Here is a 105,000-nt window from a genome sequence, read left to right on the forward strand (position 1 = left end):
ACGAGATCGGCGTCATTCGTATAAAGCAATTCATGAACCAGGTGCTGAAAGGTTCTTGTAGAAGCATGAAAACAACGTGTGGTTCTGAAACACAAATATATACCTAGAGAACATTCCCTAAAGGCATACGATAACATAGTTGCAAAATAAATGGAAAAAAGTGTAGGTGCTAGGATATCAACCTGCTTCACACCATGTCAACCGAGATGGGTTCCGATAGGCATCTGTTGAAGTTCAGTCGAGCCTTCATATTAGTATGGAGCTCCCTGAGTAATTGTAGAAATTGAGGTGGGCATCCCAACTTTCCCAGAATTATCCATAGGGCACTTCTGTTCACCGTATCAAAAGCCTTAGTCAAATCAACAAAAACCTGATAAAGCGGGACACGGTGTTCAGTACATTTCTCCTGCAACTGCCGAGCAGAGAAGATCATGTCCGTGGTTCCTCTGCCCACTTTGGCTTTCTGGAATGAGGGATGGACAAATATACTTTAACAATCTATTGAGTAGAACTCTGGAAAATAATTTGCCAGCTGCTTCCAACAAACTTATCCCATGATAACTTTCACAGTCGGTCCTGGGCCCCTTTCCCTTGTACAGTGATATAAGAATTGCATCAACCCAATCCTGATGAACGGGAACACCCCTCCAGACATCAGTTATAAGATGAAGAATTTCATGAACAAGTTTATCATCCCCATGTAAGAGGACTTCCACAGGAATACCATCAAGCCCTGGAGCCCTCCCAATGTTCACTTCCTTGATTGCATCTCTAATTTCATTCTCGGATGGGAACACAGACATTTCATGGATAAGCTCCTGTTGTGATAAAAATTCATTGATGACGTCCTCACCAACATGAGAGGGGTTGTCAAAGAGATCAGAATAATGCTCGGTCCAACGAAGGAGAATCTTGTTAGGATCCTTTATGAGGGCAATTCCATCACTTGAGAGTAGGGGAGATGTAGATAGTGTTTGAGGACCAAAAGCTTTTTTAAGCAAATGGTACATGTGTTTGAGGTCTTTACAATCAAAAGCCATCTGGATTTGGCTGGCAAGTTTAGCCCACTACTGATTCTTCATTTGTCGGAGTTGCTTTTGGAGAATACCCTTGTTTGCTTTAAGTTACTGTTAGAGGGACTCTCGACCTCCATGAGAGGCAGAAAACATCTTATGGTGCAACTCATTTCTAGCACTTAAGAGTTGAGTAATTTCGGAATCGTTATCATCAAACCAATCCTGATGTTTAGATTTGCGGAAGCCAAGAACATCTACACTTACTTCATAGATTGCATTTTTAAAATGTGCCCACGACCCATCAAAATCAGCAGAATTAATTACGGATCGAAGCTTTTCACATACACTTGGATCATCCAGCCTGGACACATCAACCTACACTTCCTCCTTATACAGATTTTCAACTTCCCGCATACCAAAAAGTGATCTGTGCCGCATTCAGCTCCACGCATAACACGCACACTACAGACGTCCTGCAAATCTGCCTTCCTAGAAATAATGTAATCAATCAAGTGACCTTGTTTTGAATGAGGATGGGTCCAGGTAAACCTATGGACCTCTTTGTGGCTGAAGAAAGTGTTACAGATAGCAAGGTCAAACTGAGTGCATAGATGGAGAAGATGCAGACCATTACTGTTGACCCTACCTACACCATACTGGCCGAGTGAGTCCCAGGTGTGATGATCCTTGCCAACCCTTGCATTTAGATCACCCATGAGTAAGATCTTCTCAGATAAAGGAATAGAGGAAATGGTACGACTAAGATCTCGGTAAAACACTGTGATGGTGTCTTCATACTGACCCATGGTAGGGGCATACACAGATAAAATCGTCATATACCTATTGTGTGCAAGAGGGAAGCGCATCATCATAATTCTGTCACTTACACAGATTGGCTGTTCAATCCTCTTCCCCAAATCAGAACGCACTGCAAAGCCAATTCCACCTTCTTGTCTCAGCCCCGATGGTTTTCCTTTCCAAAAAAGCTGTAGCCCGAGCCCACTTCCACCAATTGATCCTCACCACTCAGTCGTGTTTCAGACAATGCCGCAATGTATATGCTGTACCTAGTGAGCTCTCTTGCAACAATAGCTGTCCTATGCTCAGGTCTTTCACTATTCAGGACATCTAGCAAAGTTCTCACATTCCACGTAGCAACAGTTAGGTTATTCCTCTCCTGATAAAATTTTGATTTTCCTTGTTTATTATTTTTCTTCAACTTTCTCTTGTTTCTCCTGCAAATATAGAGCAACCGCTGACTGCAGGAAGCCGACCAGCTAATAAAAGGGTAGACAATTTATAGGTCACCTTTTCTAGATCCTTCCCAAATTCATGGGTGAGCAGTGTATCCTTAGAAAAGACTGCTCAGCCACCAGATAATCCACCGAAGTTGCTTCCACCTTGTAAGCGATTTAGTCGACGATGTTAGATAAATCACTGGCCGCCTATGTGCAGATTTGCAGCTATGCACTTCCAGCCCGCTAAGCCTGTGCACGTCGCCACTCACCTATCGCCATAGGACTTTTACTTTTTTTTTTTCTTCGAAAGATATCTGCACATAACGATCGCGACACAACGTGCTTGTGCTACACATATTGTACCCTCTCGCACCCTACCACTGGTTGCACAGTGACAAACTGAAATAGTGAGATGACTGAGCAGTGGCATAGTGTGCATGTTTTATTATCATAGAGTTTTAACCTCTCCGGCATCTGGACATATACACACACATACACATAAGCAAGCAAACATGCATATGTATATATATATCCCTAGTTCTCAAAATATAGTAACCCTCCAGAACTTGAGGCTAACAGGTACTACACCTTGCCCAAGGGTGACCTGAAACTATGCAAGGCAGAGGCGTTCATCTCTCTGAGGTAGTAGGTATACCCGCATACCCAAAACATACATACATACATACATACATACATACATACATACATTTAAACAGACAGGTGAGATTTATTATTATAGATGATTTGTATTTATATCACAGGTTTTTTTAAGGATACGTTTGTTCCCTTCAGGGCTGCTATCTGTATTTTGTGCTAGATTGGTCTTCCAGTGATTGTTTCTAAGTATTTCCTAAGATTTTTTTTTTCATTGGCTCAATTGCTCATATCACACTGGTATAATATTGATTTCTTTAAAGGACCACGTGGTTTTAAAATCATTCTTTAGGTCCTGATATTTTTTTTTTATCTTTTCCCATTCAGCTCTATTAAGGCCCTAGTCATTTGGGACAGAAACATCGGTAATGAGCGAAATTCTTTCAGGCTTATTCCATATTACAATACCTGGTTTAATGGCCCTGTGTTTTTTTTTTTTTATATATATCTGCCTACCTGTATGTCTTTGTCATGTGCGTATGCAGCGTATATCAGTGTGTGGATATGTATGTATATGAAGTCTTGTGTGTGTGTCATTTGTCATCTTTTGCCTTGAAGGACAAAAGGGGAGGGGGAGCATGACGTAATGCTACGTTCCGTCCGGTTTCAGGTTCTGTTGTACTCTCTCTTCTAACCCTAACCCTAACCCTAACTTGTTTATTAGAAAAGGTGAAAGTTCTTCTGTTGTAGGAATGTTTTTAGTGAGGAAAAGACACGAAATTAGAAATATGTGTTTGTTCAATGTTCCATTTGTGCCTGAGGCACCTTTACCGGGGAATGCCGACGGGACTGCACAGGCACTTTTTGCAGGTCAGAGTGTGCCTCCTTAGGGACACGGACTTCTAAATCCCATTTTCCGACCCTGGTGTCATAGTTCTTGCAATGGGAGAGAACTAAATACTCTTTTTTTTTGTGGAGGGGGGGGTGGATTAGATATGTGCCACGGAATGATTACTGGTGTGTTCCATAAAGAAGTTATAGGCAGAAGTTACAAGGTGATATAGTTTAAAAAAAAAAACAGCCTTCCTATTGACTGGAGTTTTTGTATTAATAAATACTCACACATTTTTACGTAAATAATGCATGCTGTTTTAGCAGCATCGACGATCACAGCACTCCAAATTGTAGAGGCATGGTAAACTCGGGAAGACAAGTAAAAGTTTCCCGTTGCTTTCCGTCTTAATTCAGGGAGTGTATCTCTCCCCCATGAGTCAAATGCGGCCCAGATACCAACGTGGAAATTTCTACGACACGGCGCGGTACATACAGCGCCTAGCCTTCCCAAATGGTCACCCATCTGGTACTGGTCAGGCTCATTGTTGCTTAACTTCAGTGATCTGACGAGAACTGGTGTGTCAACTTGATTGTGCTTACATAATACTCATGTTTAAACATAAAAACAATACATAAAAATGAATAATAAATTGTTTATTTGAATTGTTAGATGCTTTGAACTTTGTAATGTTTATAAACATCGGTAAATGTTGTGGTATTTTATGCCATCTATCTCGATTACAATATTAACAGAGTCTTTAAAGGTGTGCTGCCAAGATTTAAAGAGCTCAATAATGTGCCACCCTATAAAAAAAAAAGGTTGAGAACAACTGGATTAGATTGTGCAGGGTGGAAAGATAAAGGTGTCACCATAAAGAAAACAAAACTACAGCTTTATTTGTAAATTTTTATTGAAAAAAATCAATTCAAGTGACTTTATGTAATAAAGCTGACATGTATTCAATGTAGCCTCCTTCAGCCTCGATCACCACTTAGATATGGGTCCAGAACTGGGAGCATGCCTTTTTCACAAGTGCCAATGGGAGCTTGGCGAATACTCAGCAGATGGCAGTGATCAGCCTGTCTTTGATGTTGTGGAGATTATGTTGGTGATGTTCTCCATGTATGACCAAACAAAGTAGTCCAGCGGGTTCAGATCGGAGGAGGAGGGGGACGGTGAAATAAGGATACAAAGTTATAGCACTCCTTCTGAAGCCAAGTCTGGGTCTCTTTGGACTTGTGGGCCGGCACCACTCCTGCTGTCACACCCAGGGTCTGCCAGCGGTTACCCCATTGCACCAGGAGATCACCACACTCTTCAGCACATCCAGTTACACTTTGGTGTTAACTTTCAAGCCAACTTCGAAGATGTGAGGTGGCATGATGTGGCCCTCACTTAAAACCACACCAAAAACCATAATTGTTGGCGGAAACTTTTTTTCATCACCCGGGGCAAGTTCCTGTTATTCGTGACAATCCAGTGGTACATTTTGAAGGTGCTGGCAATGGTTCTGTTGTCATAACTTGGATTGGTATAGAGCATGAGTTGTACAACGGCGCATCTCCGATCTCACTCGAACATCGTGTCACTTTCAGTCACGATAGAAGGTTCCTATTGTTCTTGGGATTTGTACACAACTGGCCAACTAGTAGATGATCTGCAACAAAAAAGAAAACCGTTTTTCATCAAATGGAAATGGAATCATGTCATCTTTTCTAAGGCGACAATTTTATCGTTCCACCCTGTAATTGTAGAGAGAGCTGTAGTTCTTAGTTGATTTTCAGCTTGGCACGTCATCATCTTCATTTGTTGCTGTTGTTGTAAGAACTCTGATTTTGGTTATCACATGACCGCTTACCTATATATCTATAAAAGTGAAAATGTGCGTGTGTGAGAGTACACTTCTCAACCTATATACTCAACGAATTTTTAACTTAAAATTTGGTATATAGGATATTCAGACATGTGGAAAAATTTTAATCTATTTTCATCTGAAAAAAAGAGGCTGCTAAGGGGTCAAAATTGAAAAATTGTTACGTGGGTGTTGGCGAATTTTTATCTGATTGTCAACTGTTTCATAACTGCGCATGCTCGAATTGTTTACATGATAGATTCTTTATGTTAAGAATAAGTAGGCTTTAAAACACTTTTCAAAGATCAAAATCCATGACATTATTTTGATTCTAGAAAATGTCTAAAATTGTGTATATGTGTGTATGTGTGTGTATGTTTGTATATGTGTGTATACGTGTGTATGTTTGTCAACGGAAAACATTACAGCTTCTTTATGTAACGAATAAGTAGGTTTAGGAACACTTTTTATGGATTGTGTAAAGCTGACCTAATGGTTATCGTACTTAGCTCACTGTCTTTAGGTTTTGGTTTCGATCTCAGCTGGAGTATTTTTTTTTTTTTATATTGTAAATATAAAAAAAAAAAAATACTCCAGCAGAAGTGAACTTATTAATTTATTTATTGTGGACTATTATCCTCATCTTTCTTAGTTGTAGTACTTTAACGGTGAATGCTCCGACGAACTGCAAGCACTTGTGCCCCCTCGATGTAAATACCCCCGACAAACCCAAGAAGCAGCTAAATCCCACCCCTTCACGGTAGAGATCCCTAGATGTAAGAGAGCCTTCTACTCCAGTAGTTTCTTCAGCTAAACTTTGGAATTCCCTGCCGGGTCCCTGCTTCCCCAACTGTACTTACATGCAGAAGTTCAAGTGCAACGTGAACCGACATCTTGCTGCCCAACTCTCTACACAGTCACCAAAGACCATAACTGTTGGCGGAAACTTTTTTTCATCACTGGGGGCAAGTTCCTGTTATTCGTGACAATCCAGTGGTACATTTTGAAGGTGCTGGCAATGGTTCTGTTGTCATAACTTGGATTGGTATAGAGCATGAGTTGTACAACGGCGCATCTCCGATCTCGCTCGTTGAACATTGTGTCACTTTCAGCCACGATAGAAGGTGCCTATTGTTCTTGGGATTTGTACACAACTGGCCAACTAGTAGATGATCTGCAACAAAAAAGAAAACCGTTTTTCATCAAATGGAAATGGAATCATGTCATCTTTTCTAAGGCGACAATTTTATCGTTCCACCCTGTAATTGTAGAGAGAGCTGTAGTTCTTAGTTGATTTTCAGCTTGGCACAGTACCCCTGATGCCCATGTCCCTGATAGTAGCCCCCTACAACAAAGTGGGAATATGCCTTGTTTGGGGTGAAAATGTAATATAAAAAAAAAATAGTCCGCAATAAATAAACTAATAAATAATACTCATCTCAATAATGAATTCCAATTAAATAATATATAAAGAAGTGAATTGTTTAGAAAAAATATAATACTCGTATGCATATCTCACAGTTTTTTTCCATTTTTTTTTCTTCATTTTTTTTTTTTTAATGGAATTTAACTTTTTATACCTACGGTATTTCTGTTAATTTGGCATTAATTAAAATGTAATACTTATGCATATTTTACGGCCTGCTAGTATTTTTTTTTTATAAAAGTGAGAATGTGTGAGTGAGGACACTTCTCAACCTATATACTCAACAAATTTTTTATCAATTTAAATGATAAAATTGAAAAATTTGTACTTGGTGCGGGTTTATCAGATTTTAATCTGTTTTTCAACTGTTTTGTGACTTCACATGCACAAATCGTTCATATGACAGCTTTCGTATGTTAAGAATAAGTAGGTTTGAAAACACTTTTTAATGATAGCGGCAAGCTGGTCTCATGATTATCGTAGTTGATTCAGTTCACTGTCTTTACATTTTGGTTTCAATCTCAGTTTGAGTATTTATTTATTTTTTTTTACTTACAAGAAGTGAACTGTTTAGAAAAAACAATACTCGCATGCACATGTCTCAGTTTATGCATAAATTAAAATATAATACTTATGAGTATTTTCCGACCGGGCAACGTCGGGCGGGCTGCTAGTTACAAATATTTTGACATTACTCAAGAGTACTTAGATAAGTAGGTTTGTGCTATTACATCTGAGTTTTTATTGTAAGTCAATACCAGATTTTACAGGGTGTGCTTGCCATCTCATCTTTGGCTCACTGAGTCTTCTCTGTTTCTCTTTGATTTATATCAGCATCAGATCCAAGGAATGTATTTGTAAACTGGTCACGTGACTTGATATATTAGCAATTTTCTCAATTTCTCCCATGGAATCTCATTTTGCACACACAAAAAAAAAAAAAAAAAAAAAAAAAATGCGACCGCTTTTTTTAGTTTGCTTTGGAGCATGGATGGTGTTGGTTTCCACCCATGCAATAGGTCAATAAATATGTAGGGTTGGAAGACATTTTACGTTAAACAAAAAAGTCACACATGGTCGTTTTTATAAACGTGTATTTTGCACGTGTATGTTGTTGTTGCTCTTGAGCGATCAAGACCCAAATCAAATAAAGTCTTTTTATACATATGCTCTGCATTGTTGCTTCTTTCCTTATTGCCGTGTTTCCTGACTGGCCGTGTCGTTCATCTTGTCTGGTGGTCGGTGATCTTCTGTTTAATTTAAGGTGAATAACTACTCATGCATGAAAATACAAAGGAGACTTGCAGAGTTTTCAAAGGTTTTATTGAGAGAGAGAGCGCGCTTACGCTTTGGGGGAGAGACCAATATGACTAATTAATTATTTACTTGATTTTCTAAGCCTTAAGGATAAGGCAACACATCGGCCGAGTCTCAAGGCACATATTCACTTAGATTTCTACATTATTTTTGCATCTCATTAACTTAATATTCAATGAGAGACTGGCCAGAACTCTTTATTCTCCCTTTGAACACGTAACGTCATCTCATAGCTTTTGACATATTTTTTTTTCTAAGGAGTCTAACTTTTGATCCTCTGCTTCAATTACACCATCTGCTACTGCGTACATTTCTATTTGCTGCCATGTGACCCTTGTCAAAATTCCTACTAGTTAACTTAATCGCTACCGACTGGCGTAGGGTCCAAAGGAGTTACTGCTGTGTTATTATTGTTGGTAATGGTTACCGTTAGTTCGAATATAAAAATAAACTTTTTCCTGCACATTTAAATCAGTTTTATTCATACATTGCTTCACAAACAAATCGCAAAGGACCAGGAACAAATTTAAGTAACACGGAATACCATAGCATCCTGAATTGGTGAGCATGCATCCATTTGTCCAGGATCTGGTCTTACATCCACTTGTCTCACATGCAAGAAATCTTTGTTTCGGTTGAGACAGGAACATTACATCTTTCTTTAGTTTGACGTTTAACAGTTTAAAAGTGAAAAAATAAAAACAGTTCAGTAACAATGCGAAGAGTTCTGATTGGATAATGTATTAATCACTTCATGTGTAAGAATAAACCTGCGCAAATGAAAATAGTTCGTAAACGTATAACTGCTACAGCTGAAACTCATTTTTTACTTTTACATAAATTCAACACCTATGGTCTTCATGAATCACTTATAAAGTCAATAAGATCCTTTCTTAGTGATCGGACATAAAAGGTTCAGATAAATGGCAGATTTTTCATCTGAGATGGGTACTTGCAGTGGTGTTCCTCAAGGTTCCATACTGATGGGAGCTTTTTTTGGAGGGGTATCGGAATCGGAAAAATTTGAGCCTATTTTCCGATGCCAAAACTGATTCCTTAAATTATCTTTTTTATTTGATTCTAGTTTAAGAAACATCTTCCACTGCTTGTAGTAATAATAAAATAATAAATATTTATTGATTTAAACTTCCAGTAAGACTAAAATTTCTAGATCACCTCGTCACAAGTGTGTTTTTTTTACGTTTGAGAAAATATAAGCACATTTAATGCGTGTTTTTAAGATAATCGGGTTAAAATAACACTTTTATTGTTAAATATTTAGACATTTATAAAGAATCAGAACTGGAATTGGTAATTGTATCGGAATTGGAAATTTAGTATGGAATCGGTAATTGTATTGGAATCGGGAAAAATATTGGAATCGTCCCATCATTACTCAGAATATTTTATTCGCTCTTGCACCAGAAAAAGGACTACGCAAATACTACATAAAACTTTTTCACCACCAATTTCAATTGAACCGAAGGAGAACTGCATTCTCAATCAGAATTCCTGAACCTTTGAATAAACTTCCAAATGAAGTAATAAATGCTCGAATATTACAACAATTATAAGTAAATTTATACAGATGCTGGACTACAGTGTCCCCTTCTCTGTAAATTTTTACCATCTTTTCCCTACATGCCATTGGAGCACAACTGTCTTATTTTTTTGCCAAATAAATGGAATTGAATTTCATTCTAAATCATTAATGACAATAAATTAGTAAATTACTGTAAACATGGATTGACAGAATTAACAAAAACATGATTCTGCGTTGATATCAAGATGTGAATCGGACAAATGCGAAAAGTAGTGCCGCAAATCCATTCTTTTTTTTTTTTTTTTTTACATAGGCATCACCACTTATCAAGGCCCAGAGACCACTCGAGGATAAGGGTTAAGAGTGTACAGTAGTAACGGAAATTCGGTAAATTTGTTAACTTAAGTGGAACGGCTCATCAAGAACTTGTTTACATTGGACTTGAAGAGCAAGTAAAACGAAAGACAATTCCACAGGTGTGCACTTCTAAGAAAGAAACTTTGTTCATGGAATCTACATTTAGGTTTAGGCACAGATAAAGATTTGGATACAGAAAGTTGATAGTTGTTCTTGAACCTCCAATTATTTTGTTACCAAAAAAGGAAACCAGAAAGTGACTTTAAAAAATGGTTAAACTGTTGTGTCAACCTTGTTTATATATTTTAAAATAACATTGCTTAGAAGTTTGAAAAGTTTAAATATTATAGATATTCAAGCAAATATTATTAAATGCAACGACGACACGTTTCTTCATAAGTCTTTTTTTTTTTTTTAATTTTTTGATTTTCTATATAATATTTTTATATCGAAATCAAAAATATTAATAAAAGTTCCATAGTTGTCACGAGCGCTTTCGAATCGTCCACGAATCATCTTCTATATTTTTAATCGACTTTTCATCGACTCTATATAGTTTAACTTATCGCCGTTTACTGTATATTTTAGTTTTCACTTTTAATTCTCATTTTCGCTCCTTCACACTTTTACTTCAACACCTGAAGATGATTCGGGGACGAATCGAAAGCGCTCATCACAGCAACAACTATGGAACTTTTACTAATATTTTTGATTTCGATATAAAAAAGATTATACAGAAAATTGAAAAATTGAAAAAAAGAATCATAAAGCAAAGTGTTCCTGTTGCATTTTATAATATTTGCTTGAATGAAAGAATGCTGCCTAAATATACCAATATATATATGTGTGTGTGTGTGTGTGTGTGTGTGTGTGTGTGTGTGTGTATTTGTGTGTGTTTAAACACCATTTTTTTTTTGTTAACCATATTTCATTAAATAAACTAAATGTTTTTTGTCTATTAATTCTGCTTTTGATCCTTTTCAGAAGTGAAAACTGTTATTCAGAAGTTGGAAAGGATCAAAAATAAAATTAACAGACAAAAAAAAAAAAAAAAACGTCTGTTACTATTTATGTACGACTAAATTAGTCACAACTAATGCACCACTAATGCACAACTAATGCACAACTAATTGCTGCTGCTGATGAGGATGATTTTGTATTCTAACAACTTTGACTCAGGCGATCTGTTGGGCCAGTCAGCACAAAATATCGTAAAAATATCTTGTGGTAATATTAAAATAAATAATAAAGCGAATTTATTCACAACTTTTGGCCAAGATTTTATTTCTGAAAAAAAAATCTTTTTTTTTTTGTGTTGGGATTAAATTTACCCTGAAAAAAAGTTCAATTCTCACACAGAATGCAGTGGATAATTTCCGAAACTGAAATATGGCGGCAGCTTTTGTAAAAAGAAACACGGCAAATGTATATAATATTTAGAGAAATTTTACTGGTGAGCAAAAATGGCAAATAATACAAGAAAAAGATGAATGTTCAGAAACGAAAAAGATTGTTAGGTTTGCGAAAACGTGCTTCGTAGGAACTTATCTGGGTGAAGAGTAACAGGTTGTACGTGTGCGTCCATCAATTCTGGTTCTTTTCATGTGGACGTAAATATATTCTGCTTCTTGACCTTAGTTGCAATGTAAGCGGATATTGCGGTGGGGATTGAACAATGACTGTCTTCTTGCTGTCATCAAGTTCTGCACTGAGAAGCAGTCACTGTTCAATGTGATAAAGGCGAAGAAAAAGGAGATGGCTTTCTGTGACTGCCGTCGATGGCTTTGACACCGAAATTCAGCCACTGTCCTGCTGGGGTCGAAAAAGAGGCCAGAAGCAATGTGCGAAGCTGGCTCACGTGACCCCTAAGGGAATAAGTGCAGCAATCGAAAATTTGCTACAATCAAAGGCAGGAGCTAGATCTCGCGGCTCAAGATTTGAAATCCATTTTCTTCCTGGCTTATCCAACTGGAGGCCAGCTCTCAATCACGTGGCCGCGTGCATAAAAAGCGAAATCGGCAACTCTTCCTCCTCTTTTTCTCCTTGCTGGCTGGCAGCAAACACCGCGTGAGGGCTTTGGCTCCAGGCTAACATGAGTACCACAAGCCGACATGGCTATCATCAAAACTTACTTCCACTTGCGCTTCACACACATACTCTTTCCTACCACAAGACACTTACCCATTTGGCCCCAGACTAACGTGAGTACAAGTCAGCATAGCGACCTTCAAACACTCATTTATTTCCCCGTGCGGTACCCACATGAACTTTCTTCATCATGCTACAGAACTGGTCTCGTTGATACACCGACACACATTTCTAGTACCCACTACAACACGTAAACACACTGAAGACTTTGCTCTTTTTCTCTCCTTTAACTGGCCTTCTTTGTCCGATGGCTACTGGCTACATGTGTAAACTGAACCATTCTCTCCTCCAACAAGCCGGTATAATATTCAATCTATCCTTACACACAAGAACACTTTAAGCTACTAACCCATTTCTCTCTTGTACACGCTACTAACGAAGATGACAAATAAAGTTGCTTTCAAATGTTAAAATGAGACTTCCTTTCGTTTGGAATTCCTGCTAGCCAATTCACGGGCCTTAAAAGAACAAGGCAACAACTAATCAGTGAGGAGGAAGGGGGAGACATAAATAAATTCCAGTATTAGGTCCAATACCTAAAAATATTTGTTTTCATGATATTAAGATCTTTATTATTTAATGTATTCCCTATTGTTTACACTGGTGGCCATATTGTTTGTTTGTTTTTTGTTTTTTTTTGTTTTTTTTGTGATCACTCATTGAATTTTTACACAAATTCAATTCTTTTGTAACTCTTTTTAAAACGTGATATTCGTTCAAAACAGAGACAAAAAAAAAAAAAACAACTTTTAAAAAAGTTAGCCTTTAGTTGGTCTCCTATCGCACATTGTCCAGTTATTAATTTAAATTTTTTAATTTTTTTTTCAGGTCTCAAATAAATAGTTTTTAGATATACGGTCCTACGACATCTAGCGGCGCGCTAACCTAATGGGGTAGCAGATCGCCTTAGTCGAAATTGCTTGAATAGCTAATTATCATCAGCATCATCATCAGCAACAGCAATTAGTCGTACATTAGTCGTGCCTGATTTAGTCGCACATAAATAGTACATGCACTACCATCGTTTAACAACATTTCTTTTTAACTCCTCAGAAATGTCTTTCGTTTCAAATATGCAGTTAAATCTTAAAAAAAATAATTTGACACAAAAATCTGTTAAGGCCAGTGAAGAAGAAGAAGAAGAAGAAGAAGAAGAAGAAGAAGAAGAAGAAGAAGAAGAAGAAGTAAAATTATTTTTTTTTAACATCAAATAAATAACCATTAAACAATAAATGCCACGCCACCTTGTAATTTAATTCTATTCTAGATATAAGTAAATCGGACAGTCATGTTTCCATACTTGTACTGGCCTTGACACAGCATTGACCTATTTCCGCTTTTCATCTCTGTAAAACGCTCTCTTCATTTCGTGTCCCCTAAGAACATCAGCCAGCCTAAAAAAAGACAAGGAAGCATAAAGCGTACATATCTCGCCTCCTCCCCTTCTGCCTTCCTCTTCCTAACATTCCTTTCCTATCTCACACAAACTTACCTTACCTAGCTTTGTCCTGTTACCGTTCCTAGGACAGGAGGAGTTATTTTACTTGCCTTACAAAGGCAGAAATTACACACAAGGTCGTTTATTAATGTGGGGAAAATCCAGCTCCCCAAAAAGGGGCACTCTGGAGAGGAACAAAAATAAAAATTGTTTCAGTCATGAAGGATTTCTCATCCACTGACCAAGGACAGAAAAGGTGAAATGTAACATAAGAACAGATATACACTGTGATCTTGTTACTTTAAAAGACTTGCTCAGGTGCTGTTAGATACTTGTATCCTGTAAAGTATTCAGTCCTAGTAGGTTAGTTTATCATTAGTCATCTGAAGCGTCCATACCAGGGAATGCCGACGGGGTTGCTTAAACATTTTTCCAGTGTACGCTGGCTTTTTAAATCATCAGCTTTTGATCTTGTATGATATCTTCCTGCTGTGGGAGAAAATAGTAAGTAAATAGGGGAGCTAAATATGGTTCTGTTTGATCATAGGAGGCCAACCTCCTAGGTATTATCTCCTTTTTGGAAAGAGGTGAGGGGCAAGTATTGAGGCACCCCCATTGAGGAATACTGATGTATCCAATCATAATAAACCTATAGTGCAAGTGCACACTATTTGGGGGGGGGGTCTGAATCCCCCTTTATTAGCTGATGCTATATCTAACTTTGTTGCAGTAAATCTATTTACCATTTTAAAACAAGAAGTAACCTTCACCACTTTACTTGTTTATTTGCCTCCATACGAGGGCAAAGCTAGACACAAGGTCAGCTTTTAATGTGGGAAAATTCAAGGTTATTCTTAACTGAGACAAAAATATAAAATTCTTGGATTTTCTTTTTTTTGCACCAACAATTATGTGACCCTATGTATATTTCTGTATCCTGTTTTTATTCTGGTTCATATATTTTATTTTCGGTATTTTCTACCTTTGTTGAAATTGGTTTTGTATGAAACTGCCATTGATTTTAAATAAAAGAGCAATGCTATCTCCTTTGGAATGACGTCATGAAATCCAGCGCTAAAATTTTCCTTTTGGAGTCCTGCTGCCAAGGAGAGTTGATGTGCACTTTATTGCATGCTGTGAATAAAGATTCCAGATTCCTGAGTCTTTCCTTCGGGTTGGTTGTTTGTTTTTGTTTTACGGCATATCAACCCTTTTCAGATTATTTAATGCCGAATCCAGTGATTTTGAAGAAAAAGTTTTTAATAGAATATATTTTTTTCAAGTCGGGTTCTATTTAACCCATAGTTGAGACCCTAACAGGTACTACTACTCCGAGTCAAAGTGGACCTGGGAGCAATGGCAATTAAAGGGTGGCTCCACCACACTCCCCAAAGCCCACAAGCTCGGGCCTCACCATTGGATATAGTTTAAGGTCATATCCAAGACTATTTCCTTCTGGAAGAACAACTCTGTAAGAAGAAAACACAGGTCGCAACGAGGCGAACACTTCCTTACAACTTTTATATACGTAGTGATGGTACGGTGGTACGGCTGGTATGCACGTATTTTGAGGGAAAGAAATTTGGAGTAATTTCAAAGCCTTTAAACTGACAGTTTAAAAAAAAGGTAAATGACTATACAAACAATCTTTAACCTTATAGGTACGTTCCATAGAAATTAGTAACTTTATTGCGTGTATGCTATTGGAAGTACTCATTCCAATATCATAAATTTTCATATTTATGGTACCTATTTACTATGCCTCCCCACGGGACAGAGTTAGACACCAGGGTCGTTTTTTAACGTGGAGAAAAGGTACAAAAATAAAAAATTGTCTCAGTCGTGAAGGACTGATCCTCCACCGAAAGAGAACAAGAAATAAAAGTGCAGCATCTGAAGAACAGATACTACACTTTGATCTTGACCAAAAGGCCGTTTCATATTAATGGTAGTCGTCCATTCGTAGCGTTGTTTACAATTTATGAACCAGTTTATTTTTTTGTGATATTTGTGGTTATTGGCGTTTTTCGTTTTGGAATGCCTGCAAAGTGAATAATTTGCAACCTCTATTAATAAAATCTTTTCTTTATTTTAAAACACGACCTCTATCGACTTCATTCGTTTATCCCCCTCCCCTCCTGTTATATTATCCTTTTATTTTTTTTTTTTTACAGGCTATTCGCTTCCTATTGAATTTATCTGAAAACAGATAAATTTCTGACAAAATGCCTCAGTCTAGAAGGATTTCTTCTTCACTGACTGCAGACGGAACAGATCAAATGTAGCATCAAAACAGACAGTACACTTTATTCCTATCTAAGAGATCCGTCATTTAAAAGATACTTTGAACTTTAATTCAATAAAGATAAAAACAAAGAAAAAAAAAGGCTGCTATTATATGACAGAAGGGTATACGAGGATTCGTATTTTCTTTCCTTGAAAATAGATTCTAGAATTTCAAAGAATCACAGAGTAAGCACAAGTCGGTCATTTTTACACATTAAAATAGATTAAAATAACTGATTTATTTATTAGTGACTGCCCTGAATTTTAAAATGATTTTGAAGCCATTTTGAAACAATCACGAGGTTCTTTGCTCAGCAACCGAGAAGGCTAACATGCTTGCCAGTCGGTTTGCCTCAAACTCCACACTGGACCCTCTAAACCACCCCCTACCTCAATTTCCTATGCAGACAGACGCCACACTAGACGATCTGATAATCACCCCTGCTCAGGTGCATGCTATCATAAAAAAACCTTGACACTTCAAAAGCATGTGGACCCGACCTCATCCCAGCTGTACTATTAAAAAAGTGCTCAGCCGAAGTAACTCCAGTTCTCTCCAAACTCTACAACAAATGCCTTAATGGATCTTGCTTTCCGGGCTGTTGGAAAACTGCTTCTGTGGTACCAGTATTCAAGAATTCTGGCGAAAGAACTGACCCATTAAATTATCGCCCTATTAGCCTCCTCCCACTTTTTGCCAAAATATTTGAGACCTTAATTAACCATGCTCTAGTCCAGCACCTTACAGATGCTAAACTTCTGACCGACCAACAATATGGATTTAGACAAGCCCGTTCCACGGCAGACATCCTCACTGTAATCTCTGAACGCATATACCATTCATTGGACAAAGCAGGAGAGGGCAGAGCGGTAGCTCTAGATATATCTAAGGCTTTTGACAGGGTATGGCATGAGGGTCTCCTCAGGAAGATTAGATCATACGGTATCACTGGTAGAATACTTAACATAATTAAATCCTTCTTAGATAAGAGAAAAATCCAGGTTGTCCTTGACGGTCGTACATCTAAACAATATGATATAAATGCGGGAGTGCCCCAGGGATCTATCCTTGGGCCTCTGCTGTTCCTGATATTCATAAATGACCTCCCCGACAAAATTGCCTCTGAGATGGGTATATATGCTGATGACACCGCACTCTATAGCAGGCACGACAGGAAAACAAATGAACATATATCTAAAGTAATGGCAGAAACACTAGAGGATGACCTCCAATCAGTTGTGGAATGGGGACAAAAATGGATGGTCACGTTCAATGCCGCCAAGACAAAACTGGTTTCATTCAATAATTACAAGAAACCTTCTCTACCACCTATAGCAATGGCCAACGACTCTTTATCTGAGAGTACGTCTCTCAAGCTCCTTGGCCTAACGTTCAGAGGAAACATGAGTTGGAACAATTACATTGAGTGCATTGCCAGGGCCGCTGCGAGGAAGGTGGGCTCTCTCTACCGTGCTAGAAAACTTCTAACACCCGAAAGTATCCTATACCTCTATAAGGCCACTATTCGTCCATGTATGGAGTATTGCTGTCATATTTGGGCTGGTGCATCAGCTACTAGTCTCTCGCTCCTTGACAGGGTTCAAAAGAGAGTCACAAATCTGATAGGCCCAAAACTGGCATCTAAGCTTCAGCCTCTGTCCCATCGTCGAAACGTTGCATCCCTCTGCCTGTTCTACAAGTATTATAATGGTGAATGCTCTGATGAACTGCAAGCACTTGTGCCCCCACGACGTGAACACCCTCGACAGACCCGACAAGCTGCAAAATCCCACCCCCACACTGTAGAGATCCCTAGATGTAAAAGATCTTTCTACTCCAGTAGTTTCTTCCCCAGAACTGCTAGACTTTGGAATTCCATTCCAGGTCACTGCTTCCCCAAATGTACTGACATGCATAAGTTCAAGTGCAACGTGAACCAACATCTCGCTGCCATAATCCCTACATAGTACCCCAGTAGATGTTTCCCCTGATAGTAGACCCCTAAACCAAAGTGGCAATGTGCCTTGTTTGGGGTGAAAATGTAATAAAAAAAAAAAAAAAAAAAAATTTGACAATGCAAAAGTAATTCTTGGCTTGAATTATAATTTCAAAGCAAATTTCAAGTATACGAAGTGCCTTAAATAATTTTCCAGACTTTTATTTTATTTTATTTTTTTTTACAGACATTTAAAATTGTCGTAGACTCTTGAAAATTCAGTATGTTATTACTATATATCTTATGAGATGACTGACCAATTTTTATGATTTCAGGTTCAAATGAACAGCTACAGCAGGAATTGGAATACATCCTACTAAAGCCTGATTGTCACAGCTGGTGAATTTCAAAAATGCAATCTGAATGTGACAACACTTTAGAAGAACGATATGCAATAAAATTCTGTTTTAAACTTGGAAAAAGGCCACAGAAACGTATTGAATGCTTCAGACTGCTTTTGGACCATTTTGCATGAATCGACCATCAGTTTTTGAGTGGCATAAGAAATTCAAGGAAGACAGGAAGTCGACGAGGGATGACGAGAGGTGTGGGAGGAGTAAGGATATCAGAACACCAGATTTGATTGGCCAAATAAACAATTTAATGGATAAGGACCATCGTGTGTCTATAAAGACAATAAGTGCACAGTTTGATGTCAGTGTGGGAACTGTACACACTATTATTTGCGAGGAACTGAAGATGCGGAAGATTTGTACGGATGCACCAGTTTACAATTCCATCCTTGTCTCAGACTATTTGACCAAGATGGGCATCAAGACAGTTCCTCACTCTCTCTATAGTCCAGAACTTGCTTTCTGTGACTTTGGTTATTCCCTAAGCTCAAGGAAAACCTTATATGCTGTCGTTATGAGGCAATTGAGGAGATGAAAGAGGCTGTGATGAGGGCCATTGACAGACTCACACAAGAGGAGCCTTCCAGGAGTTGTTGGAACGGTACAGCAAGTGCATTGCAGCTGAAGGAGATTACTTCAAAGTGGACAAGAGTTTCATGTGGGTACTATCAATAAAAGTGCCTATACGAAAAAAGTCTGGACACTTATTTAAGACAGCTTGTAAATGATTCAGTTCAATTGTGTTCAAACCAAACAAAAATCAAGAGGTTTTGTAGACACCCTTGTCACATCCAAGGAAAATAAACTATTATAAGTTTATTAACTGTTAAACTCTAATTCTTAGGTTTAAACAATTAACATCATAGACAAAGTAAATTAATGGCATTTAAGAGTAAAAAGTTAATGGTAGAAGTTCAAAGAACTACCATTAATGGGTGGTACGATATTTCCAGTTGATGAAAACTGGTTTTCTTTTTTTGTTGGCCAATAGTGTACAAATCCAAAGAGCGATAGGAGCTTTCTACCATGTCTGAAAGTGACACAATGTTCAACGAGTGAGATCAGAGATGTGCCGCTGTACAACTCATTCTCTCTTCTGATCCAAGTTATAACAACAGGACCATTGCCAGCATCCTCAAAATGCAAATCCGGATGTTTCAATGATTAAGGGCACAGCTCAATGACGTTTTTAGTCACGGTTATGGTTTTTGGTGTTGTTTCAAGTAAGGGCCACATCATGCCACCTCACATCATCGAAGTCGGCTTGAAGGTCAACACTGAAGTGTATCTGTATGTGCTGAAGAGTGTGGCGATACCCTGGTGCAATCAGCTGGCCGCTGGCAAACCCTGGGTGTAGCAGCAGGACTCGGCACCAGCCCAAAGAGACCCAGGCTTGGCTTCAAAAGGAGTGCTACGACTTTGTATCCTTCTCTTGCTGGCACCTCCTCCTCCTCCAACCTGAACCTGCTGGACTACTTTGTTTGGTCATACGTTGAGAACATCACCAACATGACCTCTCACAACACCAACGCCAGCCTGATTGCTGCCATCCACTGAGTATTCGCTAAGGATTTGCCAGGTTCCCACCAGTGCTTGTGGGAAAGGCATGCTCCCATTTCCAGACCCGTATTGAGGTGGTGATTGAAGCTGAAGGTGGCTACATTGAATAGATGTCAGCTCTACGACATAATCAAGTTACCTGAATTGATTTTTTCAATAAAAGTTTTAAAATAAAGCTGTAGTGTTGTTTTCTTTAGGGCGACAAATTTATTGTTCAACCTAGTACTAATTAGTGGAACGTTACATTGTCAGTCAAAGAAAAAATCCATCAGGTATGCGTACAGAGTGTGATGATATATGGAAATGAAATCTAGCCAGTGAGGGTTGAGGATATGAGTTGCATGATCAGAAATGATATGAGAATGATACAATGGGTGTGTCAGGTAAGTTTTAAAGACATCTTCAGAGGAAGATTAATTTTTTTTTTTTTTTTTTACAAACGAATCATCAAGGCCCAGAGGCCACTCGAGGATAAGGATTAAAGAGTGTACAGTTATCAAAAGGACAAAATCAAAGTAATTGTTAGAAGTGTAAATTTGGTAAATTGGGTTACTTAAAGGGGAACGGCTCATCAAGAACTTGTTTATGTTGGACTTGAAGACGACCATATTGTAGTCAGCTGGAAAGCAGGCAAACGGAAGACAATTCCATAGGTGTGCAGTTCTAAGAAAAAAGCTTTGTTCATGGAATCTACATTTAGGTTTAGGCACAGATAAAGACTGGGGGAAATTATTGATAGTATTTTCAGCTAGAAAAGTGTTTCTCATGAATGTTTGGTGATGGAGGACCATAAATTGAAGCTCAGACGAGCACTTGACATGAAAATAACAATAAAACAGAGACAGGCTTGCAACGTCTCTTCTGTGAGAAAGAGGTTGCAGGGAAGAGAAAAGGGCACCCCCCTCCACTAGGCTACAAAGTCTATTTTGAACTCTGTCAAGGCAGGATAAGACTTCCTAGCAGCTCCTGTCCAGATGTGGCAACAATACTCCATCTCTAGAAGTACCTGTCTCTTATATAGGTAGAGAATTGCATCAGCAGTGAGATATCTACTGAAGTGGTAGAAGGATCCCACCATTTTTCCAGTGACCTTGGCATTGGATTTGATGTACGTGTTCTATTTCAGATCAGGAGTAAAGGTCAAGCCCAGAATTTGTCAAAACATGTAGCCTCCCCAAGACGAGAGCCATTCATTTCAATTGATGCCAGATGGGGATCAGAACGTTGATGATGTAAAGATAGAAGCTTGTTTTTAGATGTATTAAAAGTAGCCAGCCACTTTTTTCCCCATTGTACCATATGGTCAAGATCAAAGGAGAGAGAATGGACAGTACAGGAAAATTTGCAGAATAGGAAAATTGGATAGTATGGCTCTATTGAAAGAATGGATGAGAGTTCTTGAGTCAGAAGATGTAGAACAGTTGAGATAACAGGGTCTGTTGGTTTGGGGAAGGCCAAGGAAAACATGGGGGGAAGTGATAAGGATGGGCTTGAGAGAAAGAGATATAAAATAAAGATCTGACAATTTCTTAAAGTCATCTAACTCATGCCAGCATAAAAAAGGGATGTTAGACGAAAAATGATGATGATGATGATGATGATGATGATGATGATGATGAACAACTACCCATCTGTGAAACACAGAAGGAAGTGAGACTTGGACTTGAGAGAAAGAAGCATAAATAAAGACCTGGTCAGAGATAAGTCAATTTGGAGGCCTATTTCTAAAATCCGTCCAGCACATGCCAGCATGTAAAACGGATGTTAAACCAATTAATACCTACCATCTTGTATGCCATGTTTACAAATAAATGTAATATAATTGAAAATTATTGAAAATTCATTCTAATATTGTCATTATTCTTTTATATGCTAACTCGTGTCCACAGTGTTTCCTACAAACCGCATTGATATAGCCTTCAAATACAACTCCTTTTACGCTATGCACAATGCTTCAAACAAACTACAATATCCTTCTCAATCATTATTATTATGATGATGATGATGATGATGATGATGATGATGATGATTACTGGGGTTCAATTATGCTTGAACGACCAATGTTAGTTTACTCTTCACAAAACACCAATCGACACATTGGCTTTTATCAAAACTTTCGTTTGTTTTCCAGCCAATAATCCACAACAATAAGCAAGGGAAATCACTCTAAGGACGTAACACAAAGAAGATGATTTTTTTTTTAATTTTAATACGAGGGAAGCAACATAACAGGAAAGTCGCCAGATTTCCCTGGTCACCCCAAAATACTTGTTTCTTTTTTTGCAAAGTTCTATTCCGAACATCCCCCCCCCACACACACACTAGAATTTTAGGCTTCTGTCTATAAATCCTATAGTTTAATCCACACAACTGTAACGTTACGTGGCGTTACAATTTACTTTAGTAATTCATAAAATAAAACTGGACAAAAATATGACGGCTTTCCTTTCTTTTCTTTTTTTTTTTATTTATTATCGTTTTCCTTTCTTCTCGTTTCAATACCAGCTTAAAAGTCGTTTATTGTGAAACTAAGGAAATTAATTTCATCCTATTTTGTAATGTTACGTGGCGTTACACTTTACTTTAGTAATTCATAAAAATAAAACTGGAAAGAAAGAAATAAAAATCCAGGTCAGCATTTTTTTTTTTTTAATCAAAAACATTTATTATTGTTACTCTCCCGTCTCGACACCACTTAAAAAGTCTCTCGCTTACACATGCCCATCTAACCTGGCCGCGTTTCTCTTTCTTCCAACTGCAAGCTGGCTACAACCAGCACATTCACTGCCTTCACTTTACAAGTCCGTCTCCTTTGGCAACAACTTTGTTTCTCCCCGACCACATGGTGTCCTTTTGTTTCTGTTTTCTTTTCATGCAAGCTCACACACACTTCCTAATTTACATATGAGTTCAAACGCTGCTCCTGCTGCTAATACAATCGCTTGCTAGTCATCTTTCGGTTGCTGCTGATATTTTCTTATGCGCTCTGTTATACACCGAGCATTCAGATACACTTGAGGAGATTTGGGTTTCTACCAACCATATTATTACACTTACTATAGGGTGTCCAAAAAGTCACTGAAGGCTTTTGAACTTAAATAGATTCTTTATTTTTGATTATATCTTTCTGTAATTTTAACACAATCTAAGACATTGGGAAAATTAAAAAAAATAAATACAAAATTAAAACAATCTTTATTTATGAAAAATAATGGCTTTTAAATGTTGCCCATTTTAAGCTGCGCATATTTGTGCTATTTTCAAAATATAATTCATGGCATTACAGAATTTCTGGATTGTGATTTAGCTTCCTTATTTTGTTCTGCGAGCTGACAGACCTCGAAAGGTCAAACCCTAAACCCAGCAAGAATTGAAGGAAAACATCAGGAATGAAATAAAGGAGTTAAATTGCAATCCAGAGATTCCGCAATCTGTCATAAATAATATTTTGGAAAGAACACAAATATGCGAATCTGAAAATGGGCAACATTTAAAAGACATTATTTTTCATAAATAAAGATGGTTTGAATTTTGCATTTTCTTTCTAAAACTTTCCCAATGTCTTAGTCAGATTATGTTTAAATTATAGAAAGGCATCATAAAAAATAAAGAATATATCTAAGTTCAAAACCATTCAGTGACTTTGTGGCCATTGTATAAAGTTCGAATGTACAGAGTGGTCCTGTTATCTTTACCAAAAACTATTACCAAAGAAGCACGGCTTTGTAAATTGTGGAAATGATGATGCCACATAATTTCATGCCATAAAATTGTAATTGTAGTTTACATTGCACTGTAGAGAACCTACTGTTAATTTTATAAAAATATTTTCATATATAATGGCTTCAATTAAAGTTTAAAATGCAAAAATCAAGTATCATGGTCAGTTGTGCTCTAAACAGAAACATTCATTTCGAATTTTATATATACCAATCCTTTTTAAATTGGAAGTTCTATCTTTGTTAATATCAACAGAACATATATAAATAAACAACATTTTTTCTAGATTCCAAAGTCTAAGATTTTATTCCAAAACAAAACATTTTTATTACAATTACAGATCCATTATGTTCAGAGAATGCGTATGTTAATCCTGGATCTTTCATTTGTGAACTCATCAGAAAAAAAAAAAGTTCTCAATCAAGATGGCTGTCTTCCTCAACTGGAGATGGATTTGATACGAGTTATGTTTCTGGATTTTTTTAGATGAGGGATGATAATTTGCATTAATTGGAAAATTCGGACTCCTGTTCTCATCTTGATTGTTATTTCCATTAAATAGGAATCAGAATACTTGTTAGTTCTCTTCTAAATCTAACATATCCATAATTACACTAAAAATTTTCTTAAAAAAAAAAAAAGAATGATTGGTAAGATGAATAAAGTCTTGGCCTTTTAACCTAGTAAAATATTTATAAATATATATATATATATATATATATATATATATATATATATATATATACTAGCTGTACCCGACCACGCGTTGCTATGGCTCAGTTTGTTAAAATGGAACACATTCCTCAAGAAAAATTGCATTTTGTTCGTTTATTTACTTTTATTATTTTTTGCAATTTTTTTAATCAATAAAAGTTGTTATTCCCTCCCCCCCCCCAAAAAAAAAGATGAATTTTTTACCATAAATTGTTAGGTGAAAGTTTTTTTTTTTTTCAGGAAAAATTGCATTTTTTTTTTTTTAAAGAAATTTGGCAGTAAACGTTTCTCTTTGAAAACGGAATTTTTATTATAAAAAGAACAGATGAATGCTTTACATGAACAATGTAAATAGGTATGTGAAAGTAGAGAAAAGTTTGCTTCTTTTTTTCAAGAGAATGTACAAATTATTTTTGTTTTAACAAATGTTCAGAAAATAAACAGAAAAATACTTCTATCATTAATTATGCAAAAAAAAATAAAATAAAATGTTGATTTAGTGTTTCAACATTATGCTTATAAATTACGATAAAACTTGCTGAGTATGTGCTGTTTTACAGTTGTTGTAAAAATGGAACAGAAACTTAAATTTCACTTCGTTTTAATCTTTCTTAATTTTTTAATTGTGCCCCCCCAAACGAATATAATCAAAACAGTAACATTCAAAAATTGTACTTGATGTATATAAAACACAAAATATTTATAAAAAAAACAAAAAAAAACGTTAATAACGTAAGGGAAATAATTCCATTTTTAAACGAAAAAGTCAGCTTGGTATATCTTTTTGTTATTTTTTATATAAGTCCAGCTTACCATTCACATTGGAAATGTCGACATTTATAGGTTCTCGGGTACGTTTACAAAATATAAACACTCCAATCTAGTAGATGTATCAGATTTTTTGTAGGAATTTTTGACACCCCTATCACGAAACTGCGAATAAAATATAAAAAAACTCGTAATTTCTCTTTTAAAAGTGGGTTGTTTATTTTCTTTATGTATTATATTTCCAAAATAAACTATTAAAGTTGTTTTAAAAGTAATAGAAATATTTTTTTTTATTTTTTTAAAAAACAGTAATGGATTTTACGAACTCAATATTTTTCAATTTTTAAATTTTAAAAATCTATCAAAATTTTTCTATTGATTCTATTTTTACGATATTTTCTTGTGAAATGTTATGCTCTTTCCAATAAACCGAATATAATATTTTAGACAAACGTTTTTTTTAAATCCCCCCCATTTTCAAGTGTCTATTAAAAAGTAAATAATTAATTTACTCACCAAAGTTTTATGTATCACAAATTGAAGAGGAAAGGTCAATAAGTGACATATTCAAATTTAAAACAAAAAAGTAGTGTTTTTTAGAAATTTACCTGTAAAGTTCGAAGTTTAAAACCTTTTTTTTAAAAACCACATTGTTTGTTTTTTCTTTTGTTTTTTTTTATGAAACCTTGGTCTTTGCTCCTTTAATTGAAAAAAAAATTAGGGCTTGAATTACATTTTTCGAGTAGTTATAAGCTTGGAAAGACAGGGGGTCGAATAATTCACGCCTCCCATTTTGAAATGTCTATTAAAAAGTAAATAATTTACTCACCAAAGTGTTATATATCACAAATTGAAGAGAAAAGGTCAATAAATAATATATTCAAATTTAAAACAAAAAAAGTAGTGTTTTTTAGAAATTTACCTGTAAAGTTCGAAGTTTAAACCCTTAAAAAAAAAACACGTTGTTTGTTTTTTTTTTTGTTTTTTTTAATGAAACCTTGGTCCTTGCTCCTTTAATTGAAAATTGAAAAAAAAATTAGGGCTTGAGTTACATTTTTCGAGGAGTTATAAGCTTGGAAAGACGGGGTGGAATTATTCACTATTTTTCACGAAATTTCTGACACACCTACCAATCTACCCATGTTAAGAACGGCTTTCGGAATAGACACCCCTAACCTTGCCCGCATACCCAAAAAGCTATAAAAGTTGACGTGTCGAATGTGAACGATGAGTTGGATGTAATGTAAAGATGTACCGAATTTATAAGGGAACGAAATTCAAATTTGCGTTCCATTTTTACAACAACCGTAAAGCAGAGCATTCTATGCAAATTTTACCTAACTTACTATATTAATGTTATTTTTTTAAGCAAAAAAAAAATAAAATATTTAGGTTTGGCTATAAATTCCTAAACTCATTTCATCCTAAATAATTTAGGTGACTGAAATAGGAATCTAATTGAATCTTTAATTTCCTAAATAGTATGCGAGAATTCATTTTTCTTCGAGTTATATCGAATTCATTAATATGGACTTTAGAGGCTTTTTTCGTAATGTTACTGTAAAAATTATTTTTTATTGTTACAAATTACGATACTTTATTTATATAAACAAAGCAAAAATAAATTCTTGCGTTTTTTATTTACTACTGAAAACCTGACTTTAGAAAAGGTATTTTTTGTTTAAACAAAATAAAACATTTTCACTAAGAGTTAAGTAAAAATAATTAGTTCATTATATTCTGCGATCATTATTATCATCATTAAAATTCGTTAATTTCCTGATTTTTGGTGAATTTTTAAGTAAAGGGAGGGGTCAAAATGTTTATACACTTTGAGCGTCGGCATTCATTTTATCTGTACCTACAATTTTTTGATGAATATTTGATATGAAAGCGACTATGTGTGGTTAATGTAGATCAAATTTCAATCACGTGGTTACATTATCAATAATCATGTGATTAAACCCATTGAAAATTTACCGATATTGTAAACACATTCTGTTTACATTAAGCCTGTAGTGTTTTTTTAGTGATGCAATTTTGGCAACTGAAATTTAAAAAACCCGCGAGATCAGGAGAAAGAAATGTCCAGAAAATCGCTAGATTTTTAACTTTTATCATCTGAAATTTTCAAAAATCGCTAATTCCACCCCCCTCCAAAAAACCTCCATATTTTAACTTCCTAGCATAAAAAAATTATAAATATAGTATATTCAATATTCCGTGTTTTCTCACTATATGTTTCTGGAATTATATTGAAGCGGTTAGCTCCCCAGAAGGCTTACATATTTTATCAGTTAGTTTTACCTGTTTTTTCAGAGAGGGTATTTTTTTTTTTTTTGGCAGGAAACAAATCATAAGCTCAAACTTTTTATAATAAAAGTTAAATTGAAATATACTGCAAATTAAACGTCACAATGATGCTGCAACATATTTTGAAATTAGAAAAATAAAAAAACAAAAAAACTTTGTTTTAGCATGTTAAAAGTATTTAGGTTGGTAGATAATTAAATTCTACTGTATTAAGTTTTTTTTTGCTGTTGTTTCTATCGTATTTTAAACTAAACTTCGGAGGTTGGGATGCCCCCCCCCACCTAAAATGTACTTGGAAAAATCGATTTTATAGCGAGATTTAAGAATGGTTAGCCGAAAAAAAGGTGAAAAACAAAACATACAATGAATAAATAATTGTTACCAAAGGTAATAAATGCTACTGTTTTTTACTTACATGAATGAGTTTATTTTATGTTTTAAAGTATTTTCAAGCGCTTTTCTTTATTTTTTAATCTAAAATTGCGAGTGTGTGGGTGCGAAATACCTCAAGATTTTCTAGAATTCCTCGCTAGATTGCAAACGAAATCTCCAGATCTAGCAGGAAAACCGCTAAATTGGAACCACTGGTCACGTGACAGGAAGTGGTAATAAATAATTGTCCCTAAATAAAAAAAAATGGCCTATCAGTACAAAGAAAACCACCTATTTACCATAGAAAAATTAAGTATAATGTTATAATTAAAAAGAAATATATAAAACAGACATGGATATAGTAAACATATTATACCAAAACGTGGAAGTCATACGTCCAGTGGTTTTTTAGACTATTAATTGCAAACGAACCAAGAGTTATATATATATATATATACATATATATATATATATATATATATATATATATATATATATATATATGTATATTAAGCTTTGCATATTTGTGCTATTTTCAAAATATAATTCATGGCAGATTGCAGAATTTCTGGATTGTGGTTTAGCTCCCTTATTTTGTTCTGCGAGCTGGTAGACCTCGAAAGGTCAAACCTCAAACCCTGCAAGAATTGAAGGAAAACAGCAGGAATAAAATAAAGGCGTTAAATTGCAATCCAGAGATTCCGCAATCAGTCATAAATAATATTTTGGAAAGAACACAAATATGCGAATCTGAAAATGGGCAACATTTATAAGACATTATTTTTCATAAATAAAGATTGTTTGAATTTTGCATTTTCTTTCTAAAAGTATATATATATATATATATATATATATATATATATATATATATATATATATATATATTTAGTGCCAGCAAAAAAAAAGTCAGCACTTGTATTTCTTTCAAAAAGTGCAAATTTAAGCTAAATTTAATGTAACTGTTTAAATAACCTATACTTCATTGGATTCGTTTTTTATTTCTCTATAATTTTACCTGTTAATATTTGACTTTTAATTGAAATATTTTAGTGTTCACGTCAATTTAAAAAAAATAACTTCAAATTGAGGAGGCAAAAAGAAAGTCCGCAGCAACAAATTTGCTTATAACCAGCTTAAATTATCGCTCCTAATTCAGTTTAAAATATTCACCAACAGGAAACAAAGCATCTCTAATCGTAATTGTTGTTGTTCCAGGTTATACAACGTAACATTTAGTTCATATGCCACGACTTTCTCTTAGTGATCGTCAGGAGCTCATTAATCTCCACCTTTCTGGTTTATCCAATCGAGAAATCGGCTACTGATTAAAATGTGATGAGAAAATGGTACGAAAGACTGTGTAAAAGCACCAAAACACCGGCAGTGTTCAGGATGTCCCTAAATCTGGTCATACTAGAGTTACTTCTAACAGGGAAGACGATGCTATCAAGATCCGCAGCCTAAGAAACAGATTTGAAATGGCTCCCCAAATCCAACAATAGTGCAATCTTGTTAAAAAGCGCTCTCTTTCTACTGTCAAGAACAGATTAAAGGAATTTAATTTGTGAGGATATGTTGCAAGACACAAGCCAATGATTTCTGTAAAGAACAGAAAGCACTGTCTGGACTTCATCAGATGCAATGAAGATCATGACTCTTCATATTAGTCAAAAGTGCTTTTTAGCAACGAAGCAAGTTCAATAGGCTAGATAAGCAGTATGTCCGTCAGAAGAAAGATGAAGCATTTAATCCTAGGTGCTCAGTTTCAACACTGCAAGGTGGTGGAGATTCAGTTTTGGTGTGAGGCATTATTAGTACCAATGGTCCAGGGCCTATAATTCGCTTGCAAGGTTGAATTAATTCGACCAAGTACATTAATATGTTGACTGAGCATTTTCTACCATACTTTGGTCAGAATTTGGATGATAATCGCATCTTTATGCAGGATAATCCTCGCATTCACACAGCTGGCAATGTCAAGAGGTTCCTGGAAGAGCATGATATTCCATATTTAGATTGGCTTGCACAGTTTCCAGACCTCAATCCTATCGAAAACGTATGGCATTACACCAAGCAACAGCTACGCAATGATAAATTTTCAAATTAGGAAGAACTTTGGACAAAAATTAAAGAAAAGTGGGATGCTGTTTCCCCAGAGTATTGTTGCAGTCTAATTCAAGGAATTCCCAAAGAATTGCATGCTGTCAAATTGCAGAGGGGCTATGCTACTAAATATTAATTAGTTCATTGTGTTCCTGTTGTATTTGTGTCGCATTAATGTCCTAAAGTTACATTTAAATAACAATTTTCCATTGTGCGGACTTTGTTTTTGCCTCCTCAATTTGAAGTTATTTTGTTTTTTAAATTGACGTGAACACTAGAATATTTCAATTAAAAGTCAAATATGAACAGGTGAAATTATAGAAGAATAAAAGGCGAATCAAATGAGGTATAGTTTGTTTAAACAGTTACATTAAATTTAGCTTAAATTTGCAGTTTTTGAAAAAAATACAAGTGCGGACTTTCTTTTTGCCGCCTGTATATATGTATATATATATATATATATATATATATATATATATATATATACATATATATATGTATATATGTATATATATATATATATATATATACATATATATATGTATATATGTATATATATATATATATATATATATATATATATATATATATATAAAATCAATATTTTACTAGGTTCAAAGACCAAGACTTTATTCATCTTACCAATCATTTTTTTTTAAATTAAATTTTAAGTACAATTATGCATATGTATACGGATATATATATATATCATAAATAACCGTGCGTGTGCCACGAATTTCAGTACTTTATGATTCTGAGCAGTTTGGACTCGTCCTACATCTTAAAATTCTAGAAACCATTTTTATTAAGTCCTTGAGACCTTCTCTTGGCAAGCAAAAAGAAAATCTCTTCGGACTTAATTTGATTTCTATGTAATTTTTTACCCTCGTTTATTTTATTTTTTTTTACATTAACTTTTTCTCCCCCCCCCCCCGCCATATTTATGACAATTTTTTTTTTTGCAATTTTCCTCGATTTAGCTCTGTATAGTAATAGTATTTTCAAGTTTAATTAAAGTTTTACGATACCTGCTTTACTAAATTGGTAGGTGAATGTTACAGATAGGTACACAACACTCTCCCGTCACCATGTTAAGAATGGCTTTCTAAATAATAACGTCATTATTTAAAGAAAATAAAAAAACTACTTGACGAGAACACTACTGTTTTTGTTATGATAATTATTTTTTATTTAAATATAAAAAATAAAAATTTCAAGTTGGCTTATTTAGAAAGCCATTCATAACAGGGGGACGGGAGGGTGTTGTGTACCTATTCTGTACTTTCGCCTTACAATTTAGTAAAAGCAGGTATCATAAAACTTTAATTAAACTTGAAGGATACAAGGATGGAATACTGTTGCCACATCTGGGCAGGAGCTGCTAGAAAGGACTTGTCCTGCCTTGATAGAGTTCAAAATAGACTTCGTAGCCTCGTAGGAGATGTCCTTTTCTCCTCCTTGCAACCTCTATCTCACAGAAGAGATGTTGCGAGTTTGTCTCTGATGTATCGTTATTTTCATGGAAAGTGTTCAACTGAGCTTCAATCTATGGTCCCCCCTCGCCAAACTTTCACAAGAAACACTCGTCTAGCTGTAAACACTATCAATAATTTCCCCCACTCTTTATCTGTGCCTAAACCTAAACGTAGATTCCATGAACAAAGCTTCTTTCTTAGAACTGCACGCCTGTGGAATTGTCTTCCGTTTTCCTGCTTTCCGGCTGACTACAATATGGTTGTGTTCAAGTCTAAAGTAAATAAGTTCTTGATGAGCCGTTCCATATAAGTTATTAAATTTACCAAATTTTCATTACTAATGATTACTATATTGACCAATTTCTACTGTACACTCTTTAACCCTTATCCTTGAGTGGCCTCTGGGCCTTGATAATGTGGTGACGCCTTTGTAAAAAAAAAAAAAAAAAAAAAAAAAAAAGAAATACTATTTAAAAATAGAGCAGATCAATAAGTGCACTAGCACCAAACATTTTACTATGTTTCTATAAGTTTTTTGTTTATTTTTGTTTACAATTCGGAAAAGCACAAGGCTCAAGGCAAAATAAAAACTACCTCCCCCCCTCCCCCCAAAAAAAGACAAAACAATCCGAACAAGCCAAAATAAAAAAAAAAAACATAATAAATAAGAAAAACTAGGCGTTACCTAAGGGAAACTGCGTACAACATCGGAGTCGATGCATATTTCCTTAGAGGGGTCTCATTCATGTATGTCCGCCAAAATCTTTAGTGGAGAAAATAATAAAAAAAATTAAAATGAAATAAAATAAAAACAAACACGAAATAAAAGTATGAATCGAATTTACACCCAAAAAATAAAAAATAAAAAAATAAATAAATACATGCACAATTAAAAAAAAAAAGTCTGAGATATATACAAAGAAAGTAAAAGAAAATGCTTTCAGGGAGCAATCATTAAATAAAAACACTGTTTACGCATGGTCCACGTTCCCCATGAAGTACCAATTTATTTATAAGATAAAACACAAGAAAATATGTTAACTAAAATTTAATGTACTCTTTATTTTTAGTTCATATCAAAACTTTAATTAAAACTGATAAGTTAATGAATTTTTAAGATGAATTTGTGTTCGTATGTCTCTGGAGAGAATTTCCAATTTCATTTCTCATTTCAGTCATGTAAATTATTTACAGATAAAATTTTATAAAACAAACAAAAACTTTAAGTTTTAAATGTATTTCAAAGAAATAAATTATGTCCGGTGCTAAAATATTGAATTCATCAATCGTTTTGTTTAAAAAAAAAAAAAAAAACTGTCATGAAAAATGCTTCTAACTTTAAAATATTTGAAAATACTCAATGAAAAGTTTTATTTATTATTAAAAGGACGGACTGAAAAATATTCTCTTATAAAAATTGTTTGTTCTGCAGTTTAAAAAAATAAATAAAATGAAATATTCGATTTTCTTCGATAAACATGTAAGAAAATTTCAAAAACAGGTTAACTTACTGTTATAATTTGTTAGATTAAAATTATCCCAATGTGCAATTATATAATTATTGAAATCGAGAATTGGTCTGTCTGTTTAGAAAAAAGATACATTGACCTTTGAATTGCCTTCATAAAATTACCACAAAGGGCAACAAAAAATATTTTTTATGACTATTAGCATGGTCACATCGTTGGACATGAAACTTTAGGCACCATGTACCTACATGTTGATCTCGTAATGCCATCACGCTGTCATGCTCATTGACCTTTATTCTCCGTAACCTCGGCTCTGCATGTTCCATTCTTAAAATCAATTGGTAAAACTGCATTACTAATCTTTAGATCCTGGGCGAAGTCAAATCATTAAACAGTGTATGCTCATCAGGGCCCAACTGCGGTGGGTAGGTCATCCGCATGGAAGAATACCACATGCCAAAGCAACTTCAGAAAAAAAAGAGAAACCATGCCCCCCCCCCAAAAAAAAAAATAAATGCTAGAAGGACACAGTCAAGACCAATATACAGTGGTGCAAATTCGGACCAAAAGAATTGGAAGACTGTGCCAGTGGTTAATCAAACTGGCGAGCCACCGTCCACAAAGCTACTGTCACCTTTGAATATACTTGTCACTAGAAGCTCACTGTTGCTGTCAGCACCACAGAGCATCAACAGCAATGATACAAACTATAGACTTTTGGTGCTCGTACTGTGCCTCCAGCCTAGGGTTGTGAATCCACCTCCTAAAACACAAATGGGTTGCCAAAACAAAACGTCTTCCGCGAACACGATGGACAGCAAAGATATTCGTACGTACAGGATTTACTACTCAAACACGACAGTTAAAAATAATGGATCATAACGCGGCCCTTTTTTTTCTGTTTACCCAAAATAAGGCATATCACCACTTGGACGTGTAGGACAGACCTAAAAGCACATCTAAAAGCTAAGAATTAGGACGAAAATAATACCATTCTCCAAGAAATAATAGTTTCTTAGCCCCTCTCTTTTCTCTTTCTCATAAACTGGACACAAACCAGGAACTGCTATCCAGAGTCCCTCATCATCTCCCTCTCCTTCTTCCTCTTTTTTTTTCTCTCTCTCTCTCTCTTTCTCTTTCTTTTTCTCCTTAACGAATCCCTAGCCGGCATGACAGGCGAGTAGGCAGTACACTCTTAGCCCCGAAACCAATAAGATGTATGTTGTCGGTGAACATTATTAACAAGAGGTGTACTCACTCCAGATACAGACACAGCTAGTTTTACCCCTATCTTAAAGAATGAGACTAACACCTAGAGGATTAATCATCTTGAATACTTTGGAAAAACAATCCTTTTCTAACATTGTAAAAATACTTGGTGAGCTAACAAAATTACCCAGTTCTCAACCATCTTGTACACAGTATCAACTGGTCACAGACAGCAGCAAATATGCTGTAGGCGCTGCCTTACATCAAGTCATAAACGGAACTTCAACACCAGTAGGATTTTTCTCAAAGAAGCTGACGACAACACTGATGAGATATTCCACTTTCGACCATGAACTTTTAGCAGCATATTTAGCGGTATTACATTTTCACCACCTCAAAGAAAGTCGTGAAGTGTTACTTCTGACAGATCACAGGCCAATATGTGGTGCATTCCACATTCTAAAACCTACAAAATCAAATAGACAACAAAGACAGCTAGCAATTATTACAGAACTAATTTCAGACATAGCCCATGTGAAGGGTAACCAAAATATAGTTGCAGATTGTCTATCTCGTCCAACATTTGCTGCACAAATAGATATGTACGACCTCCCAGCATTGGCAGACACACAAAAATCAGACACCGAAATACAGTCCTTTCCAGATTTAAAGAAATTCACATTTTCTGGAAAAGATTAAGTTGTGTTATGTGATACATCAACATCATTACCATGCACACTACGAAAATTTATCTTCGACAGCTTACATTCAGTATCACATTCTGGAATAAAATCATCTATCAAAATGATTAAGGCTAGATTTTACTGGCCACACATGGATAAAACGATCAAAGAATTATATGCATCATGTACATCTTGTCAACAAGTAAAAATATACAGACATACAAAATCACCGGTACAAACGTTGGAAATACCATCATCAAGATTCCATACTATACACATTGATATAATTGGACCTCTACCCCCCAGTAAAAGGCTCCAACAATCCTTACATCAATGTCAGTATATTTTAACATGTATAGATCGAACCAGTCAATGGATAGAAGCACAACCCATAGCAGATATTACAGCTCAAACAGTAGCAGAAACTTTTGTAAACATATGGATTACCTGCTTTGGTGTTCGGCTCCATGTCATAACAGACAGAGGCACACAATTTGAAAGCGAACTATTCCTTGAACTATAAAAAATTATTGGATTTTATAGGCTACGAACGACGGCCTATCATCCACAATGCAACGGATTCATAGAAAGAGCCCACAGAACTATTAAAGCGGCTATAATGGCCCGAAAAGAATCTTGGATTTCAGCTCTACCATTAGTCCTCTTTGGATTTCTAAGTGTGCCCAACTGCTCCAATTTTTCCCCTTTTTATACAGTCACAGGTGTACGAATGCTATTACCACAACTAATGATAGGTACGGAAAATGCAGAAACAGTATGTAGTGGAATGGGGACAAAAATGGATGGTCACATTCAATGCTGCCAAGACTAAACTTGTTTCCTTCAATAATTACAAGAAACCTTCTCTACTACCAATAGCAATGGCCAATGACTCTTTATCTGAAAGTACATCTTTTAAACTCCTCGGCCTAACGCTCACAGGAAGCATGAGTTGGAACAATTACATTGAGAGAATTGTCAGAACCGCTGCGAAGAAGGTGGGTTCTCTCTACCATGCTAGAAAGATACTAACGCCCGAAAGTATCCTATACCTCTATAAGGCCACCATCCGCCTATGTATGGAGCATTGTTGCCACTAGTCTCTCACTCCTAGACAAGGTTCAAAAGAGAGTCACCAATCTGATAGGTCCTGAACTGTCACCTAAACTTAAGCTTCTGTGCCATTGACGAAATGTTGCATCCCTCTGCCTGTTCTACAAATACTTTAACGGTGAATGCTCTGACAAACTGCAAGCACTTGTGCCCCCTCAACGTAAATACCCCAGACAAACCCGACAAGCAGCTAAATCCCACCCCTACACAATAGAGATCCCTAGATGTAAGAAAGCCTTCTACTCCAGTAGTTTCTTCCCCAGGACAGGTAGACTTTGGAATTCCCTTCCGGGTCCCTGCTTCCCCAACTGTACTAGCATGCAGAAGTTCAAGTGTAACGTGAACCGACAGCTTGCTGCCCAACTCCCTACACAGTACCCCTGATGCCTATGTCCCTGATAGTAACCCCCTACAACAAAGTGGCAATGTACCTTGTTTGGGGTGAAATTGTAATTTAAAAAAAAAAAAAAAGTTACACAGAATTTTACAAGAGAACTGCTTAAAACTATGGCAAAATTTGATCTGACAGACTTTTCAAACAGAAAAATCAACAAGAAAATCATACGTTTCAGAATTAACTTCAAACCTGTAATAAAATTTGGGTTAGGATAGACAGCGTTCGAAAAATGGATGGGAGATGAAATGAAGAATATTTATAAAATCTGTCAAAATATGGTAAATCATATCATAGACACGTTTACCAGAAGGGCTGGTCAGCTGACCGAATCTGCGTGTAAGTCACGTGATCAGGTTAGCTGGAGATTGAGAGTTGGAGTTTGGTCGTTGAGCAGAGCGGACGGTTTAACAGGTCGTCCTCCCCCACTTCACTGGGGAGGGAGCTGATGTGTGTGAAGATAGAGACCTAGAATTAACCACGCAAGCAAAGACATTCACTTTCCATTCTTCTGCGATCGACACATGGAAAGTAAATAAAAACAATATAAAACCAATCATCGTCTTGGAATCAAACAGATTCCAGCCTCCCCTCCAAGAACAAGATGAATTCCAGGTGGACAAGATCAACGACGCATGAAGTTAAGGTATGTCCAAAATGCATGTATCACACACACACACACACACGCCCGCACATGAACAATTAGATATGAATATGTCATAAATAGACAGCAACAACAATTCTAGGGTTCAAATAGTGAAGAAGCAATGACAGACATTTAGTGACACATATACACATCAGGATGAACTCTTTATCCCAAGTACACATATCGACATTTAGACGATTATACAATATACAATGTTTTGGTGCCTTTTTTGGTATGCGATTATATAACACACAAGTTTCAATAGACCTTACATTGAAAACAGACAAAAATGCACTCAAAATACAACTACAAAATACAAATAAAAAGCCTGATAGTTTACCTCCTGAAAAAGTGCAGAAAAATAAAATAAAAACAAAGAACTTCAGGTAGGAGAGTCACATGGGAAAAAAGATAATGAATTCATTTATTATTAAACTTAAAAAAAAAAAAAAAACACTCAGTGAACATTGTAGGACTAATCTGAGTCACCCCTAAAAGCCAAGAATTAAGACGAAAATAATACCATTCTCCAAGAAATGCCCCTCTCTTTCTCATAAACCGGACACAAACCAGAAACTGCTATCCAGAGTCCCTCATCATCTCCCTCTCCTTCTCCCTCTTTTTTTTCTCTCTCTCTCTCTTTCTCTCTTTTTCTCCTTAACGAATCCCTAGCCAGCATGACAGGTGAGTAGGCAGTACACTCTTAGCCCCGAAACCAATGAGATGTATGTTGTCGGTGAACATTATTAACGAGAGGTGTACTCACTCCAGATACAGACACAGTTAGTTTTACCCCTATCATCATCTCCCTCTCCCCTTCCTCTCTTTCTCCAGCATGACAGGCGAGTAAGCAGTACACTCTTAGCCCTCAAACCAACGAGGGTATGTTGCCGGTGAACATTATTAACAAAATGTAAAAAGGCAAATGAAGTTCTTTCCTTTTAAAGGTTAACATTTGAATTACTTTTATTATCCAACAACAACTAATGAAGGCAAATATATATAAAGCATACAAATTCAAACAGTGATCTTTTTGGTTGATTGATCCTAGTCTTTTTGAGTGTGTCTATATGTGTGTGTGTGTGAGAGAGAGGGAGAGAGAGAGAGAGAGAGAGAGAGAGAGAGAGCAAGTGCATGTCAATAATCATTACTGTTAGGATTTACTTGAGTGGCTTTCACTTTGATCATATTTCCTACTTGGATGAATCTTTTATTTATTTGCCTGCCAAGAAGGCTGGACCTCTTCTAAAATCCAACCCATCCTCACCATGGTTACTCAGGGAAGTGAAGAGGCAATTTTCACTAAACCAACATATATGCTGAAAAAAATGGGGGGGGGGGAGAAAAAGATGTGATTGCAAAAGATTTCAACCCAATACCCTTCCGATTAGACAAATATTATTATTTTTTTTTTCACTTGGATTATAATTCTAGACTTTAGTCTTATAAAAATTCACATTCCCCCCCCCCCCCCGCTTTATTTATGGACTTTAATCTTTTTAATAACATGCTTATTGGAGATTACGAACATACCAGGTTGAATACAAGTTACACGTTCCCCATACAGTGTGAGAATTTCCTTCTCACCTGTTTTTGCTCCAAGACAATGGCAAAAAATTAACAATTACAACAAAGCATACCTCTAAAATTTGACACAAATTTTATTTATTCTTCGTTGCAACAAAGGAAATGCCTATTTTGCCTCTGAATAGAGCTAGTAACACCTCGAAAGGTAATAGTCCTTTATCTTCAGTAGGAACTGGAATTCGGGTTCAGCACTGTTCGAAGATCGCATTAATTACAGCAGTTTGAAAGGGGTTGGTATGATGCCTTCTGATGAAAGATTCAATTCTCGACTAGAATTAACATTACAGAAGTTCATAAGGAATATTCATTTGAAGGAAAAGTCATTAATAACAGATCAGTAGAGGTGCCCAAATGCTTCATATCCAGAGAAAGTTGAGTTCCATGTTCCTTCTCCGACTGCTTGTCTGGAACTGCCTGAAAAAAAGAAAAGGCATTCAAAAGTCTGTCAAGCCCATCTCTCAGTGGTTAAAATCTTGATCAATCTGATTGGTTTAAACAAAGACAGTGGGTGGCCAATCAGCCAATGAGGGGCTTGGTTATAATTGTAGAATTTCTCCCAATATAAAAATAAACTACTTCTGATTAAATAAAATTTATTATTTTGAGTTTTAGAATTTGTTCCCAAGTTGTTGCTATTTACTTTTTAAAAAAAAATTTTTTTTTTGTATGCTCCCGTCACCATCACGAATTTGGATGTCGGTCGTTACCCTTTTCCCTAGTTTTATGCCTAATTTGTAAAAGTTTAATTTACTTTATTACAAATAAATTAATGCAAAATTTAGTATCTGGTCTCATGCTACACTTCATCTTTTTCGTTCTCAGTCAATGAAGGAGAAATCCTTACAGACTGAGGCAATTTAAACTTTTGTCTCAACCCAGATTGCCCTTTTCGGGAGAAATGGAGTTTTTTTTTTTTTTTTTTTTTTTTTTACACAGTGATCACCACTTATCAAGGCCCGGAAGCCACTCAGGGATAAGGGTTATTGCAAGTACATTACGTTAGTGTGGAGATTTGATGAAGTGTTTAATTAAGGGGGCGGTTCATTAGGAATTTGTTAACATTGGACTTGAAGACATCCAAGTTGTAGTCCGGTGGGAAGCAGGCAGACGGAACAGAATTCCACAGGCGTGCAGTTCTAAGAAAGAAGCTTTGTTCATGGAATCCACATTTTGATTTAGGCACAGATATAGAGTGGGAGAAATTTTTCACAGTGGATTCAGCTAGACGGGTGTTTTTAGTGAAAGATTGGCGAGGGGAGACCAGAGACTGGAGTTCAGACGAGCACCTGCCATGGAAATAACGATAAAACAAGGATAGGCTCGCAACGTCTCTTCTGTGGGAGAGAGGTTGCAGGGTAGAGAAAAGGGCATCTCCCACTAAGCCACAAAGTCTATTTTGTACTCTGTCAAGGCAGGATAGGCTGTTTTTAGCAGCTCCTGCCCAGATATGGCAACAGTATTCCATCCTTGGACTTACTTGGCTTTTATATATATATATATATATAAATATGGACTTGTACAGTTTAATGATATTTATTTATATATATATATATATATAAATATGGACTTGTACAGTTTAATGAAGACATTTAAAAAATAAAAATATTGAAAAAAAAGTTATATTGTACGTACTCGTTAAGGAATGAAGTTTTCATTAAAAAAAATCACTTAATTTGATCAAGTTGTTTTTTTTTTTACAGAGGAAAATCAAATTTTAATGAGATCGATCGAGTCGCGGCTATAGGTATATCAGAAACGACCATTCAAAAATGACCGGATAAGAACTAATAATTCAACTTACTATCTTTTTGAAGCTTATAACTATTTGAAAAATGTAAATCAAACCCTAGCTTTTTTCAATTAAAGGGGCAAAGACAAAATTAAAAAAAAAATAACAGGTTTAATAGCAAATTATGCAATATTTGTTTTTTAAATCTGTTTTCTTTAAAAAGATTCAAAGAAAATAAATGAAATTTAACTTACGTCGATTATAAAAAAATCGATATAAATTCCAAAAAATCACTCACCTATAAAAAATACTATTGAATGTTTAGTTCCATTCTTCATTGTTCCAAATTTATTCATATTTATATTTTAAATTCCATGTATTTTTTAAATACAAGGATTTTTTAAAGTGAAGGTTGTAGAAAATCGCATTTTCTTAATGTGTTTTGTGCCAAGCTTAAAAGAGCGCCTCCTGCTACTATGAAATTTATCAAATATGGATTTTTCAAAGGGACATAAATAATGTCTCTTTTTTATTGCGTGTGTTAACCCAAATTAGTATTTTTCGTCCTCTGTAATTAAAAAGAAACACACATTCACTTATAAGTTTTTCCCCTAAAACAACAAATCCAGTTCACCGATTTTTTTTTTTTTTTACACAGGCATTACCACATTATCAAGGCTAAGAGGCCACTCGAGGATAAGGGTTAAAGAGTGTACAGTAGACAATTGGACAATATAGTAATCATTAGTAATGGAAATTTGGTAAATTTGTTAACTTATATGGAACGGCTCATCAAGAACTTGTTTACATTAGGCTTGAAGACAACCATATTGTAGTCAGCCGGAAAGCAGGAAAACGGAAGACAATTCCACAGGTGTGCAGTTCTAAGAAAGAAGCTTTGTTCATGGAATCTAGGTTTAGGCACAGATAAAGAGTGGGGGGAATTATTGATAGTGTTTTCAGCTAGACGAGTGTTTCTTGTGAAAGTTTGGCAAGGGGGGACCATAGACTAAAGCTCAGTCGAACACTTTCCATGAAAATAACGATACATCAGAGACAAACTCGGAACATCTCTTCTGTGAGATAGAGGTTGCAGGGAAGAGAAAAGGACATCTCCTACGAGGCTACGAAGTCTATTTTGAACTCTATCAAGGCAGAAGTCCTTTCTAGCAGTTCCTGCCCAGATGTGGCAACAGTATTGCATCCTTGGACATACCTGGCTCTTATATAGATAGAGAATTGCATCAGCAGTGAGATATCTACTGGATCGATAGAAAGATCCCACCATTTTTTCCAGCGGCCTTGGCAACAGATTTGATGCACCTGTTCCATTTAAGATCAGGAGTAACGGTCCAGCCCAGAAGCTTGTCAAAACTTGAGGCCTCCTGAAGATGCGAGCCATTCATTTCAATTGATGCCAGATGGGGTTCAGAATGTTGATGATGTAAAGAGAGAAGCTTGGTTTTAGATGCATTAAAAGTAACCAGCCACTCCTTTCCCCATTGTACAACGTGCTCAAGATCAGAGAAGAGAGAATCAGAGAGAACTTGGTCGTTTACTGTCTTAGATGTGCTACCATAAATGGTAATGTCATCAGCATAAATGTCTACAAATGATGTAAGGATGTGATTTGGAAGATCATTAATGTAGATCAGGAAAAGAGTTGGGCCCAGGATGGACCCCTGAGGGACTCCAGCATTAATACTGTGAGCTTCTGATTTTTTCCCCTCAACTACTACTCTTATGAATCTATCAGAAAGAAATGATTTAATAATTGAGAAGACATATATCATAGCTAGAGATCTTGTGAAGTAAACCTTTATGCCATACCCTATCAAAGGCCTTAGATATGTCAAGAGAAATTGCCCTAGAAATGTTGCCTCCATCGAGACATTTGCTAATCCTATGAGATATAACTGTAAGCACATCTGCTGTAGATCTAGCAGAACGGAAACCATATTGAGTGTCACTAAGAAGGTTATTTTTGTTGAGATGGTTGATTACTTCTATATTTAACACAGATTCCAGCAACTTACTCATGACGCACAGAGGAGACTTATTGGCATATACTGAGACAGGGCATACTGATGAGATTTTCCAGGGTGATGGAAACTATTTTCCTTAAGACAATGTTTAAACAGTTTTGTAAGTATGGGCGCTAGTTCAGGTTGAAGTTTTTTGAGTACTATAATTGGAATACCGCCAGGACCAGTTGCTTTACCGGAATCAAGGTTTTTGATTAGCTTGGCAACATCACGTACAGATATATGTATATCACATAGCGTGTTTTCTGATACAGGAGGAAATATTGGGGGTTGGCGGCCTTGGTCGCAAAGGGTAGAATTAGCTGCAAAGTTCTTGGCAAAGAGTTTGGCTTTGTCTGATGCTGATGAGATTACCTCAGGGCCATCGATGATAGTTGGGATAGAGCACACGCTTCTGTTCAGGATTCTGTTTGTTATTTGCCAAAACATGGTGGGAACCAAGCCGCTGCTCAGCTACTTTGGACTTGACGGACTGAGCATACAACTCTCTTGCATTCTTTATTATTTTCTTACAATGGTTGCTGGCAGTCCTGAAAGCGGCTTTAGTTTCCATACATCTATTACGTTGGAAGCAGTGGAAAAAGTGATTTCTGTGCGCAATAACAGCAGCACATTCTGGAGAGAACCATGGCTGGCTGTTAGGTTTTTGCTGGAACTTTTTTGAGGGTATGAAATGGTCTATACCTACAATTAACCATTCCGTCAGGTTTGATACTATAGAGGATACATCCTTTTTAAATATGGAACGCAGAGGTAGATCCGATATAAATGTACGGAAGCTATCCCAATCAGCCTTAGTGTATCGATATACTGTACGATGGAGAGGTACGTCTGGGGACTTATTACATTTCATTTTTATCTTAATTGATACAACAGAGTGGTCGGAAGATCCAAGAGGAGAATTTTAAATTCTCTTAATGAAATACACTAGTTTTCAATTGATATATTTTAATACTTCTTTATCGACTGAATTTTTTTTTTTTAAATATCTAAAAAAAGAAATCATTGAATGAAATAGAAAAAATTGCCGTCAGCGTCCGGTATTTACTTGACGATATAAGCATAACATGAGCTTTTATTAAAAAAAAAAAAAAAAAAAAAAAAAAATCAACGTGGTTTAAAAAAAAAAGGTTTTACACTTTGGACTTTACAGGTAAATTAAAAAAAAAAACAATTCTTTTTTTTTGTTTTAAATTAGAATATTTTCTTTATTTGATCTTTTGTCTTCAATTTGTGATATATAAAACTTTGGTACATAAATTAATTATTAAAATTTTAATAGACATTTCAAAATGGGGGTAGGTGAATAAAAAAAACAACCTTTGTCTAAAATATTATATTTAGTTTATTGGAAAGAGCATAAAATTTCATATTGACCCTGAAAATATCGTAAAAATTGAACCAATAGAAAAATTTTGATAGATTTTTAAGGTTTAAAAAGTGAAAAATATTTAACTCGTAAAATTCAATTCATTTCATTACGTAAAAAAAAAAAAAAAATGGCTGCATGACGGCGCGCCGGCATTTTGTAAAAACTGTTTTTTTTTAAATAAAAAAATAATATTTCTATTATTTTTTAAACAACTTTAATAGTTTATTTTGGAAGTATATTCCATACATAAAATAAACAACCCATTTTAAAAAGAGAAATTACGAGTTCTTCTTATATTTTATTCGCACTTTTCTGTTAGGGGTGTCAAAAATTCCTCCAAATTTTTTATACACGACGCGCCGGCCAGTCGGCCACCTTGCTTATTTCGCGAACGAGGAGGTAATGCCTTTAAACGAAAAAGCGGTTAACAAAGGACAAAATGAAAAAGGGATTGAAGAAGAGCTTAGAACTTCTGTAAAATAAGTGGGGGGGGGGGGGGAGGGGAAGAAAATTATCTACGTATTTTTTCTACCCAGGTTTCAAAATAATCTCGTCAAATTTTAACAAACTTTAAGCTATGATGGAGTTATCTCCCATGGCGTCCTCCGCCTCATTCACGAAATAAACAAGATTGCCGCGACACGATCGATCTCATTGAACTTCGAATTTTCTCTATGAAAGAAACAAACTACTTGATTAAATTAAGTGAGTTTTTCTATGAAAACTTTGGGTATTTTTTAGATTAGGTCCACCTCCACAATTTTCTTTTAAATGACAACTTTTACAGGTTTCGACTATGCTGAATACGAAAATTGAATTGAAATTTGGCAGAAATAATTAGTTACCGAGATATAAAAAGTTGTATTATGCATTGTATTTTTTGGCGGCCATCTTTTTTTACGCGCGTGCAGTGTCAGTCATAGATGAGTAGATTTGTTTATGGCGCGCGCACGTAAAAATGGCTGACAAAGAATGCAATGCATAATACAACTTTTTATATCTCGATAACTACTTATTTCTGCAAAATTTCAATGCTATTTACATATTCAGCATAGTCGAAAACCTTTAAAAGTAGTCATTTAAAAGAAAATTGTTGAGGTGGACCTAATCTGAAAATTTACCAAACTTTGTTCCATATACGTACAAACAATATAACTTTTTTCAATATTTTCATTTTTTAATGTCTTGATTAAACTGTACAAGTACCGAAATGGATCCCTCCTCACCACGTTTAAAAAATCGACCTAATGTCTAACTCTGCTCCTGATAAGTAAATAGACATTCTAAATAATTTACGTGACTGAAATAGGAAATAACAAAAATCATCCCGCTTTCAAATTTTTATTTAATAATAAAAAATGAAATAGAAATATTAAAAACAACATCTACATATTGGCCTTTTGGTCAAGATGAAAGTGTAGTATCTGTTCTTCATTGCTGCGGCGCTGCGCTGCTTGCACTTCCATTTCTTGTTCTCTTTCGGCGGAGGAGAAATCCTTCACGACTGAGACAATTTTTATTTTTGTACCTTTTCTCCACGTTAAAAAAACGACCCTGGTGTCTAACTCTGTCTAGTGGGGAGGCATAGTAAATAGGTACATATCAAGAAATCGAAATGTTCTAAGTTAATAAAAGAGAGGTGGGAGGGGGTATTCCAGAAAGATGGATAAGTAATTTCTATAAATAGTAGGGTGACGCCCGGACGCCGTCCCATGAGGATGATGACTAACTTATTTCCTGTATCACACCCCCCGGTCCTCCTCGGCTAATAACCTCTTCCTTACTAATAATTTTTCATTTGTTATGTCCGCACGCATTTTAACGATTTCGATGGAAAGTAATTATAAAAAGTTTTTAAAAATTATCCGTTAAAAAATAATTTCAAGTGTTCTTTTAAAATTAATCAATAATCGGGATTTATATTTTAATAAATTAATTGATGACTTAGTTTTCATAAAACTACTGAAGCCGTTTAACTAAATGTCATTCATTCTTACTAATTTGAACCGAAATGTTTTTTTTTTTTTTTTTTTTAAAATTTTATAACGCTAACCTAAGTTTAGTTCGGCAAGAGTCGGTTTAAAATTACTCCAATTAAAAATGGCATAAAATCCAAATTTTAAGTGAAACTTTGAAACCAATGTATCTAAATTTGATTAATTTTTGGATAAAAAACAAAAACAAATTTGTAAGTTAACAGCCGCCAGTGTTTTTTTTTTTTTTTTGTACAGCGAGAAGAAGAAAAACTGCAATAGTGAATGAATGAAAAATTTAATTTATACATGATACTTTGCAGATTAAGAACAAAACAAAACAAACATTTTTACTTTGCTGTATGAGAGGTATCAACTACTGCAAATGTTGTTTACAGTTACATTTTAAGTTTTTACTGGCAAACTAAGTTTACAAACAATATTTAGTTAAGAAAAATTTAACTCCTAAATTATTTTATCTATAAGTTGTTAAAATATGTTGTAAATCTATTAATAGAAAATATGAAAAGTCTTTAAAATTAAACACATTTTTTAATACCACGTGGTAGGAATTCAATCCGAAAAAGAATTTTAGTTTGAATCATCGTGTTGTTTGTGATTAGTCAAAAATAGTCACGTGATTTTAACGGCCCGCCAAAACACAAGTTTTGCACTGCAAGCCACTGATGTTTTCATAGTGACGTTTCGTTTTCTTTTATTTGAAATTTTAATATCACCGATTATTTTACGATTTTTTATTAGTATACGTGCGTTTATTATACTTGCATGACGCAAGAGAAGTGGAATCGGTTTTAAGAACGCCTACAAAAACGACAAAAAAAAAACAAAACAAAAAAAAAAACTAAACATTTCTTACATCTCAGTGGAATGGAAGCGGAGATCCACGTGTTTTCCTCCTCGGATTAACGAATGACTAACGTGTGACGTATCTTTCTCGGCAAGTACCAAATCTCAATTTAATAAACGTAAAAAAAAAAAAAAAAAGTTTAGTTTGTCAAAATTTACTAATGCAACATATCAGTTACAAATCGATACACTTGTCTTTTTCGCACGAATTTCGTTGACATTCTAAAGGTTTGATCTCTTTTTAAAAAATAAATTTAAAAAAAACACATTTGTCACCGTAAACAAGTATATTTTTCTCAACATTTTTGTTTTTGTTGTTAATCTTATTTGTTCAAAATGCCACAAACTAGGAAAACTGTTAACCATTCCTCGCCTTCCCGGCGCTGGTCCAAACTCTCTGGACGATGCCTTCGCACAACACTGGATTTTAACAGTAGCGGAAGCGCCGAAGAAGTGATGGATGACGATTACTACGAGGAAACCGGTGATAATTCCAGTATTATTATGATGCTGGATGAAGGAGCAAATCCTCCAAAACCAATGGTTAACGCCTCCCCTAACAATAACACACATACTAATTCATGTTCGTTCATTCGGAGGGTGTCTTTAGATGTGTGTAACGATTCCGCTATCGTAGCGGATTTTCACGACGATGATGAAGATCTCAACGATATTATTGCACGAGAATTCTGTACCCCTAGATCGCCCAAACCGGGCAATATTTATCCCCCAAGTCATAGCCCATGTCGTTGGAAGCGTAGAGTAAACACAACCGGAGGCCGACTAGGTAAGACAATGACTGCAACATTCGGTAGTCCAATACCTTTTCACCCTGATATTGAATTAGCAGCCGTGGTCGATTTCGACAACTCAACCAATCGGGTTAATACTAAAAAAACTCAAAAGATCAAGTCAATCATTAAAAGACAGAATTCGACCCGGCACCAGACAAACTTAAACGATTCTACCGGCAACGACGATGAGATGGCCGAAGATTGTTCACCCCGTAGCCACAAGAAACTCCCGGGACGTTTCCTGGATAAGTTATCCTGTCCTTCTCCACCCCATCGAAGACTTCATGCCCTACGGCTCTTTGATACACCCCACACGCCACAAACGTTGTTGCTCAATGTCGGCAACAATAATAATGACCCTCATTCCCCTTCGAATAGAGAAACGAGAAGATACACAACCGGATTAAAACGAACCAAAAAGGCAGAACCACGTTTGGAAGCCAACGTAAATCCATTTGCTACAGCCGGTATATCTGGCGAAAAAAGACCCCGAACCCAAAGTCAGAGGTAATATAACTTTTTTTCTCGATAAAATTAATTTTTCATTCAATTTTAGTGAAGGGTTGTATTACTGTACACATAGATTCGAAAAAGTTGTCAAAAAACAAATATATAACAAATATGTTATCAAAAGCAAGATAAGTTACTTTTCTACCAAACTGGATATATTTTTTTGTGTTTTTATTCGATGTAACATGTTTATTCAGCTCGAAAAACACAGTGTTTACCGATGTATTGGAAAATTCAAAATGGCACCTGACTCTCTCTTTAACATTGTAAGTTTCGGAAAAGGTGTTATAATAAACTAGACAAAATACTATTTAAAAACCACCGAATATATGTCAAGTTATGTCACAGTAACAATTGAGCGAATTTCTAACAGTATTTTGTCTAGTTTATTATTTATAACACCTTTTCTCGAACTTACCTTGTTAAAGAGAGAGTCGGGCACCATTTTGAATTTTCCAATACATCGGTTAACATTGTATGCTTTTCGAGCTGAATAAACATGTTACATTGAATAAAATCACGAAAATTATATCCAGTTTGGTAGAAAAGTAACATCTTGCCTTTGATAACATCTATTTGTTATATATTTGTTTGACAACTTTTTCGAATCTGTTTACAGTAATACAAACCCGGGATTATTATTGTTATTTTAATATTAAAGTTTGTCACTTTGAATAATTTATATTTCTGTCACGGGGTTTTTGGCATAGTTTTGACATTACTTCCAAAACAAATCACGTTTGGAATTATTATAGAATCACTCCCATCTTCAATTTAGTGGTTTTGGGGTTTATCGAATGCTCCGAGAACGCTTTTGGAATTAACTCTAACCCAAGTTGGAGACTGGTGATTCTTTAAAAAAAAAAAAAAAAAAAAAATCAGGCATATTTTATTTATTTATTTTACTATAAGCAAAACGAAAATGTGGTTAAAAGCAAGGGTAAATTTTTACTTGGCTTCCACCTTAGCATTTCAAACTTTCCTTTTCAGATTTTTTTTTTTTCGGTTTTCATGTTTCGTTTGTACTACTGATCTCGAGATGTATTTCGGTGTTTATCGCCGCAGGTGCTTGCACCAATTTTGGGTTTGTATTACTATACACTGATTCGAAAAAGTTGTAAAAAAAAAAAAAAAAAAAAAAAAAAAAACCTTATCAAAGGCAAGATAAGTTACTTTTCTACATAACTGCATATGTGTTTAGTGTTTTTTTATTTAATGTAACATGTTTATTCAGCTCGAAAAACATAGTGTTTACCGATGTATTGGAAAATTTAAAATGGCGCCGGCCCGCCGGCGCCGGACTCTGCTGAACACTGGAATTTTGGGAAAATGAGTTAAAAATATACAAAATACGGTTAAAAACTCGCTCAATATGTTACTATGACAGTTTGATATTGTAGAGGTTTAACAGTATTTTGTATAGTTTTTTATTTTTAACTAATTTTCCCAAGTGTTCAACAGCCCGGCGCCGGCGCCATTTTAAATTTAAACACTGTTTTTCGAGCTAAATAAACATGTTACATTAAATAAACATTCCAAAAAATTATCCAGTTAGATAGAAAAGTAACTGACAACTTTTTCGAATCTGTGTATAATAACACAAACTCTAACTATAATCTCCAGTCCAAAAAAAAAAAAAAAATATCGGTACTCATGCAGAGTAATCCGTGCTGAAATAATAACGCTATTTAAAAAGCCATTCTTAACATGGGGAGAGGAGGGTGTTTTGTATTTATTCTGTACAATTGAATAAAAACATACAAAACTTTAATTAAACGTGGAAATACGATTTAAAAAAAAAAATAGCGCGGATCACTCTCTGCATTCGCACCAAAATATCCAGCCCCCCCCATAAAATAAATTAATAATAAATATATAATAATAAATATATAAATTAATAAATATTTCATCTAATAGTTTCCAAAAATGTCAACTCCGTTTTTTGTTTTTCAATATTTCTGAATTCATCAAATCGAGTAATAAAATATTCAGTACTCCTACAGAATTTGAACCGAACCCAACTTTTGCCAAACTGAATTTAAAAACTTTAGAATTAAAAAAAAAAAAAAAAAAAAAAGTTCTGTTTAAATTCTAAGCACTGGATTCTACTTGATCTAACAATTCGAACAAAATATTACTCAAGTATTAACAAAATCTATTATTTTTTAAATCTACATTGACAATTTCTGGATCGAGGTAAAATATTAAATGTCTAAACATTTTGGAAGTTTCAGTTAAAATTGCCTCTTATCCATCTTTTTTTTCTCTATTAATTTTTATTGCTTTTTCTAAATTACTTTCAAATGTCGAAGTCTAACTTGAGTCGGACGTTTAAAAAAAAAAAAAAAATCAGGTCACTAACCTGGAAACATTCAAAATATTTTTGATAGACTTTATACGCTGCTTATGCAGAGAAGTTATCGTGCTATTTTTCTTTAATTGTATTTTCAAGTTAAATCATATCATTTTAGGGCAGGTGTGTGTGCGTGTAAAATATTAAACAGTTCTTCTGCTCGGTTAATGTCGGCGCGTTACTTACGTTAAAACAGTTAAAGTGCAAAGGACCTGTTAAAAAAACTGGTACTAGTGCAGAGTCAGAGAGTGATCCGTGCTGAAATAATGACGTTATGATTTAAAAATCCATTCTTAACATGAGGAGGGGAGGGTGTTTTGTACCTATTCTATACTTCAAACTTACAATTGAATAAAAAAAAAACTTTAAACTTGAAAATACGATTTAAAAAAATAGCGCGGATCACTCTCTGCACTAGCACCAAAAAACTATACAAGTTGTATAATTGAATATACCCCTCCAAAAAAAAAAAAAAAAGAACGAAAAACAAACCTGCAGCCCCCCCCCAAAAAAAAGGTGACCATAAAGTGAGTGCATTTCTTCATATCTTGGAAACTTGTTTCCTGGAATTTTAAACGTTAGTGGTAGTTTTAAAGGATTTTCCGAGGGTGAAAAGAAATACCGAAAAAATCGTGGCCACAAAGTGGGTGCTCATTTTACCTTAAATTATTATAGAAAAGTGATCCCCCACTTCTTAAAACTAACATTTCATATCTTGGAAACTACTCATTTGCCGTAACTTTAAACGTTATTTTCGTTTTCAGTTACCCCGAAAACCGAAGTGGTAATTTTAAAGGAATTTTCGAGGGTTGAGTAATTCATTTTTTCTTTTTTTTTTTTTAAGGTAAAACTAGATATTGAATATTTAAATCGCATTCTTAAAGTTAACGGTTTTGAATTTAAGGAATTAGAATATCACTTCGCCAGGCACGGTACTGACTGCGCTCTGCGGATCGTTTTAGTTTAATTTCAAAAACGAACTCCTTGACTTTTTTTTTTTTTTTTTGGTAATGTCGCTAAATAGGGGTTGCGGGTTATATGAAAAAAAAAAAAAAAAATAAGACATGAAAAATGTTTCTTAGATTATATCCTAAAGATGGGGTCCATAAATCCAGAAAGGTGGGTCTGTAACCGGTGTCTAGGGAAAACCTAACCCCTTAGAATAAAGTGCCGAACAACAGAAAAACGGCAAGATAAGTTAAAACAAAAAGTAATTCAAGAATTAAAGAAACAGCATAAGAATTTTCGAGTATTTATTACTATAGACAACAGATTAAAAAAAAAATTAAACAGTTCAAAGAATTAAAAATATTTTTCTTGTGCTTATGCATTTTTGTTACCGCGTTATTTTATTTTTTAATTTTTTTTTTAATATAATTTTCAAGTTAAAATTCGACTTAAACAGCCCAAAGAATTAGAATTAAAAAAAAAAAAAAAAAAAAAAAATTAAACAGTTCAAGGAATTAGAATTTTTAAATTCAACATTCAAACTATTATAATTTTAAAAAATGTAATTCTCCCTTAAGAACGTTTTCGCTTCGTTATAGCTACTCTAAAATTTGCTCGTACTGTTTATATTCATGTTGAAAATGTTGCTGGGTTTATTCTAAGGGGGTTAGGGTTTCTCACAACACCGGTTACAGATCCACCTTTCCTCGAACCCAGAACGTGGCTGGATTTACGGACCCCGTTTTTGGGATATAATCTGCAATTTAATCTGCAAAAAAAAAAAAAAAACCCAGAAAACAGATACAGTGCATTAATTTGCCTTTCATAGCTTTGCAAATTAGACAAAACTAGTTTAACATTTTACGGCTATTTTGAGAGCCAACCCATTGAAGGCTTCATTGAAGGCTTCAATGTAACTAGTAAAACAAGTTTCCATCTAAATGAATGAATGCAAAAGTTTTTGTTGTCCCCCCCCCCATCTGATTTGAGGTACTAGTGCAGTGATTCAACATAAAATTTTGAGGTACTAGTGCAGTGCCACGGATCAATAAGTGCACCACTGCACCACTGGTGCACTTATTGATCTGTGCTGAAATAATGTTATTTAAAAAGCCATTCTTAACACGGGGAGGGTGTTTTGTAACTATTCTATAATTTAACCTTACAATTGAATAAAAAGACATAAAACTTTAATTAAACTTGGAAATACGATTTAAAAAATAGCGCGGATCAGTAAGTGCACTAACACCAATTTGGAAATAGCGTCCCTTATGATATATCTGCAAACGGAAACGGCCATGAACAGCTTTAATTATTTCTAATTTGCATTTTTATTTTGAAAACCGTTCCTAATCTCGTTTTTATCAACATTTATATAGGGGAAAGTGGTCATAACGGAATTGCCCAGGATCATGGTGTTTTAGTAGGCGTTGCCCGGTAGCAATAAATCATTCATTATAAATGTAAGATTTCATGGCAGAATACGGATCGTGCTGAAATAACCGTTTTTTAAAAAGTCATTCTTAACATGAGGCTAGGATGTTTACTGTTTTATAACTAACAATTTAATAAGATGTCGTAAAAATTGAATTTAACTTGAAAATCTAAAAAAAAAAAAATTAAAAAAGGAAAAAAAGCACGGTCCGTATTCTCCAAAAGTACCCATATTAATATATTTGAAATTAAAATCTTCAGTAAATTTTCAAGTTTTTGAAGACAATTAGCGAAAATTGAGTTTATAGTTATCTCCCCTAGATAAAACCCGTCATTCAAACTAACGTCTTTTTTTTTTTGGGGGGGGGGGGTCTCTACTTTGATTCTCATATCATTCTCTCGTTCTATCCAGGTATTTAACTACTCCATTTTGTTATGAGTGGAAATATTTTCCGTTTTATTATCCTCTCGGTTATTACCTCTTTTTTTGGTTAGTGTTTCCTGTTTCGTTCATCCGTGCTGAAATAACGTTATTAACGTGGAGAGGGTGTTGAAAAAAATATATATCGGAAAAATTAAATTTAAATACATAACCATCTTATTTTATTTGTTTTGAGAGAATGGAGATTGGAGATACTGTTGAAAAAGAAGAAAAAAAAAGGTGGCCTCTACTTCGGATTGTCGTTCAAATCATAGGTACATTAAAAAAATTATTCACGCCGATATTTGTTACAAAAAGATTGTTATAAAATGCCTTCAAGGTGATTGTTGAAAGTGTCACGTCTGTCCACGTTCCAACAGTTCGTCAAGTTAAGTGACATTTGTTTTGAAAACAAAACTTTTCTTACTTTACAAGATAGCACTTATGAATTGACACGCGTTTCGTACTGACCTTTTTATTATCTTCAGTTTTCACTTTGTACAAACTAACAATTGGACTTGCCTATAATCAAACTTTTTCTGATTTTTTAAATTTCTGAGGGAGGCTGCTGACAACAATTTATATATATTAATAGGATAGTGTGTCTGTGTTATTTATTTTGTGTGTCACGCTTACATCTGAGTGACTGTCGTTTGTTATGGACTTCCATTTCTTATAATAAATAATTTTACCAAGAAGTCGTACCAAATCTTAGTTTCGGTTTCGATTATGACTGATGGCACTCTAGTAATTTTTTTTTTTTTTTGTACTTAGTGCACTTATTGATCCGTGCTTAAATAATGTCATTATTTAAAAAGCCATTCTTAATAACATGGGGAGGGTGTTCTATACTTTAACCTTACAATTGAATAATAAAAAAAAATAAACTTTAATTAAACTTGGAAATACGATTTAAAAAATAGCGCGGATCAGTAAGTGCACTAGCACCCCCCTTTTTTTTCTTTTAATAAATAATTTTATAAAGAATTCTTCAAAAGTTTTAATTCCGATCCAAGCTGATTTTTTTTATTACATTTTCACCCCAAACAAGGCAAATTGCCACTTTGGTGTAGGGGGCTACTATCAGGGGCAACAACTACTGGGGTACTATGTAGGGATTTGGGCAGCAAGATGTCGGTTCACGTTACACTTGAACTTCTGCACGTCAGTACTGTTGGGGAAGCAGGGACCTGGAATGGAATTCCAGAGTCTAGCGGTTCTGGGGAAGAAACTATTGGAGTAAAAAGATCTTTTACATCTAGGGATCTCTACAGTGTGGGGGTGGGATTTAGCAGCCTGTCGGGTTTGTCAAGAGTGCTCACGTCGTGCGGGCACAAGTGATTGCAGTTCGTCAGAGCATTCACCACTAAAATACTTGTAGAAAAGGCAGAGGGATGCAACATTTCGTCGATGGGACAGAGGCTGAAGCTTAGATGCCAGTTCAGGGCCTATCAGGTTTGCGACTCTCTTTTGAACCTTGTCAAGCAGCGAGAGACTAGTAGCCGATGCACCAGCCCAGATGTGGCAGCAATACGCCATACATGGGCGAATGGTGGCCTTATAGAGGTACATGATACTTTCGGGTGTTAGTAGTTATCTAGCACGATAGAGAGAGCCCACCTTTCTTGCAGTGGCATTGGCAATGCCTTCAATGTAATTGTTCCAACTCATGTTTCCTGTGAACGTTAGGCCAAAGAGTTTGAAAGATTTTCCGATTTTTTTTAAATCGCAACTTTATAATATACTAGCGGGGGTACACGGCGTTGCCCGGGTGTTTGGAGGTGTGTATGTAGGAGAGTGTGACCCTGTTTTAATTTTAAAAGTTTTAATATAAAAAAAAAACACTGTTAAAAAAAAAATTTGGAAAAAAGAAAAAAAAAAAAGGTGTAAAAGAGGAAAAAAAGTTTAGGTGAGAAGACGGCTTAAACCCGAAGCATCGAGGCTAAGGCGAAAAAAAGCCTGACACGTTACCCCTACGCCAAAAAGACATGCAATTGAGAACGGATAAAATTAAACCTTTAAAAACACTTGCAGGTGGTTTAAACTAGGTCAAACATGACGTCATTGTCGTAGTAGCAGGAGGAGAGAAAATGAAGGAACGATTTTTTTTGGCACCCCTCCTCGTAGAAAAGGGTCCAGTTTAGGGTGAAGGAATTAATGTTTTTGGCCAATTTTTCGATATTTGTCGTCCAAGATGTCGGGCTTAAATGATACCAATCTCGTGAAAATCTGTCGCCTCTATCGAAAGTTTTTGCGAGACATGCAAACACGCATACATACATACATGCACACATTTTCGCTTATATATATACTAGCGGGGGGTACCCGGCATTGCCCGGATGTTTGGAGGTGTGTGGTTTTGGGTAAATCAAAACTCGGGGGGGGGGGGGGGTAAAATTTTAAAAGTTTTGGTAGAAGTATGAGGATCGAACCCGAACCCTTGAGGCAAAGTTGGAAATTAAAGTGTGAAAAAAAAAAAGTGTGACGTTAACCATTGGGCCCCCGTGAAATACTAACGGAAACACGTTTGAATTTATTTAACTGTTTAGAATTGGCAGGTGCATGTTTTAATGACTTAATGAGGTCTACTTTGACTGCGGGGTAGTATTTCATTTACTGCGGGAACGCTTTTTTTAATTTTTATTTTCCCAAGATGTTGGGGGGGGGCAGCTCCCCATAAAAAAGGGATTGTCCAAATTGAATAGCAATATAAGGAAAATATTTCCACATTGATCAAATCTGATTGCTTTCAAACATTTCCGGCGATCGCAACCAGAAAAAAATACCACCAGAATTAGTGTCGCTTTTATTATACAAAAAAGCCTAATCCACATGCGGCGAGCGAAAATGTTGAATATTTATCTTTTCGAAGTCGAGCAAATTAAATAGACAGGCGACCTCCATTGTTAACTCATAGATATTATAATTTATATGTGATATAAAAAGTTTTAAGAAGTTGTGAGCCTACTGACCGCTTCTCAGAAAAAAAGCCTTTCTTGGACATGCACAAAAAGCGAACATACATACACACATTTTCGCTTTTATATATATAGACTAGCGGGGGGGGGGTAGCCGGCGTTGCCCGGGTGTTTGGAGGTGTGTTTGTGTGGTCACCCGGGTGTTTGTGTCGGGGGGGGGGGGGTGTTAAAATAAAAAAGTTTTGGTAGATAAGTATGAAGGATCAAACTCGAATCCTTGAGGCAAAGTTGGAAATTAAAGTGTGAAAAACGTGCAACGTTAACCATTGGGCCACCACAAAGTACTAACAGAAACACGTTTGAATTTAAGTACTAGTGGGGGGTATCCGGCGTGGCTCGGGTGTTTGTAGGTGTGTGTGTGTGTTGGGGGGGGTGATCAAAACAACCCTGTTTTTAAAATAAAAACGTTGGCCGAGTGTTTGTAGGTGTAAAAGAAAAAAGTTTTAGTAGGAAAGTGGGCTTGAACCCCAAACCTTTGACGTGGAGGTGAAAACGAAATGGAAAAAAAACCCTGGGACCTAACCATCTCAGCCATGAGAGAAGAGGAATGAAAAGCATCTTAATTTAGCGTTTATAAAATGAAATTAACAGGTGCGATAAACTTAAGATGACGCGACTGCAAGCCAGTTTTTGCTTGCTTTATACTGAAAAGCGAAAGAAACATGTGATCGAAGTATCTGGAAAAAATAGCGCGTGAAAGTCGGACAAATTAAATACACACGCAATCCTCGTTCTTAAGTCATTTAGACGTGATATAAAAAGTGTTAAGAAGCGAGCCGAGTAAGAAGGCCGACAAAAAAAAGCCTTTTGCAGACATACACAAAAAGCGAACATACATACATACACACATTTTCGCTTTTATATCTATATATATATATATATATATAGATTTAGAATTGGGAGGTCCCCCGTTTTAATGACTTAATGAGGTCAACTTTGACTGCGAGGTAGCATTTTATTTACTGCGGGAACGCTTTTTTTATTTTTATCCCCCCCCCCCCCCCCAAAGATGTTTGGGGGGAAAACCAGTTCCCCATAACAAGGGTATTGTCCAAATTGAATAGCAATTGTCTGATATAAGGAGAAACTCCACATTGATCAAAGCTGATTGCTTTTGGACGTTCACGGTGATCGCACCGGGAACGATGTCTTAAGCTCCGTTTCGCTTTTATTATTATACGAAAAAGCTTAATACACATGCGGCGAACGAAAATTGTTGAATATTTATCTTTTCAAAGTCAGGCAAATTAAATAGACAGGCGACCCTGGTTGTTAGCTCGTAGATATTGTCATTTAGGCGCGATATAAAAAACTTTAAGAAGTTGTGAGACGACCGATCGGTTCTCAGAAAGGAGCCTTCCTTGGACATACATGAAAACGCACACACACACATTTTCGCTTTTATATTTATAGATAGAAGATAAAAATCGATAGAACATTAACTATAATAATATATACAAAATCTGCTAGAATTAAAATTAAAATATATTTAAGCTTACTTTACGACCATGCTGCTTTGGGTGTTCGTGCTAGCTTAGATAAATACTTTTGCAGTTTTAACAAAAGAGCTACAATAATATCAGAGCGTCTCCATTTACGCTGAGCATTTACAGAATGCCAACATTAATATATTACACGAGTCCTCTGTGGGATTTCCACAGATCCCGCTAGTTTTTATTAAGAACAGACTCTAAATTTATTTGTAGCTATTAGGAAATAACGTAGGGTTTGTATTACTCGAAAAAGTTGTCAAAAAACAAATATATAACAAATGTTATCAAAGGCAAGATAAATTACTTTTCTACCTAACTGGATGTTTTTTGTATTGAATGTATTCAGCTCGAAAAAGTGTTTACTGATGTATTGGAAAATTTAAAATGGCGCTCGACTTTCTCTTTGACACGGTAAGTTTGGGAAAAGGAGTTTAAAAGAACCCCAAAAAAACTAGACAGAATACTGTTAAAAAACCCACCGAATATATGTTAGCCCATGTCACAGTAACATATATTGAGCGAGTTTTTAACAGTATTTTGTATATTTTTTTATTTTTAACTCCTTTTCCCAAACTTACTGTGTCAGAGAGAGTCGGGCGCCATTTTTAACTTTCCAATACATCAGTAAACACTGTATGTTTTTCAAGCTGAATAAACATGTTACATTAAATAACAACACTAAACACATATCCAGTTAGGTAGAAAAGTAACGTATCTTGCCTTTGATAACATTTGCTATATATTTGTTTTTGGACAATTTTTTTCGAATCTGTACAGTAATACAAACCCAATAACGTATAGTCCATATGGCAAAACGCAGCAAAAACGCTTGTATTGTCCTAAATGCTTCTTATTTGTCCCTATCCGTAGAATTTGGTTTCAAGACACATTTGTGCCATTTTCGAAATGTTATAACTATCTGTGAATATCTAGCAATTACTTGTCCGACAGGTTTTGACTAGGCTTTGCAAGACAATTTTTCCCCCGCATGGAATATGGGTTCCTAGTGTTCGCTGGAATTGGCACAATCTTCTTAGACTCTCAGGTGTCTACGATGTTGTGCCACTATACTACATGTTCCCAGATGCAACCCTGTTCCCTTTGGAGTATATGATCTGCTTGGATTAAATCTGCTGTCTACCCATCAGAATGTAACAGTTGCTTCTGTTGCCTACAGATTATTTCATGGTTCTTGCCCCACTGCAATGCTTAAATATCATCCTGTGCTGTGACTGAACAGACCAAACCTACAATATACATTCACATTAGACCCACTGCATAATCACACTGGTATTTGCTAAGAGATTTACCGGCAATCTCCTTTCGCATTGTGTTCAGCAGTCCTGAACCTGCTGCCTCAGGATTGTGTGAATGAATATGCATCATTGTCACATTTTCAGAGTTCTGTATTGTCTAACTATCGTGATGTTAAGTTTTATGCATTCCCTAATTAGCTTAGTAGCCTTTATCTATTGCTAACAGTTTTTTATGACCATGGCTTAATAAAAAGAAAAAAAACATTACTTGCCTCACCACAAAAGTAGTTAGGCAGAAGGTCGGTTTTTGATCCTTAACCAAATTAGTTATGGTGGTACTTATGCAGCAGCTTTAGTTCTCTGGAACATCTTGCGCACAGACAGCATGTCAACAAAGCTCGTCAATCTTCTGAAAGCATGCTACGACTCCACCTGCGCCAAAGTACACTGTTATGGTTCATTCGACATGCTCTTTGGAGTTAAACAAGCTTGTGTTCTCTCGCCTATCTTGCTTAATTATGCCATGGACTGGATCATTGACCATGCATCCGCAAATTTCCTGCTTGTCGAAGTTGGCTGAAATTTCTCTCTTACCTTCCTGGTCTTTGCTGATCACATTGCCATATTGGGGGAGAGCTTCGAAGACCTACACGTAGCAGTTGACGGCATGCATGCTTATGCCTCCCAAGTGGGCATGAAGATAAACGCGTCAAAGACGAAGATACTTTTCGCTGACTTCGTTCCATCCCCCCCCCAAAATGCCAATTTCCCTAAACAGTATTATCATTGAAGAAGTCTAACGCAACACTTCAAGTATCTGAGATCGATATTCTTTGCCACTGGTGGAGGGTCATTGTTTGCATCAAATTTACTTTGGTAGCACAATTAGTTACCAAATTATGACCATTTAAAGTTTGTTGGAAATTAGAAAATTTGTTGTTTTGTTTACTTTTGGTGCAAAAGTCAATTTTTACAATGTATAACTAAAAATGTTTAGAATTAGTGTAAAAATGTTATGTCATCTTGTAGTAAATGACAATTGATCATAATGGAAGCAAATTAAATCCAAGCTAGCCTAAAATCCCGCCTCTTAAAAAAAAAATATCTATATATATATATATATCTCGTATAATTAATGCAGAAGCATAAATCTGAATATTTATATAAAACTAATGGGACCTGTGGAAATTCCACAGCGGCATCTTTAATATGTAATATATTGCTGCTGGGCATACTGTGGATGTTCAGCTTGAATGGAGACCCTTTCGTTAAAACTGTAAAGGTATTTATCTTAGTAATCTGGTTAATGTAGTGTCAGAATATATTTGTTTATTACGATTTATCTTCAGTATCCTTATAGAGGTTTGTGACATTTCCATTGTATAGACGCCCGACATGAATGGAAACTCAGCAAAATCAATATCATCTATAGACAAGATGCTACCCTTGTCTTCTATCAAGAAGACATATTTTAGTTTTATGTGTGGCCCAAAAACTGTATCTTTTAAAAAAATTTTTTATTTTACATTGCGTCTTTGGTGATCGAGAGATCCTATTTATTAGAAAGGAGGATACGAACATCAAATTAGTGTCTCGGTATACTAATTGAATATTCGTAATGTGATCACCTATCCTCCTTTTTAATAAATAGTATCTCCCGATCGAATAAGTTATAATCTGGAAACTGACACGCGTGCATACGTTAATGGTACTATGGTATTATATATATTCATTTCAACAGTTAACACCTGGAATCTCTAATTATTCATAGCACAATAGAAATCAAAATAGATTTTTCTTTTAAATTATAAATCAGTCCAAACCAGAAAGGTTGGTTTATGTAAAAAATTAAAAAATCTGATTTGCTAAGATTTTTTGTCAAAAGCTAGCCAAAACCAAATATAAATAAAGCAGCATCAACAAATAGGATAAATACATTTTAAACAAACTTTTGTAATGCACATTTAATATAATTGAGTTATTAATTTATATCTATACAAGCAATAATGTTTTGATAATAAAGACTAATTCCAGAGCGAATTAAAAATTGTCTTTTTTTTTTTTTAATCCGTATCTGTGCTTACATAGTTCTGGTTTAATTTAGGAAATTTGGATAGTTTTGTGTTTTCTTGGTTTTCGTAACAATTAAACCTTGCACCAACCTGACCTCTACAACAATTCTTCTACTAGTGAGGATTTTATTCTTGATAAGATTAGAATTGTTTTTAAGGTAAAATCTTTGATAATAATTTCTAATGTACATGAAATGCTTCAAGTGAACATTTTTTTTTTTTTTTTTTTCTTGCTACAACTTGTTTCTGTTTCATGTGATATTTATCCAACCCCTCACAACTTTGACCTTGTTTTTACCTTAACCCGTGAGAAAGAGGATGAGCTTGTAGGGATTTAGATAAGAAGGAAATACTTGTGTTTATAATTTACTTTGATTTGCCGTCGGCAAATTTTTTTTAGGTTTTAAGCTTTACTATTTTAGGAGAAAGAAATCTGAGTCATTTTTGCATGACAATTTAAAATGTCTAAATTTTAATTTGAGTGCGTACTTAAAACTATGATGTCACTAGTTGGATAAAATTACTTCCGCTCTGAGGGGAAGAACATAATTGAACTAAAATCTGGGAGAGTTCAAATCCTCAAACCTATCCTAGTGTTGGTTTGTGTTTACAATTCCTCCCACCTATAGGTAAAAAAAAAAAAAAAAAATCATAACCCCCCCCCCAGTATTGCACGGAAATAAGGACTATCCTTAAAACTATTTTTATGAATTGAAAAAATATATTTTCTTTTAATCCAACACACTTAGATTATTGATGACCCCACCCCATGATTGAATATTTCAGTATTTTTTTTTTTTTTACACATGTAGTCATACTAAATCATAATTTGTAAATGTGTCTTTGTTAGTGGCTGAGTTTTAGACAGGAGAGACAACTTTTCACCTAGAGTGAATGCAATTTGTTCATTGCCAACCCCTTGCAAATGTGAATTGATAATTCTGAAAGTTGTGTTATTTTAATTTTTATATATTTAGTTCTAACTGGGGATGGTGCATCTTACCGGATATGAGACAGTCACCTGCTTCCTTAGGGATTCCAACAGATCTTATGTATATCTAAATAGTTTCATGCGTGGAAGTCTGACATTAAATAACTAAAGTTTCAGTAAATGGATAGAACCATCTATATTTTGAATTCTTTTAATTTTCAAAAACTAATTATGCTTTTTATATTTTTACGTGTGTGTGTGTGCGCGCAATCATCTCTCGAAAGAGACTCTTTATTGATTCAGCTTAAGTTGGAAATATTTTTATTGTTGATCACATCTTAAGAATTCTTTTGTTATATAATAATTTGTACTTTTTTTTTTTTTACTTAAGCATGGTGCAATTAATACTTCTGACACCTCAGCAAAATTGCGGTTTCTTTCTATCTAATCCATAATCTCTGCGTATAGTATGTCTATGGATAAGCATATGTGCATTCGATGGCATAAAAAATTACAGTAAGCATACACCTAAAACAAAAGCTGCTTCCAAATTTTCCTGCAAGATTTATAATTAGTCTCTATTTACTTTCCCACTGAGACTCAAGGTTTTTAGTGTGTGAAAAGTTCAGTGGACAAAACAAAAAAAAATGAAAAGAAAGCACTTTGTATTGGAATAAAAATTAAAAGTGCATCATTTTAGAAGGATATCTCTTTCACTAACAGAAGAGAGAAAAGACTTTGCTCCTATCCTAAATAGGAAAGTCACTTAAAAATTGTCACCGTCTCTCCAAAAAAAAAAAAAATACTAATACTTCAGTTAACTGATGCTGATGTTTACTTGAGTAAATATTGAATTGCTTCTGAAATTTTGATTTAGTGGATGAAAATTGACTTTCAAAAAAAAAAAAAAAAGTAAAGTGATTTTATGCTGAAAAACATGTCAACCATTTTTAATAGGAAACATGTTTATGACATAACTGTAATATCAACTAAAGTTTTTCTCATTTTTTAACCATTTATTCAGTACTTTTTATCAATTAAAGTAGGTATTGTTTTATTGTTTCCTCCAGGGTGGAGGTTGTTTTATTGAAGGTTGTTAAGTGTTAAGACATAATTGATGGAACTTAGCGTTACACATTTAAATTTGACAGCCTAATTATAATTCTCTTATCTTTATAATACTATTATAAATACAAGTTTCCTCCTTGTCTGGGAACTCGTTTGCCTGTAGCACTAAGAATGGAATTTCTATGTATATATTCAAGCAAACATTAGCTCCAATCAATTGCAACTGACTGAAGTATTAGTATTGTCTTTTTCCAAGTGACTCAAATTATGAAAAGTGGGCTTGGATTTTTCATAACTTGGTCACACTGTATGTTGCATGCTACTATTTGGATTTAATCACAAATCAATGTGATGGGTTAATTTATGATTGTAAAGTTTTAAAGTCTTGGCATATGACTCTCATGCCTTCCACGTGTGTTGCAGTGCACAAATACTGATAACGTTAAAGTATTTTACTCTCAAATAGAAAACAAAAGAAAGAAAATCCAAATGACTGAATTTCAGTGGTTTTGAACCAACTACCAGAAAGAATGGCAATAATTTTCTATATGGTTAGATTTGCTTGAGCCCCTTCCTTTTTTTTTTTTTTTTTTTAAATAGGTGGTTAACTAGTCTACTCATAAATTACAGTGACAAGGATGGTCATAGATTCTTCTCACGAGCATTTGGCCTAATTTAATTATAACTTTTGTATAATTTTCATAATTTTTTCAAAATATATTTTGTTGGAGGGGAAATTCTTGACTATAAGAATTTAAATTTTTGTTCCATCCAAAGTGTCCCTTTATGGCGTGCTAGATAATCTCCACAAAAAAATCTTGTGTTTAACTTTGCCCTCATGAAGAAACAAATGATACTTTGGTTAAAAAGATGTTAAGACGCACTTTAACTCTTTTCTCTTGTACATGTTGCGAGCTTGCCATGCTAGTATAACTGAAGTATCCATGATGGATAATACTATTATTGTTATTGTAATTGTTTCATACAAAAAGTCTGAAAAAATGTAACGTTAAATATTCAAAGCAACTTTAGCTTGTTTTGGAAGATTCTGTGCATGTGAAAATGGCAGTATGTATGTTTTCTATATCTATGAGGATATCACCCCCCCCTTAGCTATATTTGGTAATACAACTGGCATAGAAAAACTAAAAAAAACAAACAAACAAGAATGCTGAAATAACATCCATCTTTCTCTGCCAATCTTGCATTGCTTTTCTAGTTGGCACTGGATTTAAGGAATGTGATGTTACAAGTTTCAAAGGATGCCAATTGTTTTGCGAAACAAGGAGATCAATAAAAAAAAAATTTGGTAACATGCAAATGACTTCATCTATTGGGGAAGGGTTATCCAGCTAACACAACAGGCGAGAAAAAAAAAGTGATTACTTAAAAGTAATCACTTTAAAAGTTAAATAGAACGTTTTGCATTTTATGTATTGCACACTTGAATGAGTCAACATTCAAGTAAAATAGAGCGATTCAAATGCAGTTATTAATTGCTTATTACTAGCTCGAGTAATTGCTTTGTCTGCCAACGTTAACTCAATATTTCTTAGGAAATGGGTGTTTTTTTTTATCTGTTTTTTCCTTTTTTTTTTTTTTTCAAAAAAAAGCATCCTGCAGATTGCAGTATTCAATAAAATGAAAGTAAAAATGACAAAAATTCTTTATTTTCACTAATACAAATCTGTTAAAAATACATTTACTTAGATTTTTTTATTTCCAAAAAAATGAATGAATTACAATTATCAATTATAAATAATAATAAAATATGCTTAAATATATTTTGATTAATGCAGATTTCATATTCATTATTATATTTGACCCAATATATAGTAATGATTAAAAAAAAAAATGACTTGTGTGTCACCACTGAGAACCGAAAGCTTTAGCTTACAATTTACTTTTCCTTTGACGTTAATGCCTGACTTATGAAGACATTTTTGCTGCAAGGCTAAAAATTAAAACATGAACCAATATCTATTACGTTATGCATGCATATTCGTAATGCCGCCGTTCAAATGTCACGGGTCAAATTTCACTTTTTCTTTTCTTTTTTAATTTAATTTTCACACTTTTGCACCGGTTTTTCCCAGTTAAAACCCAGATATAAAGTTTCATATATATATGATATATATATTTATATATATATATATATATATATATATGGATTCGAATACTCTATACATGAAGTTTCATGTCTGTAAACCAAAAACTGACCGGAGTTTGGTAGGCAACATTTTTTAAACAAACTTATATATGCATGTATGTATGTGTAAATATATATAAAGTTTTGTTTACTATAACCTTACGCAAATATTACGCAAGTATAAATCATGTAGAATATCTGCATGAATATAATTACACGTAATATTTAACTAAAAATGATCATCCCATAAGAAAATGGAAAAAACTAATAGGGAATTTATAAAAATGAAGGTTTAAAAGAATATGCAAATTAGATCTTTTGCAAATGAATGAAATTCCACGACCCATATATAACAAAGTTGTATTTTCTTTTTAAATAGAAAGAAAGGTTTTTAATATGAATATCAATACACACAAAACAAATTTGAGTATAGATTTTCAAATGTAGTTAATTTTGTAAAATGTCAAATTTTGTCTTCTGATTAAACGATTACTTCAATTCTTTTAATGAATTATTCTAAACAAATTAACTCTTTCTACAATATCTAAAATATTTCTAATTTGTAAGGAATTTAGTGACGGTCCTGTTCTTTGTATATTTATGCAAAGAAGTCCCTTCTGATTACCATGTGGCACTTTTATTGGTATAAAACTAATTACTGGATATTACCAACAAGTTCATTAAGAATCTTTTTAGTAATTTAAATATTTTAATGTTTCAAGATGCTTGACCATAGTCGTACATCCCAGCTGCATGTCTTCTAGGCACATTATCATTATCGCCTTGATTTATTTACAATAAAGTATTTTTTTTATCTAAATTTTACTAGGATTCGTTCAATCCCTGCAAACCATCAATCCAATCCCACTTATGCTCTGTCTGTACTCACTCTCCTCTTTTAAATCAATGAGAATTGTGAGTGTTACACAAAAAATATGAATATATACCAGTTATGCCAATATCTATTACGTTATGCATGCATGTTTGTAATATCACCGGTCAAATTTCACTTTTTAAAAAAAATTTTTTTTTTTTAAATGACTATGTACGTTTTCTATATCTGTGAGGATAGATATATAGGGCTATATATATATATATATATAACACAACTTCGTTTTTTTTTTTTTTTTAAATTTTTTTTGATCCCCTGACAAAGGAGGGATTGGACCTGGTAAATCACTCCCATTCGTGTTTTTTTCCCCCACTTTTCTCTATAACCACGCCTTGAATTTTATTTTACTTAGTATTTTTTTATTTTGCACAAACACTAGTCATGGTGAAAGTAAATTCTTCACTGGTGGCAGGGGACTCCACATGCTCGGTTTGTTTCCACTAAAATAATGTGAAACTACTTGAACTTGCATGTCATTTGCAAGTGTAAGTGTTGTATTTTCATGAAGACCTGCTCTGGTAACCCACACTTGATATAAATTATATTTGTATTATAATTTCATTGCAATATTTTTTACATAGTTTAATTTTTTTAGTATCATTAACTTTTAGGACCAGATGTGTATGTGCGTGCATGTGCACAATTTACTTTGTAGCAGAAATAACTGCACTTGAAACTATTTGAATATGTGCATATGCAAATATTTTATCATTACATTTATTTATTTATTTATTTTTCCTCTTGATTTCAGGAGTAAAATATTCAACATCAGAAAATTTTGTCTTTTTTATTCAAAATTTCAAATTAAAGTTGTTTCTAAGAGATTAGTTTGATCTTCTCTGGAGACATTTGGGGGACATTTTATAATTTCAATGCAATATTTTTACATAGTTTAATTTTTTTAGTATCATTAACTTTTAGGACCAGATGTGTGCGTGTGTGTGTGTGCACAATTTACTTTGTAGCAGAAATAACTGGAGTGTTCCATTACTTGTATATGTATTTTTCTATTTTAGTGGACACTTTCATTTTGAATGAACAGACAAAAATGCACTTGAAACTATTTGAATATGTGCATATGCAAATATTTTATCATTACATTTATTTATTTATTTATTTATTTTTCCTCTTGATTTCAGGAGTAAAATATCCAACATCAGAAAATTTTGTCTGTTTTATTCAAAATTTCAAATTAAAGTTGTTTCTAAGAGATTAGTTTGATCTCTGGTTTCAAAATCCTGCAAACTGCCTGCAAGACTAAAGATACCGAATATAACTAATTCTTCAATAGATGGTTGCAACATTGACTGAAAAATCGGTTTCATCAACTGAAGAATTGAAAGATAAGATAGATATGCTAAGATGTTCACAATTAATTAAAAGCGTCTGCAGTATGTTTGATGGCCATTTGTGAAGTGCATGGCAAATGTCGGAACATATCTGAGTGATGATTTGCATGCAAAGACAAACACCTGCTTAAAACATATGAAATGTTGATAAAAATAAAGATGGAATTTAAAGCAAAAAGACATTTGGGGGACATTTTTATAAAAAAGAAGATTGCTTTAGTTTTCTAGATAAGTGCTCTTGCGAATGTACTTCCGTCGTCCTTAAAATAAACATAATTGCTATAATCTCGCTTACTGTCGGTGTGTAGTTGTTTTCTATTGCTAATCACAGTTGCAAGTCCTTCGTTGATAAGGTTCCAAATTTCCAAATCTAGCCATACTGAAGAACCATGATATTGCGAAACCTGCCTGTAGATAACATCTTATATATTATATATATATATATATATGTATTAAAGTTGATTTTTTTCCCCCCCCTCTCCATCTACAGTTCCAATAGGAAAAATAAATGAACACTTCTCAAACAGAATTTCCTAAACCGTGTTTCACAAAACTGGCACTACACTTCATTCTTTTACAAAATATTACATTCATTCTAGCAGTCTCTCACGAAAAGACATATTCTCACAAAAGCAGTAACAAACACTTTAACTCTATTCTTCTGTCGCATTCTCAGCAGTGATTTCTTGAGAGCTACCATTATTTCGATAGCACCACTTCTTGGATAGTATCAATTTGTATTGTATGTATTTCAACATATTACAAATGATATTCATTTTTAGTTTGTTATATACGTACTGATTTGAGGAAAATATATATATAGCTTTGTTACTTAATAATTGGTATTTCCAAATTGAAATTTATATAAAATTTGAAGCTCAGATCACCCACACTTTTTTTTTTTTTTTTTTTGTTGGTTCCCAACAGGAGGGTGGACCTGTAAATTCACTCTCGTCTGTTTGTCTGTACGCACTTTTCTCAATAACTACACCATGGAATTTTTGAAATTTTGCACAGACATTAAACATGATATGATAAAAATAACAAAACAGATTTTTCGGGTTGCTTTCGGGTTAAGATGGCTGAATTTGACACTTTTGTGTTTATTTTAAAAAAAATGACTTGGATTTTTATAAAACTTTCTGAAAAGTTGTAACTAATTTCTATATAATTTTGTTTGTCTATACTTCGCGATAACATTTGGGTGCGCCCCAAGGGCTCTTTTAGGGCTAATAAAAACACTCCATTTTTGGGACTATTTTACCATAGTTGTCCAAAATTATTTTTGTATGTCTATTTAGCAGTTTTGCAAGGTGCTGAACTCAAATTTAAATATGTTAAGGCCTTGGGGACTTTTGGGGATAAATGGGGAGGTGGTGCAAATGATGGACTTGGTCATTCTTTTTTCTTTTATATGCCTCGTTTACTGTGCACTCACGTTATGTCAAATTTTATTTTTGAATGCCCTGAGTAATAAGCATGTGAATATCAGTACAAAATATTTTATTGGTTTTCAAAAATTGTCACATTTAACGTAAGAAAAAAAAAAAAAATTTAAGTTAAAATAATTTTTTTATAAATTATTTAAAATTCACAATTTCCTAACAAGTTTTAAAATTGGCAGAAATTTTGGAGACGCATGTGCGCACACGTGCAATGGAAAACTACAGTTTACTGTTGCACGTGCATGTACATATGTTTCCTAAAGTCTGGTTGATTTTTAATGTTAAAAACAAAACTCTAATTATGCAAATGTAAACTTAAATACATTTTATTATAATAAATTATATTTATTAATTTTTATTATAATAAATTATGTCAAGTTTTCTACATTATTTAAAATTTTTAAGCCTCAGAAAAACTGCTAGCCATATGTGTGGGTGTGTTTACCTTTCAACCGTCAAATCTAGAGAAGAAATTTCAGCTGTGTTGGAAAATAAATACAATGCCCAGTCAAGATGTGTATAAGTAGGTTATGGGAGGAGTATAATATATTGCGTAACTTTTATTTATATATCCTTTTGCTAGTTGGCATTTAAAAGTGGATCTGGTAGAGTACATGTTGTTTTTTGCTTTCTTAAACGAAAACTATTGGCTTATTCATATTTCTTCTGTGTTTTTAGTTTCAGATTCCTATGAATTATTTAATATTCATTTGAGATTTTTTTTCTCCTTGTCAGGTCTTTTTTATTGATGAAAAAGTACTTTGATATGAATTTGAAATTTATTTTTTGTTGTTTAGGTATTTAAAAAAAAAAAAAAAAAAGAAAAAGGTACTCTGTCTACATTTTTCAAAATTTGATTAAATAAAATCTAATTCCTGAAAAAATTTCTAACTGATTTTTTTTTTTTTTTATGAAAAGTACTTTGATATGAATGTGAAATTCATGTATAAAAAAAGAAAATATAAATTTTTCAAAATTTGATTAAATAAAATCTAATTCTTGCAAAAATTTCTAACTCTGACTTAGCCATTGTTTTCAATATTTTGTGTAAATGCAGCTTTCCTATTTAAATTGAGGTTGAGTGTCATCTCAATTAGACTGATTTTTGATGAGTAAAGTCTATTAAGCCTTTATATACGCCACAATCATGTTGGCACAATCATGTTGGCACACCGGTTCTCACCAGATCACCGAAGTTAAGCAACGTTCAGCTTGGCCAGTACCAGATGAGTGAACATTTGGGAAGGCGAGGCGTTGTATGTACCACAAGGTAAAACATCAGGTTGAGAAACTGGCACGGTCTATCTTTCTCTTGAGGATAGATGGGGCTCTCTTAAACGGTGGTAGGCACCCCATCTAGTGATGGCGTCATGATAAAAAAATACCCTTGATAGCCCTGGCAAAGCATCATGTATTCAGCTACCAACAAGAGTTGAATTACACTACAAACTCGTTTAGTGAGTTCAATCTCGGCTGGATGGATGGAAAGTCTTTTTCTTTGACAATTTAATTTTTGTTTTTCTTAATATATTAACTTCAGGTTAGTTGTACAAAGATCAGTTTAATTTCTTTTTTATAATAGACAGCTCCATATTTAAAGAAAATATTTCTTTTTAACATGCTTGCATGTTTCTCTAGAAGCCTATTTCAGTTTGTCAATTACATTTGGATTGCTAAACAAGCAGATTGAATGAACATTCTCCACTCAATAATAAAGACCACTGTGTACTTCTATCTCTTCATGTAAAACATGTGCCCGTTCCTGGATGAAACCATTTCAAGTGGTGAAAGGAAGTGTGACAGCAAGTCAATCACCTCAGATTTATATGCCTATAAGATTAATTTGGAAAAAAAATCCTTCATTATAATAAAAGCCAATGTTTTCTTTTTTATATTAAAAATAATTTTTTGAAATCAGAAATTATAATTTATATATGAAAAATTAAATTACTGACAAGTCTATGATTTTTAAGCGAATATTTTAGTAATACATATTTAGATGAACAGCATGTGAGAACACTGGCAAAGCATATTTTTGGTTGTAGTATGTTAAGAATGTCCATGTTTATAAATAACTAATTTGTATATTACTATTTCTATAACTATCCCCATTTCCTTGTAAACTGATGCCTCCTTCAATTATTCATTAAAGTTTGAACTGGGCCTTGCACGTATCAATGAATTATGCTTAAAAGTATTATGCATACCTTTCTCGTGATCTTCAAATGGATATTTGTGTGAATGCAATACCTTAAAAGGATAATTTTCCATAGATACAGTTTTTATCAGAACTCTTGAATCACTAAGTCAAAATTCTCAACTCTTGGCATTTCAACAGAACAGATGCTGACCAAAAAAAAAAAGTGTCTTTCACTAGTTGTTTAATTAAATTGGTCACACTTTCAAAGTAAATTTCTAAATAGCAACATATCTGACAAATGCCACCATCTGTTCGCGTTGCTAGATACCATCCCTCAAACAAACCCTTCTTTCGAAATGTCTTCGATGGTTTGGTTACTCTTCACCGGCAACCAGATGACCTCATCCATGCCACCATCAACTCAGCCCCATTGCAGAAACGATGTAGTGGTCAGTTGAAAATCTGGCTTGGCACGGTAAAGCAAGATGCCGATCTGATTCTGTGTTCTCGCCTCTATGGAGTGTGCTGCTGAAACCGCGAATGGCTGGACCTGATATCAACTACAGCTTCAAACTGAAATGCCTAAGTGGAGTCTATACGAAACGCAGGAAATTCAGTTGGAGAAGCCTGCTCAACCGACCCATGGTGACCGCTTACACAACAAAAACAATATCTGACAAACTTGGCATCTGACAACAAACAATGTCTGATAATCTTAATAAGCTTATGACAACAGCATATTCTTTTCATTGTTTTGACTCTAGTATATATCCGATACAGGTAGACACAATCAACCAAGAACCACATCACTCTATATATAAAAACATAAGATATCAATGGATATATACCTGAGAAAACAAGGAAAAGAATATGCTCTTGCCCTAATGACCTAAAAATCTGCTTCATATTTTTTTTTATTTATTTAAAAAAAGATTTTTTTTAAAACGAACATCGTCAAGATTTCATTGAACTTTGACCAATTTAAAAAATAAAAACATCAGGAGATACACGAAAATCAACTCCTTTTATTACTCAGAGATGCGACTAAAAGAGGTTGAAATTGAGCTGAACTTTCCAGTGAGGGAAGAGCGCAGCCCCTTGTGTGTGTGTGGAGAAAACTTCAAAATTCATCAGAGAAAACAAATTTGTTGTTTACTACCCATATATTTATATAAGCTATTTCTTTCTTAATTCAGAAATAAAATAAAAAGCTATCTTATCCAATTTCAAGATAGCAAAAGTTGAAATTTTGCTGAATCAGCATTTTCTATGATCAGCCATTAGTATTTTCAAACGATCTAAGTCATTAGTGTCCTAGGTTTTCAAAGAACACTTAAGGTGTAGCTATTCATTTGTGTACCAGTGTAAAGAGAGAATACTCACAAAAATTCATGAAAATTTTAAGGTTCCTAGTGTTTTCAATTCTGAAATCATCGAAATACGGTAAAATAATTTGGATCTTATTAGAATGCGTGGAGTAAAAGTGGATCATGCAACTTATTATAGCTCGTACTAAAATTGATTGCGTTAAATACTAGTTCTGTTCTAGGTGATTGAATAGCGATTCCCCTCTTCTTTATCTTAAGCTGCCCCCCTTTGTATCATGTGAAATCCTGTGTGTAAATTTACATGCAGCTCAGTAAGTTACAGTCAAAAGCAGGGAGAGATCCGTAGCAGTAGGTCTGTGCCAGTGCTCAACATCGTGATTCAGTTTTATTCACTGTCACCGTCACTTTTCTTTTACGTTCTTGCCTTTTTATAAATTTATATTTTTGTTATCGGTTCCTCTGAAAATGATTTAAAAACATATTGAAAGCGTTAGGGAGCTTCAAATTTTCATTAGATTTACGTTGGTATTTTTTTTTATGTTTCGATAACATCTAATTCTTGGGCAATGAAAAGTTACACTAAAGACCAGGACGCTAATGACAGGTCACTTTTTCAAACATTGATCACTTACAAACCTTATGGCTTTGTACACTGCGCAAAAATGGATGAAATTTGTCACCATTATACATCTTTAGTCAATGAATTCAAACCCCTAACAAGGTATATTGTCATTTGGACATAAGGCACTACTACTTGAGATCATGTTTACAGGGAACTATTAATATGTAAGTAGTTGAGCGAAATGACTGTTCACATAGCGTTTAAATTTTTGCATATTACTGCAGTTTGGGAAACGGGGAATTTTGGAGGAAATTCCTAAGTCTAGAAGTCTGAGGAAAAAAATATTAACAGTAGAGAGCTTTCTGGCATCTGAGGACCTCTACAATGAAGGGGTGTGATTTTTCTGTTTGATTAGTGTTGAGATCAAACAAAAATATAATGCAAAGGGGAGTAACTCTATACTTTGGGCAAAGTCACCTCCCTTTGTCCATAGTCCTAAACTTGAATTTCTCGCGAGATGAATGACCGGAAGTGGGCAGTGTAGGGAAACCAGAGTGGATTTGAAAATGGCGAGATGGACATCATTGCCGTTCATCCATTTATCATATTTGGACTTCTAACTTTCGTCTATTATGTTTGGATTGTAGTTATGTGTCTGTGTGTGTGTGTATGTCTCTTAATAAAACGTATATTGTTATGTAACACTGAAAGGTTTCCTTATTTGTTCGTGTTGCGTCTCTTTCCTTATAAGCTGTTACATACCCAACGTGAAGGCTGGACTCCCTGTGGTAAGATATTTTATGCTATATTGATCTAACGCATCCCACGATATAACAATTAGTTTGGGAGTATGTACGTCTAAAGGGCACAAGTGTTCTGAGTTCATCAGAGCACATTTCATTAAAGTACTTGTAAAACAACTACAGGGATCCAACGTTGTAACGATGGGATGGATTGAAACTTAGTTGATAGCGTGTGACCTATTATATTGCAGACTTTTTACTTTGTCTAAGAGAGAGAAACTAATGTTAGATACTCCATGCATGGGCGAATGGTGGCTATGTAGAGATACAAGATACTCTCTGGTATTGGTAATCTCTTAGCATTGTAGAGGATGCTCACCTTCTTTGCAGCAGCTTTGGCAATGTCCTCAATGTATTTGTTCTAATTAATGTTAGCTGTAAATGTTAAGCTGAGAAATTTAAATGAACTCTCAGATAGGATGTGAATAGTCATGACAATCCATGCTTGAGAAGGATTCTTATAATTATTAAAAGAAAGAAGCTTAATCTTAGTAGCATTAAATGTTATCATGCATTTACGCCCCATTCGACTACATCAGCAAATATACCCGTTTCTAACACAATTTCATTCAGGAGGTCATTTATGGATATTCGGAATAAAGATTGATCTCTGAAGCACTCCTGAATTAATATAATATTTGGATTACGTTCATTAAAACAACCTGGGTGTTTTCTTGTCTCAGAAGCATCTGATCATATTTAGCATTCGTCCAGTAATATTGTATTAAAATTACAGAAAGATATCCTCAAAAATGAATCTATTTAAGTTCAAAATCCTTCAGTGACCTTTTGGACACCCTGTATACATAATGTTGGCTTGAATGAGTAAGGCTTTGATTTATTAAAAAATCCAAAACCGCTAACTTAATACGTAAAACTAAAAACTAGTGATACCATATGTCTTCAAATGTCTAATGGGAAAATATATTACGGGTCACTTGTCCTCCTCCTCCTCACAGCTCGATTTACAACATCTAATAGCACATGGCATCCTCAAAAAATGATTTTAGCAATAAATTGATAAAAATACACTACCATCCTTGCTGTCTCAAATTGCAATCTGCACCCTCGTCCCCCCATTGTCAAAACTTTACTCATATTAGCAAACAATTTTACCCTCAACCAAGTTTGATAAAAGGAAAGTGTATACTAAAATGATTTTGAAAGCATTTTAATTGATTTTTTTTTTTTTTTTTTTTAAATTCCCAGCCAATAATAATGCAATTGTTACTAATTGCAATTTTTTTTTTTAATGACTTAAAGTTTTGGAAGTGCATTTAAATGACATTAGTTTCATCTATAATAGAAATCTCACCTGTCTGTTTAAATGTGTGTTTGTATGTTTGCCTAAAACTTTCAACATAAGCGATGGATTTTCACGATCAGTATCATTTTGAAGCTCAACCCTTCGTACGACAAATATCAAAAAATTGGCCAAAAAACATTAATTCCTTCACCCCTGAACTGGGCACTTTCCTACAGGGAGCGGGTAACAAAAATTTATTCATTTATTGATTGTTCCTTTGAAAATTTAGCCAAACACGCTTGTGGCAAAAGATTTTTCTTGAATTAGTTTAAATATAAAAAAAAAAAAACGACTTAACTTTCCTCATGCGATCATAGACCAGTTGTTATAGTGGCAGCGTTATCTTAAGATTGCATGTTCGAACCAAGATATCAGATAAATTTTTGTTTTCAATTTTTAAAGTTTTAATATTGAAACGGGGTTATGCCATTTTTTTTTCGTTCATTTTTTTCCAGTTTTTCCATCACGTTTGCTGCTTTTCTTTTTGTTCCGATTTTTCTTTCTTTCTTTTTTTTTTTTTAAAAGAAGTTTTAACATTTAAACAGTTATTTATGCCATTTCTTTTTTTGTTCACTTATTTATTTTGCATCACATTTGCTATTTTTTTTTTTTTTCTGATTAAAAACAAAAAAGTTATATTTAACCAGGGATTATGTCCACTTATTCTTTGTTTTCCATTTTGTTTTGATTTACCCCCCCCCCCCCACCTCACCACACTCGGGCAATGCCGGGTATCCCCACTAGTTTTAACCATAAACAAATAGAGGCATATTTAACTATAAACAAATAATAGAGGCATATTTCACTGTTAATAAATATTATGCACTAAAGGTTATATATACAAAGTATTCAATCAATAAATGGATAACTAAAACAAATTTTTTTAAAGGATTTTTGAGATGAGGATTTTGATTACTTGGCCTACTGTTCTTGTCTTTAAGGTTATTCTCAACATTTTGTCCGCTGTAACATCACTTTTCAAACGTGTCTTGAACTGAGGAGTCCGTAATGACCCGTGGTGCAACAGATATAAATGCTAATAATCAATTTTAAGTAACCTGGTGGTCGGATGTTCAGTTCTCGTAATTACGAATTGACTTCTGCATGATGGAACGAGAACAAGCTAGTCCGTGGATTAAAGGATTTGGTTTAAAGTCCTAAAAGATGCCCAAGTGCAACAAGATGTACCTGAAGAAGGTCAGAGGTTACATCAACTGAAACGTTGTGAATAACGATGGAAGATAAGAACAGTAGTCCGAATAATTCAAATAATAATTTTAACTTTGATTCCCCCCCCCTCCCCCAAAGCAGCTTACTTAAAAAAAAACAAAAAAACTTTTTAGTGTGTATTTAAATTAAATCCACTAGAATGTATTCCTGTTTGTGGTAGAATGTTTCAAAAAGATTTGCTTTAAAATAAAAGGCAACAAATGTGAGGGTGGGGATGTCTAAAAAGCCAGTTTTAACAATAATTTATGATAGTATTTCTTATTTTGGTTTATTTCAATACATATGTACAATGACCTTTTTAACTAAAGCCAAATCATTTTAAATGCACTCAAAACTTATTTTTCTCCAAGGGTGCTTATATTTTCTATGCAAGGATTTTCGTTTTAAAATTGCTGCTTTGAAGAGGGGGGGGGAATTATCAACTCGCTTTGTTATTAGAATATCAAATTTACATTCTTCATTAATTTGTATAGGTAGAAAGCATTTTATGTGCATGCTAAATTTAGCAGGTGAATCTTTAGATTTAAAAATGTTTTTTAAATTAGTGACATTTGTTTCAAGAAAAGCAAGTAAAATAGTTTTATTTAATAGTTTTTGCAAGTAAAATGTTACTGTATTTCTGAATTTTTATTTTCGTGTCTTAAAACTCCGAATAATTTTGATTGATCTGATAAAAAAAAAAATCACTCTTTATTTTTACTGGAGCTAAAAGTGTTTTCAAATTTATATCAAAGTATATGGCGGCTAAACATGCACTCATTAATTAAAAATTATGCAAAATGCAACAGCAAAAATGACTTTCAAAATCTTTTTATTCTAAAAAATATTAAGAACTTTCAAGTTGTAAGTCAGTCATTTAAGCTGGCATGAGCTGATCATGTTATCATTTTTCTCTCTCTTTTTTTTCCTCTCAATAACTTAACCTACTCGAACCAAACTTCAGTTGTGGCTATTGTCACAATTGACTGGCCAATTTTAGTAAGACAACTGTATATTTTTTTTTCTTTTTTTTTTTTTTTTCAAAATGTTGTGACATTGTGGTTGATTGCCTCAACTGCCTACCCCCTTCCCATCTTACAAATGATATTTGAGACGTTGAAAGATTATGTAATGCATCTATTTACAGCTAGAAAATGATATCAACATTTTTACACCCCCCCCCCTCGCACAGAGTAAAATAAAATGTTCTGATCCTATTTTTTTTAATTTCTTTTCAGCAGTGATTTATTGAATTTGCTTGAAGAAATTGATTGTCCTCAGCCAAAAGTAAGTTTCTCTTTTAAATCATGTTAAACCATTTTGATTAAACAATTCAATAGATGCACTATAGAACTCTGAATTTGGCTGTAAAAATTGTTCTGTAATCAACCATTAGAATACATGCATTCTTTCTGCTAATGCATATGTGGTTCTCACCAGCGACTATTTAATTGGTGCAGGTCACAAGGAATGCCCTAGGACATATTGTTATTAGGGCTATGATAGAGAATATTCTTTTCGTTATTTTGACTCTCGAGTATATATCAGTTAGTCTATGTTTTTAGATAGTGATGTGGTTCTTGATTGATTAAATGTGTCTAATTGTGTCGGATATATACTCGAGTGTCAAAAAATAATATTCTCTTGTCATAGCCCTAGTTGTTATCCTACAAAGTCACTGACTGAAGACTGAAAACAAAGTGCAGTAACCAGAACAGACCCTACATCTTGCTCTTAGCTGCAAAGTTGCTCCTGATATTACATTCTGGATTACCTCCCCTATCGTTAAAAATGAGATTTATGGTCACTTGATGTAAAGTAGCAACAATCTAGTTTTCCTGAATATCCTTTAAACAGTTGATAAAACGTTTTACTATGTTTTCAATACTGGCTTGTCTTGAAAAATGTAATGTTTCTCTATATTTTTCATACAACAGGTACACCAATAATATAAGTATATATCTATATATTAATATAACGTGTTATTTTGTATGACACGCTTACATCTTTTTTCTTCTGAGTGACTGTCGTCTAATTGTTATGACCTTCCATTTCTTGTAATAAATAATTTTACCAAGAAGCGTATTTTATGACTGGCCTACGCCGTGTGTCTCTGCTAGCTTAGATAAATGTTTTGGCAACTTTAACAAAAGAGATACAATAATATTAAGGCATTGCTGAATATTCACAGAATGCCAACATCAATAATTCACATATGAAGGAGTCCGCTGTGGAATTTCCACAGGTCCCACTAGTTATTATAATATTAATTTTTACATGTTTGCTTTACTCTGTTAAATCAAGGTGTTTTATCACATTTGGTTCAAAATCTGTTTTCCATGTTGGCATGCAACCATTCAACTGTATCATTTGATTAATATAACATGACATTCAATATGAAGGCTGGAGCCGTGAAAATTTCTTACCTGTTCTAAATTCTAAACGATTTTTTTTTTAATTAAAAATTTTTTTTTTTATATAAACCATTTTATATTAAATGGTGTAAATTTTCCAAGTAATTTTAAATGATGGCTTGATTTTATACCTGTTAATATGCAAGGACAATTTCTAAAAGGTGAGGTCGCCAATGATGCAATAAAAAACGTAATTTTTACAAATTTCATCTGATGTCGCTGTTGTTAAATATGAAACTCACTAAAATGGTTTTGCATGGCCTTTATGCTATGATCAAAGATCTCCATGGAAATGCAAATATGTAAAACACCTGCGTTGTTTTATTTATATTTGAGTATCTGCATGCAAAATATGGTCATAGAAAATTCTGTGGATAGAAATTGTCTTTCTAAAAAAAAAAACAAAACAATATTTCAAATTTTTATTACGAATCAAATTTAGAGATTTTAATTGTCTATATTGTCAAAATACCGCAAAAAAAAAAAATTAGGCTCATAAATTAAAAGCATCTGAAATTTATATTTACGGCAAAGGAAATCTGATTTTATTAACTCTGAAACTATGTTTTTTTTTTTAATATTTATTATTTTATTTCAGAAATTGGCACTTCGAGAAATTAGTACGTCTCGATATACAGAAGAATTTTATGAAGTTTCTAAACTTGGCGATGGGGAGTTTGGAAGTGCTTACAAATGTGTGAACAGATTGGATGGCTGTGTTTATGCAATAAAGAAGTCTAAAATGCCAATTGCTGGTAGTCAATATGAGTAAGTTTTTTAATAATCTGCTGCCAAGGGAGGTAATTAAACTCTGCATTCTTGCTTCCAACCATAATTTTTATTTTATTTTTTTGTTTTATCAATTTTAGAAAAAAACTCTTTCCTGTTATGGATATTTGACACAAAATCAGAACACTGATATTGTTTAAAAAAAACAAAACTGCAGCCCCTCCTTCCTGAAATTGTAAACTGATTGTAAAAATTTACAAAATTAATGGTATTGTTGAATTTCTAGGTGTATATCAATAAAATATAGTTCAATGTTATAAGTTACATTGATGCTAGAAATATCACGCATATTAGAAAATAGTTTGGTGCAAGTCTATAAATGGTCCACAAGTAATCTTTTTTACTATAAAAATCTGAAAAAAATCTTTAATGTATGTACTTGTCACTGCATAAGGTCATATTCCAAAAATCACAAATCGATCAAGTAGTTTTTTTTTTTTTTTTTTTTTTTTTTTTTTTTTAAGAAAATCAAATATGAGACATTTTATCAAAGAAAAACTTCCCACCATCTTGTTTTTGAATGATACACTGCTAGCGACACCTATTGTTTATTAAGAAATGTTAGTTTAAAGAAAGTGGGGTATCACTTTTCTATAATTTAACGTATAATAATCAGACTTTATGACCACCGCTAGTGTAAAACTTGAATTTACGCCGCTGAAATACATATTTGCCGAATTTTTGTTGGAGGAGCGTCAATGTGTGGGTGCTCAATTTACGTAAAATTCTTCATATATTGGAAACTACTCATTTGCTGGAATTTTAAACGTTATTTTTGTTTTCAACATCCTCAAAAACTTATAAATGTCTTAATTTTCCAAGTTTTTTTTCTATAGTGTGGAAAGTCAATTGTCTGCCCCTTTCTGGTTTTATATTCCCAACATTGCCATTCGCTAGCAGTGTATCATTCAAAACCAAGATTGTGAGAAGTTTTTCTTCGATAAAATGTCTCATAATATTTGATTTTCTTAAATAAAAATAAAAAAAAAAACTACTTGATCGATTTACGTGATTTTTGGAATAGGACTTTTTATGCAGTGACAAGTACGTACATTATAAAGATAACATTTAACAAAGGGACACAACTCTTTGTTGGCAATAAAAGTTATACAAACCATTCTATGTATAGTTTAGGATAAATATATCATTTACATACTCTAGCATTTTGTACCATTTTATTTTACAAACATTGTATCCTAGATTATACCAAACACAGATACAACAGTCTCTGTTAATACTATTTTTTTTTTTTTTTGTCTGTTGCTATCATTAATTCTAATTTATATTTAAAGCTGTTTAAACATGAAATAATTCAGAATAATAAAAAATAAAGTAATAAAAAAAAAAAAAATATTAAAATCTGGCTTACATCACGAATGCTTTGATAGAATTATTGAAATTTTTGTTAAAACTTATTGATATTATTTTATTTTTTTTTTATTTAACTATTTGGACTATTATCCTCATCTTCTAGTCGTTTTCACGACGTTTTGGCCAATTTCCTCTGGCCTTTGCTTCGTCAGATTAACCGCGATGGGATAGGAATGTTGAATCCTCAAACTACATCCACAGCAATTGCTGCCTTCAATAGCTGTTATCTCACCACGGTTTGGTCAACTAATCCTCCGACCAGCTTTGGGTGGGATCAAAATTGCACCTCTAGGCAATGCTCACCTGGAAGCTTAAGCAACGTTGAGCCTGGTCAACACCAGATGGATGACCATTTTGGAAGGTTAGGTGCTGTATGTACCGCGCTGAGTTGTAGAAATTTCCAGGTTGGTATTTAGGGGCACATTAATTCATCGGGAGAGCCCCCCCCCCCCCCCTCAGTCTGTGTTAAAACTTGCATCTAGGAGAAGGTAACTCTGATGTAAAAATCTGCTGTTTACTGTATACTCTGTCTTGTGGCAGTCATCTGCACCGACGAATGTTAGCAGTAATATCAAAAAGTGTGGTTGGCGCTACACAAAGCCTTCACCACTATAAACAAATCATCTGTGTGGATTTCCGAGCAACTTAGTTTTTGTGGCGGAACCACATGTCAAAATTGACGGAGAGTCCATTAATTTTTTTTTTTTTTTTAATATATGATTCAACAATTAAACAAGATCACAGACCTATGAAAGCTACAGACTGGAAACCCTAGATTAAGTTTGCACCTTTTAAACGCATCACATAATCTGAACTAGGGATTCTAAACCAGTTTTGGATTTCTGGTTTGTAGTTAATTAAAATATTAGCAAACAAATATAGCAATAATGTTTTGTTTTACACTAATTTAATATGCAAATGAATTTTAAAATTAAAATTTTTTTTCATTTTAAATTATATACTTCTGAGGATGTACTATTTGCCACAAGTGATTTTTATTTTTTTTTACCAAATTTTTGTTTGGTAAAATATTTTATTTTTTTAAAACATTTTAAAATTGTTCATTTACTCTTAGTATAAGATTGATAGGCACAGTACAAACTCCATTTTCTAATTGACATGTTTAAATATGGAGTTATCTTTTAAACCTCAATCGAATTTTGTTGTAAATTCAGTTGGGGGATAGGTTTTTTTTTTTCCTTAAACCTACCAGACCTGAGCTACTGAACCTAATTTGCTGCTGTGCCTTGCCTCCTGGCAAAATTGGGAAATAAACTTAAATGCGTTCGTAATTTTTTTGGCTTTTATCTACCGCCAGTATTCAGCCTTCATGTGCCAAGCCCCCCCACCCCCCTCCAACAGTTGGTGCCCTTGGTGCCCAGGTACTTTCTGCAGTGGGTGCACCAGAACCTTGTCTTCACTTTCTTTTGGGAGTTCTTTTTATAAGATACTCCAGAATGTTGTCTGTGGTATCTCGGGTGTTTCTCCATACAAACAGCACAGATGTGGTCAGATGAGGTGCCGCGATTGGGTAGCTATTTTTAGCTCTCTGGCAACAGAGAGCTAAAAATAGCTACCCAATTGAAAGGATCAAACACTAGTGTCTATAAGTATTAAAAAAAAATATATATATATATAACGACCTTTTTACTTTGTATGTATTGAATTTTTATCTTTTTTAGGCGTACTGCTTTAAACGAAGTTTATGCTCATGCTGTTCTTGGTCAGCATTGCCACGTTGTTCGTTATTACTCTGCATGGGCAGAAGATGACCATATGTACATACAGAATGAATTTTGCAATGGTTTGTAATATTGTTCAATATCGCCATTTTTAACTTTTCTATTTGAAAATATTAAGTTTTATAGAATATATTTTAATATAAATTTTTAAATATTTCCAATCAATTCAGGTTTGAAGTAGGATAATTTACAAAAAACAAATTTTTTTTTTTGTAATGCCATTTTTGAGGTGAGAATATTTTTACATATGATATGTAGTATATGTAATATTTGTACATAATTTTTGTGTCTATATATTTATCAGTTTAGTATAGATTAATTAAAGCTATCATGAAACAATTTTATTTCAGGAAGAAAAGATATTAACTGCATTGATTGGTTTTTCCTAGCTATTTCTGTTATAAAAGAAACTTTTTTTTTTTTTTTTTTTTTTTTAAGACTTTTTTTCTTTTTTTTTTTTCTTTTTTTTTTTTTTTGTTTATTACTTGAACTATTGGTCTCACTTTAGGTGTTTATTCTCACGACATTTCAGTTCATTTATCTGGAGATACGTCTGTTCAAATTTCTAAATTCAATGGATTCCAGAGTTCAAGAAGTTTGGCAATTACGTCGGCTGAAACATTGAGAACAGTAGTTTGAATAATGCAGAAATTAATTTTTTCGTGTTCATTTTTTTTACTTAGAACATTTTCATGAAACAACTTTTTGTTTTATAATTGTTCAAACAATTATAACCTTCCCCTTTTTTACCTTTTTTTTTTTTTTTTTTAGGTGGTAGTTTATCTGAAGCCATGAAAATTCCAGTCTCTGAACATTGTCTAAAACAAATAATTCTTCAGATTGCTAACGGTTTGAAATATATACATTCCAAAGGATTGGTTCATCTTGATATAAAACCAGGTAGGTTTTATTTTCTATTTAACTTGAATCGTTTCCGTATCTTTCTCTCCTCATTCTCATTCAATCATAATTTAATGCAGTTGACATTTGTTTGAATTATTTTTGTTCTTAAGCCTTTTTATTGCATAGAACTACCAAAATACTCCATGACATTCTAGAAGTAAATTCATCAAATAAAACGGTTTCACACCATTTTTTAATTTCAAAGATTTATAATGCTACTAAATCTTGTCTAGAATAATCTAATTTTGATCAAAATTGATTAAATTATTTTATTTTTAGAAAAATGCCTAAATTTTAATGCTTAACGTTTGAGAAAAAATTGAAATACAAGAATTATGATTAATTGAAATTTTTTTTTTTTTTTTTTTTTAGACTAATCAAAAATACTTGAATTTTAAAGGAGCTTTCAACCAACAAATACTTTAAAAACTAATTGCCTAGCAGCTAAGTTGTAAATTTCATAGAGGTTAATGTATTAGTTTCAAAGCCCATACACACACACACGGGCGCACACATTTCACAACTGATATAGTTGGGCTCCTTTCGTATATTGTGAATTTTCTGGTAGTAACAGTTAAGTAAACAATATGCAGATTTAGTTCTAAATTTTAGAATTTTATACTTTTTAGAGGTCATATATTAATATTTGAGCTAGTATCACTGTCATTAGGGATATGTGTGAGGAAATGCTTATGTATTGTTAGCAGTGGGTCATTTGTTATGGATGACCCTTTTCTTTTTTTTTTTTTTTTTTTAGTTTGCATTGTATATTGTTGGCTGCAATTATTGGGCATTATAAACGCTTGGGAGGAAGCCAGCTCAAGCAATAGTCCCCTAAATAAAATCCAGATAATTTGGGATAAGATCTCTTGCTAAACATCTCTCATGAGTGATCCAACTACATCAAATTTTAAAAGCAAACTACATTGCTCACCTAAAAGTCAAATTAAAATGTTTAATTTTATTTGAAATTAATTTCGGACTTGTTTGAATATAAATTTGATTCAAACTAAAGCTAATTATCCTTATCTATATGAAATGAAGATTCTCGTTTATTATCTTAATCCCCCCCCCCTCCCGCAGACAAAAAAGGAATTGGTCCTAGTAATTTACTTTTTTTTGAAATTTTGCACAAACCTTGTCATGGTGAAAGTAAATTTTTCACTCGTGGAGAAGGACCCGCATGCTTGGCTTGTTTTAAAGAAAAATTATTCTGATTCTTAATGTCGTATAATAATACTAAGAATAAAATTATGAAAAAATAAAAATTTTCTTTTTAAGGAAATATATTCGTCCATAGAGAAGACTCCTCATCAGCAGAAAGTGGCACAGAATCTTGTGGAGATGACGAGTCTGATGTGATAACTTTAGTTAAATATAAAATAGGTAAGTACACAAAGTGAGAATATTTTTTTTTTTACTTTAAAAACAAATTACGTACCTATTTAAATTGACATTTTTTTTCTAAATGAAATGAGAGGATTGTCTTTTGATGGCAAAAGATAATGTTAGCAGAATCTGAATTCATCACATTACCTGAATTATAATCTATTTTTGTAAAAGCTGATTCATGACCCATCAGTTCAATGTACATTTGTGTATACATGTGCTTTTAATCGGTCGTGAAATTAAATTGTATTTATTGGTAACTTATGAATATGCATTGTTGAAGAAATTGCATGATTCTTTTTTTTTTTTTTTTTTTTTTTTTAAATTTTCCCCATTAACATAAAATATAACATTTTGTATTTTTTGTTCTCCATGACAAAATACGAATATTTATTTTGGTTCTTTGTTAGTATGGTATTAAAAATTAGTAACAGAATACAGTACAGTATATAATAAACATGTATATAATCAAATAACATAAATAACACCGTAAAGTGGGGCAAATACTGTAACCAGGGGCTGGAAAAAAATTGTCTTCCATATCGTAACCGGAAAAAAATCGTATCCTAGGGCTCTATTGTACTTCAGTCAATTTTAACTGAAAGCAATATCTATGTCGCAATTAGTTAAATATGACTGAAATATTACAAAGAACGAGTATTTCCATAATTTAATGAAAAAACGATTTTATGCTGGTAACGTGTGATGTAAGCAAAAGGGAAATAACTTATTTCTCCCGAATTAACCAAAGTTTTTGAAAGTTTTTACAAATTACCTCCCTTGTTCGTATGCGCGCTATTCAGTTTATTATGTGAGCAAAACTTGCAACTTTCTTCAAGAACTATTTTTTTTAATAATTAATTTTCTACCTTATTGTTTTTCGTAATTTTTGGATGGATTCATTGCTGCAACATGACAAATAGCTACCATTGGTTTTATTTGAAATTCAATATTTCTATTTTCAAATTTTGCTATTTTCATGAAAAATCTTAATCACAAAATTTGCATAATATCAAGGCTAGTTTAATCACTGTTCAAATATTTAATTTTCATTTTAGCTTTAGATGTTTGAAGCTAAAATAAAAATTAAATGCTTGTATATTGATTAAACTCATAGCTTTCATGTGTGAATTTTGTGATTAATATACACCCCCTCCTCTCACTACTTCTCATTTAACCCCTTTCTTCCATTTAAAACACTCAATGTGCATACAATGAAAAACAAAATTATCAGTTATATTAGTTTTTCTATGATTCAATGAAACATGTGCAAGACCCAATAAAATATGAAAAAAAAAAGTATATATTTGGCTTTGGAATGGTCATTGGCAATAATAGTATGTACGTTTTCATTGAGAATGGTGCCAATTGGAAACCTTTAAAATTTTTAATCAAACATTTGTGTGTATGTGTGTATATATATATATATATATAGTAAAACCTTGAAGAAATTGCTCAATACTATTGCAGAGCAAATGTTTTATTTTTTTTTTTTTGTTACTGTTTTATCTGCTTAGTTACACGTTTCAGTTACCGGATCGCATTATTATTAATACGATTCGGTAATTGAAACAGATAAAACGGTAATAAAAAAAATAAAACATGTTCACTGCATCTTCACAGATAATTGTCATCTTTTTTTTTTTTTCTACCAAATCTGTCTTGTAGCCAATTATCTGCACACTTCTTCATTCGGTATAGGTCTTTTAGTATTATGCTTTGTATATTAATGTTTTTTTATGCCAGCGTGTTATGTTACCAGATATGTAAACACATTAAGAGCAGCAGGGTATTCTTCCATTCAACTCTTGGAAGTCAAAATATTTATTTAGCCTTTCATAGAACAAATTTACTATATTAATGCGCTAATGTATACTTTTTGTTGCATCTTTTTATGCTTTTAAAATCTAAACAACTAAATAACAGTATTTAAAAAAAATTAATCTTTTCCAATTAAAATTATGGGTCCTGCAGAAACCTGTTTGGAATTTAAATTTTTTTCCATTTCTAAAAGTTAAAATTGAGACAAATTCCATAGTGTACATTTTGTGTGTTTTTTGTAAATATATATGTAAAAAAGTGATAGACAAAATATCTATTTCTATATGACTAGCCTGCTGCTCAGTCATAAAATACATTAAGATATACTTCAATTTATGGAGATTTCATGTTTATTATTATAGAGACAATACTCTATTGAGAATTATATTTTACCCGATATATAGTAGTGGTTTTAAAAGTTTAACAAAAATGACGTGGGTACTTTTAGCTAGAATTTAAACCAAAATATAGTGCTCTAGCCATATTCGTTACTGTCTAAGCTAATGACAGGTAGATACCCAAACTTTAAAAAATTAATCAACTTTAACATATAAATGTATATTTGCGCAGGAGCACTTTAAGTTAACTTTCAGTTTTGATCCCTTAGCTCATATACGGACAGTCGTTTATTCACACACAACTACAGATTATTCATTTTAACTATATCGGATTGGAATATTACCAAACTTCATTGGGAATGATTAAAATTCTGAGTATATAAGAATTTTCTTTGTTTCTTGATCTTACCTAAAGACTACATTTCACTCTTGAATTACCAATTTCGGTTTGATTTTCATTTTTATAAACATTTTTATAAACATTTTTCATTTTTTTTATTTTTATGCCCACCATCATATAATGCTGTTTCGTACAATGCTAAAACCAGCAAATTTTTAGCGTTATATGTATATATTTACTAACATTTCTTTCTGCTGAAAATAAGAATTTGGCATTCTTTGAAACTCCGCGGAATAAGGATTAAATATCTTTGCTTGAGATAGTCTGTTGAAAAATAAATCTTGCATGTAAATTTTAATTTATGGCTTTAATTTATGCTTCTTGTATACGTATGGGTCTAATATTATATCTCTACATGAGACAATCTCATAAGCAGGGATCAGCCTTTCTCTTAGCAATAATTTATATTCTTTTAAAATTTCAGGTGATCTAGGTCACGTAACAAAAGTTGTTAGTCCGAAAGTTGAAGAAGGAGATTGTCGTTATCTTCCAAATGAAATTCTTATTGAAGACTTCAGTAATCTTTACAAAGCTGATATTTTTTCGTTAGGCCTCACAGCCTATGAAATGGTGAGTTTCTTTTCTTTCTGAAATTATATTTCATTTCTTTCTAACATCATTATAATTTATTTTGTCTTAATGTGGACTGATCACGGTAATCACAAGTAAATGCTTTTTTTTTTCCTATAATTTCCATAACTGTTTTTCTGTGACTATTCTGATGTGCAGAAGGACTTGCATCTGTTGTCATTCTGGATATTTATCACTTGTGCTAATATCCTTGCGAAAGATATAAATCTAGACAATGCCTACAACAGGTCGCTAGGATCTTCAATGCATGAATATTGTACAACTATTATTAAATAACAATTACCAGAAACATTTGTAACGTGTTAGTAATATCCAGGAATTACTCGACTTGTATCTGTATTATTTGGAAGTACACTTAAAATTACTTGTTTTTATGCAAGTCTATAAAGACAAGTAATCTCAATTATAATAAAGTAACCATTATATTTCATTAATGATGAGGCAAATCAGTTGTAATTAAATTTAAAAAAAAACAAACTTGTTTTAATTAAACAAATTAAGAAAAAAAAAACTTCATAGACTTATGAAACAACAAAATACTTGCTATCCTCCTGACCTGGTTGAGTTGGCTTTCTTCTGAAAAAGTACAGTTTGTAGACTGCTTTTGCCAGTCTTGAGCCAAATCAAACAATATTGTTATCCAATTTCATTGTCTTCAAATCTAATTTGTTCCATAAAGTCCACTTTCATTTAGGATGGTGACAATCTTCACATAGCCCCTCATGTAAGTACCCAATGTCTTTCTAGAAAGAATTCTGATTAGAAAAATATTGTGGAAACCAATGGCAACAAAAAAATCTTTGAATTTCTATGATATGATGATGTTTGTCCAAGATCAATTACTTGTGAGCCTCATGGTGCTGTAAGGTCACCTTGGATTCTCAAAGTGAGTTAGTAGCTCTATCGAGCACACAAGTAGTTGATATTCAGCAATGGGATTGACAAAGTTTCAAAATATAACCAAAGAAAAAATAGTTGTGGATATACAGAAGCGACATTCACCCGAGGCGAGGTGAATTGGCTTCCTCCAAAGGAAGAAGTTTTTAGTAAATATCAAATTCACAAGCCATCCTCGGTCGCTTGTATATCCTCGTCAGGGGAGATGACTACATTGTTTTTTGCAACTCTTGCTGGGAGGTGTTGATGTTGTCCTGTTCTACATACAGTATGTATTCCCAAATGGTCACCTATCTGATACTGACCAGGATCAACATTGCTTAACTTTGGTTATATGATGAGAATCAGTTTGTCAATGTGATTGCCATATATAATAGGTATAGTGTCCAGATTACTGGTAATTAGCAATTTTTATGTTTTTATTTTTTTGGGGTGGGGGTGGGGCTAAAAATCCCAGTATGTGTCCACTCTAGGTCATGGACCTAACTTGCATGGCTGCCAGGTCTCTAAGTATAACTTTAATATGAAACTAGAGAAAACATAACCCTTTTCAGAAAGAAGACTCAGAAATAACACAACTTGTTTAATATGAGTTTATCAATTTTACTTTCTTAAGAATCTGCTGCTATAAATAACCCTTTCTGTTTACAGGTTTTTTTGTTTTTTTTACTCTATTGTAATTATCTAAAAATGCAAATTAAGATTTTCATTATGTCGTATAAACATTTTGTGAAATAACATATTTGTGCATTGACTGCACAGACTGTGATCAACCACTTGTTGTGCTCGTCAAAATTTGGTGTTCAATTTTGACTCCAATCACAATTTCAATCGTGTGTTTTCAGTGTTTCAACAAAATGATTCTCTCCAAACAAAACCACAATTCCAGTTGAAAACAAGTTTTATTTCAAAGAATGTTGCAACGATACTATTTATATATTTTTTTTATACTGAACAGGCCTGTATATTAATTTTATTTTTATTTCTGACTATTATTCTCATCTTTATTAGTTGTTGTTTTTCACGACGTTTCGGACAACTATTCCTCTGGCCTTCGTCAGGTGGTAACCGTGATGGATAGGAACTTCGAATCTCCTAATTGCATTCTCAGCAATCACTGCCATCCGTAGTTGTTGTCGTCTCACCACATTTTGGGCAAGTAAACCTCTCGCACGCTTTGGGTAGGATTGAAACCGCTATCTTCAGACAATATCCATCTGGAGCCGTAAAGATTCAACGTCTTTATAAACTGCGCCAGGGGCCCCGAAGGGCAATCGAGGTTGGATTCTTTGATTATATAAATCCACATTTATTTATTATCTGATCTTCCATAGTCGGGTCTGTACCGATTGGTATATATATTATTCCTTAATTGGAATTCATTTTTGAGATGAGCATTATATATATTAATTTATTTTTATTTCGGACTGTTATTCTCATCTTTATTAGTAATTTTCATCTTTATTGGTTGTTGTTTTTCACGACGTGCCGGCCAACTATTCCTCTGGCCTTCGTCAGGTGGTAACCGCGACAGATAGGAACTTCGAATCTCCTAACTGCATTCTCAGCAATCACTGCCGTCCGTAAATGTGAAGATAGTGGTTTCAATCCTACCCAAAGTGTGCCAGAGGTTTACTTGGCCAAAACGTGGTGAGACGACAACTATGGATGAAACATGTTTATTTTATTACATTTTCATCCCAAACAAGGCACATTGCCACTTTGATGTAGGGGGCTACTATCAGGGACATAATCTACAGGGGTACTATGTGGGGAGTTGGGCAGCAAGATGTCGGTTCACGTTACACTTGAACTTCTGCATGCCAGTACAGTTGGGGAAGCAGGAACCCAGAAGGGAATTCCAAAGTCTAGTGGTTCTGGGGAAGAAACTACTGGAATAGAAGGCTCTCTTACATCTAGGGATCTCAACTGTGAAGGGGTGGGATTTTGCTGCTTGTCGGGGGGGTTTATGTCGAGGGCGGGGGTACAGGTGCTTGCAGTTCGTCAGAGCATTCATCATTAAAGTACTTGTAGAACAGGCAGAGGGATGCAACATTTCGTCGATGGGACAGAGGCTGAAGCTTAGATGACAGGTCAGGACTTATCAGGTTGGCGATTCTCTTTTGAACCTTATCTAGGAGTGAGAGACTAGTAGCAGATGCACCAGCCCTAATATTACAATACTCCATACATGGGCGAATGGTGGCCTTATTGAGGTACAGGATACTTTCGGGTGTTAGTAGCTTTCTAGCACGGTAGGGAGAACTTAACTTTTCCGCAGCGGTCTTGGCAATACTCTCAATGTAATTTTTCCAACTCATGTTTCCTGTGAATGTTAGGCTGAGGAGTTTAAAAGATGTACTTTCAGATAAAGAGTCTTTGGCCATTGCTATTGGTTGTAGAGAAGGTTTCTTGTAATTATTGAAGGAAACAAGTTTAGTCTTGGCAGCATTGAATATAACCATCCATTTTTGTTCCCATTCCACTACAGATTGGAGGTCATCCTCTAGTGTTTCTGCCATTTCTTTAGATATGTGTTCATTTGTTTTCCTGTCATGTCTGTTATAGAGCGTGGTGTCGTCTGCATATATACCCATCTCACAGACAATTTTATCAGGGAGGTCATTTATGAATATTAGGAATAATAGAGGTCCAAGAATAGACCCCTGAGGCACTCCCGCATTTATATCATATCATTTAAATGTATGATCGAGGACAACCTGAATTTTTCTCTTATCTAAGAAGGATTTAATTATGTTAAGTATTCTTCCAGTGATACTGTATGATCTGATCTTCTTGAGAAGACCTTCATGCCATACCCTGTCAAAAGCCTTAGATATATCTAGAGCTATCGCTCTGCCCTCCCCTTCTTTGTCAAGTGAATGGTATATATGTTCAGAGATTACAGTTAGGATGTTTGCCGTAGAACGGGCTTGCCTGAATCCGTTGTTGGTCGGTCAGAAGTTTAGCATCTGTAAGATGATGGACTAGAGCTTGGTTAATTATGGATTCAAATATTTTGGCGAAAAGTGGGAGGAGACTAATGGGTCGGTAATTTACTGGGCCACTTCTTTCGCCAGAATTCTTGAAAACTGGTACCACAGAAGCAGTTTTCCAGCAGGCAGGAAAGCAAGATTAAGGAATTTGTTGTAAAGTTTGGAGAGAACCGGAGCTACTTCGGCGGAACACCTTTTTAATAGCACAGCCAGGGTGAGATCAGGTCTACATACTTTTGAAGTGCCAAGATTTTTTATGATAGCATGCACCTGAGACGGGGTAATTTTCAGATCGTCTAGTGTGGCGCCTGCCCGCAAAGGAAAATCAGGGAGGAGGTGGTTAGCGGGTCCAGTGTGGAGTTGGAAGCAAACCGACTGGCAAGCATGTTAGCCTTCTCGGTTGCTGAGCAAACAACCTTATGATTGTTGGATAGTGGGGGAATTGTTGATTGCCCATTATTTACTACACTGTTGTAGATTTTCCAGAAGTCACGCGTTCCTGATTTCTGTGCTTCGATGCGTTTTTTAGTGGTTTCAGTAAATTCTCTTAGCTGTCGCTATTTCTTTCTTACAGTAATTTCTGGCTTCAATATACTTCTGTCTGTTTGAACTAGACTTATGTCAGTTAAACCTACGGTACGCATGCTACCTTTGCGCGATGGCAGCTGCACAAGTAGAAGTGAGGCTTGCTATAAAATTTCCGCGTGGGAACATGTGCTTCAATTGCTGTTTTTTGCGCAATGTTCAGCAGGAAGTGAAAAGATATTTCTCCATGGGACATCTCTGAGATCCCTGATGGTTTCCCAGTCAGCCTTTTTATAATATCTCGTTTTGAGCAATGGCTCTTCCGTTTTGGCTCTAGAGTTTAAGGCAATTTCAACTATTATCACTACATGGTCAACATTCCCAACTCGTAACACAATCTTTGGAAACTGTGGTCAGAAACAGATCTAAAAGTGATGCGTGTTGTTCTTGCTGGTCAGGGAAACTGGTGAGAAACGTAACCATCTGTGATAGGGAACGAGATATAGAGAAGCTATGTGTTGTGCTACCAGCTGCGTCTATGTAAGTAGAAAATCCAAGCCAGTTGTTGTGGTGGACATTGAAGTCATGTATTTAACGCAAAGTTAAATGGAAGATAGATCTTCATATCATTCCCAAGAAAAGAATATTAACGAAAATGATGTAATAATCCAGATCAAATGTACCACACTTGATTCTCAATCTGAAAGACATTTTGTATCGTAAAAGTTAAATGTATTTTTGAAAACAAAGATTTTTTTTTTTTTTTTTCCAAGTAAAGTATTTTTTATTTTTATTTGTTTTAGGGTGGAGGTGGTCCACTGCCTAAAAATGGTGATCTTTGGCACAGTATCAGAGAAGGAAACTTGGCATTTTTGCCACAATATTCCATTGAACTTAACCAACTTTTAAAGGTGTGAACACTATTTTAAGATCATTTTTAAACTGGCTAAATACTTGTGTTTATGAATAGTTTAAAGTTATTAGTTAAAAAATAAAAATGGAATTAAATATTTAAATGTATGAATTTACCAGATTATTCTTAATTTTAAATTTAGTAATGTTTAATGGTTCAATTGAATTAAACCCTTTTTTTTTTCTTTTAAATAGTTTAAAATTTTAATATGTAAATATTAAGATTTGAAATTATTTAAAGTAAAAAAAAAAAAAAAAATGAAAATTGAATTGATTGAATTAAAAGTAAATTTAACCCTGGTTTTAATAGTTTTTAATCTTTAAAAATGCAAAAATGTCAAAATTTAGACAAATTTCTATCTTTTATAAGACCTACAAATATTTTGATAAACATTTAAACCTATAATTTCAGTTATTTTCATTTATTAAAAGTTGAATTATTCTTGAATTGTTATTCAAGTTAGTATATAAATAAATTCTCTTCAATTTTGGGCCCTTACCAACTTAAAACGAATATACTTCTGCATTCATATGCAATCTTCAAAATAAATTTCAAGTGAAATATTAATATATGAAACCAAATTATTTTCATAATGAGCATCAAAAATAATAAAGTATTAAAAAATAAATTGAAAATAAAACATGTTCTCCAAAAAGGTTGCTCAGGAGCGTATTAATACTGTATCTTTCCTTTTCGATGATCAAACTTTTTACCAGAAATGGAAACCATCATTTGACTTTTGGCCAAACTTCCAAGAGTAATGTGCGTTAAATTGGAACAAGAACAGATGCATTTTTAGAAATGCATCCATTATAACTGCATTTACCAAGAAAAATGTTATTTGAAATGTAAAAATATAAATGTAACAGATCTATGAAAATTCTATTTCAAACATAAGCATGACATAGTGACCAAAGACTCGTCTATTATAGTTTAATTATATCTATTTGTCAAGGGTGTGAGTTCATATAGAAATGTTTTAATTTGAATAAAATAAAATACGCATCAAGTGCGCTTGAAAGCCAAATCACAACGTATTATTAGGAAAATAAAAAGATATTTTACTTGTTTGAAATTTATAACAAATATATTTCAGAGGTAGACTCCATCTTTAGTGTGTTTTGTTTCTTTTTTCCTTTTCTTCTTCTTTGCCATATTGTAAATTTGGAGAAAGAACAGTGTAAAGAGCTGCACGGCAAAGAGAAGAAAAAAACCCAAAAAACCCTGAATATGGAGTATATCTCTGAAATATATTTGTTTAAAATTTCAAACAAGTAAAATATTTATTTTCCTACTTTTCTGTTGTGATTTGGCTTTCAAGCGCACTTGATGCGTATTTTCTTATATCTTGTGTATTTTTTTTTTATATATAATCTTAACATTTAATTAAATAAAAATATATCCCCTCTTCTCTTTAAAATAAAAATTTAAAAAAAAAAAAAATTGATATGGATTCTGTCATTTATTAAATATTGTATTTAAATTAATTCATTTGAGTTGTCTGCACTTGAAGTTAATGATTTTCTTCTCTTTTTCAGAGAATGGTACATGCTGACCCTGAATGCCGTCCAAGTGCCTTTGCTTTGACCAAAAGTCAGGTCCTTTGTCCACAAGCTACAAAATCCAAAACCCAGTTATGCCGAGAACTGAATGAAGAAAAGCTTCGGAACAGATTACTTGCAAAGTAAGTTTCTTAACTTTTTGCCTTTTCGTCACGGAATGTTGGTTATAGTCAGCTAACATACTTCCTAACTTCTGGCATAGCGCTACCGGAAGCAGTGACGAGGCAAATTAGTTCCTTCACTTTTTTTTCTCTCCTACCTATATCTCCTCTGTGCATGTTTTTCGGATTGTTCTTTTCTTTATTTAATAATCATTGAAAAGCTTTTTCAGTTTTATGTTAGGAATCTTTTATTTTTTTTTTTTTCATTTTTTATTTTAAAACTATTTTGGAAATTTTATGTATTGGATACATTTTTTTAATGATGTTTGAAATTTTATTTTGATTTCAATTTCATTTTTATACTTTCATAAACATTTTTTTTTATACAAGTTCAAATACAATACTTTTATTTTTAAAATTAAAAAAAAAAAAACTTTATAATTTACTAAAATAAAAAAAATAAAATTTCAAATAAAATAAAAACTTATTTTTTTTTCTTGTATTATTAAAAGTGCAAATAAAGACTAATTGTATTATTTTTATCTATATAATTTTAATGTTTATTGTATACTTTTCAATAATGTCCTTTGCTTATATTTTATTTCAATAACTCGCTTCGCAATAGAAATATTGAAGAACAATAAAAAAAAAAGTGAAGGAACTGATTTGATTTGTCTTCGCTTTTGGTAACGCTACATCGGAACTTAGGAAGTACGCTAGCTGACTATAACCGGAATGTTAGCTCAAAAAATTTAACAATTAAATCCATTCTATTTTTTCACATTATTTGCCATGAAAATTAGATGTAAAATCTAAGACTAAAAATTGAAATCAAAGAATATTTTAAAAATGTTTTGAAAGTTTTCTAACCAACTTTTTAATGCAGCACTTCAATAATATATAAATAGGTAAAACTTTGAATGAATCACACTTAGAAATCGGGTAGAACGTGAAGATTGAAATTGCACTCTCCTTGTTGTTCTCAAAGAGTTACTTGCCCTTGAACTTTTAAAATATTTATTGGTACTTGGGCATTATAATCATATATCTAATAAAAACATTTTCAGTGGAAATACTTACGTAATTATGTGTCGTGTTGAAATTTGTAAAATTTCCAAAAATGGGGGAAAATGATAAAGTAGAAAAATAATTACAAGAAAATAAAATGCATTGAATAATGCAATTTTAACAATTTGGTTTATTGCAGTCAATTCCATATGACAAACTAAGTTATCTCCTTGGTTTTCAATTTTTCTAATTTCAAATTAGAAAATGGTGCAGTATCAATCTTTTTTTTTTTTTTTTTTTGTAAAACAAATAATTCTTGCAGATCATCTAGATCATTGTTCATAATTTCTTAGAAAACCTTTGAAAATGCAGACTCGTGTAATGTATTTGATTTTAGCTAGCCTTATAAACTTTTTTAAATGATTTATAAAAAAAAAATAATAAAGATGAATGATAACAGTATATCAGATATGCTCTGAATATTTTACACTTTAAGATATTTCAAGAAAATTATGTTTAAGATACGTTTGTTTAACTAAAATCTTATTTTTATTAAATTATTTTAGTAAAGATTTAATTAAAAAATTACTTTGAAGTTGTATTAATGCCAGATCATGTGTGTTTGTATTTCTTGTAATTTTGATAAATGTACGTGTTGCAATATTTTTGCCTTATGATATATGATCCCGTACGGTCGGGAGATTCTATTTATAAACGATGCTGCTAGGAACTGACGAATCAAATTAATTCACGTTCTGCTACCAGCCAATCACAAACCAGAATTACTCCATAAATATTAAACCTTTTTCTATAGCAACCTTGCATGTGTTTTCTTCATGTCAACATGGGAAGAATCTTTTGTTCTATCTACTGAGAACTGCTCACCTCCTGGACTTGTGTAACCTAACGATCAGAAACTGTGCTGAAACTAAACATGGCTTACAATTCTAGAGTATGTTTTAATAATTTCGAAATTAAAAGAAGGAAAATTTTTAATAAATCTCTAAAGATCCTGTTTTAAAAAAAATTGTAAATACGACGATATTTTGTAATCTTCAGTTGTAAAATAACTTTAAAAGTTTTTAAATGAACCTTTTTTTTTCCCCCACCCCAAGTCATCTAATGTTGACATTTTTCCTGATTACAGACAACTGGAATCGAAGAAATGTTGCTGTAAAAAACCGACGGACAACTGCAAAAGAAACCTTTGCAAGGCTTCACGTTTGATTGGACATGGTATCAAACGATCTTTTAGTTTGTCTGATATTTAATGAAGAGGTTCTTAAAAAGGAAAAAAAAAAAAAAATTAAAGCAAGATTTATCCGTGGACTGGTGTTAATAAATAGCATTGCACAATCATTGCCTTTCTCATTCAAGGGAAACTTTTTTTTTTTTCTTTTTTATCTTAACTATGTTGTAATCTGTGAATATTTAATAGAATTTTTAATATGTAAATTAAATTTAGTGTTTTAACATTTTTTACTCTTAGCTAATTTTAATTTATTCTCTAAAATTTAAATTGTGTAGAGTACAGTGAAACTTTTTTCTCTATTCTATGAAAACAATTTTTTTAAATTTAAATTATAAAATTCATATTTTTAATCAATTTATTTTCTATTTCAACCAGTCATTAAAAAGTAAATTAAAATTTCCATTTACCAGATTGTTTCTTTTCTAGATAATTGAAAAGAACAAAATAAAACACTTTTTTTTTTTAAGTTGATATTTCATTAAATAGGTTCTTAAACTCAAGTGGAAAACACAGGATGTCCCAAAATGATCTGACATTTGTTGGTCAAAAAAAAATTAAATTACAATTAAATAAAATATTTTTCTTTTAAATGTACGTAGAATTCATTGTATTTCAGTCTGAAATGTTAAATCGGCCAAATGTTTCCCATCATTGCTATCACACAATTTTAGACATACACGGAAGTTTTCAATAACTCGATGCATCATTTTGGGTGGAGTAACAGCAATTTCAGAATAAATATCTCATTTTAATTTTTCAAGAGATCGAGGCTGTTAGCTGAATACTTTGATTTCAAATATCCCCACAAGGAAAAATCGCAGGAGTTTAGATCAAACGATCTTGTAGGCCAACTAATATCATCACGCAAAGAAATCAACATTTCTTTAAAAAAAAATGCATGAATATAAATGAATTTTGACTGAATTAAAATAAAATGGCATTCTACATATATTTAAAAAAAAAAAAAAAAAAGTATAAATACTATTTTATTAAATTTTTCTTTTTATCTACAAATGTGTCGGATCATTTTGGGGTTCCCTATATTAAGATGTAGTCCTTAGGTTTTTATCATTTAATTAAAAAGGTGATTTTTTTAAAATCAAAATTTTAATTTGGCCTAAGTCTTAGTTTTTAGCTTTTAAACGATGAGATTGGTATTTTTATTTTGGATTTAAAAATGAAATATTAAACATTTCTATTTAAAAAAAAAAAAAAAGAAAAAAAAAAAAAGGCGGGGGCTTTCAATCTTTCTTGCAAGTCCCCCTCTCTACGTACGTGTTTGTGTATCTCCCCCCCCCTCTCTACGTACGTGTTTGTGTATCTCTCCCCCCTCTCTACGTATGTGTTTGTGTATCTCTCCCCCCTCTCTACGTACGTGTTTGTGTATCTCTCCCCCCTCTCTACGTACGTGTTTGTGTATCTCTCCCCCCTCTCTACGTACGTGTTTGTATCTCTCCCCCCTCTCTACGTACGTGTTTGTGTATCTCTCCCCCCTCTCTACGTACGTGTTTGTGTATCTCTCCCCCCTCTCTACGTACGTGTTTGTGTATCTCTCCCCCTCTCTACGGACTTCTTTGTGTATGTCTCTTCCCTTTTCTATGTACCTAATAAAATTACCTTTCAATTTAAAAAGAAACTTACAAACGTACTCCCTTAATTTTCCTCTCTTTGCTTATTTATAGTCCCTGCTTTCTTAGTTTGATCTTTGCAATTTGTATTCCAATTTAAGGCCTCTCTCTAAATGCTTCATTTAATAGTTTTAAATATATAGTGAAATATTTGTAGATTATTTTCTGATAAAAAGCTGTCCTTTTTATACATACTTGAGACCAAATCTCCCTATGTACAGAAATCCATTTTTTTCTTCAATCCAGAAGACTGTATATATTGTACAATAAATCTGTCATTAAAATAATCTGCTTTTGTCAAAAAGAACAAAAATTAGTCTGAATCAAAATTGCTGAACATTTTTCAAACTGTAAATAATCTTTTTGTTACGGAAGCTGATGTTGTTAACCATTTTCTTTTTTTTTTTTTTTTTTTCAATTTTCATGACTGATTAAAAATGAAATCTGAAAACTTTTTGTGTTTGTTTTTTCTTTTACAAATTTATTTTTAATACACACATTTGTATTTTTAATTTTTTTTCTATTATTAAAACTTGCCTCAAAGTCATTTTAATAGACAATGAACTATTTTCATTACTCAAATATTTAATTAAAAAAATAAAACAATTTAAGAATTAAAAGAAATTTCTTTTAGTTCTTCATTATTTTATTTTTAATTTCGATAAATATTTGGTTTAGTTTTAATATACAACCATATTAACAAACTCTCAATTTCTTTATTTCTATATCTGGTTTCTTTTAAATATTTTACCAATGATAGTTTTTTTATTTTTATTTTTTTTTTAAAAATCTGTAATTTCACACGATTTCCGAAATTATTTCTTATTTTTTTAAATCAAGGTTTGTGAAAAAATAACTGTGGAAGATTCTCTTAAAACTTATGAATAAACAGGCAATTAATAATTTAAATGTTTTATTTTTTTTTTTTTTTAAATCGAAAAACCAAGTACCCCGACTAAATTAGTGCTATTTTTAAATCTCTGTCCGGTTGAAAAATACAGGTCTCTGTCTTTTGAGAACTAACTTCGGAAAACTATTTGAAAAACTTTGACCCCGTTAAAAAATCCTGCATCCAGAAAATAATTTGTTTTGCCTAAATCTAGAAAACCCCCAACTTAGCTAACTATATATTGAACTAGCAGAGAGACCCGATGTTGCCCGGGATTGAATGATGATCAACAAATATTTCACATTCCTATATATTTATTATCATCAAAATCTGTGAAATCGCCCGGGAGGAAGCGGCACATGCCTTCATGCAGTAAAATATGTTATGCTACATTGCACTCTAAAGAACCTACTGTTTCTTTTATAACATTACTAGCATGGGTACCCAGCATTGCCTGGGTTGACATGAAGTTCCGTTTGAAATAGACCTGTATACTTATCATTTTCATCATGGGTAATGTGGATACCCCCACAACAAAACTAAAAGAACGGATCAAAATATGTAAATGTAATCGCCCCCAAAAAGAAGTGTGATACCCTCTCCACCAGATATTTCGGCAGAAGGGCTACAAAGAGAAGAAACTATTCTCCGGATATTGAGCACTGGGAAGACCCCCCCCCCCCAAGTAATTAAAAATAAATCATTGCAACTTTTATTTCAATAAAAATAGCAGCGAATGCCCGTGTGATTGCAAAAAATAACGAACAAAAAAAAAAAAAAATATTCCAAAAACAATTAAATGAAATTTTTCGTCATTTTATATTTCTAATGTAATCCCACCCCTCCCAATTGTATTTGTCATATTTTGGGGTTCGTTCAGTTTTATAAAATTGTTAGGTGAAAGTACAGAATGTTCTTATATAAAATAATAAAATTTATCGTTATTTTATGTTTTAAATGTAATTCCCACTCCTCCCCACCAAAAAACCCCCCCGAAATTGTATGTCATATTTTGCCCCCCCCCCCTCTCGCCAAACTTGGAAAATGCTAGAGATGACATGTCTCGTTGAACGCTTTGTGGCCCAAAAGTGGGTGCTCATTTTGCATTAAATTTATATAGAAAAGTGATTCCCCACGCTAAAATGTTAATTTTTTTTTTTTTTTTTTTTTTTCCAAATTTTTTCTTTCATATTATTTATAAAGACTGTTTAAACGTATTAGGTCCCCCCAAAATAGGTCTTAATTTTTTTTTATAGGGGTTAAACGACGTTGGGTTGCGTCGTAAAAATTAACCATTTTTAATTTAAGATATTAAATAAATTATAAAGAAAATCTGTTTTGCAGGCAATTAAACACACTTGCTATGGTATAATTATTATAATAAAATCCTGAGCAACACCGATTACATTTTATAAACAAACAAAGGAGCAGATAATGTATGGGATGATGGATTTTGCTCGCATGGAAAATTGGCCCTGTGGTTTGACTAACTCTGCCCTCGTGGGGATGCAAGTAAATGAGCACATTAGTTTTAATTATTTTTCTTGAACAAATAAAAAGGTTACTTAAAAATTAAGAATAAGCAAAAAAAAAAAAAAAAAAATTCCTCCGAATTAAAAATAAAAATAATGATTCAGCTTAGAAGAATATTTCGAAATGAAAACAAATCTATTACAGAAAATATTTAATAACGTGCTCCGTTTAAAACAATTTTTCAATTAAATTATCACAGTTATCTCTCCTTTGGTTTTCTGGTTTGAAAATTAAATGGTTTCAGATTTCAGATAAAATAAGTTAAATCAAATATAAATTGAAATTTAAATGAACTAAATAATTAAGGTTTTTTTAATTAGTACAGTTGAAACGAAGCTATTATGTCGAATAAGTAATAGCATCGAGCTAATTATTTAAATAGGTTTAATTTAATGTAATATGCTAATGACCCTAACTCAATGCATGTAGATGTGGTTTGAAGAATGATATATATAGAAATTACGTATAAAATATAATGTCTCCTTTGACAAAAGTATCTTATCATGGGCATTAATATTTCTTGACCAGGAGAGTTGTACACACATATGGCCTTTATATTTCTTTGATCATTGGGAGTTGTACACAGACAAGCACACACACACGAACGCTAGTACTTTATATATATATATAGATTTTATATAAACTTTCCAGTTAACAAGAAAAAAAAAAATTCAGAAATTTACGTGCCGGGTTTGAACCTTCAGACCACGTCACGCAAAAAAAAAAAAAAAAAAAAAAAAACGTAAATTTTGAAGTCTTATAAAATTCTTTGCAGTTAATGAAAAAAGATTAAGAAATTTACGTGCAGAATTTGAACATACAGACCACGTCATGCAGAACCCTAACCTCTCAAATCACAAAAAACAAACGAACAGAAAAACACGCTATCAACTTACCAACAGAAGAATTTTCACGGCCCGTTGTTCTATCATTGTTGCTAAGCGACAGCATGGAAAAAATGGCTTTACTGATGATAAATTAAAATAATGGTTTCGATTATCGGGGGTATTCTGAGACACAACTTAACTAAGATCACTTCCAGATTTATACATCTGTAAATTTTAAAGAAAATCTGTTCAGCCGTTTCGGAGTTTATAGAGAACAAACACACACACACACACACAAAGTTTCATTTATATAATTGTAAAGATAGAGATTATTTTATGCAAATAATTTTTTAAAGAAAATGATCTCTGATGGTTCGTTAATTAATAATTGCCTTTTGATTTGGAAATGACTCAGTTGTTTCCAAACCTGTCATGATACCCAACACTCAGGCTCCAGGTGGGAGAAGCAGCATATCAATTAACATCGAAGCATATACAAAGGAAAAATTCAACAACAACGCCTGACATCAAACGGCTAGCTGAGGGAATCGTCTGGTAGGGCCACAGACCAGCTAGCGTCTTAAAAGGGTTGACACATGAGTTGTTGTGTGTTTTGTGTACTCATGGCATTGGAGTAAATTTTTACCTGGTTTCCACCTTAAAATTTTCATTTAAAATGACGACTTTTAGTGGTTGTCAAGTATGCTGAAAACGAATATTGCATTTAAATTTTCCACAAATAAGCAGTTTTCCGGATATTAAGCTATATCATCTCCATATATAATATTTTAATTGCAGAAATTCCCCTTTGGACCAAAATATTGTAGGTTTGCAACAACAGATGCCACATACAAAATTTATTATGACTAGACTGTTATCTTATGTAACTTTTGAACACTATTTTAGACACATTTAGTCGTTATAATAAAATCCTACATTTCATCCTAGGAGCAACATCATCACAATCCAAACCATCTTTAGAGGAAGTAGTTCCTATTTTTCCCTCTAAATATTAAGTCATCCTACTGCCCCCAGTCACCACCCGGAGGAATTCTGCACTTTCGACAGATATGGGGTTTTACCCTTCGTAACTGGATTATAAACTCATAGGCATAGCATAATCTTTCCCTTTTCCCATTCAAAAATAATAAAATTTCCTCAGACTAATTCCACTCAATCTGATTGGTTGAGCTCTTACCATTCCTATATTTTGGATTAACGGTATTCGCATGCTAAATGGATGCTAATGTACCATTCAAATATGGCGTCGCAATGATACCTACTTTTGCCCTCTGAATAAATTGCTACACCCATTTTCTTACATTTTACGGCATAAATTCACATTCATCTCCTCTCTTTCTCCCTCCCTATCCCTCTCTGTATATATTCTTCCCAAATCTTTCTCTCTCTCTCTCTTTCTCTTTAACTCTCTCTCTCTAGCTTGCTTTTTACATTTCTTTTTATGCTGAAAAGAAAAAAAAATTCACAGCAATGCTGAAGAAAAAAACAATAAACATTTATTTTCTCTCTCTTTTGCTTGCTCGCTTTGTACATCTGTTCCAGTAATTAATTATGTTTTTTACAACCATAGTTACGTTTCTTTTTATAAATGTACTTTATTTAAACATACCTTATTTAAACCTGCTCAATCTATTATGATCGTCGCGGGTGGGTATGCTGCCAACAATTAACACGGTTAAATTTAGGGGAATTATCCCCCCCTAAAAAAGAGGGGGATATCTATTCCTAAAGCTGTTCTTTACATGGGGATGTATATTCCGATCGCCGTTCTTAAGATGAGGAGGTCAGTGGTGTCTATTCTGAAAGCCGTTTTTAACATGGGGAGTTTGGGATGTCTATTCCCAACGCCGTTCTTAACATAACAAAACTAAAAAAAATGAAGTGAAAAAGCAATTATTTTGTTTTGCACATAAAAGACGACATAAAACTGGAATTTACTTTAATACTATTGGTTGAAGAGTTGAAAAGAGGAAGACTTGAAAAAAAAAAACGGAAACAGCTACAACTGCTAACACTGATTTCGATCAGTCTAAACAGTTCTTATACAGTGAGAATCCCTAACCCCTAAAACTTCTGTTTTTACTTTTCATTATTATTCCAATAGACCATTTTTCATAATTTTATTAATTCATACTGATTTACGATTTCCCTTAATTGTTTTTTCTTTTAAATTTAAGCAGTACCTGCATGCTATATCCCAAAGCAGTGCTAATCGCTAGTAAAAGCCAGATTTTTTCATTTCGGTCACGGCCGCCAGTGTCCACAATTGTTCAAGGACGGCAGTGGGCACCAAAAAACAACCGTAGTTTACTTTTTTGCAAAGGTAGGGGCAGGCTTTACCTGGGCAACGCCGGTTAACAGGTCCTGCTAGTTTCTTACATTAGTGCTGGTGGCCATCTTGGTATATGCAAGCGAGCGCTCTTGCGTATGAACGCAACCCCGAGAAACTATGCGCGTGTTTGTGTGTACCGATATGGTCACTAACACTAATATAAAAAATGACATTGCTTAATATCCGGAAAACTACTTATTTGCGGAACATTTAAATGCGATATTCGTTTTCAGCATACCCGAAAACCAACTAAAGTCATCTTTTTAAAAGAAAATGTAAAAGTGGAAACTAGGTAAAAATTTACCCAAATGAATACACATTGATCTGTATTATAGAGTGGAGGATTATTACTAGGGCTATGACAAGATAATATTCTTTTTATGGTTTTGACTCTCGAGTATATATCCAACACAGACACATTTAATCCATTGAGCACCCTATCACCCTATATAATAACATATAATATATTACCTGATATATACTCGAGAGTCAAAATAATGAAAAGAATATTCTTCTCTTGTCATAGCCCTGATGATTACCAGCACAGCAAATTATACCTTTTTTTTAACCGAATTGATTAGGGGAAACCGTAGTAAGAAAAACAAACTAATCAATTAATAAAAATAAAAATAATAAAAAAACAATAATGTTATAAATTAATACGTTTATTTCTCTGTCCCCAAACACTGTTCAAGTTAATCTCCTACGAGTCTCAAACGACAACAAAAGAACCAATCGGAATGGCTACAACAGCAGACGACAACGAAGACGGTGTCATAAAAAGTCGTTTATTTCTCACACCTTC

General features: G+C 33.6%; 1 protein-coding gene and 2 long non-coding RNA genes across 4 annotated transcripts; 1 reads left to right on the top strand and 2 right to left on the bottom strand.

Moving 5' to 3' along the window:
- Nucleotides 1-6,401: 6,401 nt before the first annotated feature.
- On the bottom strand, nt 6,402-32,260 carry LOC145286403 (uncharacterized). Its single transcript, XR_013869153.1, has 2 exons — nt 32,111-32,260; nt 6,402-6,709 (listed from the first exon to the last, which is right to left on the bottom strand). It is a non-coding gene; the product is annotated as an uncharacterized LOC145286403 (long non-coding RNA).
- A 6,322-nt stretch (nt 32,261-38,582) lies between these two features.
- On the bottom strand, nt 38,583-50,613 carry LOC145285844 (uncharacterized). Its single transcript, XR_013869082.1, has 2 exons — nt 50,356-50,613; nt 38,583-38,940 (listed from the first exon to the last, which is right to left on the bottom strand). It is a non-coding gene; the product is annotated as an uncharacterized LOC145285844 (long non-coding RNA).
- On the top strand, nt 46,226-99,043 carry LOC145285843 (wee1-like protein kinase 2). 2 transcript variants are annotated; one of them, XM_080134286.1, is made up of 10 exons: nt 46,226-47,813; nt 77,195-77,240; nt 78,966-79,135; nt 82,210-82,331; nt 83,041-83,169; nt 84,454-84,558; nt 87,545-87,690; nt 92,933-93,040; nt 94,581-94,726; nt 96,861-99,043. In XM_080134286.1, exons 1-10 carry the CDS (start codon nt 46,849-46,851, stop codon nt 96,982-96,984), a joined length of 2,061 nt encoding a protein of 686 aa, XP_079990412.1. In that variant the 5' UTR covers nt 46,226-46,848; the 3' UTR covers nt 96,985-99,043. The 2 variants fall into 2 exon arrangements, with proteins under 2 accessions (XP_079990412.1, XP_079990411.1); XM_080134285.1 differs by having other exon boundaries at nt 46,228-47,813; nt 77,192-77,240.
- The last annotated feature ends 5,957 nt before the right edge of the window (nt 99,044-105,000 follow it).

This window comes from Euprymna scolopes, chromosome 10 (genome assembly GCF_053919585.1).
Source record: "Euprymna scolopes isolate OS-2025 chromosome 10, ASM5391958v1, whole genome shotgun sequence".
NCBI classification, from domain to species: Eukaryota; Metazoa; Mollusca; class Cephalopoda; order Sepiida; family Sepiolidae; genus Euprymna; species Euprymna scolopes.

Coding starts and splice junctions, on each gene's coding strand:
- LOC145285843 (XM_080134285.1), top strand. CDS start 46,849: ATGCCACAAACTAGGAAAACTGTTAACCATTCCTCGCCTTCCCGGCGC. Junction 79,136..82,209: donor ATTGCTGGTAGTCAATATGA/GTAAGTTTTTTA, acceptor TATCTTTTTTAG/GCGTACTGCTTTAAACGAAG. Junction 94,727..96,860: donor CGGAACAGATTACTTGCAAA/GTAAGTTTCTTA, acceptor TCCTGATTACAG/ACAACTGGAATCGAAGAAAT.